This window comes from Falco rusticolus, chromosome 4, assembly GCF_015220075.1.
Source record: "Falco rusticolus isolate bFalRus1 chromosome 4, bFalRus1.pri, whole genome shotgun sequence".
NCBI classification, from domain to species: domain Eukaryota; kingdom Metazoa; phylum Chordata; class Aves; order Falconiformes; family Falconidae; genus Falco; species Falco rusticolus.
Genome location: NC_051190.1, coordinates 91250173 through 91394351, shown reverse-complemented (window position 1 = coordinate 91394351; position 144179 = coordinate 91250173). Strand labels below are relative to the sequence as shown.

The following is a 144179-nucleotide window of genomic DNA, read 5'->3' as shown; positions in this document are numbered from 1 at the left end:
ATGAAGAACTACATAACCTTAGTAAGCATGACAGAACTTTATTACTTGATTAGAGCTCTGAATTCCCCATCTTATGTGTGTGACAATAAATGTTCAGCTCATCAGATTAAGACAGCATTTAGAACTGAAGAACAGTTTGTGTTGGGTTCTGAATCTGGATCTGGTGTCATAATGTGACTCACTGTTGTTTAAAAAAAAAAGGAAATCATCTTATGCTGCTGTAGGGCTAGCACGGAAAAGTAAATAAGAGCAAACCAGCCGCAAATGCAATCCTCAGTTTATTGTTTTCCTACTTTGCAACTTGAGTTCTCTGCCATGAAGCCACTATCATGTGAGGAGCAATAAGAAATCTTGGGAAAGGTGGTTTAAGTTCCAGCCCTGAGTAAGAGCCCTGTTTGACTGATAATAGCATTTGTGGAGATGCCTCTTAATGTAATAGCAGACACCCAAAATCACCTTGATGGCTCAGCTAGCCCTCCATCTCACCACATCCCAGAGTATGTGGAAATTAAGTAAGTAGAAAAGGTTTGTGAGGGCCATGATGAGTTTTGCAGTGAGGTGGGGCATCAGAATCAGTTTATTAGGAAGGACTTTTAATATGTTAGCAATTATTAGAAAGAAATTGAGTAGAGCAAAAGCAAAAAGCACCATGATGCTACCTTTTAGATACATCGTTTGTTCTCCAGCTGGGTATCTTATTGGTTACTGACCCCAGGCACAGGACGCAATAGAACTAGGAAGACCCAGAGAAGGGTGACCAAGGTGTTCAGAAGTGAATGCCAAGCCTTAGACAAGGGCAAAGTAAACAGGTTAGTCAGCTTCACTTCAAAAAGAGGAAAGAGAGAGTAGGGTATAGAAATTTGTAAGTCATGAGTTGCATAGAGCAACTAAATAGGAGAGTTATTCAGTATGGCCTGCCCCTTAAAATTGTCAGAGAACAGCTTCAAAACATGCAAAAGGGCGTACTTTTCCTTGCAGTGTGTGATTTAATTGTGGGACTTGTAGCCACAGGGAGTTGTGGAAACAAAAATTATAAATGAGTTCTAAACGGGACTAGATAAATTAATGAAGGATCAGCTTGGTGGTTTTTCATAGTAATTAAATTAAATGGTTTAGATGTGACCTTAGGCTAAGGAAGTCCCTCAACTGCTGATCTCTGGATCCTGGGACGATGCGCCAAGGGAAGGATCACTCTAACAGTGCCCTTAAACATCATAAAAGTCTGCCAACAGCCGTGGTTGGAGACAATATACCATGTTAAATAGATCTGATGCCATATAGTAAATGTTATGCTTTTCTGAAAGAAAGACCCTGACTCCTTCTCCCTGACTCCCACCCAGACATGGTTTGTTTCTTATATGAATATCCTGAGGGACCCAGATCCTGTGTCACACCTTGGAGAGGGAAATTTGTATCAGCAATAGCGATAAAAGTATGTGCCTTTGCGCGTTATGTCTCAGGTGGATTTCTAAGATACAGCTACGTGGTTTTCCTCCCTATTGTTGTGATTTACTGTAGCACCCAGGGATCCCACTCAAGAATTAGGACATTGTGAAAACATTTAGTGAGAGAGATTCCTTGCCCTGGAAAAGAAATTACAAAACTATTCAAGTGCAATGTTTTGAGGACCCCATCTTTTTCATGTGGTTTTGGGTTTTTTTAATTATTATTTCTTCTAATTTTATATTTCATAGGAAAAAATAGCTTTTTTCTAGTTCTGAAATGCCGGTATTTCTCCCAAAGTGTAAATGGTTTCCAAAATGGTTCCATCTGTCTGAAAGAGAATATAAATGAAACAGGTCTTCCATGTGCTGTAGTGTTTTCAGTGAGTGATTAAACCTTTCTGTAGACAAGTCACTGTGGTTTCCCTCCCTTAACGTTCTGTCCACATAACGCAGTTGGTAGGACTGGACACAGAACACAAAATGGGCAAGAAATCTTCCCTTCTTATGTTGGGCTCTAATAAGTCATATTTTAGATGATACCCTGTCCATTTTCAAACATGTCCTCTGATTCCTAGTCTTCAGGTGTATTTGTTTTATGTGATCATCTGAAATACAAATCAAAGAACCGAAGAAAACAGACACACTGACACCTGTTAGAAATGTGAGGTGGCACATACTGTTCTTTCCCTGTTGTAACACCCTTAATCCACACCTCTTTTTGCTGTTGTCATCGTTTACTGTGTACATCTAATTTAGACTGTAAGCACTTCAGGGCAGGGCCTTGTCATTCTAGTTCTCTGTAAAGCATCAGGTTTACCTGTGGTGATATATAAATAATAATAATAAAAAAAATGCTGAGCCACATCACTCAGATGGGAAGGGTATTGAAATGGATCGAAGCAAGGACTTTTTGATTAATAACCCCCATATCTCTTATTTGCATTCATGGTAACTTTGTGGAAAATAAGATGCACACCCGAGTGAACAGAAGTATTTATTTGGGGGTTGTCTTTGGTTGTTGTTTTTTGTCGGGTTTTTTAATTTATTTGTTTGGATTTTAAGACCTAATAATCTGTGTATTTAAACAACTTGAGAGCCGAGGGCTGCTTACTGTACTATCCTATTTATCCATCAAGATGGAATCATGGATAAAATAATAGAAAGCTAATACTGTAAACAACTAAGGCATGGGAACAATTTTTTTTCTAACTGGCACTGTTTTTTGTAGACAGTATATCACTGGCATTTTGATGAACTTTTGTCAACAGAAAGAATTTGTCAATAGGAGAGGTGTGGTTTTGATGCCCTGCTGGAAGAGGTGCATTTTCTTCAGTGAGACCACAAACACACAGTGGCCACTGCTCTGTAGTGTCGTGGTGGACCACCAGACTGTATATTCTGTCACCTCCCTAAGCCAGGTCATACCTGGTTAGGGAGTACTGGTTCAGGTTGCCATCAGCACAGTAAAGTCTGTCTTATGTCAGCACGAAGATTTGATAGCTAATGCATGTTAGTGCTCTAACATTAAAGAAAACAAACACCAACAACTCCCAAAAAAGCAAGAATAAAACCACAGTCTCACATCTGTGTTGAGGCATTTAATTTTGCATTGTGCAACTTTATTGTTTAAATGATTAATACTGCCCAAGATCACCGCCGAGCATGTGTCATACTGAATGATGAAATGGGAACTACTAAATCAATGTAAACTATTTTAACCGCCCTAAAACTGGAGAGCGGAGCTATTTCAATGTGCAGACAAGAGGAGGGAGTTTGTGTCGCTGTTTATAGCACTGCTACGATCCTCACAAGAAACAGTTGCACGCTTTTGATAGACATCCATCAGAAATGGTTGCATTGGCAAAGATATAGGAAAGAGGCTGGAGGCTGGAAAGTTTGCTTTACATGTGGAAACTTTAAAAATCTGATGTCTCTAGCTGTAAAAAGAGAAAATTAATCACAGCCTACAAGTGCCTCAATGAGGGAAGCTTTTGTGCTTGCCATTAAAGACTAGCAGTAAATCAGGCTAACAGACAGAGCTATGGCTTCGGGTGGCGGGAAGCTGAAGTTACCTGGTGAAAAGACACATTTTGATAAAAGCCATGGTAATTAACCATGGAATAATCAGGATTGTGGTACATTTCTTTGTCCTCGAAGTCTTTATAACAATACTCTGATACCCAAAAGGTTATCTCCTGCATGTGGAAGTTGTGCTACTCAGATGAGTAACAGAACGCCTGTTGTGTACCTACAGGTAGTGCCTGTGTGCTCAGAAGGGTTGTTTAAGGTCTTGGAATTAAAGACGTGACAGAATCTTTGCTGGGTCAATATTAAGAGTTGTCTGCCTCCTCTGCTCTGCCCCAGTTATCTTTTTTTCGGACTTTTGTAAGTTGAAGCCCCACCTCACCCAATACAAGTTTGATTAGCTGAATCTGGCTTCTTCAGTGCTCCCTCTTGTCTCCAGCAGAGCTGCATGTCTCTTGTTATTTATTTTATGCATTAAATGCTTACAGTGTGCTTGGGGCTGTACAAGACCTAAATATAAAAGGGATTCCATGCCCTGTAGGACTTACTGCATGGAAGGCAGAGAGGTGTAATAGCTTGGGTGTAGCGTGCTAGTTGTTTGTTCAGAAATAATACATTATTGTTTCAAGAACGGGTTGATGCTTGACTCCAAGAGCATGGATCTAAGGAATGGGATGGGATGAAGAGGAGCTATCTGGGACTGAACAACAGTTGACATGATTGGGACAGGACATAGGGAGCAGAAGTCAGAGGACATGAAAGGGTCAGAGTGCCAAAGGGTGACACGCATGCGTGGTAAGAATTAAGATGTGAACTGCAGTCTGGGGCACAGTTACACAGATCCTGAAAGTGAAGGAGGAGTTGCTTAAACTTGAAACAAGCATGAGACAGCAAATAAAAAAATTCAGCAGAGAGAAGGCAAGAAGTCGTCTCTCTCCTGCTAGAAGATTACCAATCTTTAGTCTGTCTTATGGAGGAAGTTCTACCAAAAGATCTTAAACAGCCTGTGTATGCATGGCATCAAGAAGACAGTTGCAGAGGGGATAGCCATCAAATTTTTATATTTATGTTTTCCTTGATGACCTAGAATCTGTGTTGTCTGACTTGATTCCAAGTTCTTCCTGTCTTCAGGGTAATCATTTTTGTACTACAGTAAATTTTTTGCCTTCTATTTATGAATTGTACATAATAAACACCACCGTCAATTTATTTGGTAGTCATTTCAGCTGCTGGAAATAATTCATATCACAGGTTGCTCTGATTTCCCATATAATATGAGTAAGTAGCACTCTGATTGTTAATTCTTTCATCTCAACCTCAGGATTACATGGGGTCTCTAAGCTCAAATTATGTTTAACAGCTTTTGACATTTTGGATGTAAAAAACATGAATAGCTGCAAACTGTTTTCTGGCTGATTTGTGTGTCTGTACTTTGGGTAGAGAAGAGGAAATCTGTAATGTCATAAAATAGCCCAGGTGTGCAGAAAGCCACAGTGACAGGTGTAACAACCTTGCTATGGATTTCACACAGGGTGAAACAACATACCAAAGAAGGGGACTGGAAAACAATTCTGCTGCTTAAAGTACTTGCATTATTCATAGGAAAGTAGGTTGTAGTATTTGTAGCTATTCAGAAAATGCAATCTTAATTCTTCCTGACCTAATTCCAACAAACTGCTCAAAACCCATTTTGTTTAATATATTTTTATTATGCGGTTTGAAGGAGAAACTCATTCCTCACATAAAGTGCTCCAATGCTTCAAGACTCATGTAACTTGTTTAATCATGATAGTTATTTGATAACATTATCTAGTAATCACTTTATCAAACTCTGATGATCACCCAGAAGCAGCTTTGGGCAGGATTGTTGAGAACAGTATGGATTGATGAGGACAGAACTATTTGTTATTACGCACTGAGCTCTATGGCTTTTGGGCAGTAAACGGCACTGCTTTTTTCACATTTGAAACTCAAAAGATATATTCCCTTCAGTATAACACTGCATTACATCTTCTGAAAAGGGAAGCACTCTTGCAGTCCATAACTCCTCTTGTTCTCCAAAATAAAAAGCAAAGATATTTGCACTTATTTCAGTAATGTGGTGGTCTCTCTGGAGCTTGCGTTGTATCACAAACCTGATTTAGCTCTTCTTTCCTACCCTTCATGCAACCACCAGTACTTGCAATTGCTCAAGAAATACCCCTTCTGTTTCCAATTTTGCTTCACTGAATTATCTCTTCAGGAAGCGGGTTTGGAAAAGGTTCCTCTTCTGTCACAATGAGGCAGGCAAAAGTTTTTCCTCCTTTTTGTTGCTCTGGGTGCGAGGCCCCAGAGCAAGTGTCGGAAGCAACAGCAATACACTTGCCAGCACCAGTGCTCCGGCTGAGGGAGGCACTTGGTCTTCACCTGTCCTTTTACAGGAAGAATAGTGCAGGTATTTACATGCAGATATGTCAGATGTGTCCTTGCCGCCCCAAACAGCGTGTTAGAACTAACGCAGAATATTAGTTTATACCCAAATGCACTCACAGTTCATGTGAAATAAAGTGACAATTTTGCATGCAAGTGAAAGTCACTGATGCATAATGGAAGGTGTACTGCTCCTTCCCAATGTGACAGGCGCATGGGTGTAGGCACGGTGATAGAGTAGGAGTAGGATGCAGTCTCAAAAGACCCCCTAAAAGACATGCAGATGAATTCACTGAAGCTAGTGGTTTATCTGGAGCTGAACTATGCTGGCCAATTCTCCTGAGGATGACAAGCAGGGATTTCACATAGCTAATGTGTTTTGTGCTGCCAGACCAGGCATTCAGGGCTCTCAGAATTTAGATGCGGATGCCCGGTATAGACGCAAACTGGACGCAGTTGGGCGGTGCTAAAGGTGCTGCTCTCCTGTGCACAGAGCTGTGCTTTTGATCCTTAACGTGAGTGTTTGTATCTGGAATGTGTCCATTAACAGGCCTTTGAGGGAAGCACGTGTGCGGTAACTGAATGTAGTAATGTATTGATTACTGAGGCCCTGAAAGGGTTTGAAAGCCTTCAGTCTCAGGCTGTTTGGTGGGGGTCTGCTGGCCAGTGTTTGTGTCCCTGGGAGCTGATCAATGGCCAGGTGAATGCAGAGCTCCTGGGGGAGTTTATGAACAGGAGGTGTCAGTTCTTCCCCAGGGGCCCTGGTGCAAGATGGACTAAGGTCCATGTGCCATCTGCTGACCTTGAAGGATTTTTCCTCACAGAAGCTTGGATTTCCCAGCAGCTCGCACCCTGCCCCTGCTCCCGTGGCATGATTCAGTGTGGGAACCACACCTGCATCCCACGCGGTGCAGGGGGATTGGGAGCAGGGAGCCAGGAGAGGGGAACTGCGCCGATCACATGCCTGCCTGCTGGGGCTTGGTGCCTCGTGCCACTGAAACCGTCTCTCTTTTCAGAGTGCAAATTGGGTTTGATACTTAAGGGATTCTTTCATCTTTAAAATATTTCCACGTCAATGGAAGAGAAGCCCGCTGGTGGCAGTAAGGGAGGGAACGCAAGCTGTGTCATCGCCAGTGTTGCCAGTAGAGCACAGTGAGCAATTACACCAAATTCCACAAATAGAGGAAATGATCATTAAGAAACCTTTTGTGCATCAGTTTGACCTTTTGAGGAATTTTCACTTCATGTCAGTAAGTGAAAAAGATGGTATGAATGTTGGATGTTTGTTTTCTTTTTCCAGGCGTGTTGCAGACATACTGTGCAACACTGAGCCAGTCACAGACTCATCCTGTGCATTGGTTTCCCTGTTAGTAAAATGGGATGCATCACGTTAACAGAATAAACTTATTAACAGCTTTGTGATACTGAGATGATATGGTGGCGTATCCCACAAAAATATAAAAGGTAAATACAGAAAAGTGCAGGCCACCTCCTTATATTTTGCAACTTCTTGCTTGTGCCTTATGTATAGATGCTTTCCCCTCTTGGAGAATCAAACAACATTGTTGGGTTGGGTGGTTGGTTTTTTTTTTTATATTATAAGCTGCAGTGAATAACATATACTTAACAAAATTACCCACTGCATTTGCTGTGAGCAGCACCCCAGTTCCTTTTCACTTCTGACAAGAAGAACACTATCACCAAGAAAATCACCGACCTCCATTTCCACCTCACTTTTATTTGGCAGAAAACAGTCAAGTTTGCCATTGGCTTCCTCTAGTATTGTTCAGCTCATCTGGTATGAGATCACATTAAAGAAGATTGTTGCAATTTGTCTCATCTTGTCGTGAAAGCACATACTGTCCCTATGCACTCAAGCCGTACTTGTATGAGTGATTGAGTGGACCTAAAGAATGCTGAGTAAATATGTTCCTGCAATTGGGGCTTGAGAAAAAAAGTGTATCCGGTATTTTCCATCCCTTTACCATTCATGTATAAAAGGTATACATGATCTTTCCCCTGTACACAGAAAACTTTGCAGATAAAATAGCCTGGAAGAATCTACCATATTGAGAGCCATTTTCTGTACTCGTTTTGCCTGCAGCACAACACAAAACCGCTGCCGGTAAAACAAAAGAGAATCTGGCCCATGAATATTAAGACTGCAATTACGAAACTGACCTACTAAAACTCATTTTTCTTTGCATTTTGTGCACAAAGCAGGGATGTCTGAAAGACATTATTCTAGAAAAAGGTGCTGCAAGATAGGAATCTCTTCTCCATGTCATGCAATGGTTTGATTTTGCATTTAAATAACATCTTCCACCTGAGATCTTGCAAGTTTTTAAAGCTATTAATTTAGCCTCACAACAGCCCTGTAAAGAAGTTACAAATAAACAGTAGATAACAGTAGATGTAATAGCAGATAACGTAATAATAGGTTTATCTTTCTTCTGCGGTCACAGAGACCAGCACAAAGCCCTGTTTTATTTTCTGTATGAATATTAGTTTGTGATGCTTGCAGTTTTGGGATGGCAAACTAAGAGAGCTTGGGTTTCATTTTCAGAGAAAATGAACACCTGATATTGTTCTTCATTTCAGCTAAAAATCTCACTGCTTAGAAAGAAAATCAAGTGTGTGTGGTCTCAAATTAGTTTTCCATAAACCGTGGTCAATGAGCTACTTCAGGAAACATTACCTGAACTGTTTTGCCTCATGTTACATGGGTTATATCTAGCCACATAGATACAGATAGATTCAAGCTCCTCTGTCTTTGCTTTGAGATAGCCAGGTACGAGATAGTCCAAGTGTGGAAGCAGAATGCATAAAGCTAATGGCCCGCAGCACTTTGGTTAAAATTCCAGTCTTCTGCCTGACATATAATAAATAGCGCTCTTCCTCCTATATTGCTTCGAAGGTGGCTCCAAACTGTGTATTTTTGACTAGACTTTCTGTTTATAATGCCATTACTGTAAGTATCTGCTGCTACGTGAAAGACAGAAATTAAAGTCAAGCTATTCAAGCAGCAGGAACACCATTATCTAACTCATGCTTTAATTGCTGAACAGCAACAGCAGAATGCAGTCTTCAGAGTGCTAGTGTCCATGTCCTGTTCCTCCAGGACTTTAGGAAGAGCTTCTTGCATGTTGCTGTCTGACAGTAAGTACAGCCGTTGGGCTGGCTGCATTGAGTTTTTAATGGAAGATGATGCTTTTTACATTCTCACCCTTGTTGACTTTACATTGAGGCCAACAGGGGCTTTGTTGGCTAGTTTCAGGATCAAGTCTTAATACTTAACAAATGTGTGTGTTATTGCACCGTGAAAATCTACTTTAGATTCATTTCCAAGGTACCAGCAGTCAGGAGGACCAAAAACTATTTTAAAAATGCCAGGAGTAGATTGGTGTTTAATGAGGAATTTATTTTATTTTGCAGTGTCTCTTGTTTAACTGGATGCCTCTGGAGACATGCTTTAAACAGCAAGGCACTATCTTGGACTAGTATGGTAGATTTTCATCTCACGTTGACTCCATTAAAGTAAGCTTCTATAAACAGACATCAATTACAACCAGTTTAAAGGGTTTTAAAATGTAATCCAGCAGTGCTGCTTAACTAAATGAATCCTGAGAACTGATCTCCAGTGAATTAATAGAGCAGTGTGTGGAGAGCTCACTATGAATCTGAGTTAATGACTGGAGAAGATCAAATTAATTACAACTGTCTCTGAGGACCTGCAGGGAAGAACACCCCCAGATCAGCTAAGGTTTGATTAACTCTTCAGGTACCAAATAGAGATTTTCTGTAAGTCATATTTATGTAATCGCTGGTAAGACAATGCAGTGAGGCAGCCTGGTATTTCCCTGGTGGCTTGCGACCACTGTGAGAAGGGACAATGCTGAATTTTACTGCAAATTCTTATTTTCTATTTTGAAAAAAGGGCTAAGTTATTTTTTATTTCTTTCAGATCTGTATAATTGAAGAATTTATATCAAATATTAGCGCTAATATCACGCTAAGTTTATAACAAAGCCACTGAATGGCATTTTCTCTACATGCTAATATAGAAACCACTGGGATGATAGGTTCCCATTTTGGATAAATGTACAAGATTCAGCCTCTAAGGTCCCTCTGAATTTTTGTACACATCATTATCTGTATTATTATTACTACTATTATTCTCTAGACAATTTTATTTTATCTTACAGTGTCAAAGAAAGTGTGATTGATTAATTGATTATCAAAGTAAGAAGATACAACCACTGGTTTAAAGCAAGGCTGTGCTGGTGCAGTTGCGAGGCCAGGAAGGCATACTGGTCTGTCAAATGAACTGATCCCGTTCTGAGAAAATACATACCCAGGTTACAAAAAAATCCAAGTCATGACTGATAGTATTTGGCCATCTCAGAAAAAGTGGTTTTGGTCATTGGTCTAAACTTTCATGTTCTCAGAGACAAACTCCTTCTTGAACTTTCACTTCTTATCTCCCCTGCCGGGCACAGCAAACACCCCATTTTGTAGAGCTGTGGAGCCAGAACCTTTGCGAAAGCAGACCAACCCCGAAGTGTCACCAGCGTTGACACAAAGGCATGCCTTCAGCTGGTGAACCACATTAGCAGCCTGCAATGGCAACTGGCTGCTACAAGTTTAAATTTATTCTCTCTCCATGCTTTCAAATTACTCAAAGCTTTAAAGTGTGCTGCTTGCTTTTATATTCAGTGACTATTCAGTTCATGTTTTTTTCCCCACAAAACTATAACAATAAAATCCTGCAAGGCATTCAACCTTATAGTACATTAGGAGGGTAAGGGGGGGGGGGGGGGTGTCAAGCAGGAGAGCAAGTAAGACTAAACACCAGATAATTATCGGGGGCCTATAGTGAAGAGGATACAGTCACTAAGAAGGGAGGGTGCTAATCAGCTCCTGAACTTTTAGACAGCATTTATAGTAGGAATAAAAGGAGGCAATACACGCAATTAAGCAGATGATATATCTGCACATTCAGGGATATGCAAGTCACTCAGTCCTGTGAGCCTCATCTCAGAACTGAAATTCCAGAAGCATAAGGAAAACGAAGTGATGTGCTAGGTTTTAGCAGTTTTCAAAGCACTTCGTAAGCATGGCGAATTAGGCATATGGTAACGTGATGGTTGCTCTGAAAGCAATGGAAAAACCTCTTTCCTATGAAATGGATGCAGTAATTCAGCAAGAACTCCAAAACAGCCTCAGTGCCCTCATCTCCACAGGCTGACGTCAATATTCTTCCCTCTGTATTCAAGTTCTGCCACAAAATCTGTATAGCAAGTAGAAAATCTCCAATGTTAGATTTTGGAGGAGATTGCTTTTCTGCCCTAAAATGCTGCTTGTTTTACATTTTGTCATTGAGTGCACATGACATGACTTTCTTATCCCAAAAATACATTTTACAGTCCAGTTTGTTGTGTTTAGCACTAAAAGAGTAATTTGTCCAAAATACTCTTGTTTTTCGCTCAGCAGAATCTGGAGTTAAGCTGGCATATTTCTTCCAGGAATGTGTCAAATCATGAATTTGAATTCAAAACAACAGAAAAATCTACTGTTTTCCAGAGATCTTTTGCAGTAGCCTTTGTTACCTACAAGTTGGTTTATTTCTTGTTTGTGCGCCTAGAATTCAGCTTCTTATGCCTACCTCAAGGACTTTTAGCGAGATCAAATGACCTTACTCACTATTTCCTTCGTTTTGTTTCAGATGAATTAAAGTCAAGCTCTTTCAGTCTGCCACAGTAGTGTAATTTCTCTTAATGATTTTAGTAGCTCTTTTCCACACCTTTTCTATTTTTCAAGAACTTTTAAAGAACTTTTTTTTGTTGGTCACTGGAACTGAATACAGTGCTCCAGTACCTTTCTCACCAGTGGCTCTGACACAGCAATAACATTACTCTTGTCCTCTTGCACATGGATGGTCCTGATTCCAGCGGTTCTTTGGGATTCAGGTGTGCCCTGGAAGCTCTGTAATGCATTAAAATAAGCAGCTTCAGCTTGCAAGAGGCAGTTCTCTGTTTGGAGATTTGTCCTTCGTGTTATGGTTTAACCTGGCAGGCAGCTAAATGCCACACAGCCACTTGCTCACTCTCCCTGCATTGGGATGTTGGAGAGGATTTTTGGAAAAAAATACAATTTGTGGGGTGAGATAAAGACAGTTTAATAGGACAGAAGAGAAAGGGGATGGTGGGTGGTGGGTGGTGGAACAGAATATACAGAACAAGTGATGCACAATGCAGTTGCTCACCACTGGCCAACCAATGCCCAGACAGTTCCCAAGCAGCAGCCCCCAGCCAGCTGTTCCCCTAATTTATATGCTGTGCATGACATCATATGGTATGGAATATCCCTTTAGCCAGTTTGGGTCAGCTGTCCTGGCTGTGTCTCCTCCCAGCTGCTTGTGCCCCACAGCCTCCTTGCTGGTGGGGTGGGGTGAAAAGCAGCTGAAAAGCCCTTGGATTAGTATAAATACTGCTTAGCAATAACTGAAACATCAGTGTGTTATCAATATTATTCTTATTTTAAATCCAAGACACAGCACTATGCCAGACACTAGGAAGAAAACTAACCCTATCCCAGCTGGAACCGGGTCACATTGGTATATCTTTGTACATTTTGTACTGTGTTAAAACGGATTTGGACCCAGCTTACCAGGTGTGTCAGGTTACTTTTTATGACTGCCCAGTTCATCCCAATATTTGCCATTTTGCTGTAGTGATATTTACTTGTTGGATGAAAATATTAAATGTTATGAGAGAAAATGTAAATCCCTTTGGGCACTGCAGCAGTTTTATTCTTCTCTGTCTACTTTTGATCTATGCAGAGACTGTTAAAAATATCCTTTCAGAGAATTATGCCCAAGTGTCAAACTGTCAGTTAGCTAGTTCTTAATCCATCTGACATGTACTATATTGTTATGGTATATGCCTGATTTTCTAAAAAGGAAGTCTTAGGAGTTCATGTCATTACAATTTTTTTTGTCCAACAAACTTGTAGCTCCCTTGAAGACTGTAGTCAGGCTTGTCGAACTAAGCCTGTTTTTCATAAAGCCACATTGATTGGCGCTGTTTAGATTCCTGTTTCTTAATTAAGAGAATCCAATACGATCTTTTTCATTATTTTTCTCGGGACTGAAGTCAGGTTAACGTCTTTATTATTTACAGAACAATTCTGGGTTTTCTGCTTAATTTTAACTATCTTTGTCTAATAATGGGCCTGGCACCATTACTGGACTTATTTTTCACTCTTAACATACCCTTGAAATCATGTTATTGTTGCTGCTCTTAGGCTTGTCATGATTTTTCCTGGATATTTTAATTTATCCCACTAACTCTTTACAAAATAAGCTTACATTTTAGACCAGTTGCTTCCTTTACTTTTTCCTATTCAATACTTGTTTGGTTTTTTTTTTTTTTCTTCTCTTTGATTTTCTATTAAACATGGGCAGGATTTTAGTAAAAACTATCCTTTCTTAATTGTGCCTGTTTGCTATCAAATGGTGATTTTCATCATGTTTTTCCTATATGCTTTTCTCTCTTAGTTGTGTTTGGTTCAAATTCTTTCAGCTTTCAGTGATTCCTCTTCTGAATTTTCAGCTGTAAAAGTTAGAGTCCAGTCCTATATATGACATCAGGAACCTGATGAACCTAATCTGGTCGTGATCTCTGGTCCCTCATCAGTCACCAGCATGATGTCCAGATATTAATTAACGTTCACCAGTCATCAGGAGGTCCAAAATGGGGTTACTACTTTTTTAGATGCAATATATTTTGTTTCAAAGAATTCTCTGCATATTTTAGAAACTGTGATTGTTTGTTGGTCTGAGTCTTTTTTCCACTAAGTAACTATAGAAATCTGAATCTGTCCCGTAACTTCTCACTTCTAATCATCCATCCCCTCATATATTAAATGCAAATATGTCTGATAAGAGCCTAACATCCTGCCACGACTGGTCGGTTTATAATAGACTCCTCCTAGGGCCTTTATAATGAGCAAGTGATCCAAGCTGCGTGGAAATTAAAGCTCCAAGGAAACTGTAACTCAAGCACTTTCTGAAGCGTTTTACTATTGATGATACATCATTTGGTGTAATTCAGCACTTGCTGATCTTTGAATGTGATTCAGGCTCCAGTGTCACTTAACTAGGGATTTAATTGTGTCTCTCTAATGACATCACAGCTATGACGAAGACTAGTACTAGTTACATACAAAACTTCCACAGTATATTTTGCCCAAGTGCACATATATTCTATATTGCTTATCTTTTGCTTGTCATTATTAGTTATTTATGTTACACTGCATTGTTTTGTAAAGCACTTTACAACCTTTGTGCTGCACCAAAGAGCAAGGATTGAGATTCCATAAATTTAAAGGAAGAGGCATCCTAACTGTTTTGAAACCATAGCAACTTTAGCAGGTACAGAAAAGAAAGCACAAATGTGTGCAGTACAGTTCATGTGGTAGTTACAGTAAGTGGTTGACCTTTGTGGAGGATTAAAGAAGGAAGCACTTGGAGTGAGGTATGGATCATTTCATTTGTGGCTTCACGGAACGGGAGTATTGAGGAGTTTCCAGATTGAGAGCAGGAATCTTGGTGGACAACAATTACTAGGTAGCTGATCCAATACCAGGGTAGGTGACTAGAAGGTGAGAAGCCAGACTAGGAGGGGGAAAAGCTAAAAAGAGAAGATTGCTACATGGCAAGAGTTGAATAGAGGATATTAGAGAAAAATAAGTTTAACCTTATAGTCAAGCACAAGGAGAGATTTGAAAATAATAAGGAGAGACATGAACTTCGTTTGGAAGTAGAGAGGTGAAGTGAAATGATTCATGAGAGGGGAGAGTAACAGTAGCTGATTTTGGAGCATCTTTCTGAAATGCAGGGAAAAGAAACAGGATGAAGCAGTCCAGCAAATAGTTACAAATAGTCAGAAAGGCAGAGATGAGAAAGGCACTTTTGCCCAGTATGAGTGAAAGCAAATTACGAAGGTCAGTCATAAAGAAAATCTTCTTGCCAGGGCAAAAGAACAATTAGAGATTACATTGGAGGCCTGAGGAGAAGGGATTGTAGTGATGTCAATCTTGACAGAAAAAGAGGAAAATTAGGGAAGAGAATAAAGTCATTTTTACAGTGTAAATTTCTCATGGCAGGAATCTGTCTTTTTTATTTCTCTGCAAAACATCATGCATGTTTATAACTCTAAATCATTCATATGTTCTGCAGGTAGTAAGCTTGTAATGGCAAACAGGCTCCTGAAAGGAGGGAAGATGGGGCAGACTGAAAAGAAAGTGAGAGGGGCCAGCGGGGGTGAACTCTCTTCAGGAATCTTGAGCTTATAGACTGTAGCCAAAGGTGGAATAGTGAATGCAAACAGCCCGAACAGGCTGGGTAAGAAAACACAAAAAAGTGTTAGGAGCAAGAAAGAAAAACAATAAGAACATATGGAAAACAGCAAGTAATTAAGGTGATAGCTCTGTCCCACAACGCAAGAATGCAGTCTTCTCCATCTGGGTAATTAATATAGGCCCCCAACCACCACGCTGGCTTCTGCCCTAGGAAGGAGACTGGAAACAGAAAGTGCTGGAAAGCCAAGGAGTGTTGTGCGGAAAAAGAGAAAATGATCAGCTATGTCAGGCAGGTGCAGTAGATCAAGATCACTGGGCTTTTGCTTTAATACCAGCTTGAGCCACAGTACAGCAGCGATCAGGCATACAGTGTCTGTTACCTCGCAAAAATATGATTCATGTAGCAAGTGCTACCACAAGTCGCTGCTTCATTACTGGGTTGGGTTGTAAATGAAAGAACAAATCATTTCAGGCTTTGAAGGGTCAATTCCAATGCGCCATGCAAAACAACATGCCATCTTCCACCTGCCAAGCACCTAATGTGTCTCAGCACCAGCTGGGTGATGTATCATTTGTGGTACTCTGTACAGACACATCAGAGGGAATTCGCCTGCTTGGCTTGAAGAGCTAGGATCATTTGCTTTGTGTTCAGCTGGTGCTGTGAACATTTTCCTATATCCAGGGAATGATTTCATAGCTACGAAATTATATGAAAAGCATGGGTTCTTAATATTCTGCCAGCAAAGGGGATGCTGCAGGTGCAGCTCCACAGGTGACTCTAAATTATCACAGCTGCAAGATCACTGTGCTTTTTCCTTATGCTTGCTGGAGGAGCCCCTTGCAGCCTTCCTGTCAATATGATATCCATGTTCCCAGTGAGAACAATACTGTACTGGGAAGTATTCACACTGGCAATAATTTTCCCAGGGAATAACTTCCAGTAATAATGGAAGGAAGGAATGCAGGTATTTACTTGCTGTGTATTACTTGTCTTTTCTTGGAAAAAAACTGTTCTCCAAAATGCTAGAAATGTGTTGTTGTTACTTCTAAGCTGAAAAAGGATAACTAGACTGATCACTGCTTAACCCGAAGTTGTTCCGTGCCTGAAGAGGGAGTCAGCAAGCCCTCTCATGGTTATGCAGCTGACCAAGTCTGTGTACCATAACAACTGTGCCTACATATTATCTGTATAATTCCTATTGTTTGAATGGTCAGAGTCATAGGGTGAATTCTGGGAGGGGAGAGAAAGGAGGAAATCTAGGACAGCTTCATGGCTGTACCCTTTATATCAGCAACCGAGGGCTGGTGAGGCAGGGATCAGACCTACCATAGTTCCCCTGTTAAGTGCACACCAAAGAGTGTTAGGTATGTAGTACAGTAAAGCATTTTCAGTCACATGCAGTAAGACAACAACTTCCATAAGTTCAGCCTGGCAGACTGCTGTGGCAGTAAAGCACCATTCCATCTGAAAAGTGAGTCATTTTGTGAGTCTAAGGGTACAGAAATTGCCATACTGCATTGGGCCAGGAATCCATCTACCTTAATGTCCAGTCTCCAGCGTTGACCTCCTTCAGAAAATGATGTCTGACAGTAATCTCGCTGATAAATTTTTCATGTAAGAATTGACGGTAGGATAAGGCCCTAAACACAGGATGTACAAATGGGTGAAGCCATAGAGATGGATGTAATGGAGAAGAAGAGGGGAGCTGCTCAAGGATGTCTTGTCGTGAGGGGACAGGTTTTACTTGGAAGTGTATCTTTATTGGTGATTTATTAGTATTTCTGACGTACATCTACAACCTGGAACATGCAGCAAGGGAGGAACAGTAAGGGGGTAGAGTCAGGGGTAGGTTTCACAGCAGATCCAGCTGCTTGGGCAAGGGTATGAAAAGGAGACCAAGAAGGAAAAATCACTGGAATTAGTAAGCGCTGTAAATAGGGAGAACAGAAGGGAGGCAAAAAAAGAAACGGCTGAGATGCACAAGTTTGTTGCTTCCATGCAGACAGCAATATCAGATCCTGCAGGTAGGCTGTAGGTTAGTGTTTGAATAGAAGCATCAGCTGCTTTGCCAAAATTTGCAACATCTTTTTAAGCTGTTTCATAGAATGTAACCCTCTCTGTAGCACCATCTGCCACAGGAAAGGACAGTCCTTTTCATTAAGTTTAGATATGTCAGTTTTCCATTTAATCTATCCCAGCGGCTGCTCCAAGAAGAAAAAAAATATTAAAAAGCAATAGGAAACAATTGTTTTATGAAGGCTCAATGCCTGCCATTCTATCTAGAGTAGCAGGAGCAGGGTAAATGAGTTTATGGTTTGGATAGCATATGAGATATGCAATACAGCGAACAGTGTAACATGACAAGGCCAGAAAGCTCATCAATACCGAGTACCCTGTAGCCTCCCAAAATAATTATTAACATGGTTCTGTTCCCCCACTTTGTCCTGAATGTAGCGAAACTATTGATACTTCTTTTTTTAATTATGGAAACATTTTATTCCACTGTCTCTTGCCGTGGCCTGTCCATTATTGTTCTGATAGCTATCTTGCTGGATATGGGTATCGTTCTGATCAACAGGTACACGCTGTACGGAAGTCTGTGTGCCAACAATGCCCAGCTGGAGAACACCCTTAATTAAAAGTTTTATATTGAATTAGTTCACTTCTGTAACAAACAGACTGAACCTAAACTTGAATATTAAAAGTTGTGTAGACCATTGTATTTAAACTTGCCATTTTATTTTCAGTGTTTAATCAAGTGTTTTTCTTCTGTCTCTTACTGAATATGCTAAGAAGTTTACATTTACATAATTGTGAAAGTAATAATAACAGTTACATATCAGAGCTTTGCACTTAAGAGTGTAGCCATAGCAGGTCATTGTTCCAAGGGGTTATTTTTCCTCCTCACCCCATCCCTGCTACCAGAACTGTATAACTGGGCAGCACACCAGGGGATAAAATTCAGTATAGTTAAATAGAAGATAATAAACTTAAGATAAATCTCTAAAATGCATACAAAGGCCATAATATTCTAAATTAAATGTAACATGAAAATGTTTAGAAATCACTCCAGTTAGCTTAAAGAATATGTACTTAAGGCACTGTGGAAGCAAAACCACAGGAATGAAAGAGTGGCCATTTAACAAAAGGAGTAAGAATTCATATACAGCATGTTGAGAATGAAGTTTGGCTTCAGTAGAAGCAAAGACCACATTTTTATCATAACTGGAGTCTTTAAGCATTCATCTCAAATGTTACTTAACATGTATATAAAATTAGAAACAGTCTGTTTAAACTCAGCAGATATGGGGGGTGGGGGGGGTGGGGGTTGTATGTTCTTATATCCAGGATATGTGCTTAATAACCTTACCAAAAAGCTTAGTAGATTAGAGACAGAGTTCCCAAATTTGTACTTGGCTATGTGGATTGAATTTCTGGTGTCCTGAGCAAACACTTATGAATCATGGAGGTGTTAGCTACAGGACTGGAATCAAGGAGAGTAATTTTTTTTCCAACATATTAAACTTCTGTTTGGAGTTAGAGAGAAATACCCTCACCTTAACATGACTTTATGTGATTGTCCATGCACATTTAGCTGATTTTCTAACTGTCTTTGAAGGTTCTCTTAGCAGTGGCTATTTCAGGTTGGATTTGTTTGGGGTTTTTAAAGCAAGGCATAGAAAGGAAGGCAATCAGCCTGTAACTTCAAAATGCTCCGTTTAAATGCTTTACATGTTAACTGTCTCTTGCAGAGGGTCACTGCGCAGGCAAAAGTAGGTTTACCCCGTTTTTGTTGAAATGGAGGCATGGAGCCTTTAGCTTGTTAGTATGAGAGCAGATGCTCATTAACAGGGATACTGGGGCCACCTTCCTTGGGCTCCTCTTGACCGCAGCATGAATGATGCCTTCTGAAATAAGGCGTCAGCAGACCCAGTGTGTGACTAGTTTAATTCATGTGGTGTAATGGTCTGAGCAAACTGAGGCAATTCTTCCTCTGAAAGGTATATACAGCTACTGGCATTAGCCCACGTGCGAGTGTGTGTGAGTATTCTCTCCTAACACCCCAGCAAGTGACATCTCCCTGCAGAAATGTTCAAAGCCAAATGCTTTCACTCCCATTTTGTATGTTTCTTCAGCTAGTAACAGGGGAAGCAGCTCTGTTTTAGTGAGCGAGCATTGCACTTTAGATTGCTGCTGACCTCGCTGGCGCCGCGACCCCCCTAGGAGGGACAAGTGGCAGTAGGAATGACTGATGGGTCATATTTGAGATTTCAGTACTCTGCTAGGTGACATCATGGGTGGACACAGGCCTGGAAACCATTCTGCTTGCTGAGATCAGACAGCAAGAGTGTTGTGGTGGGCCTGATCCTACCAAAAGGAGTTTACTGCAGAGGGAGCGAGAGCAGCTCCAAACGGGGGGAAAGAAGACGTGAGCACGTGAATCCCGGGGAAGTTGTAGCAGCAATGACAACACACTGGCTGGGAGGCTTCAGGTTGTTGAATGCTGCCTCCCAATCTCTCACTTTCTGCACACTACCCACTATAGATAATAAATAATAACTCATGGGTCAAACACGGATAGTTGTTTATTTCTGTAGAAGCAAGATCTAGGGGCAAGAGCAAGCAATTTTCAAGTCAATGGCTGTGTGTTAGAAGCGCTATTTGGTGAATTCTGAAAAGGAATTCTGGTAATTGAAAATAAAGAAATCTTAAAATCCCAGTTAGCACATCAGATCAAACTGAAATTGTGTTTTGGAGGGGTTGGCTGTATCACTTCGAAGGTAGGAGAAACTGTTCTGTCAGTGCATAAGGGAGCTGCTCAACTTGCAAATATTTTTTCCTATGAACGTGCTACAGGAAATTTTTACTGACAGGTTATTATGACTACTTTAATGCGCATACAACCCACTGTCTGGAAGACAGTTAAAATTATAAACTGTTCATAAATTTACTGACACTGTTGGCAACACTGTTACAGCAGTAAACATTTAATTTGATCCTCATTTCTTAAAATAGTGGTATTACTATGCCTGCAGAAATGCAAAGCTTCCTGTTGAAGAAATCTGTTTCAGGTCTCTGCGTATTAGTCCTTCAGCCTTGCTTATGTGCATTTGTGACAAATGAAAGTAGTCATATTAATTCTCCATTTAATGTTAAAATGAAAGCGACAAATTCATACAATTCACAGCTCTCTGCATTAAAGTTCTTATAAAGCCTCATACCCCAATTTTAAGAAATCATTTCTGTCCGTGATCTTTCTCTAAATGATTTTTTATGTAGTTGTCTGCCCCAGCTACTCATGATACATGTGAGGCATAAAGAATAATCTTGTAACAAGGGAAGCTTGTAAGTTCTTGCACTTCTTACTCAGGCAAATTTCCTTCAGTGAATAGGAATTATGCTCAAGTGATAATTGCATCATCTGGCTCACAGTTTGAGTATTTAAAGATCTTTCAATTCAATGCCATAAAATGATGTTAGGGTGCAATGAAGCAGTGTCTATAGTTCCCTGCCCTATTGTTCACTTCCCCACATCCTGCAGCTGCATGAAAGGGCATATTTTTCTCTCGCACACAGGTAGAAGTCGCTTTAGACAGGAAAATCTTAGGAGTAGCAGTAAGTTGAGTTGGGGAGAACCCTTGTTTTCCTTTTCAATCTTTTGGTTTTTGTGTACTGTTTTTTTTGCCGTGGGGCTGGGGGAAGAGCTCTCAGTTCACCAGCTGTTGGTTATATGGGCAGAGCTTCTCCAAAGCCAAGCTTAGAGGGAGGCTGTTAAACTCCTCGTTTTCAGGGACCATACTGCTATCAAAGCTTGTTTTGTTCGGTTTGCATACTTCTGGCCTCTGATGATGCTAAACAAATAATAGCCCTATATTGCTCACTGCTCACACCACAAGTTTATTTTAATGGCTCTCACTGTAGCTTTCTAGAGCCTGCCGTTCTGTCTTGCAAAGTCCATGCTTGTTTGTTCCTTGATTATTTAGAATAATTCAGCTTTGGATTCATTTGCAGAATTCATGATGTAGAATTTTAGGACTGTCTTGAGGACTCCTAAAGCACAAACACAGAAGGAAGTGAGGTATTGAAAGAGATAAATCATCATGATCAGAACATATATGTCATTTTATGCTGTTTGGCTATAAAGCTGGGGTTCATCATGGGAGGTTAGACAGAAGGCATAAAGATAGTATCAGGCCCAAGTCGTGGCTGGAGAGAGCTGTAAAAATGCTCGAGTGACAGGTTTATGTAAATTTCACGAAAAAAATGTGAACCTTAAAGAACTGAATACGGAGTCAGGAAAGAACAGAAATGTCAGTGCATTAGCGTTCAAAACCTCCAAAAATTCTGAAAGCAGAAAACCACATCAGATGTGAGTTAGGAAGAGGGGCTGGAGATGAGATGAGATGCCATGGGCAGATGGGGTGAAAAGGTACTCCACCACTTAGGAAAACAGGCTCAGCATAAGACTGGTGACAGGGAAAAAGGGATGGTGTTTTGTGAAAAGCGTGCAGAACTGACACGCAGCTAATTAGAAGAATGAAGCCAATCAGAGAAGTGTTGCTCATATCACAACAGCAAGGCTGTTAGCAACTGATCATAATAACTGCAGAAAACAGCAAAAGAAAGAAACTGTAGGTGAGAGTGCAAATTCTGTGAGGAAGAGTCTGCTTTTTCAGTTACGTGAACATCCATGTTATAACTAATATGGAAGAATCAGGCAGGTAGGGTGAGCCTGCAGTAGAAACATCACTAGTGTCTACTAATATCCTGTTCAAGGATAGAGCAGCTTACTACAGTTTTCTCCTTTGTATTAATTATACAACAATTGAAAGGCCAAAAAGCATGGAAGAGTACTCAGGCAGATAAGAGTAAAATGTAGCTCATTGCCTCCCCATAAAACTGAAGCCCTCAATAACATGGAAAATAGCATAGAACTTTTCCAAAACTTCATCTCAGCAGGCAGCTTTCAAACTGCTGTTGCCAAAATTGAGAGGAATTCACCTGCCTCTCACTCATAGGGTTCAGTTTCACACAATGAAGGTTGTAAAGGTGCTGTCTGATGGTCTGCAACGAATCCATACAGGGAACCCTGAGGAGTCACAGAATGAAAGAGGGGGAAAATTTAAACAAAAAGGAAATTTAAAAGGTAGTTTTTTGAGCAAAGGAGGGAGCAAAAGGGCTAGTTCAGAGCAAGAAGAAAGAAGCAAAGTGTATTATGGGTGAACTAACTGACTTTCAGCAGGCATGAAGGCTCACATACCATGTTCTCTCCTTCACTAAAAATTTAGCATTTGCTGTTGGCTTCCACAGAACATTTAACAAATGTACCTTGGCTAACTGAGGGGAGCGATGCTCAGTGGCACTTATGGAGCTGAAACTTTGGGTTTCACCACACCTAGAAGTAGTGCTTGACAATCCGCATCGCTTCCAGGATACTGAAGAAAGCAGCTGCCTGTGTTACATCCACAAGGGCTTCTCCATCCTCCCTGCTCCCACCTGAGTGACAGAGGACTCACTGCCTCCCCGGCTAATTTCTGTGCTAGATGTGACCAAAGAACCGAGCTGTGTAATTCTTAAGAGCTTGGGTAGTAGAGAAGTCTGTAGATTGTCAGGAGAAAGCGTGGCAGTTTGGCAACAGCTTGCTACAAATTAGTATTCATCCAAGGAAGTAAAATGTGTTTATGCTGGCAGTTCTCAGCACAGTATCATGCTTCTGTTGTACTGTTTAGCTAAATGTCATCTATTAATATTTCAGTGAACAAGGCCCCATGCAAAACCCAGCTGGGATCTCATAATCAGTCATTTTATGTAATGAAAAGAGGCTCTCCTAGAGAGCACCCAACTCTGTTTTCCAGTTACTTTTATCCATGCACTTGGCCTGATCCCACAGTGCTGCTTCCCACATTAGTGACGCAGTGTCACTCCAGGTTTTATACTGACACACTGCAGCACACATACAGAAGGATGCCTACGCTGTAACATGGCTGGAAAAGCAGAGTACAGTCAAACACAGTGTTATAAGCAAAATTATTTTAATGACAAGCCCTCTATCCAAATTTTAATTGTTGCTATCCTCATCCGTCATTACTATGAGCTAAATTCTGGATGTTTTAAATGGCTGTTATTTTCCACCTATGGTTGGAAGCAAACAGCTTGTGTTCCTACAGCAGCCGAGCCTTGGAAGAGCTCTCCCAAGTTGTAGGTGGATAGTCCGCTAAGTATTTTGGAATCAGAACCTTTTTGTTTTGAGTTATCGTTTATTTTTACCTTCTGTTTGTGGTTAAAATTGATTTGTTTTCACAAAACATTTTGAATCTCCTATCTGAGATGCCGTTCACACAGATAGGTTTTTTTGTTTGCTTGTGCAGGGAAATTAGACTAGTGTGAAGTGTTATTCCGTACAGATTTAGCACAGGATTTCAGGTTATTTTTGCCCAAGAGTGATTATAAATATTTTAAAAGGTCATTTTTCTAGCTAAAAGGAGGTATTATGTCAATTAGTCAACATACTTAAATCACCCTGTGCAGCAATGTGTTTAATGAAAACTAATTTAGTAAATCCTCTCATTCTGTCACCAAAGGGTTCCTGATTCTGTTCCTCTAAACACAGAGGCAGTCCTTGTAGGGATGGGCTTTAGGTGAGGTTTAATTATTTGTGTAATGTGCCCTGAGATCCCTTTGTGAAAAGCACTCAACAAACACAAGAGTATTGCCTTTATATAAATGCACAAGAGGTTGATTGCACCTAAACTTACCGTTCAATCAAGATGGTTTTATATGAGGAAGCATCCTTTGGGTGACCAGCTGCTGGCTTGAAATGGCATCCCATTTCAGGCCAGCTGAAACTTCACCACATAGGTGTAATTTAACTTCGATTAATTTAGATGTTTAGTTCTTTTTAAGGGATTTATTGGTTATGGTTTTATCTGAATCAGACATATATAAATCATATTCACAGTAAATCGATGGATAATTTCAGTATTAGCATTATTCTAGTGGTGCATAGCTTGTAATTATAACAAAAAGTTATTTTTTTCCCCTCATAAATGATTTCAAAATATTCTATCATGTTGGTTTTTTAAGGGTTCCATATGAGGTGCACAGATTTAACTATGATACAATTACCTTGCTGTGTGGGCTTTGGACCTGCTATGATTTAATGACATTTTTGCTCATTCAGATGTTTATACTGCACGTATGTTTTCAAATCATTCTCACTCTACTGGCAATTTTCCAACTTCCCTGTGCGAGAAAACGATCTTTAAAATTGTCCTCGCTCTGTAGTACTTAAGAAAGGGAAGAAGTACATGAAGAAGAACCTCAAAGATGAAGGCCAGGCTTGAAGCACAGTTTCATTAATACTGGATGGCAGGAAAGGAGCCAAGTCCCAGATAATGAGGAAGGAGTTGCAATTTTTTTTAAAGCTATCTGGTGACAGGGAAAACAAAAATGACATTCAGCTGACGAATGAGCGGAGTTTGACCTAGCCTTTTGACCCTTGACAATCAATCTTACCTGCTGCTTCATAAAGAATTATAGCTGTGCCACTCACATTTGACTCTGTGTTTTTACTGTTTGTTACTTCTTTCTTTCTTTTTCTTTTTCTTTCTTTCTTTCTTTCTTTCTCGCTTTCTCTCTTTCTTTCTTTCTCTCCTTTTCTCTTTCTCTCTCCCTTTCTCTCTCCCTTCCTCTTTTCCTCCCTTCCTTCTTTCCTTCTTCTTCTCTTTTATGAAAATATATCCAAGAAGAATAAAAGTTTATGGTTCCTGCAAGACCACAGAAAATAGTTTTGAGAAAGAGGGGGGAAAAGGATGGAGGAAACAGACGATTGGGGCAGGGTGGGGTTAAAAGAAATACAGCTGTGAAACAGCTTGTGCATGCAATCCATAGATGCCCGTGATATCTTTGGGGCTTTGGAGGGTGACATAAATAAACAGCAGCTTGGCATCGTCCTCCTAAGTGCCCTGTGCGCAGTGTGGTGTCACTGGCACAAAGAGCCATGCAGAGCAGCTGCTGGTGGTGCCTAAGGCTCTGCAGGGCCAGTTTGGAAGATGGAGTCTGGACTGTGCAAGGCAGAACAGATCAGGTCTGAAAAAACACAGTGGCCTTCTAATGTGGTCTCCTTTAATGTAGAAAAGAAAATATGGAATTGTGAAATATAAGCTACCTTTGCATAATAACAGTGACGACACAGTAAAATAAGAGCATGATCCCATGCAGGAGCTGTGAGAAAGCCAGCAAGAAACCAGGATTTTCAGGCTTCTATGGTATTTTGTTTTGGGTTTACTGTTTTATTTCAAAGTTTTATTGTTCTGCATACTATTAAGAGTTTGCATACCCTTATTATTGGAAAGCATGGTAAGTCTACTCTGTAGACAACCGCTGTGTTACCTGTTAAGGGTGGCAGAGCAAGTACCGAGCACAGCATTAGTGGCACAACTGAAGCAAGGAGAACATCAGATCCACAAGACAAAAAAGCTCTTAGAACTAAGTAAAGGCCATGTTTTCCTCTTGGATTCAGAAGTGTAAATTCACTGACACTGTTCTCATTGCCCTGTGAAACTCAGAGAAGAGTTTGTTCTTATGAGCCATGTGGATTTGTATATTTTTATTTGCAGCATTTTTGCTTTGAGGTACTAAAGGCTAGTCAGCAAGTGTATCTGTAATGTAGTTCACTAGCTGCAAGAGGTGGCCACTGGGAGTTTTTTTTGCTTTTAAGGACAACAGGTTGTCTGAGGGAAAGGGAGGGATCTATGAGGGTTTGGATTTTGGGTTTTTTTTTCCAGTGCCAGTGAATACTGGGAAGGTGCTAGTCTCACAGACAAAGAAAATAATCACTGATCTTTTTTTTTAAGTTGCATATTTAAAAATTTTAGAGGTGCATCCTTGGTACACACTTACGTGAGTGACCACTCAAAACTGTAGCAGATGATGAACAAGGGTTCTGTGGTTTCTATGGTGTGAAAACATTTCTGCCCTGTCATGTGTAAGGAAGGGATGACTCTGCCTCAATTCATCTTGTGCCTTTTTAGATTAGGAAGAAAAGGATACAAAATACGGACAGGACAAGTCACAGGCCTGCCTTTCTCTGGAATTTTCATGGTCATGTGTGGCCGTAGCCAGCTGGGCTGGATGTGGTCTTGGCTGCCTTTGCATGTTTTTCTCTTTAGAAGTGCTAAGAGGAGTAACTTTTCTCCTATTCTGAGCTGCAGTAGGGAGAGCTGTTGAGGATACGGCTCGTGTAGGCTTAGTGCTTGGAGAGTACCTCCAAAACACCACACGTGGCTGCTCTCTCTTTGGCTCTCTGACCCTTGCTGGGTGTTCTTAGTGAACAAAATGGCTGAATGTTGCCTGCACAGGCTTCATAACGTATGAAGGTCTTTCTTGCGTGTATAGATGTTACACCTATATGTGAATATCTTAAAATCTACTCATATTTCTGGGTTTAATATATATTTTCTAATATATTCAGAAACAAAACCAAGCAAGCCTTAACATCGCTGGTCCTGAGAGCCTGAGAGTTATTTTGCAAGGGGTTAGGAAGAGGGACAGAGGGGGCTGTTGAACAAGAGAGGGAGAGAAGTTCCATTTCCCATTTGTTCTTCTGTAATTTGTGAGGCAGTTATCATCGGTGGAGGAAGGCTCACACCGTGGTTCAAATTGCATAAGCACAATGAAAACCTGGGCACAAAGGGACGTGGTCTCACTAGCAGAGGAAGTGAGGTCAGTAGTCTTCAGCCTCTTAACAAGACGACAGAATTTATGAAGCATCGCAGCAGCAGGATGTGGTTACCTGCAGTCTATTCACATAACAAGCCCACCCGGGTCCTATAGTTATCGCCCTTGAATCTGTTTTCCTTTCTTCATTTTCTTTTGTCATCCTCCTGTTTCTTTGGCCTAGCTTACTGCACCACAGGAATCACTTTATTGCCTCTGATATCTTGTTGGTGAAATTTTCTGGTGGATATTTTTATTGTTATTATCATTAGCTAGTTTGGTTTAGCTGGCTCCATCGGTGTGTATCTGATGACAGAGGTGCTCACAGTGGTGTGCAATGAGCTCTAAGTACTAGTCTTCTAGGAAATCCGGGATGGTTTTTCATTTTGAGGTGTCCTTTAAGCTGGGTGTGAGACAAGTTCCTAAAATGTGCCTGAGCAGAGAGTTCATCTTAAAAAGACATCCTTATTATTTGGGATCTCAAAAAGTCTTATGAGCTGCTGGGAATAAAAGCATTACTCAGGCATTATCAAAAAGTTGGAAGAAAGAAAACAAATGAGTGCTTTTAAACCATCTATCTCTCATTAACACAGTGTAGGAGGTAGCTCTATAACAATCATTTTCATGTGGAAATAAAACTTTGTGTATCGTTACCCCCCATCATTTTGAGGATTTTAACGCACATTGCTATACTTCACAAATTTAGCTTCCTGTGGTGAGGAAAGTGAAGTTTATTATCCGTCCTTTTCTTTTCTAGGACAGGAAGGTGAGGCAGGGAGATTAACTGCTGTGCCCAAGGTGGTGCATGTATGGTAGGTTCAGGAATAGGAAGTGGATTCCCAGGTGCTGATCTTCATCCGTAAGACAAACAGTCCCTGTTTCTGGTCTGATTTGTTCTGTCATACAGGACCTCTTTTTTCCTCTTTTTTTTTTTTTTCCTTTTTTTTTTCTTTCCTTGATTAGGAAAACTGTGCTGCCCATCTTGGAAGCACAGCATCCAGGTGGGAATAGTATATATCAGTACAGCAAGTTTAATTATTTATAACTAATTTCTTTGTCTGATGGTTTGACTGTTATTTATTTTATTTTCCACCAGAAGGTTTGATCCCTTAAACAGCCTGAAATCAAACATTTGGCAATGATTAGAAATTATGAAAATGGTTTCTGAGGGAAGTGTTCTGCAGGGAGGTTAAAGTTGCAGACCAGGACGTAAGCCGAGGGCACTCTTCTGAATCTCTGCAGGGAGCTGCTCTGGGGCATGTGCTCTGTATTCACATCCACGGTGCCTCACACATTCTCTCCATGGTCTTCTCAGAGCTATTTCACTAGAGTGCTGTTATGGCAGGGGGCAAACTGAGCCGTCTCAGACAAGTGAGATGCAGGTCTGCAAGGCACCCATCAGACAGTACCTGGCAAAAAGGCCACTCCCAGTCATAGCTGACAGAAGTGGCAGAAATCATGAAGGCATCTAAAGCTTATCTGTTTTGTGGATATACTATGATCAAATCTGAAAATCATTGCAGCATTAGTTAAATCAGCAATGCTTTTAGCATTATGATTTTAAGAAGTCAGATGTCATTTCACTCTGCAAGATAATTAAGGGCCATTAGAATTAACAAATTGAAGAATACTGCTGCTTGAAAAAAAAAAAAAAGGAGGTAGAAATTTTGGGTTTGTCTGTATTGGTCCATGGACCAGTGTTGATTCACAGACATCAGAGGTCTTATGTTCTTGGCTTCCCCTCTTAATTTCTAGTGCAAAACATTAAAGCATAAGATGCTTACCTGGTATTAGTTTCTTTATGACCCAGAAATCCAAGTGCTCCATAATCAAGATACATAAAATTGTCAGCTACAAGCCCCATCATGAAATGTGTTGCACTGGATGATTGTTTAAAGAGCTCTTGCCTTCACTTATGGGTCTTGTCTTTGTAGGTGTTTTTCTGATGCATTTCTCATCAGCTTTAATGATTGGGTAGCTATTGGCAAAAAAAAAAAAAAAAATCCCTAAATGTTTGCTAAAAAACAAAGGCAGGAATTTACAGAACTGCTTTTGCCCACAATCACATGAATAAGACTTTCTGACAATAATGTTTAGCCAAATTTGCACTTGCTTCAGTCCCCTGTTCAAAGGTGAGGATTTCCGGGGTGCCGTCATAGTTCCATGAGCTATAAAGAAGTAAATGTCTACAGCTGGTAGGAAAAAGAGGCTGTTGGGGCCATTTCTGCTCAAAGTGAGGGCTCTGTATGAGAGACACAGCAGCTGAACAGCTGGAGATGATGGCCATAGGAATTGCCCTCCCTATACGATGCTTCGGGACCCCTGTAGAGCTGGTCTTTCCAGGTATAGACAAACTTGAGTCCAAAAACTACCTTTTTTTGGAAGATTGTGGGAGAGAGGGAAAAGAAGGAGTGTTGTGGTCACATGATGGTGACCCTGGCTCTGTCTCAAGGATGGAGATGAAAGCATAGTTTGCCCCATGCTCCCTGGCGCTTGGATGGAAAATCAAAGGGAACCATATTAATTTCAGCTTCATTGAAAACACACAGTAGAAAAAACATCCATAGCTGGCAAATGGAAAGGTCTTAAATTGATGATGGAAGAAACGTTCATTTCCAAGCTTCTGAGCGAGCTATTAAAATCAACAGAGTAAAGACAAAATACCTGGCACTGAAAATGAAAGGAACAGTTTTTTGCATCTACTTAGTTAAAACTTGGCAAAACAAATCTAAAGTAGTGGTTTCAGATTTCCGTGTGCACTAACTGTGCCAAATTTTGTTCTCAGGGCTGCCATGATAGATAGTTCATCCCACTTGAGAAGCATTTTTGCCTCTAACTTTTTAAATCAGAAGTCAATTTAAGCAAAAAGCTAGGTCTTGTATCAGCACTGACATGTGTTTCTTTATTTTGTACTGTTGAATGGTCTAGGCTTTTCATTTAAATAGACTATATTGGAACAAGCTCATCTCCATTTAATTGACTTTGGAGTTACCTCAGTAAATCTAGTAACGGTGTTTGCCTAGTATTTATGTCGTATTTTCACTTACACTTCTCAGTGGGCTTCCTCAGGAGGATGAGAAACCCACTAATTTCACAAGCAAGGAAATTTGTGAACAGTAAACTCTCTCCCCTTGCCCTCAACCACCCTGCCCCCACCAAATATCTTTGTCTGTGCCTATTACATTAGCAATAAATTTCACATGATGACCAATGTTTTCATTATCTTCAAAATGTTCTTAATTCTCTACAGTTAAAAGTCAGCTCCTATGTTATTTTATGAAAAGGTTAAATACAACAGAAGAAAAACTGAAGAGAAAATTATTAATTGTTTTATGGAAACTCACACAACCTAGTTATGTACTGCCAGTACGTTCTATAGGATGAATAAAATATACATATTAGGATACATTATCTTCGGAATTTTCTCTATTTTTAGAGCAAGTTCTGCAGGCTTCTATTACAGTTCTCAGGATGACTTTAACAGCAAGTGCCTTTAATAACAGTGTTAGTGCATTGGTAAACACTTTTTTTTTGTGTGTGTGTGCATTAACACATTATTGAGTTTGTTTAAAAGATTGAAGAACCCGGAGATGACAATGAGAGTAATGTTTTGTAGCATCATTCAGGTTTGGTATAACTAAACACATGCAGCTGATGAGACCTAAACCCTTATTTAAAATATTTCATTATCCTGAATACTAAAATTAAGGCAATGTTGCCTTAAGGAAGGCAAAGACTTGTTTCCTGTGAGGTTTTTTTGAGAATTACTGGTTGGCAACCAAATTCAACTTTTCTTCCCTTATCTGGTCTGCGAAAGCAAGTATTTTCATTGATAAAGGCAATAAGGTACTAGTTACTGCATCAAAAGGGCAACAACATTCTGTTCTGACTGAATATGTGGACAGAAATAGGAAATTATTTGTAAGTAGATTTTTGGCCAATTGTAAATTCATCCTGTGGATTTTGTTCCCTTTCTATAACTGGGGACTCCTGCTCCATGTAAGTATATGCATTATTTAAATGGAAGTTCTTTTATTAATGGCTGTGTATCCCTTTCAAATTAAAAATAATTAACCTTGAAGAAGCAGCTTGGTAGCTAAGGTAAGACCTAGATGCAATTTGTTCAAAGGCCTGCCATTAACTGTGATGTGGTGTACAAAAATGCATGGAATATCAAACAGCATGGAGGTTCCTGATGTCCTTTTGAAAGCCCTGGAGCGGACAGTGCATCGGCAGGGCAGAGCTATCTGTCGGCTGCTTTTCTGGGCTCCCCAGCCCTTCTCTTCAGCTGTGGATGGAGCTTCATAATGTCACAGGAGTGTGGCTGAGCTCACAGCCCCTGAAGGGGGAGTGCCTGTGAAATCTTCTCCCCAGGTCTCCCACCCAGATTTTCTACTGATGAGCAGTTGATCTCTGTGAATAACAAGGTGGTTAATTTCAACAGTGGGCAGGAAATTTAGGCAGGTGGAAGCACATGAGCACTCAAAGAGCAGCTAATACACTGTCGCTGTGCGGTGGTGATGGATGCCAAGCGCAGCCAAGCTAGGATTAGCACCTGAAGCGGCAACATGTTTGGCTGATGAGCTGTAGGGACAGAAGAGAAATCTGATATTCAGCCTCCCTCATTTTACTGCAAATTAAGCATGAGCTGTCAGGCCATCCACAGCAGATGACCAGCTGCAGAGTCCAGAACAGCTGCTCACCTAATGTTTAACTTGGTTTTTAATCTTTCTGCAAGTAAAATAAGAAAACTAGGAAAAGGAACATGGGCAGATCACCTTAAATGGACCTGTAGCTGGCTTAAAGCTTGCAAAAAAAGAGTAGCTGCAGATGCTGTGGTGTGTTTTGAAATGCATGCAACTAAATACAACCATTCTTATCTATGCATAGCAAATAATAAAGATCATGGAAGATTCTTGAAGACAGCAAAATAGAGCTACTGTGAGTCAACAGCAGGCAAGCAGAATATACCTTACTAGTGGTACATACACTCAAGAATGGCTTGCGGTGTGACAGATTACCAAATTAGAGTTCACTTGCCAGCTCTTCTACAATTTCTCATGTGGCAGGAGTTGCATAGTTTCTCTGCATTGATCCCTTATCTAAAGAAAGAACACCTCCATCTTCTGCTCACATATTGAGGTTACAGCACCTGGCGCAGCACCTCCTTACCAACCCAGTGACCTATGCTCAAGATTGCTCCTGTACCACAGCTATTAAGCAATACCTTGTGTCACTTAGAGAAAGTTTTTTAGTCCCATTTTTATTCTTCAGTGACTGATGAAGAATGCCATGTTCAACATGGTACTGCGTATATGTCCCAGCCGGTGAGGAATGGCTTTCAGTCCCTGGGAGCTGCACAGGGACATAGAGCATTACATCCCTTGCAGGATCAGGCCACATATTTTTTTTTGTTCTCTTCCCCCCCCCTTTTTTCACCCTGCTACCATTTTTAATTTTTCATGGCTTGGTAAAACCAGAAGTTCAAAGCTATGTTGAGGATCACGGGGCCCATTGTTAACAAGATTGAAGCCTAAGTCAGTGCTCCAGCAGAGCATTTGCATGCGCAGCTTTGCAGCAAGGTAGAACTGCCACTCTTGCACGTGGATCTTGACCTTGCTGTTGTAGTTTTATTGGTTGTAAAGGGAAGGACTAGGCTGGGCTGCATTTTCCCCCTTTCTCCTTACAGTGTACACATTGCTGTTTTCTGAGTCATTCCATGGCCTGTTCTCATGCTGCTCAGCTAACTTCCCTAGATGGAATTTGCACACTTGGAACAGAATTTGCAGCTACTTGAATCTTGGAATTCTTAATAGAAAACAGAGTTGTCTCAGGTCTACCAGCTTTCAGAACAGACTGGAACTGTAAAATGATAGAAATGCAGATATAATGAGAGTCTGAGAGATGAAAGCAACCAGTCATACCAAGTCACCTGGTGGGCACAGTACCCTCTGCTGCTTCACTCGGTTGAGGCTGGGGGAAAGTGATATTGCCCTTTGTCATTCTCCGGACACTTCCACAAGCTCAGCATCAAGGCCAACCTTTTAAACTACAAACACTTTGATCCGCTATTCGATTGTATTGTTTAAAAAAACCAAACACACACATGCACAAAAACACAGTGCATTTTACTTACAGTAGCTTCACTTTTAGTTAAGGAAACATGACTCACTTCAAAGACTCTTTGAAGAGACTTCTAATAATTCCTGATCTTCAAAGGACCATTGCTGAAGCTATACCTGGATAAATATTTCTTTGTCAGAAGAGCCGTTTGCCATAAACAATTATAGAAGATGCAACTGCAGATCTGTTATCCGCAAGAATGCAAAATCACCCTTTGAAGCCACCAGGCAGTTCAGCCAGTTCCTCTTGACAAGACTTTGCCCCAGAGCCTCACATAGTCCCCTTGCCAGCAGAAATGGCAGGGCACCCGGTGGTCTGGGCACCCATGGCTCTCTGAACTGCAGGACAGGATTTGGCACAACCTCTTCCAAAGCTCCTGGGGCCATATGTCATTGCACAGCTTTTTCTACAAGCATTGCTACTTCAAGGCACGTCAAACACTTTGCATAAGTGCCATGGAAATTATGGTTATCATCAATATTAGAGCATTTGAAAGAGACAAGGAGGGGAAAAGAATAAGCTGCAGTTCCTGTTATTAAAGGTTGTGCAAAGAGTGCCCAGCCTTTTTCTGGTGTCCATTATGAGTCATGGTCATCGTCCTCTGAGTCAGCAGACTTGTTTCAAACTTCATTTCTTTGTGTCATTCATCTGTTCCCTGTCACATCTCTGCAGCTGTGAGATTTTAAATTGAGCTCTGTTGGCCTTTAGATGATAATTTTTTCTCTGTCGATTAGTTTCTTTCAAAGGAGTCCTGTAGAATTTTTCCCAAGAAATGAGAGGTTATCTTAAATTCTGGTCCATAGGAATGTTCTTATGGGCTCAATATGGTCTGGAAATATGATCTGTAGGAATACCATGCCACTCCATTTGATTTTCCATTCCAACACTATTCTGTTCTTAGCAATCTGGGACCAGTCCTGCTCTCTGTAACTAGAAAATTGTTTTTACCTGGCATAAGGACTTGATGTTAAGATCCTGCCCCCTGATCTCAAAGAGTCGTGTTTTCACCAAAAAAAAAAACAAAACCAAAAAAACACCATACAAAACCAAACAAAAAACCACCCCAGGCTGGTAAAATTCAGAGTTTACCAGATCTAAACATCACTTGCTTGACACCCAGCCTTTGGTATTCAAACACTTACATTGCCCTCAGACTATGTTATGGTGGGTTTTTAATTGCCTGTCTTTGAATGAGAGTCCCAAGAGAATTCCTTGATTGATCCCCTGTGTCTTGATGATACCCTGATTCCAGTTAATGTTTCAGCCATCTGTACAATATGAGGCCTAAGGTCCCATTTGAGCTGAGGAAGCAAATGGCTTATTAAAGTCTAATTTCTCCAGCTTGTTCTTGCCTTTGGGCATTTTAAATAGGTTAATGCAATTTTTACAATACACTCAGGGAACTTTACTCACAGAGTGTTGTCATAAACTAGAGGAAAATAGCCCCTAGATTACCTTAAAATGGGAAGTATTCCAAATATACTTGCCCTGTAACTTAGTCAAGCTCTCTGCATAGAACAACAACTTTTTCTTCTCCCCACCACCCCCCTTAAGATTTTAGTGGATTATTGTACATTTTAAGGTTTGGTAAGGGAAAAAAATGTCAGATTTATTTAATGCAGTGGATCATTTTTCAGGGATGTTCCAGTACTCATCAAAATGTGGAGACACCACAGGCACCATATAAATTATGATGGTTTCCTTCTTAATACTTCCTTTTTATTGCCTATATTCTTTAAAGTGAATTTAGTGCTCATGAAAGATACTGGATATGACAACAGTAGAAAGTGAAGCCCTGTGTTTATCTGCAGAATTGGTACAGAGGAGGACTAGCAGTGCAAGTTTCTCCCCATAACCCTGTCTGCATTCTGCAGCTGTAACCTTGAGGGATCACCTTTAGGAAGGAGAAGATGACTTGGTCTCCTTACTCTTTCTATCCTTAGCCTCTCTGCTGAAAAGTGCAAATAAAGATGTCAATTGATGCCATCCAAGGCCATAGTCTTTATGATCTTCCTAATAGGTATTGGGAGACCATCAATTTGTTACCTTGACTCTGTGGCAGACTGCTTCCAATGCAGGCTCTCTGTGGGCATCTATGTGTGAATACATCTTCTATACATATAATACATTTTCTATAAGGTAGAAAGCACTCAAAAGCACCATTAAAGTGCAATGACTTTTGTTCCCTGTATTGACCTAGACTGGATTTGAACCAGTGATTTAGAAATAACATGCTCTGTATCCCATTACTAATCTTTTCACCCACAAGTCCAACCCTTCCTTTTTTTCCCACAAAGAAGATGCTAACATATTTAAAACAACTCACATTTTGCTCTCAAAAAGAAAATTCAAGCGTATGCAAAACCACGTTGGCTATTTGGCTAACCTACCCCTCATTACCCAGGAGGGAGAGAGTGTAAACATAGGCTTGCATTAGAATGTTCAGCGTTGTGTATTCAATCTTTAGAAATCTGTTTCAAAGAAAAGAAAGGCATATACCTCATTAGAAGAGAAACAACAGGGTGGAAAAACAAAGTGGGCCACGTCAGTTCAAACGCAAGCCCAGATGCTTAAGTTAGTTACACTTTTCAGTTTAAGGCAATGCAAATCCATTCTCCTTTACTGGGGAAGTGGAAAAAGGCATTAGGCCCTTGAAATGGCAGAGTCAAGTTCTGTGTTCAGTCGAACAGGAAAAGGTTTAATGTATGATTTTCTCCTTTTTAGTCCATTGTACATTGTATCAAGGCACTGAAGAACATCTATGCAATTATGTAAATACGTGGATAGAGTGGCACAACAGTTTGCAGACTAAAATTGTCTTATTCCTCCTACCCCTTCTTCCTTTATTACACAAAAACAAGCGTACACAAAACATTAATAAAATAAATCAGACATTATGTGAAGCTTATCCACAAGAGCAGATTATAGATACAAATTGAATCCCTGAACATTAATTTGATCTTCTGCCAAGCACTGTAGAGGTCTTAATAATCTGAGTGTATACTGTGAATGAGAGGTGAAAAAAGAGTCCTAATTTTTACATTGTTTACATTGTGTATGTGGGGTTACTTATGTTCCTTGCATTTTATAGAAATGTGATTGAACTTTACGATGTATATTTTTATTTAAAATATAACCAGAGCCATTCCCATACTTATGCAGTAATATATTAGCCAGAGGCAGCAGGCAGTTGATACTACTTTCAGCGAATACAATCAGGATTGGGATTTGAAGACAGCCTTTTCAGTTTTTCCACTAAGAAAACGATCCAGTCATTCTCCCTGCCATGGATCAGACTGCTTCTTTCAGCATGGTTGCATCAGAAGTGAATTCTTCTATCGCACCACTGTGCTTGACAGAGGGGCATTTTAGTTTCATTTCAGTTTCCTGTGTGGGAAACCAGCAGAGGAACAGAAGATACAAGGACAACATGGAAAGACACACTTTCCATAAATATTGTAAATGCATAGCAGCGTTGTGCCTAAGGTATCCCTTAGTTCCTAAGGTGTTTCCTTATTTCATAACTTTCTGTAAGTCCTTCAAGTAGTCTGAGGTGTGTGACAAGTACAGAAACAGGTGATCTGAGACATCAGGAGGTTTGCTTTTGCTGCCTCTGGACTGTTCTTTTGCACCACTTAACTCCATATTATTCTAATATTACTCCATAATATACATGTTAAGATACATGATATTATTCTAATGTAAATGCTTTGATAGTGTGGCTAAGTGTAATCCGCTTAATGTAGGATCATAAAAGGTGGGGTGACCCCTTGCGAAATTTGCCATGGCAGCACAGCAATCAAGAAACCATAGTTAATAAGTTTGAAGACCCCTTATGCCACTGTTTGTTTGTAGGTGTTAGTTCTTCTTACTGTCTTCTTGGATACCTGGTATATATATTCAACACTTATTTTTCTTAAGGAAAGTTGAAATGTCACACAGCTTTTGTGGATTTTCCTCACAGCTTTTCACAGCTTGCATGTGTTCTTAGTTGATTATCTCTCTTTTAAAATTATGTACTTTATGTTGTCTTTTTTAACCATAGGAAGAACTCTTTGCCATTTTTTCCAAGCCTTCTTAATTCTTGCATTTTTGAAAGAAAGTCTTTCAAATTCTTGCAATTTTGAAAGAAAGTAGGTACTTCTCACTTACATATGTCAAAGTTTTACCCAGCTGTTAGCCAGAAGTCATAAAAAGATTCCTGTGAGGTAGGCAGTGCATGTTATCTTTTATACATGCAGGCATAGCACTGTTGTACCACCTGAAATTCCATCAGGCTCCAAGCTCTGCAGCAAGTGACAAATGCTAGACAGGTATACGATTCATAATGGATGAGCTATGCAAGCAAGCTCTGGGAGTTGGGTTGGATTTGATTACAAACAATAATATGACACAACCCCTGCTGTGGATATACACACATTGTGAGAGGCAGTGCAATCAGGCAGCATGAACACCAGACTGCAGGCATGATCCGGAGCCCTAAATCCACCTTTGCGGGATACCTACTGCGTGGCTTTGGGAAAGCCTTGTCTGATCTGATGGTCCTTCTTCCCATTCCCTATCTGTTTGTTTAGCAACAGCGTATTAAACAGTCATACCTCACTAAGCCACTTCACAGCAATTTATAGCTCAGCATGATAGTAGGCTCCGGAGAGGCTTTTTAAAGGAATTATATGAAAAGACAAGAAGTTATTTGAATAATTTTGTGCCGTTGCTGGAAATGAACTTGGAAACTTTTCTGTGAAGTGACTTTTCTCCATCCACAAAATCTTCCCTGAGGTACTACCTCCCACCCCAGCAAGAATGAGTGCATTGCCAGTACAAAAGGGAATGGTACAGATATTGATATTCCTGCATCACCCAACATTCAAGTATTGAGCAATACTGAACGCAAAGCTTTTGTACTCCTAGATGGTGAATTAAAAAGAGCCATTATCTGGGAATGCCAGGCATACCCGCAGAACTTACAAACTCGATGTTTTCCAAGTCAGCTTCTGACCCTCTTCATTGATTAGACAAGTCAGCTCACCTGAGTGATTGCACCTCCTCACACTGTTGATGCACAGAAGTATGTTGGCAATGGCCATTTGACATCTGGAGAAGTAAGGGTACATTCCTATCTCCCCATGGTGACGGCCATTTGGATCTGGGGTGCTGTGCCCAGTACTGGGCTCCCCGGTTCAAGAGAGACAAGGAACTGCTGGGGATGGTCCAGCAGAGGCTATGGAGATGATGAGGGGCTGGAGCATCTCCCTGATGAGGAAAGGCTGAGGGAGCTGGGGCTGTTCAGCCTGGGGAAGAGAAGGCTGAGAGTGGATCTTATCAATGTCCACAAATGTCTTAAGGGTAACTGTCAAGGGGACAGGGCCGGGCTCTTTCCAGTAGTGCCCAGTGACAGGAGAAGGGTCAACGGGCACAAACTGAAACACAGGAAATCCTTCTCAATGTGAGGAAAAACTTTTTCACTTTGAGGGTGACTGAGCCCTGGCACAGGCTGCCCAGAGAGGCTGTGGGGTCTCCTCCTCTGGAGACATTCAAAACCCGCCTGGACGTGACTGCAACCTGCTGTAGGTGACCTGCCTTAGCACGGGGTTGGACTAGATGGTCTCCAGAGACCCCTTCCATCCCTGACCATTCTGTGATTCCATGACATCAGTTACATTAGCAGCTCAGTAGGACCTGAACCTGCAAAATTTTAGGTTGTAAAAAAGCTCTTGAGGCTTTTTCCCCCTCTTTTTCTTCCCTCTGGATTCTGTCCCTTGTTTTATGTATTGGCAGAAGAAAGCACGCACAAATCAAAATGTCCATTTAACAGTGTATTGGTCTTGTGGAGAATGGAAGTTTAATGAATATTTGATTTTTAAGAATGTAATTCAACAGCTGACCGAAAGCATGACTTGTTAATGAAACTGAGGCCTACACCATTAGGATAACTGTTCTATCAAGTAAATCCCAACACATGCAACAATATAATCTTTCTTTCTTAGACACATTCATACATTTAGTAAAACCACAATTCCGTAAGTGTGTATTTTTGTCCATTTGGTAAACAAAGAGATCAGTACTATTTCTGTATCTGTGCTTTAGACTCTAATTTTGCAAGGCTACTTATATCACCGTTTGACAACATTTCAATGAAAGCATCTGGGAAGAAAAATTGCATGCTCTGTGGGGAACACTAGTACTAATAATTATTAAATAATACTCTTCTGATTGCTCTAAGCCATATGCAAACACACAAAACAATAAGCTTTTTTGCATTATAACGTAACCACCCCTTCATTTGTTTGCTAATGTTTATTTTTCATTTATTTTACACTTTGGGCTTCTTTACCCTTCTCCTCATGTCTTACCTGTCACCAATTTTAAGAAGTCCAGGCAGTGATGCTGTTGTCTTTAGTATTCTATGAACAGATTTTTTTTTTTTGCATATGGTAAGTTCAATCATAAGAGCATTAATAAAAATTTAGTGCTGACCTTTTTTTACACTTTTGTGTTCCTGGAATCACAGTGATTCCTCCATCCTATATTACCTCATGTTATCTCAGATTGATACTTTCAGCATTCTCTTAATTATTGACCATATATTGCAGATTCTAGCTGAAAGGCATACCTCAAGGAGCCAGACATGTTCTGTGCTCCAAAAATATTTCAGTAGATGGCTTGCTCTATGCCTCAAATGCCTGTCCCCTGCTACATGACCCAGCGCCCTACATACAGTGTATGGCATTCTGACAATTCTGTTCTTCCAAGCCATGGCCTTTAAGAGTGCCCTGTGGGGGAAAAATGGGGACCATGGCAGTACAAAAAACCCTGCTGTATCTACTTTGCTACAGAGAAAGTCTTGTCTTATCCTGTCCAGTTGTTCACATAGGCTATAAAACAACCCTCGTTCCTGTCTATGAGCCGTGGGGGTTACAAGTTATGCTTCTGTGGGGTGTTGTGACATTCTTTCCTATATGGAGTCTGTGAAAGCAGTAAGGGCCTGTTGTATTTGAAGTCTTGGTTATCAATGGTTAGTCCAGATTGGTAAACTGTCACAGGTGAGGAAATGACCTGCACAAGAACTGGTCTAGATTACTTTTTTCATCATGGGAATGGGAAGGGTCTTTCTGCCACTGTGTATGTATGTACCTACAGATAGAACTGGTCAATAGTATTCCTTGCCATCTGAAGTGCTTCATGCTATGGTTAATATTTGTCTATGCAGTTGCTTTCTTGTATACACACCTTCTCCATTTTTTGTTCTCATATGCTTTAGATTGTATTTCCACTTACTTCCCCCTCGGCTTTGGGGCATTTAGGTATGAGTTCTGATGGAGGAATTGATGTGAGTGTTCCCTTACTTCTCCAGGCTGATCTATTTTGCATGAGATACCATGTGTGGTTTATGTTGAAACAAAAAACTTCATCAGTAACTTTCCTGATGGAAATATATTGGTGTTATCAGTCCTCCTTCTCTGCATTATTCAAGTTCTTTGTTGAAGTCACATACACATAGCTATAATTCTTGTAAAGGCATATTTGTAGTTTGGTTCCTGCCTCTGGTGAAAGAAAATTTAGAGCAGCTCTAAGTTAGGAATGGATGACCAGCAGCTCTTCCTCCCAAGCCTTTTAGTTTTCCTTCATACAGACTTTTCTGGCTTACCCATTCTGCCTCATTTTTTTCCGTTTTCTTTTTTCCTTTGCTTATTCCAGTTTATGGCTCATTGATTTAATAAGTTGTACCAAGACCTCAGGTTCATCCCCAGGGCATAGACATCTAGAAAGCTGCAATAGGGATGTCGGCATGAAAAGAAACTGGAGATGACTTGGCTTTATCTGCCAATCCACAAATAATTTCATGAACAGAGTTTCTGGCCATGAAATCTGAATGCCATTTTAGAAATAACAGATTTGATTCATTCCCAGTTTACTTTGGCTTCTCCTGTTGGAAATTAGAATACAGAGTGGTGTTATCAAAGCAGTATACAGAGTGCAAAATAGTGCAATAACCTTGTAAGCTGTTCCTCTTGGGATCTTATAGCCATTTAATGCAACCCCAAAGATGTTGATTAAAGTGGGTAAGGCCGGAGACCCAAGTGACTTCAGGGCCATTACCCAAAGCACCACGCTCCTCTGATGTTCTGGCTGCTGCTTAAAGCTGTTCTTCCTTAGTGGCACCCCTGTGGCACAATTCTTACCTTCCTGAATTTAAGGAATGCCCTAGTCAATTTGAAGGTGTCTCTGGGAGATAAAGTTTGCTGCTCAGTGCCTCCAGGTTGATGTGAACCACCACTTTCCAAGCCTCATGTGTGGAGCACGTGCTAGCAAAACACGACAGACCTTTAGTACCAGGAGTATGTGAGCAGTGCAGGTGGACAGAATTTCACCCTGTTTCACAAGAGGAACTTTATGGCTTTTAGATGTGAATGATGAGGGGTTCTGATTTCAGGCACGCACACATTTTATTGGGTATTTTTGCTACCTATGCATTGCACAAGAAATTTCACAGCTGAATATATTATTTCCTGATACCTGCTGTTTAAAGTTTTTTTCAGAGTGTCCTTTATTTTACAACAATGGTTTATGTAACAGCACCAGTTCATGTTATGAGTTCTTGCTAGGCTGTGTGCAGTGATGCCCTGTTCACCTCTTCTCTAGGCAGGCAAAATTCCCATTGACTTCATTGGTAAGCTTGTCTGAGCGAAGATTGCAGGTCAGCTGTGCTCTCTGTCCTGTGGGCAGAGCTGTAGCCCTTCCAAAGTTTTACTTTCATTGCCTCAAATGCAGTCTGACTCTTACCACAGAACTGCACTGGCAGAACCACAGGCTGTTATTGTCGGGAATGTGTTTCCTGCCATGGCCTGAAGCCTGAGGACAGCTGCCCTCAGTGGGCAGTGAGCCCCACAGTGTAACAAAACCAGAATTTAATCCAGAATATCTTTAACATAGTAGGTATTACTGAAACCTACATAACTCCCTTCCCTCTCTTCAATTCACAGCTACCTCATCCCTGAACTCCCAGCTTCAACAGCTTCAGCATCTTCAGCAGCTCCAGCATCAACAGCAGCAGCAGCAAAGCCAGCAGCAGCAGCAAGGTCAGCAAGCACAGACTCCACAGCCACCCCAGCAGACCCAGCAGCCACAGCCACAGCCGTCAGCGCCACCGCAGCAGAACCAAACACAGTCCCAAAGCCAGAGCCAACCACCTCCGGCCCCACAGTCCTCCAGCTCCCCTCAGAAACCCAGCCAGTCACCAGGGCATGGCCTTCCATCTCCTCTTACTTCACCAAATCCATTGCAGGTAGGACACTTTGTACAAATCTGTAACAGTCTAACGCAAGAAAGTGCATACTCTTCCACCACGAGGGGAGATCAAGTGAAGGTTACACCTTCTGACCATACAGGCTGGGAAATTCCACCTCGAATGAGTTAATCTTTGTGGGCATGCAGCTCAGAACAGCTAAAAGACCTGATAAGCCAGAAAACCATAACTAATGATGGTCCCAGTCTTCTGCTTTCTGAAGAGTAAACATCTTTTGCTCTTAAAGTCCATATCACAGAACACACAGAAAACTAATTTTTTCCACAGATCCAGCATGCAACTTTCACAAATGGCATTTGCCCAGCAGTGACCCTTCGTGGTAGCTTATGAGGACAGCAAAATCAGCTGTTCATTAGCAGATGGTCCTGGCTGTCCCTAAAAGAAATGGAGCTTCTGGTGGTGGATGTGTGCAAAGGGTGGATGGGTTATCCTTCCTTTTGAAATCACAGCCCTAACGTTTATTCGGCTAGAATAAAATACTTTTGTTAAGAGTCTCAGTATAGACTCCAAAGCTAAGAATGCCAGATAATGCCTTTCCTAGATACTCACTCCAATGACACAGATGTTTTTAAATGAACCGTCAGCAATGGCACCCGCACTGATGCTGGGCTCTGCCCATCTTGGAATTGCCAGGCAGAAACAGGAGGGCTCTGATCCAGTGGTCCTGATTTCTTATACTTGGGTGTTCTTGCACTACCTATGTCATGCTGTATTCATGTCCTGCAAGAACAGCTTTGACTGTACCCACAAGTATGATTGTGAATACACACCAGCATAGTCTGTGAAGTGAGCAGAGTCTCTTTCACTGGACAGTGGAAGTGCACTTAGAAACCAGCAAACTCTCTATTCATATATTTCCCTAAATTCTGAGACCCCACTTTAAAGGTGTTATCTGCACTGATGGATTCGGCTCCATTTCCTGCAGACATTAAACTGCATTAGCTTAATAATTAAAAAATCCGCTTCCAAACAATTAAGGGAATTGGTTTACAAGAAGCTGTGTTTGCCATGTGGTCAACCAGTTAAACCTGCATTAATCTAAGCTTCAACTAAATTGCATCAAATCTGATTTTTTAATGGTTTAGATAATAGACTTAAAAGTCCACAAGAGATGCATCTTGGTTCCTGGGCTTTTTCTTACAGTAAAGTATAATGTTTCTAGAGCTTCTTCTGTGTATTGTCTTAAGGGCTACTTAGGCACCACTTAATGCCCAGTCTATCATGCTAGTGAGTGCTCTGGGGCTCTTTAGTATGCAGATTATTGGCATACAGAGACAGGAATATTTCCAGAGGAGCTTTTTTTTGTCTTGGTGCAGCTGTAATGTTTGCACACTAACTGTATACACTATGTGTTGCTAAAACTGCCTGCTAAACACTGTGCTTCAGAAGGCATTCAGTTTTCCAAACAAAGCAAATGCACACATAAATTAACGTTGGGGTAGGGAAGAAGGGGAATTATCTCATTGAACATACCTCAAGAGGCTTGTACTAACACTGAATCAGAAGTCTCAGCTATTGTACAGCCTCTGGTTCCAGTGTGAATCTCAAATGAACTTGAGTGGTTCCAGCCTCATCTGTGACCTGCAGGTACAGGCTAGTAGAATCACTTTCCACTGTTAGCTTCCCAGGGTCCCACCTCACTTGCAGAAGTACAACAAAAGTAAAACCTTGCATAGGAGGTACCAGTGCCCATGTTTTCATGGAGATACCTTGGCCCGTCGCTGTCTTCAGCACGCTCATCCCCACAGCTACCCTTCGGAGGGCAGTCTGGATGGGGCAGACCCAACAGAAGTGGAAGGAGACGACCAAGTACTCTGAGGTGGTTTTAGTTCAAATGCTGCCCCAAAACGTTTTAGGAACTGGGATTACAGTTAATGAAAGACACCAGCATGAGAGGTCTGGCATTCCCACCAGGCTGAGTGCAGCCAGTGCTGCTGTGCCAGCTGCATGCCTGGACATGTTCAGAACAACAGCCAAGGAATTAGAAGTCATTAGCTGTCAGCTCTGGCTCAGCATTAAAGAGTTACTAATAAATTTGGGTATAAATATTTTTAATATTCTTTCCTCTCTGATCCTCACCATTTAAACAGCCATGAAAACCCAAAGTTTGTTCACAGATGCAGATGCGCCATGTGCTGACATTGAAAAGAGAAGCCAGAATTCAGCACAGAACTTCAGGCCTCACCTTAGCAATGTTTGTAGGGCCATTAGTTTGGCCTTCTAGCCATTTCTACAGCATTTCTAAAGCAAGTGTAATGCTTCTCAAGTTTCCCTAAGAAATACTTAAGAACTTGAAAATACTCTGTCATATTGCTGAGGATGGTGAGACTCCTTAATATGCAAACAGGTGACCCAGAAAAGTTTCCAGCAGAACCACTGTTGCACTTTGTAGATGGTTGAAGGATGTGTCTGGGTACTTCTCTAAAGCAGAGCAGTGGTAAGATCTCCTCCATGAAATTTGCCTTTCCATTCTAAATCCTGCAGAGAAAAGCTATTTCACCCATGTACATCTAACCTGAGGAATGGATCTGAAATTGTTTTCTTCTGCACAAACATTAAAATAAAATAAAAAAAAAGGAGGGAGCACACATTTGGCAGCAGTTCACATACCCAGTTCATAATAGCTGCTTAGACTGTGGATTTTTTTAATGTCTACTGCTTTAACTTAAAAATCGACCTAGAAAAAAAAATCAGAGGTATTATGGCCTCTAAGGTAATGTTCTTTATGAACTAGAATAAAATGGGTTTTGTTTGAAGAATATTAAGGGAATAAAGATCAACTAAGTTAAAGTTTGACAGCTTAAATTTCATTTCTGAATTCTTGATTTTTTCATGTGGGCTTTATCCTCTTACATTATTCAGGATCTGTCTGAAAGATATTAGTTTAGAACAATGCAAGCTCAAAAAATTGTCACGGAAAGTCAGTAATTCAGGAGGATGATTGTGTTTGTTTCACAAAACTCTGAAGGATAACAGCAATTACATCTCAAAACGTACAGATGCTGTCATGTCCTTCAGAAGGCAAATGAAATGAAAGTGACTTGCTTAGGTATACCTGGGTGAGGTACTTTTGCTAGCTGATCAGAAATTAATAATACCGGTGCAGCGTACACCAGCTAAAAGTCTCAGAATGATTCCTGTCAGATTGTTCTATGATACTCTGCTCTAATTTTATCACTATTCTTTACTCAGTTCAGTGGACTGGATTGTAGTTAGAAAACTATTATTTTTAGGAAGTCTTTTAATGATTGTATAGAAAGATGAAAAACCTCACTTTAGGTTCCAGGGCCTGGATTCTGTGCCGTCATTAGTGACAATGCTCCAGTTTTACGCTGGCAAAAGCAAACCACTGCTTTTGGTTGTTACAGTGGTGACAACCGGGGTCACCACTGATTTGCAAAAGACAGCCAGCCAGAGGAGAATTTTCCAAAGCAAAGCTGTATTTCAAGAGGTGCTGGGTCAGGCAGATGACTGAAGACTTTCATCCCTTCGTATCAAAATGGTGAAATTCCTCATATAGATAATCATAGTCTTATTTTTACTTTCATTGTCTTAATTGATTGAGACAAAGGAATCCAGAGGTGAAAGACAACCTATCTCATGTTGTAAACTGAGGACTCAGAAACCTTTACTTCTGGGAAAGTACACTTCTTCCAGAATGCTTCTCCTGTGACTGTTTAATGTTTTTACATGGCAAACTGTACAGGTTCTTGAATGGTCAGCGTGTTGCAACTTCAAAGCAGAGTTAGCACCTCTTACAGAGTTTCCATTCAATTAAATTTCTGGAGCCATAAGTTCTTGATTACATGCTGTATAAAATCAGATGAACCAAGTACTAAGTAGCCAATTATTCTGTCTGACTACCAGAATAACACGCTTTGTATCAGCAACATATATTTAACTGGCTCCAAATGGAGGTTGGCTTCTGGTGCTGACACTCACCGTATGTTTCAGCAGTGTGGGTAAGATGAACGTACCCATAGCCAGATCTACAAAGGGAAAGCGGTGGTATAGGAATAGATTTCCCAATGATTTTTACTGTTCTGTTCGTGTGCGAATAGGAACAGACAAATAGGAAATCACCCAGGGACTGCCCCACCATAAAATTATTCTGACCACTTTCAGAACTCTTTCCTAAAGCATCTCTTTGTCATAGAAACCTTCCTACAGTAACTGCAGCTGATGGAAGATGATGAGTGAGAAAAAAATAATAATAAAAAGAGGGAAGAAAGGAAGTGAGGAGATGTCAATGGCAGAACAATCTTGCAAGTAATAGCAAACTCTAGGACAGCAAACAGAACTTCCTTCAGATTAAATTTTCATACTAATCTTAAATAATGTATTTGGAACCTCAACACTTTTATAACAAAGGACAAAAGAAAAGCAGAAAGGCTGAAACACTCAGCTGTAAATGAGGAAGAATATGTACACAGATGCCTGAGGCTCCAGCAGTCACAAAAACCTAACTGCCCCTTCCCTCCCAGCCTCATTCATTGGTTAGCTTCTCATTAAGGAAAAACCTGCTTCAAAGAAACCTCAGTGTTTACTGACACTTTGATACATTTACATATATTTATGATACAGAACCAAGTCTCTGCTGGTTTGAGGAAGGCAGCTGGGATAAGTTTGCAAGGACTATAGTCATGGGCTGTGCTCACATCCAAGACACGCTTGTATTTTTCTCATGCTTATTTAATCCTGAGATCGAGAAAACTTGGCCAAGATTATGACACGATAATCCCACTCAGGTTTTTGTTTGTTTGCTTGGCTAAAATTATCTAGCCTTCTTCCTGCATATGATACTGTGCTATGCATGACTGTCTGAATCTGTTCCCAAGTCACCTGGTAATCAGTTTGACAAAGAAATATCTTATAAATGGTGAGAAAATGCACTGCTTTGAATCCAGTTTCCAAAATTTCCTAGTTTTGCTATCAGTAAGGAGTGAGATACTGCACATCACAAGGCAACAGATGATACAGACACATACAGCATTTATTTATTCAGGAAGGTCTATGTCCATCACCTCCTTAGAGTGAGCCTGAAGTACCGATCCTTAGTGGATTTCCAGGAGGTACTAGCAAGACCTAGGTCTCAGCTCTGAACTAGTAGCATGGAAACTGCCCTGTACTCAGCTAAATTGAGTTGAGCTTGGAGAACTGTTGAGAATATTTTGCATATTTCATCCCCTGCTTATTTCAAACATGTCCACAAAGATTTAAAAATCTTGTTTTACTGACAGTTTTGGATTGCTGAGTATTCTTACAGTCCTAGTGATTTATGTGGGTTGATAAAGGTGATTTCATGAGTGGAAGAGGCAGGTACTTGTGTAGACGTTTCCACCAGCTAGAAAGTCATGGTCATACTGAAGTACCGCACACACACATGCTTGTGACCCATTGCAAATGCTGTTGTGATTCAGGTCCCCTCCTTTTGTATTTATGCCCTTCCTTTTGCCACTGCAGTCGTTCTGTGAACCACACCAACATGCACCTTGCTTGAGAAATTCTTGGCTTTGAGTTTCAGCGCATCCAGGGCCTCCTTTCTTCTTCTCCTCTTGCCTCTTCTGGGCACGTCCACGATCCTCCTCATCCCTTCTGGCTCTGCCACTGGATAGAGCACTCCGATGTGTCAGCATGCGCCCTAGCTGGACACTCAGGTGCCTCTGCACCGTGCTGTACCATGCTCCCTGGCCCTGGTGCACAGTGCAGAGACGTGCAGCCTGGTTTCCTGGCACAGCTAGCTTGTTTGAGGGCTGCTGCTCTTCATATCTACCTGGAGATACATGGGCATCATTTCCACAGAAAGGCTGGTTTGATTTATATGTAAGACTACACCCATCCACAGGACTGGGTAGGGTTTCCCATCTCCTCCTGGGCTGTCTTCCTTCCCCCGGCACCTCACTGCTTTTTTGGGTCTTTGAGGCATCGGGGCTTCATGCTGCAAAGCTGTTGAATACTGACTGCATTTAAACAGAGCAAAGGGATGTTTAAGGGTTCTCAAAGAGACTTTATAAGCAAGTCTCTTCATTCCCTGAGGAAACCTTCTCTCGGTTGGAGCACTGGCTGCCTGGTCCATCCAAATACACTCTGCAGGTGTTGCTATTTTCAGAAGCTCAAGGAGTACTGGTGTCTGACTCACATTTAAAGCAAAGGAAATTAATCTTCGAGCAAAACAACTGGCATTATTAGCACCCAAGGGGCAGAAGCTGAGGCTAATATAGGAAAACACTTGCTAGAGAATTCTCTGAAGGAGAGGAAAGTGGAGCTGTTTGCCTGGCGAGCTCTGGCTTCTGAAATGGGAGCATTTAATAAACTCCCTAAAGCAACTGAAGTATTTAATAAATGGGGAAATAAACAAATAGTACGCTCCCAGGACAAATTTGGGAAAGGATCCATATCCCATAAGGTCTTCTGTTTCCAAAACCTCTTTAGGCAGAGAGGAGAACCTCTGAGAGTCTTAGGGCCAGAAAAAAAATTGACACAGCCCCTCAGATACTCTTTTAAATCCAGTGGATCTGTTTTGCTAGCATTCATTTATCTTAATTTCTCTTTTCACTCAAATTTCCAAAAATTTTCAGGGAAGTAGAGAGTATCCCTAAGCAAAGCTTTATTTTTCCCTATTTTTCATACCCCTCAACTCTTAGTAATAAAGCAAATTTAAAAAATGAAAAAAATTGCAACCCATCACAGGTTTCTAGTTTTGTGAGGAAAAAAAAATGCTTCTGCTCGGAAGCAAGTGGACCAATTGAACACAGAGAACCTAGTGGGCTTGTTGGATCTGACTGAGGAGCAATACTCTGACAGTGCTATAGCCCTGATGATATATCATTCAAGGATCCTTGTACAAATAAGCACCTAAAAGAGGTTGCTCAGCTTCTAGGTACTGCCTAAAAAAAAAAAAAAAAACCAAAAAAAACCTCCAGACTGTTTTTTAAAGTTTAAAATTAAGCCTTTTTTTCTTCAGCAGTATTGCTGAGATCTATTAAATTGTCTACTTGTGGATGTTTTTAGCAGATGCAGTTTAGGGCAGGTGTTTAAAAAATAATAATACTTTCTTTTTTTTATTGGTAGCTAGAATGTTTTGAGAAAGTGACTAAGCACAGGCCTGGAGATTATGAAATTTGCTTAAGTGTTAATGGGTTGATTGCTTAGTTGCAGCCTGCCGTCTTTACTGGAAATTGATTGACTGGTGCTGCAGGTCTTCACACTTGACGCTCGGATTTGACTCGAAAATTCTGCCAAGTCTTTTACTCTGAAATTTATCTTAATTAGATCTGAAAGACCTGCCACAGCAGAATAGTCACACCGATTAAAATGAAAAACAGGAGAAATTACTGATCAAATTAATCATAATGTCGGGTTACAGCTGTAGGTCTGATGTAATTTGCCACTCCAGTGAGTTACATCGGCCCAGGCAGAGGAAAGAGAGCTGGTTTTACGCTGATCCGTAACACCAGGCAGCTTCGGGCAGCCCATCAGGACGTTTATTCCATTCATTCTCTTGGCTTATTCTGACCTCAGTGCTGCAACTAGAAACAAATTAGGCAAAAGAAAAAAATATATCCTTTTATCCAAGGGGTCGCATTGGAACATGAGCTTTCCAAATCCTTCTTGTTTCATTTTTCCCCTTTCTCCACCAACCTTCTATTTTTGTTTGAAATAACCAACAATTAATTATGTGGAAATCAGAAAATTAAAAAGTCAGAGCACCTCAGGCACAAGTCAGAAAATATGTGTTTCTAAGAGCTCCTAGTGGGTTAGTATATGAGAAAATTAGGATCATTTAAGCAAAGGGGTATGTAGCAGGACATGAAAAGGCATGTTCTAGCAGGTAGGAGATCAACAATCGGACCTGATAACCTTATAGATGTGATAATCCTAAAACTTACTTTTAAATTATGTACTTGTAGTATACTACAATCTACTATAACCTTTTTTAAAAAAAATAAATGTACAAATCACTGGTTGAATCCCTGTTAAAAGGAGATAGGTTGTGGGTCTTAAGGGGCCCCACCATCTAGAAGAGAAGTCTTCTGCAAGGTCCCTAGTATTTGTTCTACCAGCAAGGTTTGGAAGATTTTCAGGATAACCCATCTTGTAGCACCACTGTATTTTTTGCTGCTGATCCAGGGCAAAGTCAAGAAATGAAAATATTTGCCACCAGCTGAGAAAAGAAATGAAGTAAAGGAAAGAGAACAAGAAAGTAGGTGAGCACTGAGTCTCGGGGCTGGGGGGTGAGGTGGGGGTGTGTGATATCTTACCTTTGAAATATATGCAATTTTTATTTTGATACTTTAGTACCTTAAACGGATCAGGAATTTTTCTAAGTGAATTTTTATTTTCCAACAATGATGTAATTCCACAGAGTTGGTTTCTCTCCTGCCCAAAATTTCATTTTAGTTTTCTATTTTAAGCCTGGGAAATGGAAAGAACTGAGGGTAGCTTTTGTTTACAATCACCCTAAGCTGTATATAAACAAATTGTTACATTTAATAGCCTAAAAAATAGTGATTTGTCAGAAGAAACTGAAAACATTTTAATTCATGGTGATGATTTGAAACCTGCTGAAATACTTCATCACTTTCAAATGCAAGTTTTTGTTTGCTGAAACATTTCAATATTCGATTTTTCAACTGCATTTGCATCAGAAATTGCATCTTAAATCAGGAGAATTTCCTGCAGGACAGGAATTTGACTTGTTTCTGATAGCTTAGACATGACCAAATCTCCTGTGAGGATTCCAGTTGGAGAACCAAGCTAGGTTATGTTTGTGAAAGAGATTGGAAAGCAAAGCTGAGTTTCCAAAAGAGAAGAACTGATGTATGAAAATAGCACATCATATATTGCTAGGATTATCCTTTTCCTAAAGGAATGATGATGGTGCATTCTGGTTCTTAAAGGAGCTGAGATTCTTTAAGGCAGCAATCTCTCCTGCAATATCGTTGTATACCTGTTAAGAAACACTTACATGCTTGTAAAAAAATCAAGGAAGCAGTCAGACCTGCGAGGATCCTAGGTTCTTAGCAAAAATACAGATGTTATAAAGAAAACCTTAAAATATGGGCCCAGTCACAATCCAGAGTGGTATTCTGTAGTAGTGATGGCCAATAAATTGGTATCAGAAGATGATACTGAATGAATGTGATAACAAATGATACAAAAATTAATAGTTGCTACTGGTCTTATGATTTTCACCATAGTAACCTTATAATCCCATTTTCAACCTGCTGGAGAGCCAAACCCAGCTGGAGTGCTGTCTCTGACTCTTCTTGCTCTCTTCCCAGTTTGAGCAGTGCTATCCTAGTGGACTGGTGGCTTCAGCTGGGACAGGAGAGGAGGTGGCAGAGGACTGATCTCCTCTTCACCTTTCCCCTGCAGGTGGGGGCCACTTGACAGCTAAGTGTCTTGCCAAGCAGAGCTGCTAACGTGGGTGCCCCATGTGCTACAGGGCAGTGGGGGAGGAGGTGGGGGCTAAGGCTATACTGGTATTGAAGTCCAGGAAGGGGCAAGTAAAGAGAAATCAATCTTATTCCCAGGATTCATCTGAGGGTGTAGAATTTCTCAGGGACAGGGCCTGATTTTAGGGATGAAAAGGAAAATACTCATAGGATAACTGGCAAGAAAAAAACCGTATTTGTTATTCACAGTGCCTTTATTCCTGCTGACCTTTTCCACTGGGAGAGAGACACACAAAACCCCATAAGGATTGGCATTGTGAAAGGCTGTAATTGTATCAGTGATCACTACCCTGGAATAAGATGCTATGGACGTTTCCATCCTACCTCTGTCTGCAGCTTTTCACTTTATAACGACACCTAACACTACTACTAGGGAAGTTGGCAGGAGGTTTCTCAGAGCTCAGAGACAGGAGCAAGCTCAATATGCCATTCGGAAGGTTCCCCCCACTTCTCCCTCCCCAACTTTACAGAATTACAGCTTCCTTTTTTAAAAAAACTGTCTTCTATGAAATATGTTCTCCATGCAATCAAAATGTGTCTGACAGAATTTTCAGTTCATGTAAAACAAATATAAAAATAAACAAAACCTGAGAAAACCAAGCCATTCTAAAAATCCTTGATGTTTTCCCCATAGACATTCAAAAAGCATGTCTAGGGGGAAATCACTGGTACTTCAAATGTACAAGCAGGTATAGAGATAACAGATGTCAGTCCTGTAGACCCAAACTTGGCAGTCCATGCTCTCATGAGTGAAAACTACAGGGGAGGGAGTTCTTTTACTGCCACATACAATCTGCATATTTAGCTCTAATCCCATTATCAAGTTATGCCTTTGCTTACTTAATTCACTTTTGAAAAATGATTGGCATCAGGAAGCAAAGTGCTGTAGTAAATGGGTTGTTGGAGTAAGGAGCACCAGACTGCCGTCCCAGCTCTGTCACTGTCCGGCAATCACTTCACCTCTCTGTTCCTTTCAACTCTATCATCCCCCATCGTTTGATCTCTTTTGATTGCAAACTTTTACATTTTTGGGATATAATGCAATGAGGCCTTGATCTTGCATTGGGCTTCTAGGTACTGCTGTAACACTAATACTACAAAAACAAGAAATACTCAAAACAGGAATCACATAGCCCCAGTCACTCCCCTGCTGAATTCATAGTAGTATTGCTGTTGACTTCAGAGGACACAGAATTGGTATCCATATTGTTTTCAAGTATATTGAATATTTTGAAGTTTCTGTCAGCTGCTCAGTGTGCTGTCAAATGCACTAATGAAAGGTTTTCCTAAAGTTAATTTTCCTACTCGTATTACAATAACCAAATTTGCTTTAACACTTGAAAAAATCCATCCATACTAAAGAGAATCAGTTGCTTAATCCTAAAATTAAAGGTTATTGCATGCAAGAAAAAATAATTACATGCTCAAAGTATGGAAAAAAGAAAACTTTTTTAATATGTAGGTATTTGTATAATTAAAGACTAATCAAGCATGAAGGCTGCTGACTAAACCAGAAAATGAGATTGTTGGCAAGCAATATTGTAATGTAAATGCCATTTTTGTTTAAGTACTAAAGAGCTGGAGGAATGATATCCTGAACAGATTAAAAGCAAACAGCATTGATAATAAATATTTATCAGATTTCAAATGCAACACACAGAGATTTTTATATTTTACATGCAAAATATATTGGCATTGAAATATTCAGTCACTTTTCAAAGGTTTGTTCACATCTTCACTTTAAAATGTTGAAAAGCAAGCACTCACTAGTAAGAGAAACAGCTTAGAACTCAGTCTTAACCTGTAGCTATGTCAGGAATCTGTAGGCAATGGAAAACAGCTGAGAGTTGCTAACACGTAACTACAAATGCGTAAGATCAACTCCTGGGGCTGGAGAGTCAGAATTTTAATGGTCTTTATATGTGTTTACTTTTCTGTTTCTTTTTTTTCCACAATATTAACATTAATTTTTCAAAAAGAGGGAAGCTTCTCAAAATCAAATCCATGCCGTGAAACTAATGTGTAGTAAAGTGTTTATGGAGAGCTTATGTATATACAGAAATTATCCCGATGTAATCACCATTTTGTTGTAGGGGACTGATTTAGTTGAAGGTTTGTATCTTCTTGGGCAGTGCTTTCAAATCTGTGTAAAAGTATTGCACTGGTTAAATATGTTAATCATATACCTTTCTGTTATGATATTGTGGCCTAAATTTTGTTCAGAAGTAGATATAAAGATATTTGGCTACATCAAGAGTTGAGGAGAATGAGGAAATGCTAGAAGGGAAGAACCAAATGTGTTCTCATTCCCATCCATTTTCTTTCCGTTACACTGTTCCCAGGGTTGGCATTACTCGGCATGCTGAGGTCCAGCAGAACCATCTCTTAATCAAGCCTGGTCATGCGGTAGTTGAAGTTAATTTAAAATGTCCTTTGACATCTGTGAAAAGAGGTTTAAACCCAATCGTTATGATAGTAAGGCAGTGAAGACCTTTGCTTTAGCTCGTGCGCTGCGGGCCGTTGCATTCTTTGTGTTGATATGTACCTCCTGTTGTTTCCTCATACATTTACTTTCCAGAATAATTTTCATCTCACTTGATTATGACTGAGAGATACAATAGTATGTCACTGACAGAGTTATTGGGGGAAAGTGGCAATAGGGATTTTTGAATGCAAGGCTGCCTACAACATTATCAATTTTTTTCTAGTCTAGTGTAATTGTATTCTATTAGTCTTTGGACAAAGGGAGTGTAGACAAATTCAAATTAAATAATACTGTGCAAAAGTCTAATGCTAGTCTCTTGAATAAGCATTGATCTAATTTTCAGAAGGGTTGAGTCACTCCCATTGATGTGAACTGTAGAAATTATTGCTTAGCCCTCAAAGGAGCAAAAATACCAATTTCAACCCCTGGATTTCTTAGAAAAATCTTGCACATCTATGGGTTATATCACAGGAAACTGACAATTTGCAAATGCGAGAATTCAGACCAAACCAGCCAGATTCACATACCATCCTGTGTTTATCTGAGTCACCAAGCTCTTAAATGCGTAACTTCACAGATAGTCTTATTAATGTATCATCATTAAGAAACTTCATAACAAGTACTTTATAAGTCCTCTAAGCAATTCATATTTACACCCGTTTAATGATACTAAGGATCACATTGGTAAAAACACTCTAAGGAAAACAGAAGGAAAAGTACAAAACCCTGTGTGTAGACCATCAGTCAGTGGTCCAGCAAGAAGGAAACTAGAAGAGGCAGTAAAGTGCATTTAGATCAAAGCTATGCAACTGATGGTCCGTGTGCCAGGTCTGATCCCTAGGAAGTTTCCAGACTCCAAGTGAGCAAATAAAAGAAAAATAAAAGGCTTTTGAAGGCAACTGCACATGTGCTTTGCCCTGGGATGTGCTGTTGCTTGGGAGTCCTGAGAGCAGCCCAATTACCTGAGAGGTGGGCAGGTGAGAAGTCTGCCTTTTGATATTTGTTTGTTTGTTTTTCACACATACCTGAGTGAAGCATAGTAATAAATTCCAGGTTGCCTGTTAGCAAAAGACCCTAATTCTTTTCTTCTGCAGGGAGGGCTGTGCCCCTGAAAGATTGCTGATCCTGTCGAGCAGGTGATAATTCCTTTCTTTGTTTTCTAGCCTTAGTGTTGTATAAAGTGTAAGTTACAAGACAGGTTTACCTATTGTTTCTAGAAGGGATGTTACCACAGTTTACTGAGGAAAACATGGTAATATGTAAATTATTTAAAGGCTGAAACAGACACTTTCACAAGTCATTAAACTACCCTCTGTCTTGAAACACAAAGAGGATATCCCTGGGATATTTATCTGAGGGGTCTGCAGGTCAAAAGGGGAATGGAGTCAGCAGAACCAGCAGCAGTCACATACAGAAAGAGCAATTATCCACAAAATAAAAATGAGGATAGCTGTTAGAAGTCTTGGCACATACATCTGAGATGCCTTTGGTGGCACCATTACTTATGAAAAAAGTCATTACTGCCATTTTGTGCTAGATACCGTGTACCTATTTCATGGTAACTGTGGCTTGCATAGTGTTCATTTATATGGAAAACCTACCAATAAACCTCAAACCAACTAGTGAAATGTAGAAATATCTCCCAGCTCTCTGGCTTTATGCTCCTTGAAAAGCATTAACTTAAACAGGACCTTAAAATGCTCAACACTTGTACACGTTATCTCCATTTACCTTCGCGAATCAATAAGGACATGAAAGCCACATCTCCAGTGTGTGGTTTTGAAAGTCTTAATCTGATTCTCTAGGTTGACAGTATCCTTTAGTCCAAATCATAAAAAAGTAAGATCACTGTCCTGATTATCTCCTTGCTTGGAAGTCTGAAGGCCAGCCAGATGCTGCTCTGTTTTCCAGGACTGTCCAAATAAGTTTCCTTATTTTCAGGTAAGACTTGCTCCTCATCTGAGCAACAGATACTGATATTTGAGGAATTTTTTTCTGGGCATGCTGTATTTGGTTTTGTAATTTCTCACAGGAAGAAGTCTTACTACTAGGATTAGGCAAAAATCAGATATTCCATGATCTCAACAAATACTGGACTCCAAACCAGAAAAAGAAAATGGAAAAAACAGGGTAGCTGACAAAGTTTTACAGGGATTAATTAAACTGTGAAGCCCGATTTAATTTTCTTTACTGTATGCACATGCAACCCTGTGCTATTTGAGAAACTGGATTCAAAATGAAGAGCCCAAAACTTGGAAATTTCAGTACTGCCAAAACACTCTTTGGGACCTTACAGAGGGAGAGGCTTCCTAAACACAATCAAAATGCCCATCACTTTTTCAAAAAGTTTAAATTCCAGTGGAAAAAATGATAGTGCAATAAATTTTTCCATCAAGATTTTTAAAACCTATTTGAAAAAATTTGTAACAAAATATTTGAAGTTAATCCTTATCCTGGAAATCACCATGGGCTTCAGAAATACTAGCTGGTGCTTAGAAAAGATGAATCTGTCATTTTTCTAGTAAACTGGAAAGCTGCGCACTGTTGAATATAATATTAACATTAGGGGCTGTTTTTAAATTTCCCGGTGGTTGATTTGGTGCATCAAGGCAACAGGGGTAATGGTCTGAGGAGGAGACTCCTCACAAAGTAGAAAGAAAAGATCAGCACACTTCCCACTCCTGCCCTGTGAAGGAAGGTCGGACAGGCCAGTGCAATGGGCCAGCACCGAGCAAAGGAGATTGACCTCAAGAGCCAAGCTTTGTTATCATCAGAGCGATAACCACCCTCATTGTCCCACAACTTGTTCCTCTGCAAAAGGACTAGCAACCAACCAACAGCTGGGCCACTCAAGGCTTGTTTTTCATTAGTTTTTTGTTGAAAACTGCAGATTCACTGAAAAGCCAGTCTGTTCGTGCCATCTGGTGAAACCATCTCATGGAACAGTATCTCAGCCTCAGGTTCAAGCCTTTCACTGCACCTGATTCACACTCTTCAACCAGGGTCTCCGCATGCTGGTGAGTGCCCTGATTCAGCAGAACAATGAATGCTTGAGGGATTTTGCTTTTTCATCTTGGAATATAAATAGATTACTGTTCATCAGGCCAGAAAGAGAACTTATCCTCATACTTGTCCCAATGCGCATGGTAACTTTGACAAAGAAACAATCCTAAGTAACAGCGAAGAAAGGCCATGAGCCTGTAACTTACTGTGTATATGTATGTCTTTTCTGTTCAAGAAATTTTGATGATGCTGGAAATTTTAATGAACAATTTCCATAAGTGCTAGACAAGCCCACAAGGAGCTCTCTAAATATTCCAGATGTAAGCTAAGACTGGTTTGGCTTTGTTCTCTCCAGGGAGAAGAGGGACTGAACGTGTAAGTTACATGGTATTCTATCAGTTGTTTGGGTGGGAGAGCTGCCACTTTAGCATAGCATGAGCGCTGCTTTTCCTGGGAGGGATGTCTGGTGTTTGGATTGCATCTCGCTGATTTTCTTTTTGCAATCATGCAAAACGAAAGGGTGTTTCCTAAGCTACATTACAGGGGAAATTTTTAAAAGATGATTGATACAGAAAGGTGAGTATAAGTTACATAGGGAGCATATGTATGATGAAGGTTGATCAGATTTTTTTAAAAAAGTAATTGGTATCTTCCAAGTATAAAGAATACTCTTTAATGTAAATATTGAGTGAGTTCCTATCACTCAAAACTAATTTTCTTGTAAGGGAGTGTTGAAATGCTTCTGGATAGTACAATTAAACCACATCCCTAAATATCTAAATGCTAGCTCCAATAGGACTAAGACTTCATGAGCAAAATTTGACTTTTAATGGTATTAGGTGAATACAGATTTTAAAAAAAGAGGAATGACAGGTTCTGAAAATAAAGTTTTAGTCTTAGTGCTTTGATAAAGATCCATGACCCCTGGCCCTTTAAAAATTGAACTTAGACTGTAAAAATATCACTTCTTATTGATCACATGGTTATTAAAGTCAGTCAAATGCTCAATTTATATGTCAAACACTTGTAATATTTCCTGTAAATATTAGAACAAAAGAAGAGGGTGATAATATCATTGTGTTGAGTTGCATTAGATTTATTTGGCTTTTCATCCCTGAGAAATGATAAAAGTGTCACTAAGAAATTCATTAAATATGCCAAGCATTTATCAAGGGTAAATTAATTTACAGCTGCATCATGTATGTGTGCATTACTTCATGTATATGAAAGCAGGAACATCCCCATCCATGTAACCAAGTGTGATAGGATACATGTGTTCTGGTTCTCTCCTTTCAGTACACCTTCCCGCTCACTGCCCCATACTTGCAACCCTGGAAAGGTACAGCTTATTTGTTGAATATCAAGGAGAATGAGGAAACTTAATAAGTCAACAAATATTAATTAAATGTTAAAGGCAGGTTTTAAAGTACCTTCAATATATATTGCTCCTAATGACATTCAAGTGCGCTTACAAGGGAGGTCAGGGGGGAGATCTTTAGATTCCCCAGGCGCCCCCAAGATGCCTTTCCATAACCAAATGCTTTCATATGAGTAATCGAAAGAAACCTTTAGTCAACCACTGGGGAGTCTTTACAGCCTGGCTTCGATTGGAGTCTGAGTGCAGGCCTGTGAGCAGGAGGTGTTTGTAAGCATTTCTAATGGCATTTTGATGTACATGTACAAAATTGATGTCGGAAGGATCATTGTAAAGTCCCAAACAGTGGAATATTGAGGACATTTTCAGGTGGCAGTCAGATTCTGGCTGGGTGAGCCCAGTATATTTTCTCATGTCACAGTTGATTAGGTTCACAGGGAAGTGGAAAGAGTAAAAAATTCTCTTATTACTGCAGCAATGCCATATCAGCCTCTTTTCCCTTTGAATGCAACATTAGTTTTTGTCCAGAACTCTAACTGCTTTCTACAGTTTGGGGAATTGTAAAGCAGAAACAATTTTCCCAGCTAGGCTGACCTTCACAGTAATGAGAAATGACTGGAATTTCTCTCTATTTCTCTACATTTGGGGAGGGGGGATAGGAGAAATGTGTTTGTTTTACCTGATATTATGTTGTGGGTGTCTATTTGGCACTTTGAGCCTAATTTTTTTCCATTCAGGAGATTACATGGACTGTTGCACCATCTGACCCAGTAGCCAGCCCTCAAGTGTATAGAGAAGCGACAGTAATGTACTTCAAAGCTTTTGTTATCACAGCAATGATGGCATTTTGTTTCAGCCATTAAATGATTTTTTTTTTTTTATGGGATGGCTATTTTCATTTACTCTTCAGTACTTGTTCAGTGATGAGCAATGATCTTGAGAAGATTTAAGATTCATTACTGGCCAGGCAGATGGGGGAGCCTCAAGATGGACATACATCTGCAGGGTGTTCCTTGTGAGGCTGGTGCTATAGTACTACAATGCTGATCATCTCTTAGGGACAGGATAAAAAAATTCTGCATTTACATGCAAAAAAAGGAAGTGTTATGTCTGGAGATTCTTTAACAGCAGCACATCTGGCTAGAAATAGGAGTTGTTTCCTTGTGCTTTCCAGATGTTTCAGAATAAAGCTCTTTCCCTGTGGAATCTGAGGCCTCTAGCAATGCATGGTGGTCCAGGCTAGGTCTGCCCTGCAGATGCAGAATTAGCATTGCAGAGTTGTTGACATAGGCAAGCTAGGTTTTATGCAGCAAGATTTGGTGCTGGGTAGAGTGAAGGCACTACAACAGGGCATTGAATGCAATGAGCTGCCCAAGCAAGTGTACAGGATCCCAGGCATGTTTATACAGCCTATAATGAGGTCCATACTGCTGTATGTTTGTGGTGGCATTGGCACGAACTAGATGGCCTCGGGTAGGACTCCACCTTCTCCTGGGTACAGTGCAGACCTATCTGCCACTTGGCATCTGTGCTAGTAAAACATCTGGAAGGTCTTGGAAATGAGCACAGGTGAAAACATTTCAAATGGAAGATAAATGGGATCAAATCTCTAGCTGCAAATCACTCAAATGTGAAAGCTTTGTGGTAGTTTCAGGGAAGTCATAAGTTTAAAGTGTTTTCCTTTTTTTTTTTTTTTTTTTTTTGTTATAGCCAGGACAGTCTATAGAAATGTCAAAATAACCTGTAGGAGGCAGGTTTTCACCTCTTCACCATGGAGGAATAAAAGTTCTCATGGTATTTCTAGAAGGTTGCATAATAACCTGTAAACCTTCAGCTGTACTCCTCTACTTTTACTGTATCTGAAAGGCCTGAAGGGGTGAACTTATTCCATGAAGTTGGAGTTACACTTTCCTAGTTAGTATTTCCATGTTATAGCCATGATGTTAGAACATGGATTTAATTCCATGTTAATGACCCAATATGGGGAGCAAAGTCAAGTAATATTAAATGATCCATGATCATGCTGTAATACCTAGAGTGCAATATCTCATTAACTGCAATTAGTGGGCCTCCACTAACTGCACTGGAGCCTCCACTTAAACTTTTATAAGCCTCCAGCATTAGTGGCATGCTGTAATACTAGCAGATGACTTTTTTCTGATATGCTCCTCCACTCAGAAATATCTGTATGTCTGCAGCTAATTGGTTATGAACAAGGTCAATCAGGGGAGAAAAGCTTGAAATTGCGGGAACATTTCCTTTGTATTATTATAGAACATTGCAGGAGTGTTAATTGAGATCCTGTTTTTCTAACTTTGTATTGAACTATTTGGTACTCATCCTTGCCTTTCTCCTCTGGTCTTTTGAGGCAAATGTGTCTTGAAGCCCTCAACAGCCTTTTAGCCAGTGCTGCTTTCTTTCTGTATTTCCTTTACTCCATACATGATTATCATGTATGATAGGTTAGATTAGTTAGTAAATTACTAATTAGATAGTAAGAAAGATTGGATTCATGTGGCCACTAAACTGGACAGAAATAAAGTTAAGCAAAATCTGAGTGGATCAAGACAGATCTGCTGGCTTTTCTAGGAAGGGAGAACCCAGAGGATGAAGGAGCAAAGAAGAGTGAAGACTGCCCTCACTCTTGGATCTAATCTTTTTCAGAAAACCTTCGTTGTCAGTCTTCATACAGGACTGGCCAAATCTGTCAGATCCTAGGAAAGTTATCGGGGAGAATGAGGTTAGATAGTGTTGTGATAGAGAAAAGCAGCAATCGCAAACAGTGCTTGATAAAACAGAGCTCAGATAATGCCTTTGCCTAAATTAGTTACAGAAAATAAACTGATAATCTGAAACACTTCTTTCTTTCTATTATAATTAGCAATGCCCTGCTTTCTTTGCTCTTAGCAGTGTCCTGATGTTTGATTCATACTTCCACCAATAGCTAACTTTTATGAAGACTTCATAAAAGGACAGTACATTAATTCAAAGATGTTCAATGCTGATCAATATCCATTGCATAACAATTGCAAACACATGATCTTCCCTTTTCTGTTGACAGCATTAGTTGTATTTTTTGTCTTGTGCTGAACCATACCCGAAGTCCAATACTCATTTCATGCCAGTTTAAATCAGGAACAATTCTGTAGAAGGTCACGTGTGATATATCCGTGCAAAGCAGTGTAAGTGAGATTGGTCTTAGCGACTGTGAATTTTAGGAAGTCTGGCTTCATAGCATGACTAAAACTTTATGACTGTGACTTGTCTTCATCCTTGAGTTTCTCTTAAAAGCTCTGCACCTGAGAAACATTGGTAGCTCTCTCAGCACAGTGCCACGTTCAGAGCCTTCCCTGCCTGGTGACATTAAGAAGTCCTTCATGCAGTAAGGCAGGATCTGATCCTGGAAACCCAGAAGCATTACCCTAGTTTCAGGACTGGTAAATCAGCATCTGGAACAGGCAGCCCTTAGTGAGAGACGCACTCCCTTAAGCATTTCTTATTTGACTAAAGTGGGAAAGTGTATGCTTGTATTAAATTTGGCGTGCAAGACAAGATATACTCCAACGTTAAAAATAACAGCAATGTCTCCACATCAAGGGCCTTGGGACTTGGGTTATACACTTGGCAGTTTTGTGTTTGTTATTCTCTCCTAGGTAGCAGTGACAAATCACTGGGTTACGAACATACCCGAATAGGAATGAAAGGTATTCTGCCTCCTGATCTCCCTCCCTGGTGTGCTCTGTGTTTTGAATGAACGTTGTTACTTCCGTGTATAACAGGCTAAATGTGTGAAAACTGATCAGCCAGTCTCAAAGCAGTGGGCTAAGATTTAATTATGCTTATTAAGAAAGGGACAGAAGTGTCTTAAGATGTGTGGAGAAGTTGCCTGCAGCTGCTAGGGTGCGTTGAGTATCCATGTCACAGCCAACTTGGGGTCATCTTCTTCAAATAGGGAAAAGCTTGCGGGTGGGCTGCTGTAATGGGAAGGGACATGAGGGTTGTGTAGGTAGGGTCCCAAATACAGAAATGGCACAGAGGGGCTGTGGCTGCCTGTCTGCCCCTGGCAAATGGAGGAAGCTGAATCTCCGCAGGCTGCCAAACTGAGGATGGGGAGTGCTGTGTTCTGCATCCCGTCGGGCCCCACAGGTTGAGTCTTCACAATCCCTGTGGCTGTTATGAAATCACTCAGATTCCTAAAACTTTCAAAGGCTGCAGGAGCAGCCAGGGAAAATAAAAACAGTATCTAAATATAGGATAAATAAAAGCAGTGTATAAATATTGGAAACAGTGTTAATTCCTGGCTCTAGCCTGCAGGAAGAGGTTGAGTGCTGCTGAAAGCTGCGGAGAGCCAGGACACTACTGCTCTCTACTCTACATCTCTACAGGAAACCTCAGCATAACCTTTAGTGTGTGATCTCCTAAATGCAAATTATGTTCATAGCAATTATTTTAAGGTTTTTCTTTCCCTCCTACTGCCAACCAGAATTAATGGCACAGCAGCAGAACAGGCAAGCACTGCATATAAGTGTCCAGGAGTGTGTGCCATAAATGTACGGTGCCAGTTTGCACTTCACCCTGCCATAATTTCACAAGCAGAGTGCCCTTTTGGAGCTAAACCCTACCCCTCATCTTTTTGTTAAGAGGTTCCCCTTCTCAGCCCATTTCTTCCACGCCAACGCATACCCTCCAGACTTTCATACTGGACCTTGCTGCCATACCAGTAATGCTCCTTGGGTTTTTTTTGCTGAATTCCTTCCAGAAAGTGTAGGATCATGCAGCCGCGAGGCCTGGGCAGCAATAGGGAAGTTTTCCCAGAAAACAGCAGGCAACCAGTCAGCTGAAATGGGAGATTATAGGATCCTTAGGTTCAGTGGAAAAAAGTAATCTGTAAAGTGTGGGGTAGCATTACCTGCCTCTGTTCATCAACAGCCAGGCTTACCCTCAGCCCCACAGTATTCTTGTTGCAGCAGTCAGAGATTTCTGAAGGTCTAATGATGCTGTTAGCACTTGCTCCACTTCTAGCTGGCTCGAAGGCATTATCATTTGCTGGCTTTTCCATTTTTTCATTAAAATAGAATTTTTAATGTACAGGTAGTTTCTTTTCACTGATCTAGACAACACTGAAAGCAAATATACATTAAATAAATGTGTTTAGCATGAATTATTGTCCCAGTTCTGCTAAGATGGGTATGTTTTAAAGTATGACTGATTAAAAGACTAAGGAAAAGACAGCTTTAAAAACCATCTGTTGTAAAGGTATTTCCTTATCCAGACTTTTCTTATGCTTTAGTCAGTCTGTATTTTAGCACAGTAATTTTGCCTACCCTCCCTCACACTGTGCCTTACTGGAGTGTCAGAACCAAATCACAGTGATCAGCAGTCCTACTGGCTGTTGACTGTTGCCATCTGAGAGCAGTTCACAGCTTCATCTGCTCCTGCAAAACAAAGATGAAATTGATAAAGAAGATGCGGAGCAGGAGGGAGTGTTAGGAAAGAATCTAGAAGAGCAGGCGAAGATCACAGCCCGCTGGGCTGTACGGAGTGTGGGCGCATCGTCTGTAACATTTCCTGCTCCCAAGATGTTCCTGTCTTAGCGGACAAGCGAGACAAAGGAATTACGATTATCTTCACTTTACAGGTGGTGAAATGAGTTAGTAAGAGATTAACTAGCTTGTCCAAGGTCACTCACGGAGTTTGACAGGCACAGAACAAGCACCTAGATTTTCTGAGTTCCTTAGGAAGGATCAATCTCTAAGAAATAGTGTCCTAAGCTATGTTTCTTAATAAAAAAAATCTCATATTAAAACGTTACAAAAGTAAAAATGTAATTTCTTTACCTTTCAGTTTGATTAATGGATTCTTCACAACACAACAATAAAGCAAGTTCCTTTTATTATGTACAATATTTGAATCAGTTTTTTCAGAAAGTAATGATGGGGAAAAAAAACTTCTCTTTGATTAATTCCAGGAAGATTTTGTTTTCTCTCTCTCTCTTTTTTTTTTTCTTTTTTTTTTCTGATAACTTCTAGATATCAAATAGATGTATTTTAAAGTGCTAGGATTTGGCATGATGGTGAGCCAACTAGCAAGAGACCACCCTTTATAGATAATATAATAGTAGAACAAATTGAGTTTCCAGACCTTAATCCTCTAAGAAAAGCTGAAACCAGAGGGGAAAACATCCACAGTGTTACTCAGTTGGTTCACCCTATTTGATTGTCGGTCAGTACATGAACCCTATTTTAAAAGTGATGTGATTTCTATCTAAAATAAGCTGTTTACAATGTTCTGTGGGCTATTACTGTTTGAATGCTAGTTTCTAAAGTTCTTGAAAGAAGTCTACATTAAAGCAACATTCAGAAGATTGTAGGATTGTTTTGTATTCTCTCTGAAATAGAATGTGATTTCATCTGCATCAGACTGATTTATATGGAGTCATTTTGTTGTTTTGCTTTCAAGCATTTTATGAACTCCCAGTGAGATTATTGACCCCTGCTTAAAAAGTTTGTGATGAGAAGATATACCAATAGTAGTCCTATTTTAGTAATAATGACCATAATGGGCATAAATTCAGCTGTTCTCTTTAGGAGATGAAATATTTTCTTTACTTTTTTATAGGCATAAGTAGAGCTTAAAAGCAAGGGTATGGGGGTTCAGGATTTTCTGCGAGTTCCCTTCCAGTCTAATATTGCAGCGTACAACAGCTGCAGAAAACAGGCTCACAAACCAACCAGGGATACTCAATGAAGAACAACCACTATGGAATAATCTAAGGATTAATTTTTAATCATTTTCTTGGAGGTCTATGAACTCATTTGTTTAAAACAGGGGTAGAATGACTATCACTTCTGTTATAGCATGGAGTATTCAGGACTGCACCTTTATTGTCCATGGGAAACGAGCATGCGGTTAAAAGGAAATGTAACTTAAGTACAACAAATTTTCAGTACCGTGGCTCTTGGGCTTGCCCTGTGCAATGCAGAACCATGCAGCAGTGCAGAAGCTGGTGCAGAGGTTTGTCTTCATTAACACTGTACCCGGGATAACTAGGCTGAATGAAAAGCAGGGAGAAGGTGACTACCGTGTTAGCACAGTCAATGTTTTTTGTGGCCTGGGCAAGCATGTCTTCATTGCTGCTCTTCACAGTTTGCTTTCAGTAGGTGAAGTCGCTATATATGCTTGGAGACTGGTCACAGGTTCCTGAAGATAAGAGCTGCAATCTGTCTTTCTGATATGCCCTGAATCTATCTTTCTGCTTTAAAGTCCAAGATAGTCATGCTGTCATTTAACTTAATGGTCGTTTGACTTAAACGTGTAATTTGGGAGCTAGACTATCTAGTCCTGTATAGTTAGGGCTCAGAAGCAGGCCCCTCATGCAGGGTCTTGCCTCTGTCTGCTCAAATTAACATTGCTAAGTAATGCATAGACGTGCCAAGGTCAAGCAGCGGGACTTGGTGTGCAGTGTGGCCAAAACCAGGGAAACCATAAAACTCCATTTGTGATGGGTCCTGGTACAAGGTAAAGTGCTTTGGTACGTGCCTTTGGTATGTGCCATCCAAGTGAGCCACTTGAATGTGTGCTCAGTTGCTCCCATGGTCAATGGAAAAAGAGTCCTCTCTGGGAGACAGCTCCAACAAAGAGCCTGGTCTTTTAAGCTGTGAATTATCCCCTAGAGCATCTGTTTCTCTCTACCAACTATAGACACAATGAAGAGTGACTGGCTTCATGACTTTAGTGTCTGAAAGTAGGTGCTGGGGGCATTCCCCATACAGATAAAAAGCAGACAAAGGCGTGACTACAATGTGGGCTAGTGGTGTTCCCACGCTGGCCATTTGTATAGCTACGTGACAGAATATGGGCTTGAGAGGAGCATTATTTTAAGTTTTTTTCTGCTGTACTAATGTAAGGTATATCAGAATAGTTGTGAAACTATTTTGTAAAACTAAAAAGAACACTAGTCAAGAAGACTGCATGTTTCTACAATCATCAGATGTAGATTAAAGGCTCATCTCTTATGCAATGACTTATGTATGCCTATCATCTCTTCTAGATCTTCTGCACAGCAGGACTGGTGTATAGGTTTCATGAGATGCAGAAAGATGACAGAAATACATAAGTGTTTTGATTTATCTATAGTCTTCTCTCTTCTATTCCTAAACTATGATTTAGGGGTTTTATGATGTGTTTTATGTCGTGTGCTTGATTTAAAATAATTATTTTGATAGTCATTCTTGTGAGTCTACTTTTTTATGTTTCAGCACTCTTTGTGTTGATATGTTAGAATTAGTTATTTCTTTTATTAGCTCAGCAGTGCTTTGCTTCTGTAAATATAATTCAAGACCTGTAATTTTCTTTACCCTTGGTGAGATTAATCTCTATACACTGGTTTTTTTACTTGTGTTCTGCTTGGGTAATGAGAACATTCCAAAACGTATATATCACATATTTCTTGTTTTTTCTTTGATATAGCATATCACCTATATTAGATGGTGGCCTATACTGGGCTGTTATTTGTTCACTAAAGTTTACAGAGCAATCCTGCATTTCATGTATTTTCTCTTGCACATTTCTTATACACAAACACACATGCACACACACACTGAGAGTCAGGGACTTCCAGGGCTCAGTCCTAAAGGCAACCAAATCAACTGTGTATGGTCCATGTACAACATTGCTGTGGAGTTCCTATCTTTTTGTTGCTGCATGTTTGTTCTGTAATACAGTAATTTGATTCTTTGTCCTTCTATTTTTATTTCTGAGTTTTGGGGTTTATAGAGTTAAGGCTTGACTCTTACCTTCCTTACATTGGTGTAAACAGAAAGCAGGCCACCAGCTGTACTAGGTTTTCCCAAACTTTTACCCCTTTATGGAGGTAAAGGGTAACACAAGAATAATTCAATTACATACATTTTTCCTACTGCCTTCATTACTACATATCCAATCCAGGATGTTTATAAAGAATAGGTAGTAAGCACCAGACATAAACCTCAGCTGTGTGAGAAGAATCTTAATTTGAGATGCCCTTACAACGTCATCTGTTGAGTTCCCCTGAGTAAGGCACCACCTCCAGTTTCACTTTTCACTGGCAAATTAATGTATTTGGAAGATGCAAAGGCACCCTGTACTCAGGCTGCTCCATGGGACGGCATGCAGTAGCATATGGTCACTACTGACTCTCCAGCTTCTTTCCCTGAGCAAAGAGGTAGTGGCAAGGAAGCAAAAGTAGACCTTGGGTAGTAACAATACCCTGAAAGAGGGCAGGACTGCTGACATTTGAAAAAATACCTGCCCAGCAATCACAGCAATAAAAAACAACCCCCAAAAAATCCAAACAAGAAAACAAATCAGGCCAATTGCAACTGTCCTTCTGTGACGGGTGCTGTCCCCGAGACAGCGCTGGTGATGTGGGGAGCTGGCTGCCACCAGGGCAGCTCCAGCTGGGGGCAAAACCATCTGTGTGTCAGCAGTGACAGCTGAGAGGCAGAACAAGGCTCCATAGCGCTGCCCACCGTATCATCAGCCCTTCTTTTCCACAACAGCCACTTGTAAGGATGAGTGGATGATCCTTGCATCCATGGCTACTCATCTCTGTCCACCAACCTGGAGGCCAGTTAGTGCCAATGATAAATAAGGGACCTGTAGTACTCTGTAGTACAGCTCTTGTGGCTTGACATACAATTTTCCCCCTGATTTTATTATCTTTAACAGCTATGTGATGAGGGCCATTGATACAACTTAATCATGTTTTCTGCATAATAAGATAGAGTGATAGGTATAGAGCTCAAGTAAGCATTATATGAGTTACTGTAATTCATTTTAAAATGGGACTTGATAAAAACAAGGTATCATATGTGACATTTACTGCAAGAGTGTGAAAAAACAGAAAGCCGGAAGGAATGGTAGAATGCATCAGGGATTCCCCCACCACTGCAGTGGCAAGTTGAGTAACTGGTTTATCTTACAAAAAGTGTCCAGAGCATTAATGGTAAAATTAGTATTTTCTAAAGAACGTTGTCAGATTGCAGCTTCAGAGAGAAGACAAGGCTTTCATTTATGCAGGGTGTTCTTATAATGTAAGTCCACAAAGTTGACCCTGTGAATTTATAAACAGCAGCAGATCCAGACAGAGGTACTATGCTGTCCTGGATCTACCATTTCCTTGTGTAAAGTCAGTTTTCACTTTGAAATAGCCCCTTGTAGTTATTTTTACCATTTATGTGCTTCTTAGTTAGACCTAAATTTTGTGAGCAGCATGGCTAGTCACTTAGATGTTCATTCCTTTCTGTACCTCAAAGGAATTTTTTGGACTCCATTAATATTAGCTGTATATATATTATGGCAGTGGCTTAAGTGCCCAATTTTCATAAATACTAGATAAATACATAAATCACTAGGTACTGTGCAGCAAACAGGAAGAAATATTGCACATGCAGATTTACCCTGAAATAAGAAAATTGGTTTTAATTTGGATCTTGCCTTACTTTAGTACATGTGCATGAATGATCCAGTCCTAATGGACTTTCAGGTGTATTATCTAAAGAGAAAACAAACAAACAATCAGGATGAAAGAAAGTGAGTTTTATTATTCTCATTTTTTGGGCAGGAAATTAAAGAAATGAGATACATGGAAGAATTGGATCCCTAGTGAGATTTCCAGTTCTCTACCCAGGGACCCTAATCACAAGACTTCCTTTGTCCTCAAACAGAATTATTACTATTTCCATCTCATATACTTTGGAAAGTTTTTCATGTTTCCACATGAAATACTAATTTTCTAACCCTGAACTTTCCTTTTAAGCAAAATCAATGAAAAGCTATTGTTGCTTTTACAGATGCCAGAAAGAATTATTACTATCATAGGCAACAATAAAAAAGATATTTTCACCCTCAGTAGATTGAATTACTGAGAAATAACCTTATAATTACTGTATAAAACACCCTGTTTTAACACTGTTTTTAATATCCATAAAGTTTCTGATTTATTTTTCACAAGGCAGCATCAATGCGCTAAATTCTACCTTGCTCTAAGCTGGTGCAATTATGCTGGCCTCCGCGGGACTACACCTGTTGCACTGACGGCTCTTTAGAGACATGCAATTTTGGGATGAATATTAGTTAGGAGCAAAGAGAGAGGTCGTATCTCACATTGATTTAAATAAGCAATGTAATTTTCTTGAAATCAAAAGAAATACCTTGGAAACCTAACAGTATATCAGGTAAATCTGCTTTAAATTAGGTCTTTGTCGGAGCAGTGGGGAGAAGCCTTTTGGTATCCCCTAGTGTGGGATTCACCAGAGGAAATGTCGGGGAACTCTTGACTGAACTCAGCAAATGGACCCTTGTCCATTGCTCCCTGCAGATCTTGTTTGAGATGCCTTAACAACCTGCAAGGCTCAACCAGCTCATTGTCTTCAGGGGAGAGAAAGGATGTTACCCCCTCAGCACACTCACATTCCTCTCCTGCAGCTGCCACTGAAAAAAAAGCTCCTGGACCCATGCAAAAGTAACAACTTCTGGTTGAGTTTAGGCTGTCAATCTTGTTTCCCTGTTGTAGCCGGTTGATGTTCACCAGGTCTTCTGCAAGCCAGAGTCCTTGTCTGTCTCTCTGACATGAGGCAAAGAGGGTGGTGCCTACCTAACGATTGCCCTTGGGGGAAGAGGAACCAATTCGATGCAGAATGACTGTGCCCTCGTCTTGTGTGCGGTTAACGCGTACTTAAAACTAGGCCAATCCCTCTTCCATTTGTCTGTTTTCTCCTGGCATGGTAAGAAACCAGGCGAGTGTCCTCTGTGACATTCCTTTTTTCAAGGGGATGTATTCAGCTTTAAGTTTGGAAAGCAAACAGCACATATGTCATATTTTATAGGGAGTATTTGTGTTATTGGATGCACAAGTAACTTGAACGTGATGGGTGTAGGGAGAAAGTCCTGCCTCGGTTGCACGCAGGCTGGATTCACCACGGTCTCTGCCTTGTTGAAAGTGCATTAGAACAGCAGCATTGCGGGCTGGGTTGCCTGCAAAAACATTTGTGGCCCTTGCCTTGCCCCTCTCACTTACCAGTAGCACCCACCAGTACCAGTGGCTGCGAAGAGGCTGGCAGACTGCACCCTTTCCAAAGGTATATTTTGGCAAATAGGGACGTATATAGATGTTCCTCCCACCCCAAAATGGGTGAGAATAAAAAAAGGCACGTAAGAATGATTTCTTTGAAATGAAGCATTTCCACCCAATTTATAAAACACCCATCTGTGAAGGTGATCCATTTTACATTTCCTTCCAAGAAATCATTTTGGTCTGAACTAAATGTTTCATGTGACCTAAAATTTATTTCTTTTCATATTTTTTTTTTCACTTCAGGTCTGCTTGAACTGTGTTTTGCTATCGTTTTGGGTTTCTTTTCTGAGGGGGTGAGTAGGGTGTTTCGAGGGAATTTTTCAGTCTGCATATAGAAAAATCCATTAGTTTCACAGCTGTAGGTGTAAATTTTGGCTTTTTACTTCAATGGATAGCTTCTCTAGCTTACAGTGGCATAAATGGGGAGAAAAAAAAAGAAGAAAGAAAAAAATCAGGCCTTTGGGGAGACTATTTGATTTAAATAATATATCAGTGTAATTAGGTAATTCTAGTATTTCAAATGAGAGTATCATTGCCCCCCCTTATTGCAGATTTGAAGCCTATAATAAATGGAAGGGGCTGATTCTTACAGCAGTTACCACTGTTCTAACCAAATGCAACTCTGCTGACCTCATTAAACTTACACCAGATTTATATCCTGGTGGAGAAAAATAAGAATCAGACCAAGAACTTGGAACTTATGTTATTTTTAGCACAAAAAATCCCTTGTTTTGTAAAGCACAAGAATCGCTACAGGGCCCATAAATATTTTGTGAATCTGGTCAACAGATAAAAGTAGAAAATACTTAGAACATGAAGAAATTCATCTGTCTGTCTATTGACAGTGCCTTATGGAAGAACAAGAGTCTAGGTACAATAAGGCAATAATGAATTTAATGAAAAAGCTACAGACATTCAGGTTGTAAGCTGAGCTGCTGTTGAAAAAGATAGTACATATTTTTGCCCATATAGCAGAATTCTTTGGCTGAATGTCTATGAGTAGATTTCCATTGATAATAAATATGGAGGAAATTATTTATTGTAACTGATAATTAGACTTTCCCCAGGCTATGCATTCAGCCAGTAGCAGATATTGAATAATAACCTAGGCATTATTTCTGACATTCTGCTTCCACACACAAAAGAAGAGGATGAGAGGAGCTAAACCTTGCTGTCAGCATAGGGGTAAATTAATATTTGCATGTGATTTTCTGTCACACCCCATGTTTACCTGTGAAGCAGAAAACTCACAGTCACAAGAACACACTTAACACAAACTCTCTCGAGTTTACCCAGCACTTCGTTAGGACTTGCATGCAGGCTAACTTTAAGGAGTCGTCACGGGATCTCAGCCTCAGATTTTAACCAATTCGGAATTGATCCTTGCAGCAAAAAAAAAAAAAAAAAAAAAAATTCTTCAGTTTATACTTGCAGTCATCACTCACATTCAGTTCTTCTGTTACCTCAAGCAATATGGAGCTGTGCCTTTGTTATAAGAGGATCTCAGTTTCATATACCCTCTTGCCATCAATTTATAGTGCCTAGCACAGTGGCAATTGCAAAGACCTCAGAAACAATACATTCCTAGCCTATATGTTTTTAATTATATTTCCAAGTTTCATTTGCTGTTGGCAACTTGACGTTATTTTGATTTTGCTGGGGTGAAATATATGAGTTTCAAATACAGCTTTGAAATTGATTAGGAATTAATATGGCAGCATTACAGACACAGTAGATTTACTGCTGCTTTGCAGCTCTGTGTGAACTCCCATATGGAAAACCTATTGTGACCAGATCCAGAGTGACATTGAACAAAGTGACTGAGACTGGAGATAAGAGATCAGAGGAAAGGAATCAAATAGGTAAAAGCAGGAGAGTCTATCATGGCAAAAAAAAATTATACCCACCACCCAAAAAAACCCCAGGGAGGAGTCACAGGAAAGGTGGGATTATGAAGAAAAGAAGAAAAAAAAAAAAAGAAAAAAAAAAGGAAAAGAAAAAGGCTTTGAAGGCATCCAGTACATTTAAAATAACTGGTAAATGTTTTGTGCACCTTTCAGAATGTTAACAAAATTAAACCTGCTTTCACCTATTGATGCTGAGCACAGCACAGCCCCACACAGCACGCCTAAGTACACTGGCAGTGCTGCTTCTAGGGCAGGGCTTGCAGCTCATTTTTGGGAGCAGGTTTCATGCTGACACCAAATGAGATGGAAGTGCCTGGAAGGAGAGAGGGTTTTCTCTGTGGAAATGTTACACATCTGGCTGCATTACACTGTTAACTCTTCTGCCTTTCCTCTTCTGTAGGAGCTGCATTGAGGGCACAAATTTTGGCATTGTTTATATGTAGCTTTATGTACAGAGCAGGACTGCTGGTGAGAGTAGTGGGTGTATGTGTGAATAAGCAGTGGCTTTAAAGTGCTGTAGTCAGTCCCGTGTTAGCTAGTGGCTTCTTACATGTTTACAGTCAAATTAAGCCTTTCAAAGGTGAATGTAGCAGGAGGCTGCTGCCATCTGAGATGCAATATGCTCACATAGTGCTGGTGCAAGGAGGGGGAGTGCAGGCTCACAAGTGTTCATTGCTCTATCTTCAGAGAAGGAGCAGCAGCAGTAACCTCCCCATTGACACACAGACAGCAAACAGGTGAACAAAGTCATATTCCCACTCTGTTGCTGGGCACTCAAAACTGTGCTAAAGTAATAAAATAGTGCCCCAAGGAAAATGTTAACAGTATCCTGCTTAGTGACCCCAGCATCCTTTTCTGCATGCCCTCTCCTCTCAGGCTTTCACTCAAGTTTCTTGTTGTAGTGGCTATCACTCACCCCTTGTATTTATTTTCTTAGAAATGTGGGTTTGACTTCAAGGTTTTCAATCTAAATGCTTCTTTCAATTTTGTTCACACTTCTCAAACCTCACTTGGTCTACTGATATCTCAGTAAAACCTAAATGTCTAATTAAAAATTGGTGTCTCAACTGATCTGATATCTCATGTATTCTCAATGAAATCTGGAAAATAGAGAACTTCTCAAACACATGGTATCAATTAAAGTGTTTATGTCATTTTGACTGTGGGGTGAATTGATGTAACCACAGAAGATGAAATCCTTCCAGCTTTCTAGATACGGATATTCAGGTCCAGATTTGGAATTTGGACTCACCTGTATCTTTGCCAGCAATCTTCCCACTGCGCTCAGGAGCCATCTGTACTGTTCTCCAACTTTGTATCACATCGGTGCATCTAGTAAGGTCAAGTTTGGAGCTGAAAGCAGTGAAAAGTAAAATACTCTACATAATTCCAGTTTTAGATCGAATCTTGTTCACATTTAAGTCAGTGAGACTTCAGTGTAAGCACTTAGCTTACATGGAAGTAGACGTATTTTGTGATGCTATTACATTACAAATAAATGAAAGTATCCAGATGTATTTCCAGCTTCAATAATGATCTTTGCAAAGCAGTTGGCTTAGAATTTTTAAAGAAGCCTTATGCGTGTTCTTCAGTCAGCAGTGTGCCCCTAAGTGTTAAGTAGGATATATTCTTCAAAGGGCAAAAGAGAAGGTCTGTACCTAAAAGTCTGATTTTTAATATGAATATTCAAATAAACAGTTTCAGGCGTGTATAATAAGGTTGCATAAAACAAGACTGTTTCAGAAACATTTTCTCAAATATCTGACATAAAGCGTCATATTATCATGGTGTGACCTCACATTTTAACATTTATATATGCAAATGGTCATATTTGCATGTGCACATGCCATTCACACTTTCAAATTAAAGGCAAATAAATGTTTTAGATTAAGGAGATTAATTTGGTGTGTCTCACGGTTGACACACTTTCTACAGAGACTAGATCACTGAGACCCAAGTGCTGGGCTGTTATCCGAGAAGACAGATGGCAATTTCCTTTTGATAAGAGTTCATTTTTTTAGCAGCAAGGGAGCCCTGAAGTAACCATTTTTCTTGTGGGGAAAGCATCTTTCAGAAGCCAGATAAATCATTCTAAAATAGACAAACACAGGAACCGAGGAACTAATCAGCCTGAAATGAGCTGAGTTGCAGCCCCTTTCAGAAAGTTTAGGAGATGCTCTTTGCTTCCATTCTTGCCACACATGGTAACTACTTCAGAAAATTAGAGAATCCAGATTATTTTTTCATCAATCTTTCCTCTTTTATTAGCACCCATACAATTTATGATAAGTAGCAATGCAAAATTTCAAGTCAGATGAGGTAGTTTGTTTGCAGAATGTTTACATCATGCATAAAATAAAGTTATAGGTATTTTAAAGGCTGCATAAACATAAAGGTGACTAGCAACACTAAACCAAGATGGTTCTGTTATATTAAAATGTGGAACAGTATGTGCCAGCTTATAGAAATCTGGATTTTTTTCATACTTGTAAGTTATAAATGTGGACAGCCAGGAACTCACAGGATGAGGGTCTGTGGGTAGTCTAAGTACTGACCTGCTGCTAGAGTCAGTCAGCTACTCTTTGTAGTTATTTACATTTAAATATTTATATTAATTTTTTTTTATTCTTTTTTTTGGTAAACATATAAGACCCAGCCTCAGACATGCTGACACCTTTGGCTGAGTCTGTCATGTAGGATTAGACCCAAACAGGAGCCTTCTCCTCTAGTTCCTTTTCCTCTCTTTTTTATGTCACTAATAGAGCAGAAATGAAAATGGCTCAGGTAGTTTCCACTCACTCCTTGCCTGTACCCTAATGTGTTCCTCATTATTCATGTCTCCAGCAGTTTGATCCTAGGGATCTGGGAATGATGTCCGCTCTTTATTTGCTTTGCCATGCATGGCTTTATTAAAAATGCGCCTTTTTTTATTATTATTATTTTGTAAATTGTTCCCGTAGTTTCTTAGACTGGTTCCAATTTGACCAGCAGCACCTTGTTTACAAAAATATTGTGAGGAATTTTGTGCATCCTCCTCTATCCATGTCATTTCAAGGCGTGCATGAGCACTGTGCGCTTCCCATCACCTCAGGTCGTGTCGCTTTGCATTGAATCAAGTCATGTCGCATCAGTGATACCACTATCAGTACTTATTCCTGATAGAAAATTCAGCATAGATTTAGACAGCAAATAGCTCAGCCACAATAAATGTATATAATGAGCAGATTAAGTATCTATGAGAACCAGATATTTTAAGTGTCCCTGGCAAGTTGGTGCTTTCAGATATTCCAGTCTCCTTGTCTCTACACTGTATTCTGCATATAAATTACTGATATATGTGCATATACTAAAATGTCTGTCTAAGCAGCCTGGTTGGAACTCATACCATCTACAACCATTTGCAAATATAGGCCTGTGCGGTTTTGAAAGAACCAGGCATTATTGGATGGGTCTGGATATTGTAATAACTACATTGTATAGTTTATAGGTTGATCATATTGCCAGCACTGCACAAAAAACAAATGTTGACAGATTTAATTGTTTTTTTGATAATTTGGGATTTGCTTCAAACATTTGCCTGCTGGGGCATTTTTTCAAAGATTTATGCATGATTAGGCTCTGTGACAGCCATTTTATCAGACATTTTGCCCTGTTGTTCATTTATAAAAGTTAAATGTTGTAATTATCCTGTCACATAATCTAAAAAGAAGGGAGGGGAGGGATAAAAAAAAAATAATCTCTAACCAATATCTAAAACATACAGGGTTTCCAAAATATTTGGTCACAGTATCTTTTTTGATAAAATTCACTTCTTTTGGTTTATGTTACCTATGTATTCTTAGTTTTCTTGGGATCTGCATGCTTACAGGTTTCTTGAAAATTTAACTTATTTTTGCTTCAGACCCTAAAAATGAATTAAACGGTCAGAGCTCAGGCACCCACAGTTGAAAAATTTGGCTGCAAAATTCTATATAAATGCTAAGTGGTCTTATTCTTGATTATTACAAATATTTATTTGGCACTCATTGGTGTGGTATCTAGGTGCTCTCCCAGGATTAAATTGAAGTAGTCTTTCCAGTGCCTTTTTTAAAATACCTTCAGGGTTTTTAAGATGCAGTGTAGGTCCAGGAAACTATCCGCTGGTACAAGATACATGTGCATATTGAAGACAGTTAGGAATATAACCATTAAAGCTATGTAAAGAATTTGCCAGAAGAGCTACTAGGGACTTTCAGGGAAACAGTACTTCTGCACCAATTTGTTCATGTTTAGAAACCAGGCGTATGGGTATCTAGGTTGGACTGCTCTGCTTCTGTGTCTTCAAGGTATTGAAGACACTTGCATATTGTTAGATATAGTCTACAGTTACTGTAATGGGATGGTGTGGTGGGTTAGCTGTGGCTAACAGCCAAACACCCCCCCAGCTGCTCACTCGCTGCCTCAGGGGGACGGGGGGGAAAATAGGATGAGAAAGCTCATGGGTCAAAATAGAAAGACTGCTTTCCCATCACTGTCGCAAGCAAAACAGACTCAATGTAGGGAAAATTAACTTTAATTTGTTGCCAATTAAAATAGATATAAGTAGTGAGAAACGAAAAGACAATTAACATTAAAACAACTTCCCTTCCCCCTCTCCCATACTTATCTTCACTCTTGACTGCCCTACCCACCCCCAGTGTTGCAGGGGGCGTGGGCAGCTGTGGGCAGTCCATAGCAGCTCCTCTCTGATGCTCTTTCCTCCTCACACTTTTCCCCTGCTCTTGCCTGGGCTCTCCACAGATCACAGTTCTCATCAGGATATATCCATCTGCTCCAGTGAGGGATCCTCCAAGGGCTGTGGTGGGGATACCTGCTCTGCTGTGAAGCACCTTTTCCTTCTCCTCCTTTCTCTGACCTTGGTGTTCCCTCTGTTGTGTTCATTCATTTTTTTCCCCTCTTTCTCTGCAGCTCTCCTGCTACCAAAACATTGCCATCTACACCCAATACAGCTGATAGTGCTGGTCACGGCAACGAAAAAGGTGTCAGAATATCATCAGAAGCCTGTGCTCAGCTTGAAATAGTCTTTTTCTCTTAAGGGCAAGTGACTACTACCCAGAATCTGGCTCATGACTGACTGAAAAAAAGGGGAGTAAAACCTACTAGACTTAAACGTGTATTTCTCCCATAATGTAAGCACAGATTAAATTCACGTAGATTCTCATTTAAAAATTCCTACAAAAGCAAATGCCATGCTAATAAAAATTTTATTTCTGTGATCATTTTTCACATAGCCTGGATAGAAAAGAAAAATGTCATGCTTTTCAGATTGAAAGCCATTGCTGAATTCTTTTCAACTTCTAGAGTTATTTAAATTAAAGGATATTTCTGTTTTCCCTTGAAAAGCATTGGCTTAGGCAAACACTCTCAGTAGCTGGTGAGCAGCTGATCTAGTAGGGTGTTGCTCCCTACTTAGAAGGGATTGTCTTTTAGAAAGGAGAACGTAAGGGACTGAGGATCTGTCAGTCCCTAATCAAATATACTGCTTTTCTACACTAATTTAATCTCTGGGAGATACCCAGAAATGTGATTTATTTCTTTTTAACAGCCTTCCTAAATAACACTGATACTGTTTTGTACAATAAAGTTATGCCTGCTGTTACCCCACAGTATGTCCCTCCATTCTGCATTGCTGCACTCAGATAGTGTTATCTTCACTCAGCCTCACTCACAAACCCTTTAGAAAACACAGGAGATCTAACTTTATTCTTGCACTGGCACTACATAAAGTGACCTTACCTTTCAGGTTACAGGCCCTTTTTTTCATATGATGCTCTGGCATCCTGAAGTGTCTCGGCTTTTCATCAGTCAAACCATTTGGGGTTTTTTTTATATTTGTTGAATGAGTGATACTGTAATGAGTAAAGCTGGCTCTTTGATGTCCAGACCAGGGGAATGACAGTCCAGTAAGGTATGCCCTTTATAGGGAAAAATGGAATTACCGTATAGGCTATCAAATCTGATCTTGTATTCAACGATACATGAATGCTTGATCAGTTTCTCACAGAAGTTCACTGGGATACTAAGTTAGCTTTGGAGAAAACAGAGGGGAAGAGGGTATTCTTCCAGAAGAAAAAAGTATTTGTGGCTCTCAAGAAAGCTGCATGCAGCACTGACTCTACCACACTTTCCATGAAATTGTTCTTTCTGAAGACTGTTACTTAACCCTAGAAAATCTCACTTCACATGTCACACTTCTAGGATCTTGTAAGCAGTGCCTCTTTCATCCCCCATCATTTTACAGGTTACTTGTATTTGTGTGAGTTCTGTTTGCTGCAGTGGAATGGCCCCTGTTACACTGAGTTAGAGTAGAACAACTTTCATATGCTTTTCCTTTAAAAGTTCAGCTTTAGGAAGTCAGAAAAATGTACTGAAGCTACTCAGTTACTACAAGATTCTTCCTCATAAAGTTTGCTTCCCATATAATCATGTCATTAGCGGAGGCATCCATGAGAAGGCTGGCCTGTCACTTTAAACTAAGATCGCTATTACCTGCTCTTAGGGCTGGTGTTTTGAGTGGGAGCAGAAATCTGGGCACTGGAATTGACAGCTCCAAATGTCTCAGCCTTCCAAATTAAATCATTGTTTAAATACAGAAACAAAATGAGAAGCAGCCTTTCTGGGATCTTTCATACTATATTTCTAATATTTCCAATAAGTATCCTCAGGGACCCAACCTGCACTGAGAAATAGCATAAACCTCTCCAGTCAGAGATTTTATTTGTACAATAAAAGCAAGATACAATGTGTTGCAAGTTAACGTTGGTGTACAGACACAATGAAACGAGGTGTATTTCTCCATCCCAATTTGCACATTATAAAAGGGGTCAATTTAACAGAGTGTAGCTTGCAGTCAACAGCTTCCCAAAATGCTCAAAGAAAAATGCATCTTCTCATTTGTAATCAGACTTATGAATAGATAGAGATGTTTTTATATGCACTTAGAAGTCTCTTACCCTGTGAGTTGGCCCATTCACTGTGATTTTTCCTGGAACATGGTACTACCCAGGGTACCTATGCATATCATAGCGTCTGCCATCATTTTTAATAAGTAGCTTATCTCTGTGATGCAACTAAAAGCAATCCTGAGTGTCTCCAGGGTTTGTTGTAATTAAATTTTATTGTTGTATTTGAAAATGTACAGTTTTTGAAAACTGGAGAAAAAAAAATAGAAAGGAGATTCTAGGGGGTGATAGTCTGATTTTTAGAAGGTTTTAACCCTTTGTAGTTTCCAGGTTACTTATGCTCCCCAAGTAGCTGTTCCTATACACAGCTGAAGCCGTAAACTACAGCAGATAGTGTAGTTTATTAGCTGGTGTCAGGCAATCGTGCAAAGATTATCGTTTACACTTGCAGTCAAATGCTGTAGGATCATAGGTGCAGTAATCTGTGAGTTCCTAATGAGGGTGTAGAAGACCTTTTGTGAAAGTCTTACACTTTTGCTGCTGCCCCTTTCTTCTCCAAGTAGTTACAGCTACAAGGGAATTACTCCAAGTCCCAGTGCTGCCCATGCAGTGCTGCGGAGAGAGGCAGGGTTTACCAGCTTCTGAACTGGACAATAAAGAAATGTCACTGTTTTGAGCAGAAAACTGACACGTTTATCAGCTGTCTGGTGGTGTACAGCCATGCTCAGGCACCACCATCCAAGTCACTGACGAGTGCATGCGTTTGGGCTCACACCTCGTGCGGTCAAAGGAATTTCTTGCGCTCTGCATTCAGGGACTGAGCTTCTCCTTGGTTGTTGTGCCCATCTCTGCTCTCTTTGCAGTTTGTCAGGGCTGCTAATCAAGCAGTCATTTCAGTTTCCTTCTTTGTGTTTCAGTCCTGCTCGATTTCTTTGCCATGGGATGCTGCAGACTGGTTTTGCAGACTCATATAACAATTTTTTCCAAATCAAAATATTTCCTCCTACAATGTCATCTTTTCTGTCCAACATTGCTACTAATCTTTATTTAGTTATTTGCTGTACAATATCTAGCGGGATTGGATGAGCCCAAGGTACCCCTTTAGGCAACACTTTATATCAAGGTTCCATTTATAAATACTTCATGAAGGGCTAATGAATGATTAATAGATGTTTTAATGTATGACCAATCAATTGTAGATTTTGCGACAACCTACAGACAAGTAGGTTTCTTATAAGCATAGATTATAACCATATCTGACATCTTCTACTGATGGGCTTCTAAACATCTATAACATACACACCACTCATATCTGTAACATGCTTAAAACATCTACTAATCACTGATTAATTTTTTATAACCTATTTTGAAGCAGAGCTTGTCTGTAGAGTACATCCCTTACTGGTGTCTGTGACTCTCCGTTTCTGTAGGACTGATAATTTACTCATCTTCTAAGGACTCAGAACTCCTACCAATTTCAGCTCAAAAATTAAGCTTTTCTGAGTCAGCTTCAGCATTTTCATCTCATGCAAAGAAAAAAAATGTCTTTACTGTCCCCAGGCTTTTTTTCTCCCTCGAATTTCTAGCTACTTTACCCTGCTAACATGCGTTTTGCAAGCTCTGCTAAAATGTAGGGGGCAAACCCACATTTAAATACATTTTCAGCCTGCTGAACTGAGTTTGCTTGATTGTTCTGGGACAGCTTTCCCAGTGATGATGGTTCCCAGCTTTTTGTTTTGGTTTTTTTTGGTCACCCCCGTGTGCTTAGTTCAGAGTTGGTCCATTCTCAGAAATGGATGAGAAAATATAAACTTCACAAGAATCCACTGAACAAAGCATCTCCCAGAGGACATTTGACTCTGACAGAGGAACACACATTTTGTATGTTTGATAAACCCAGGGGTTGATAGGAGTACTCCTCTGTGGGATTCCCCTAGCCTCCTGGGGTGAGAGGCATGACTGTCCTCTATGCTTTTTGTGGAGCACCCAGGTAGAACCGACTGCAGTGGGCAGCACAGCACGCTTCCTGAGAATTTGTGAGTCCTGCAATTAATCATTGGCAGTTGAGAATGAGCAAGTTGCTTAGTATCATATTTTGCAAGTAAATTCTGAATTTTTAGTCACTTTCTACTGAACTTTATCATGGGGTTAAGTCTTCTGCTGTGATTTATCGAGATGTTGAGAGCAATTCTTTAATGATATAAATTAAAAGGATCTGCAGTTTTTTCTGGGGTCATTGGTAAAATAGTCTCAGTTTTGAGTGTCCCCAAGTAAATATCCAACTCCCATTCACATCAGAATCTAATCTTTCACTGATTGCTGTTTACAGCAGGATTAGGCTGCTACACCTGCGGCATTAGCACATACAACCTAAAGAAACACATCAAGTATAATAATGATAATAAAAAAGAATAAAGAGTAAAAAAAAAAGATATATTCTTCAATATTAACATGAAATTTGCTCTGGCTTTTTGAAAACCGTTCATTGTTAAAGACACTGAAGCCTCAGAATTAAGAACTTCTCAAAAATACTCAAACTCTTGGAGCAGACAGTTTTTCACCCATGTTAGCACAATCACTTTTACGTTATGCTGTTAACATTCTGTGTTTACTGGGGGGTTTACCATGATCTTTTCTTTCCTTTTTTCAGCTGGTTAATAATCCGCTAGCAAGCCAAGCAGCAGCGGCTGCAGCAGCAGCAGCCATGGGCTCAATAGCAAGCTCCCAGGCCTTTGGCAATGCCCTCTCCAGTCTTCAGGGGGTCACAGGTCAACTTGTCACTAATGCACAAGGACAGGTGAGTAGAAGATGGAGCAAACTGTGAATTCTGATGCAGGCTGATCTTGGGACAAAAATGAGTTCCGCTCGTATGACAGCAATTTAAAAGTGCATATTGAAGATAAATAAATATTGATTTGCCAGACAAGGTAAGAAATGGAAAGTCTGAGAACTGGGAGGAACTTAGGGGCTGTTAGAAAGGGTTTTCAAGCCAGAAGAGGCTTAGGATTCGTTTTATTTTAATTCAACCTTTTGAAAAGATCATGAGAGCGCAATAATAAGGTATTTTAAAAGCCCAAAAGCTCTATGATTCTTAACATACCGTCTGTCTTCTTCCACTTATATATGCCTAATAACAGACAGCCATATTAAAGTGCTACTGTACTATTAAGATTACACTTTTTTGCAAATTGTAGAACTCCTGTATTACTTTATTTCTAAAAAAGTATTAATGTTTTAAGTAAAGGAACACAACTGAAAATGTAATGAAGTATCTGAGATGTGTTTAACTGGGTGGCTTACTCATTTGCTGATTAATTAAGTTAAACAACTTGCATTGAATCTGCCAGTCTGTAATGCACATTTGGGAGAAACTTTGCTTTAAAGAAACTTCTCCAAACAGAAACTTGAGCAATGTTTATGGCATGTCTAAGACAGAGATTGTGTGTTACCTGCATTTGCAAGCTGTTTATTTGTTGCAAACCATTTCCATTTCAGTCTTAATATGATGCAGAAAGATATGCATCTGAATCCATATATATATATAAAAATAATTCCATTGATGCAGCATGCTTAAGTAGCTTTTAGATTGTAGCCACTGTCATTCTTTATTGCATTTACTAGAACTGAAATTAACACAACTACTTGTTTCACATAACGTCACTGCAACAAATCTGTCAATATAGCTTATGACTGGACATGGTAACTGAGTCATTTGAATGTCATTATTCTAAATGCTACAAATTGGGCATACAGTGATATCTGCAGTGCTTGTGTGGATGTTGGGCCCTGGTAAACATTCACTGAAATGATGCAGCTTGGATGATATGTGAATCTAAAGTTTAGTTTCTACTTTTACTGTTTACTATGGGGAAAAAAAACCACAAAGAGCAGGTTTTTTCCTGGTAATTTTATATCACCATGTTATTTAATTGGAACAGTGGGGACATTTTTTTATTTTGGCTCATTAAAAAATAAAACACAACACTTTGTAGGAGTCCCCTATTTTTTTAACATAAGACATAAACAGAGATGCATCCTGAGCTTCACTATCACCATCCAACTCCCAGGAAAAAAAAATGCTGACCTTGTTATATTTACTGGGTGGGTGCAGAATTGTTCCATCACTACCCCGAGGGTTGAACGATGGAGCTTGTCAAAGTGAGGTCTTATCTAATGAATCATCTTATCGCAGGTGCACACCACACATATTAAAGGAGGATTGTATGAACAATGTGCCCTCTACAATAACCTTTCAATGTCTACTTTAACCCTTGTTTCAATCCCTTTTCATCAAAGGATCATTTTATGCAGCCAGCTTTAAATGGAGGCTCTCAAAAGCCTATTAAGATTTCTGGAGGGATGGGGTATTGGTTTGGAAGAAAAGTTGGTTATAATACCTATAACTCATAGTCAGATCAGCTCCAACCTAGAAGCCTGCTTATTTCTATCTGTGCTCCAGAAATGGTTCACAATTGCCACACATGAGCCACTTGGCACCCAAGGTGTTCATTGTAAGAGCTGAAGATATAAACCCAGACTAGTTTTTGGATGGTTTTCCCTTTACACGTTCTCCACGGAAAACATAAGCAAAGTGTGGCCATTCATTATATGTTTTTAAAAAACTACTACTGTGAAGATATCACTGAATGAAACTATAGATACCCTCAGGCTGATCTTGTTTATTCCACACATAATGTAAAGTCCAATAATTCCACAGGTTGCAGAGAAAGAGAAAGAAAGAATCGTCCCTATTGCTGGATAAAATTACAGAACCTATATGTTCACCTAGCTCTTTTATATAAGGGCTATCTTTTTATTCTTGTTTTTACAAATTTTCCTTGGTTTATAATCAGCACTGAAGACCTCACCAAGGTATAGATAAATATTCGTAATGAGTGTGTATTTTTAATACCATATATATATGATATAATATATTTATGGTTTTTTTATATACCATATACCCATTTGTATAATATTCAGCGTAAACCCATATTGCTTAGAGGACACTTCTGAAACTGTCTACCAAACAGGACTATTCAGTGTAATTAAACTACATTCCAAAGTTAAATTACATTTCCATCAAATTATTAATATTATAGCAACTAAACAAGAACTGAGAGGCATGTGTCTTCAAAATTGGGAGTGTAAGTGAATAGTAACTTGCATTTCTGAATGATCTTCTTGGACTCATTAAGGAGCTGGATTTCCATCGTATGTTAAGAATCTTCCCTTTGAAAATTGCCCCTTTCAAAGAATCACAAGTGTGACACCCAAATTTCACTCCTGCAAATATAAGGCTGGATGACTTACCAGGCTGTTTGTATGTGCAATATTTGTAATTATTAGCTGCTTCTGTTACAGATATTCAGGGCTTGTAAATGTCCATCTGTCTGGCTAAATATATGGTGATCAGTAATCCCTGGAGCATTAAGCTGTAGGTCAAATCCAAGATCCTATGCCAAATTTAGGGAAATGATCTTTTGAATGACATATGGCATGGCCTTAATTCCCAATGGTCTAGGATTTCTTGCAGTCACAGTAACAAAATTATGCGTATTAACAATTACCTATATAGCATATTCTTATTAATTTAATTATGGAATTCACAGTTATGGTAATTTTTTTTATTTATTTTTTTTTGCTTTGGAAGCAATATGAACTGTAATACCAGAGCTCCCCAAGACCACTGTAGCAGAGATCTAATCCGTTGCAATAATATGATTAGATCACCTGATTAATTTGATACAGTACAGGTAGAGGATTCTAAATCAAATTTTCATTTTCAGAGGCATATTATGAAGACCTATTGGCCCATGCAACACTGCTTACATTCTGTTTGCCCTCAGCACTTTCCAGGAAGCATTTGCAGGACTGGACTTTCATATCTTAAATTTCATGAGCAGGGTAGCAGAATTGCTAGATTCCATCCTGTCAGTAGATACACTGATCTCAAAGGGATGCTGTCTATCCACCTGGTTTCAGCCTGCCCTTCAAGTAGGATCCTAGTGCCATTGCTGCACTTGGATTCTTCAGAGATGTAACAACCAGACGTTTCTCTTCTTTTGTTATTGCAAAAGAAAGAAAATATTAGGAGTTTTGAGTGGGTTTTACTATATCTATTAAGTACATGAAATGTGCATTTTGACAGTTTTATTAACCTTAGTAAGGAGATGAACCAAGAAATATGGAAGCAAGGTTGATGCTTCTGGTTTCCGTAAGTGCTACGGGCAGCCCAGCTTCCTACTTGACAGAAACATAGCACTTCACTGTCATCAGTTGTGTCCATGTAAGTCCCTTGACTTCAACAGGGTCAAATACATTTTAGCTGAGTCCTCAGTTTAGTTCCTTTCTTCTTAATTCAGCAATTGCAAAATAGCATTTTACCATAAAGTGTAAAAGCGTAGCGTGGCAAGAGCTGGCATTGTGAAACTATCTTGTGGTTAAAGAGGGTGATACATTCTATATCCTGGTAGGTTGTTAAGAAAGCCTAAGTATGGTGTAATTGTTCACTACATACTTTAATTGAACAGTGAGTTTAATTGGGATGGCATCAGTATAATCGAAGAATCCCTTGGAGGAACTTGAGCTTCATTGTGCCCATGCCTTGCTCTTTAGGTGTGAAAAACCTCCTGTATATGAAAAACCTTGAGCAGAGCTCCACCCTGGCAATTAACAAAAAATAACTAATTTTTGAGAGTTGTAGTCCACAAGTAGATCAGCAAACTAAATAGAAGAGAGGGGCATTGTTGATCCAATTAGATAATGGGAGTACTTTGGTTCTCATTATTCTGATGAGAGGGTACACGTCTGCTCTTTGAGCTTCTTGATGGTAAATGGTGCTAATGAGGCCTGATGGATTCCCTGCTCCTAACAAGCCTCTCAGCAGTGCGAGTGATTACAATGGAGATAGATTTGATGGGATGCGCTCCCTTTTGTAGTGTCTCAGCTGCTGACACTCTGCGACATAATCAGGTCACAGAGCCGGTCACAGCCATCAGCAAAAGCCATAGCTCTATCCCTCATTATTAAAGTGCATTATTCAGTTCCAGGCCTTCACAATTCTGCCAAGGGCCTTTTCTTCTTCTTCTTTTTTTGTTAAGCATCAGTTCTCAAACACAAGAGTTAATAAAATCATCAGCTAAAGAACTAGTAAATTAAAGAAATGGAAATAAAGCACTCCCTTTCAAATTCGTTGAAGGATCACAATTAAATAAGCAGGGAATTTCTCATCACCACACACTGTACAGTACAATGTATTATGTCATGTGCAATAAAAACACAGAATAGGATTTTAAGAAATAGCATTGTCCTCTTTGTAGACTGGCTTGGAAAGTGCTAAAGTAGCTTTCATTCTGAAGGAAATTTCTGTCTTCCCAACTATTATATACTATTGTGTACATGCAGGTATCGTTATTTTCACAGTTTAACTACTTTTTTCTGAAATGTTAAGAATTACTTGCGAACTGAGTTTATAATACTAAGCGTAGCAGCTGTCTGCCTTAGTTAAAGTGGCTGAGGACACAACCTGGAAATATACAAAAGGCCACAGCACTAGGGCTGACCGCTCTGTTCCCATAGACAAGGTCATTGCCTTCTTTTGGAGGGTGAGCTAATTACAAAATGATGTGGAAAAAGGTGATTGTAACGTTTTCTTTCTACTGTGATGATGTTCAGTTGGGGCAATCTCCCCTTTAAAAGAAAATACACTTTTAAAATCCAAGGTAGATTTTAATGCAGTTTAGTTAAACAGGTGAGAAAAAAATGAGTGGAGAGCCCAATTTTTATTCTTCATTTATTTATTTATTAACTTTTTGTTTCAGTTTCATTTCAGCTGATTATGAGCAGGTTTCAGCTAAATAGACGTAAGATACTCTAATACTGCAATGTAAACTTTTGCAGGGATTTACACTGTTTCTGTGGAATCACTGAAGTACATATCCAGTGACAACAGTATAATATTGTGTATAGGTACAACCAAAGGGTTTAATACATAGCTGCTTTTTGTATTATTATTACTATTAGTCTTGTTCACCTCCACAATTGTTCCTCCTCCTTGCCGGTAGAGTATGCTTATCATAGCAAATTATGTATACGCAATGTTGCTTGTAAACTTTCAGTTCTCTTGAACCACAGATACAAGAACCTCTTTGACAGCTACAGGTCAAAGTACAAAGTTGGTGTTGTCGAATTAGCAGTCATCTCCAAGAAGGTGCATAGAGACTGGCAGGTCACCTAGGTGTTTGGTGGGGTTTTTTTACACTAACCAGTAACCTTGGCAGCTATCAATGAGAATGCCAGGTGGGCCTCCTTATGGGACATAAAAAAGGATGCTGGTCATTTGTTGGGTTTTTTTTGTTGTTTTTTTAACTCTACCTGAATTTCTAGGAGGCTCAAAGCCATGTAATGTATGACACTCCTCAAAGTTCTTCTGCATCTGTGCAATTCGTACTGTTCTCCAGGTGTGCAGTGTCCATTAACCTTTTCTCTTAACAAGCATTAGCATTGCTCCATCTTTCGGCTGTGCAGCTCTAATACATGCTAACCACTAATGTGTTAGCCCTCACAAAATCTAGCAGTGTTCACAAAATTCTAAACAGTAATTGTTTGAATAGTGACTGCTAACAGTGTCTTCCCAGGGGTAAGACTGACAGAAATCTAAGTGGGTGGTATTAGAATGGTATATATTAAGGAAATTTCATGACCAGCCTGAGACAATAAGAAGAGGTGCATTTTAAGGGAGAAGATAGAGGGAGGGATTGTAACACTCAGATAATACTAGCATTTAAGAACATTCCGTGGAAAACCCATTGCCGGGGGAATCTGTTTTGATGGACCTTCATATTAACATATTGAATTTCTACTGGGTGAGGTCTGACTCTCTGTTTTCCCCTTCAAAGTTTCAGTGGGCTGAATACATACAGTTCTGCTGTTTGCAGGAAGAAAAGGGCACATACTATGAGAAAAGGTCAGTTGTAAGGAAGATAATTTTTTTTCCCATTGGTTTTCTCTCCCCACAGCTAAACATCAAGGAGGCTGGTTGTTTAATTACCTCCCATGTGAATTTGAATCAAAAGACAAATAATTGTTTTAACATACTTTTGCTGACTGTGTCTTTATTTTACTGCACTGTTTATCTAACCTCAACTTTAGCCACAGTGGCATAAATGTAAAAATGTATGGACCAAACTCTCAGGTCATACAAACTGGTAGTTTCATTGAAATGGACTGACAGAAAGTGAGGCTAATTATACCTAAACAAGAGTCAGCTAGTCTATTTTGTCTATTTTAGGCAATGATCACTAACAAATTTCGGATCTCCGCAAATGTGAACAACTGTGAAACCCATATCCACATTTTTTAGAACAGTGGTGAAATGTAGAACAGTTTACCATCTGCACATGGAACAGTGATATTCAATTAGCCCCTCATAATATCAAGAAGTTCAGAACCACTGTTGTGCCATCATATTTAACGGGGGAATCTAACTTTCCCACAGGTTAAAAAAAAAAGGTCAGGGCAAAAAAGCTTCAGAAATTGAATTACCCAAAGAGCCAACCATTGCAAAAACATAGTAAGAACAACTCACAACCTCTTTGGACAAAGAGCTTTAAAGTAGAAACACCACCACTTTCCCCAAAAGCTCCAAGAAAAAGAATACTAGGAAGGAGTATTTCAGACTAGGTGATGAGATGAAGTCAAACCTCTAATACAGGAGGATTTAACAGTGCCAAAAAACTACCAAGGAAAGAGCTGTATGTTAAATAATATTTGCTGCAAACAGCAATTACAAGGGCAATGCTAATTTAAGAAGAGCACAGAACTTTACCTTACTCAAAAATACATACTGGAGCCATATTGGATGACAGCTGAAATCTCCAAACATATTTACTGAGGAAAGGTTAATTGCGTTTTTAAATTTCAATCAGCTTGAAAATGATCAGCATCTGTCCAGCAAGGCCACTGAAATTTCTTTCATCTAGCTTGCAAAAAATCTTATTTTGAGTACTAAACTTCAGATTTCTTGCCTCTTGCCTGGATCTCTGCCCAAGGTGCTGTATTTCGGACGCAGATTTTTTCAGAGGTGCCCAAGTCTTATTTTCAAAAGCAACTTACATACCTGTAAGAGCCTGAGTTTCCCTCAGTCAGTGTTACGAGTCTTAGTGCTTGAAGGCATGTCTTTGTGCTGTACTGGAGCACTGCAAGCAAACGCCAAGAGACAATATATTTATATCTCTCGTTGCCATACTAGCACAAATACCAGGAGCCAAAACCCTTGGTAGGATGGTGGTTATGTCTGGACTAATTAATTCTGCTTCTCAACAAGGTGACATAGGATCTAGCTCATTAGTTACTTGCTCTGGGGTCCTGGTAGCACTCTGTAGTATGTGGAGTAAATATACTTTGAAGAGAGCCTTAAAAGCCTGAAGCATTTAGGTACTTTTGAAAATGTTATTCACTAATCTAAATTAATTATTTCAAGTCAGAAGTACAAGACATACCTGTCCTTATGTCATTGCCTTCTTAATTACTTTTGCATGGAGGAGAAAAACCACCCTATCTACTAGTACAGCTTAGTTCAGGTAGTTCAAACTACCATTTTCATGAAAGCTGAGCAGTAACTAAAAGAAGCACCTACCACTCCTATAATCTGTTCATCTTAACATCATGAGGTGGTTATAAGCATGGCAAATGTTCATTGTTATCGCCAGTGACATATATCACAGTCAATGAAATCTTTCTGCTCCGTGGAGGTTCTTACACTGCTCTCCTTATCATCATATCTTATCACCTTCTCGTAACACATTAAGAAACATGACTAGTGACTGTCACAAATTGGTCATCCACCCAGGAGAACCTTGTAGAATAGAGTCACCTGTTTGATAAGGACATTTGGTTTTGTCTTTGTTAGGAATCTCTTTCTTTGTTTCAGTTTCCTTTTAAAGTTATGTTTTCATTTGGGTTTAAAAATCTTTATGAGGGGTTTCTGAGAAATGCATATTGCATTACAGAAAGTCAGATAACAGAAATGTACTTAGCCTTTGCAGCAAAATGTGGTGAAGCCAGAGGTGATAAACCGAGAAAGGTTCCTCAGCTACTCGTGGAATTCATTCCAAGTCCTTGAAATTTCCCTGAAAACAAATTCTGCTGTGCACAGAGAAGGTTTGACAATTATTATCCTGGAAGACTGAATTTGGTAATTACAGATTTCATCCGGGAGCATTAGGTGGCCATTTAGATTCCTGGGAACCAGGCCACAGAGGAACTTGAAGACAAAGGCTGAAGTTTTCCTAAATTAATTGAGAATTCTTTAAAGTGACAAAAACAAAGCAGTGGACAGAGTTGATGTGTGTAGATGGTGCTGAGAAATATGCTTTCTGTATTACTGATGTTTCCTAAATGGTGTGTCATGCTCAGGAATAAATTGCATCACTGCATGTCTTCAGGAGTTGACAAAGTTGAGAACAATTTGAGGCCACATCATTGTCCAACCAGAGATGATGGAATTCCTGCTGGATGAGATTCACATTAGAGTGGAGTCCAAGACTATTCTTAATTTGGGAATTCTTCTTTAGACTGTCCAGAGCTTCTTTGAGGGAGTGTTCTGCATGTTGAAGTATAGGAAGGCTGTAGGAAAGCAGAGGACATAGTGGACCAAATCTGAGAATTTGAGTTATCTTTCAGATGTGCCTCATTTCTGAAAAATAAACAGATTATAGTTCTTTGTATAACATGATGCTTAGTTTTGCTTAGATTTATCTAATTTATCCTGTATATAACAAGTGTTCTTTCCCAGCGTCAGAATTTTACTTTCTGCTCAACTGGCATTGATGTCAGAAAAAAGAAAACCAAGGGCTATTTGGGCAAAGGGGGAAAAAATCCAGATCACTCTGTCAAAAGTGGAAGTTGATGCAGAATGCTAAATGTTGAAGGTCCTTGACTGGCTGGTAAAGCACTGCTGCTGATTTGGAATTTCTTAGAAGTCATAAGCGTTCATGCATAAATGAAGGCCACTGGCTTTCTTGATGGGCTGCAGCCTTGACATCTGTATGTAAATGCCTTACAGATACAGGTGAGGAGAGGTAATCTGGGGCTCCCATGTTTGCAGTACAGTCAGTATTTGTTTCAAAATCTGAAAGGACAAGGAGTCTAGATATTTTAGGAATATTTTGTGAAGAATTTGAAAATGAAAAAATACATCTTCCCTGAGCAGTTTTTACATGAAGAGGAGAAAATTGTAGTAGTACTTGATTAATTTGATAGTAAGCCAGCAACTGGGTTGTATTCATGCAGGTTCATAGTGATAACCAGCCAGGTGCGGACCCATAGGCTTCTGCGTGCAGACCCACAAGCCTCCAAGTAGCACACTGAACAGGAGTTGTCCTGTAAGGGGAAGGATTCCCTGTCTTCTGGTTTGAATCTAGAGTATCGCAAAGAATTGTGCGATGTCTTTTCCTATGTGTTGATCTGTGAACAGTGGCAGGGCAAGTTCAAGCAGAAAAAAAATCACAGTCCTAACCATGAATGGACATTCAATCTATCTTTCTAAAAGTATATCTCAGTTTGTCATTTTTCTTCAGATACTGGCAGTGTTAAGCTTCAGCGCCTATGTATGCAAATGGCCCAGATATCAAAAAGAAAAAAAGGACTTTGAAATATCTATGCCAATGTTATTAAATATATATGATTTTTAAAGTACCTTTTTCACTTAAACTTCCTTCTTTTCACATTAATTAAATATTATCTCTAGGATAAGTATCTCTCATAGAAGATTAATGTATTATTGTCACATAATAATGGAACAGAATGACAGAATCTCTTTCCTTAAGCACAGAAAAGAACTTATTAATATAAAGAAAACACTCACAGCCCTTGAGCAATTCTGTCTCTGCTTCATAGAGAACCTTTCCTAGTCTCCCCTCATGTTTAGCTTCATGCTAGAGATTCAAGGAAGCAATACATATATCCTGGCAGTTTAAAATCAATCCACTTTTCAGGACATAATTTAATATTAAGACATGAGGTACCCAGTATCCAAATATACATTCATTTTAATGTTTGACGCATCAAATACTCTGGCATAGCCAAGTTTCAAAATAAATGGTTTGTTTTAGAGGTTGGATATGTCATATTAGCATCCACCCAGCAGATAGAGAAATAGATCAGAGAGTGATCAGGACATCAGGGAGACAGTTTAGAGAGAGATGAGAGAGACCAGGTACATCTTGTAATGTTAAAAAAGCTAGCTGGCAAGAAAGAAATTGTATAAATAGGTCATTGCAGCCCAACTGAAAAAAAAAAGTTTAATTTTAACTTGTTAGTCATCATCTCCAGAGGCCTAATCCACTCCCTTCGTTGCAGGCTGTGCATTAAGCTGAGATATGTCTTACTTGATAGCAGATAGACAGCCTCAAAGTGAAAAGATGATATCAGGCTCATGCAGTGCGCTTTACTTTGAGGGGGAATCGGCACCATTTGCCATGCTAAACTTTCTCTCGGCTTTCCTTCTCAACTCTTTCTTTTAGCCTTAGCTTGTCGTCATCTGTCCTGGTTTTGCTCTTTCAGTTCCTTCCATGACTGGAAGCATAAACCCATGTGGAAACAAGAGCACGGATACCTGGTGCCAATGTCGGTGACAGATCACCAGACATCCCAAGGTATCTAGATCCCTCATTCCTGTTCTACTTACCCTATCCCTATCGCTGCCTTTTCCTGACAACAGCTCTTTGCCACACGCTGTACCTGGGATTCAGTTAGTTAAACAAAGGTCTTTAGTCCCATTTTAGATATTGTACAATACTCCTTGAGGCCTCCTGTGGCCAATCCAGAAAAATGCTCTTCCCTGTAAGTCTTATTGCCATAACCTGCCAAAATCCTAAAACATTTCAAATAATGTCCACATTTTTTCCAATTCAATTGCTTCCCACTTACATGAACACCTGCATCTGTGTGGATGCACACACAGAGAGGTGAACATATGCTTACCTGGACCTCTATGCTCATCTCCTCAGGAAAGATACAAGTACCTACAGGGACCCCAAATTACAAATAATTTCATTACCTCCTTGAGTCACACTTCTGTCTCTAGGATCTGTGGAACTTTTATTCTGGTGATTCTGGTGACAAATGAACTAAACCTTCTCATCTTGGCAAGCTCTCTTTTGTCTCAGAACTTTCTTTAGTGTAATGTTAGAAGTGTGTAATCATGACTGTACACAGGTCATAATTGTCTGCAATCTATTAACTGGGGAATAAAACTAGGCCTGTGTTTTTCTAAGGGTTCGTTTTCTCACCAAGGTGTGTTACTGAATGACTGCATAAAGGGAGTTAAAGGATGCTGTGTGTTTACACTCTTCCCTTTCACTACTAGGAGGTACCATGTAGACTGATACTATTGGCAGCTCTGCCCAAGAGGCCAGAGTGAAATATTTAAAAGATCAAGAAAATTGAGGGGTTTTAGCAGAACTGCGTGGGAAATATTTCCCAACCCTTTCCCACAGGATGGCATGGTCAGCCTGTTTCTTGACATATCCCTTATGTTGATGAACATCACCTGCACAGACCCTTCCAAAGTGTTGGGAGGTTACTTTCATTTGTAGGTGTTTAAATCACATCTTCTGGCATCTGCACTATAGATGTGCTAATTTCAATTGTACAGATACTGATGTATAGGCTTTATATGTGCAGTCTCTCACTATTATTACTACCACCTACAGTGCACCACCCTATATATTTGACTATACATGTTGTTCCTCTGGACAGTTTGTATACCTAAGAGTATGCCTCTCGTAACTCTGATAACACTGAAATGCCCCAGCCATCATACCTACTGTTCAGGTAGAGACACATGTACGAGGCAGTCACTCATCTTTGCTCACAAGTAGATAGATGAATTTGAAAACAGAAGTTGTTTGTGGGCATTCGGCTAAAGCAGAAAGTTTACGAATGTATGGCCATGGATGTAACGTGAGAGGATGGATAAATCATAAGGTACTCACCTTTGAATGAAAATAACATGTAACTGGCATTAGCAAAGAACACCACATTCTTCTCTACCACAGCAGAGAGTTTTTGCCACAACAGCCAAGACAAAAACCTGCTGGAAACTGTGATTAAATATTTAATGACTGCTTAGAACAGTTAAGATTTCACTTTTTTAGTTTTCTTCACAAAGGTCCAAAGAGAAAAAAACTACCTGATGATGTCAGTTCACTAGGTACAGAGAGGCAAAGGAAGCCCTGATACAATTCTCATCTGCGAAGTCTGAGCTGATTGAAAATGTTCTGAAATTGCAGCCACAAACTATGGTTTTATTGGAGTATAATGGGTATTGGAAGGGAGTACAGGAGAAAAACTGCACAATGTTTTTGCCAGCTTCTCAGTTAGGGTAATTATTTTAAATCTGAATGTTAAGACCTAGAAATACTATTGGTAACATGCAGAAGCATTTGCCTGTTCAAATGCCTTCATGCTTCTGTTACATACGATGATGAACAGTTAGAACTTTGCTTACATGGAATTCCTTAACCAACTATGTAGTACATCTTGTATGTTGAGAGTTAAATGTCACAAGTAATTATGCTGCAACAAAAGCCTTTATTTCTGAATACAGATAAAAATGTGTATGTTAGATATTACTGAATCGGGCTCAAATTCTCATAACCTGATCCATCAGTGGAAAGGGCCCCTCCTGAAAAACATTTACTGAAGCAAGTTGTACCCTTGGCTCGCTCTTGTCTTTTACTTCTTAAAATCATATGCAGTGAAAAGAGGGAACAAACATGAATGATGCATGCCTGATTCACTAAATCACTATGGTCTCTGGCAACAGCACAAATCTAGAAATTTTTTAATCGGCCTCGTACTACCCAACAAATGATGCAAGAGGAGCCCTCAAAGAACACAGAGTGAGGGGAGATAAATGGCCATCATGTCAAAAAGGCAATTTCTCACTGAGTTTGCACAGAACATGGAAATTTGACTTCCAAGAGATGGTTAGGGAATCTTTCTAATAAATCTTCAGTCCACAGGCATTGCTGTGTCCTTTTTTTAAACTCCCTTTTTAAGAGCTATGTAAGTTATACCCTCCCCAGTGAAATCTGTCAAGATATTACCAGTCAAGTGAAGTAATTTAAGTGAATCATCTCTGTCTCTATGTTTATGTTCATGATAGACAGGGATGGTCAAACAGGTAAACAGGTTTCATTTTGTGCATGTGTTGAACGGCTTTTCAGCCAGTGAGGTCTTCTCAAAGCCTTGTCTTATTTTAATAGTAACTCACATAGGAAGAAAAAAAATGAAAGAAAGGCTGAGCTTCTTCCCAGGAAAAAGCTTCTGTGCTTTATTAATATTATTATTTAGGTTTTTAAAAGATTATCTTATCCTTCATTTTTGTACAGCTGAGATATTCGGATGGTCAATAAAAAGACAACTGTTTTCCAAATTACTTAGAGGCTGTAGGTCCATATTAGAATTGACTGATCCTCAGCAGAGTCCTGCATCAATTTAGACTCCTGGCTTTGAATTCCTTTTCCCTAATTTTAACAACGTGAAAGTTAGCTTAGGCTGCATCAAATCTAAGCTAGTTCTCTGTCATTGCTGAAAGAAATAGACACTCTTGAAGAATAAAACATCTCACTGATCTCAGGCATGCGTTTTAGGCTGAGATTAATCACCTTGCAGAGATTCTTCTCTCTCTGCATTGACTGGAAAGAGCTTGAATGGCAGTCTACAACTGAACTTATAATGTTTGGTGGCTAACATTAAATGACATAAATTCCATCCTTAGAATACCACACACCAGTTATTGTTAATGGGACTTGGGTCATTTTGATAGTGTTATGCTTAAGCTTCCCATGGCAGTCGTAGGAGTTTTAACTCAAATCCTGCTAGCAGCTGATGATGGCCATGCAGAACTTGGCACTGGATGGCCTGGCTTATTTTTGGGTTGTGTCTAGAGGCAGTCCTCTATTTTTGTGAACTTGTGCTCCTGTTTTGCTTGCTTGCTTCTTTGTGTTTCCTGAATAAATAGAGAAGTAGCGTCCCAGAGACCAAGGTAATGGTATCTGTTTGAATTATTTAAAACATAGTTAACTTTACTGATACTTTAACTAAACAACGATTAGCAATGTGAAGGGAGGGTCTTTCTGTTAAGTATCTTTTCTTTCAATTAAGATTAAGTATTTAATCTGTAGGATATTGTTATTTAAAAATCAGTTGCGCCTAAATGAAGACTTTGCGCCTCTAAGGTTCTTCTGGTTAAAAAAAAACCACTTTGAGCCTGTAGTAGTGAGGAAGATCTCTCTCCCTTTGACAGATTACTTTTTACATTTCTCTGGGCATTTACCCTCCTGTTTTGGTTAGGACTGAAAAGGGATGCACTAAATCCTCAGACCACAGGCCATCTTAGAAGTATTACTAGCACAGCTCCAACCAGCAGATGCCACAAATGTCATGAGACAGTCTTATCACATAAGAATTTCTGACCTAAAAAATAGCCTAAGTTGGTGCTTTTCAGATAATTATAGGTACATATCTATGCCAAGCTGATCAACAGCCTTTTTAAGCTGGGCCATCATAATTACTGCCAGATTTACCAAATATTACTTTAATTTGTATTTATTCTCAAATGTTATGTATGATTAAAAGGGGAGGCACATCCTCTAATTTGATTCCAAATAGTCTGCTTTTGTTCAGGAATGAAAGTTGAATGTTTTTTACCAACATGACCATAGTTTGTATTGTGGATATCATTATTAGGCTATATAAAAAAAAACCATAATAATCAAACAGCCTTTCTACCCAGGGCTTGACCTGCTGCACTGCGTGATCTGTCACAGGACTTGTACTGAGCCTATGGGATGCGAGATAATGTTTTTATTACAGTGTCACTTTAATAGCAACTGCAAGAAAGAAGTTGCCGTCTCCACTTTGCACCTCTCCATCCAGTCTTCTGCATTGGAAGAGGCTGTAGCCTCGTGTGAATTAACACACTTTAATTGGTTTCTGTTTCTTTTCTAACTATGACCCCTTGGCCTTGCCTGCTGCACAGTGCTGTTTCTTCTTAAGCACTGGGTTTATATAAACTTCCTATCAAAATCACCCCTTTGGAAGGGAAGATGTGTGATAAGGAGTTTCAATACTTGTGCTATCTCTGTTATCTCTTGTGGCTCACAATAGAACCTGAATCATCATAAAACTGCACCATAAGTTTGTGTTTTATATGATGAACTTCTGTAAAAGAAGGAAAAAAAGGAGCTGACAATTCTCTACGTGACTATCTTTAACAAGAAAAAAACAACAACAAAGAAAAAAAGCCATGATTGTCATGGATAAGAGTGCAAATTGTTCACCTCAAAAAAAAAAAAAAGTGATACAACTTTTTTAGGTATAAACTCATCAACATAATTCTAATGAGTTATGGTCTTTGTTGTGAGAAATGAGAAATCCTGTGGTCTCACCCTAAAGAACATTAAAAAAACATTACTGACAGGAAATTGAAAAAGTAATATATGTCTGAATGAATATGACAACTTTTTTCTGATAGAGCAGATAGATAAATGTCACATACAAGTTTCAAAATACATTTAATTTTGCCACCACAATGGATATTCTCTTCATAAAATATATATGGATCAGGTTTGAGTCATAAAAGTTGACTGTGATAAACAAATGCATATTTGATAACTTTCTTCTTTTTTTTTTTTCGTTCAGATGCTTATTTCTTTTTTGAGTTTATTTGCTGTTTACACATCTTTATGTTTTCATTTTTGAGTGAAGCAGCCTGGGTGACAAATCTTATGCACGTTGAGCCTGGACGAACTTTCTTTTTAATCTCAGAAATGGGTTCCTTTTCTTTTGGGGGAGGATTGATGGGGGGAAGGCGAGGGAAGGAAGGGGAGAGGCTGGTAGATGCACAGACTCTCTTAGCTATCATGTTAGACATCACTGAGTTTTCTGAGCATCGTTCAGGATAGGGTGATGGATGAGAAATGCATGCAAGGATTTTCAGAGCACAGGGTTGGAGGAGGAATCGCGGTAGATGAAGCATCATCTTTTATATTTTTCCCCACTGAACAGCAACTCACAAATTAGAGGCCAGGTTGTCCATGTCCCAAGGGATTAAAAAAAGACTTCCTGTTAAAAGCTACGGAATAAATGGAAGTTTTAAGCTCTCAAAAAATGCATATAGCTTTGGGGGAAAGGGGTGAAGAAGGGAGTGTCCTCCTCTTTTGCATTTGTCAGGCGCAGATTTGCTGGGGAAGTAGAAGGACTTTATTCTGTGCCCTTGGAGCATGCCAGCGTGCTACCTGTCCTGACAGCGTGATGGCTGCCTCTGCCTTTTCAAAACAGGGACTACTTAAACGTTTTCCTTCCCAGTGCCTACCACATCAGGCTTCTAGTCCTTAGCAGAGTTCTTGGAGCCTACCCTAGTGCAAGTGCTCTTGGAGACCTTATCATCAATGGATCCAGCGGGCTCTAGAGAAGGAAATCTATTACGTATCCAGAAGCAGCCTTCAGGATTCTAGTGTTGCATTTGAATCTGTGTTAAAGAGTTAGGTATAATTACATTTTACTACCTCATTTATCAATCCTCTTGTATAAATTCCTGCAGCACTGTGAGAAGAACTGGATGACATTTTTTTCATTGCTGACTTCTGATGGAAAAATGGTATTTAATCTAAATAAAAAATGTGTCATTTTGACAAATTTTATTCAGTAAAAATTTAAAGTACAATGTCTGGATAAGATTTAAGTGTCTCATTTTTACATGTTCTATTTGAAAATGTAGCGGGTTTCTTTTTTCAAGTTTAAAAAGGTTAAAAGGAATATGAAATATTTCAGTTTTGATCAGAGTGGCTTTATCTACTCTGAACAGTTTTTTCAGATCTATCTTTAATCTTAAATTTAGCTTAAGTTCCATTTTGAAGTGAAAACAAAAATTAACATAATTTCCCACTTTCCAGAACTACTTATGAGTCATCCATCTGGTTTGCATGGTGCTGCTCCATTGGGCAAAATGGGCTCTGTATGAACAGGGAAAAAGAGAGAGGATCTTTAATTTTTCTAGCTGCAGCTGAAACCAAAGTCTGAGATAACCAGTCAAACCCAGGCCTAGGCTGTGCAGGGTATATGTCAGCCTAAGACTATTTATAATTTAAAAAGGACTATGGGCTGCATCTAGACCCAAACATCAGCCTGTGCTGTGTTCAAGTCCCAGGGGCCATGGCATTCAGGTCAGTAGATTTACTTATGATTTTTATTAGTAGAAGTCAAGTCAGAAGCCTGATAATATTTATGCAAGCATAGCTCCAAACTGGAATGGAGTCCAGAGGTAACTGGCACTACTATCAATGAATGAGAAGCCAAGAGATGAGATCTTCCTAGAAAGTATTACCTGGCAATTGGCAGAACCACGGCTGACCATTCAGTGCAGCAAAACCAGCAGACTATTGAGTGAAGTTCGACAGCTCTTGTAAATGACTCCTGGGATTCCAGTTATTCAGGCTGCTCCTGACTCATAACATCTACACTGTGATATAATCCCAGACAGTTTTCTTTCCCTAATACTGGGGGCTAAAGAGATAGAGCTATTGTGTATGTCAAGATCAAATACATTTGCATACTAATGACTTCACCTGAGTGAAGAGGGGGAAAGAAGGAATCCTTTGAGCCCTAGGAGACTCAATGGGGTAGAACTATGAACAAAAAATATTTTTGTAGTCCTTAGTATACTCAGTATCACTATTTTGGGATATTATGCTATCTCGACAATTAATAATACTTCTTTTCTGTCTAGCCTCTTCCTTAAAACTTATTGGCACAGTTCTGGTATCTTTAAGCATTCAAAAGGATCAAAGAGCTTTCATCTTTTAATGCATTTTACTGTGCTGTTCTCTGTGCAAGAAGAAATATTGATACCATTTCAAGGGCAGTTAATATATTCAGTTCTGTCTCAGAAATGAGCACAATTCCTTGACTTATAAAACTGAAAATCTACCATTACCCACAATTAAAATGTTCCATATACGAATTATACTGTGGCATTTGCACTTCACTCATCCTCTTCTGCTGTAATTCACATACACCAGGGAATCTTCTCCAGTACCGCTCCAAGATTTAATAAGAAGTGTTTTATGGAGGGTTCATATTATTGAGAATTTGTTGTTTTTAAAAAAATGTATTACAAGGACATTTGTAAGTACAGTATACATTTTGACAATACTTACAACTAAACTTCATTTTGCAGTGGCTATTTCCCCCTTTCAAATCAGCTTTTTTCTCTTTATAGAAGATTCAGTCATTTTTAGTCTTACTAACTAGTATCTTGCTCAGTGGATTGGTGTCAGGGAGACTACTCAAAGCAAGGCAAAGCCTGGATGAAGAAACATCTGACAGTCCTTACTAATGCTTTTAAATTTTCATACGCTAAAGATATCTGTGGTTAGGTTCTCTGGTTCTTTCAGGCAGTGAGCATAGTACATCATTCCATAAGGAGCCTTCTTGCTTCTTTGGATCATTTCCACATTGAGGCATTTCGTACCAGGAGAGAGAGGCTGAATCTTGTGGACTTGGCAGCATTAGGTTTACGGTCGGACTTGACAATCTTAAAGGACTTTTCCAACCTGAATGATTCTATGATTGTCAGTGTGGACTGGAAGAGCTGAGCTATGGAAGTGCTCTGCATGTTCCTGGGGAGGAACATCTGCGGTAACAAGAGAAGAGAAAGACTTCAGCTGTAACTGTGAGCGACGTCCTCCATACTTGGGACTGTAAGCATAAGGGCCTCTTCTAGCATTATTATATCATTTCTTTCCCCAGCTTGTAGCCACATTCTTAAACATTATCCTCTGTATAAAATGACCGTAACTTATTTTTTCCTTTTGTACTGGGAGTGTAGCGGTACTGATGAAGGTTGAGTTGCACCCCCTTAGTTCTGTAATATAACGTAGCACCACCACAGTCATGACTGGACTACTGTGCTAAGGCCTGGTTCTAACATAGGAAAAAAACCTGATGGCTTGCCCGAAATAACTTAAAATGTAAGCGTAAGGCAAGTGATAAATACACAGACAGAGAAGGGATCCTGGAAAGAGCTAATCTTTGCCCTTATCCTCCCTCTTCTCTAGACTTGAGAAGGTAGAGGAGCCCCTCACCTTTGGTCCTCTGCAGGTCACAGCTGAAAAGGACATCTTTTTAGGACTGATACAGAGATAACATGCAAGGACAGAAAATGTACAAAGAGTCTGTGATCCTCCATCTTCCACAGACCTGGCCTCAAGGAAATGGGCTCTGCTACCAGCAGAAGAGCAAGATGAAATAGTTCAAATTCATATCAAAATACATAAAGAGAAATTCCGGTATGCCTGTCTGTATGAGGAACATGTTGCTTCAGTACAGCAGCAGTGCAGGTGCTGGAGATGGGGTTAACTCAGGTACACTGTTGCTTTTAATAAGAAAATCATAGTTATTTAACTCTTCCTTAAGCAAACTTATGGACCAGCCGTGAATGAAATGGATAATCAAGGTGCGTGTTCTCCTCGCAGGTTCATAAAATGCAGAATCTTGCTATATCTTCCCCAAATTATAGAATAATTTAGTTAAACTGTCATTTTTGGAATATTTGTTTCATTAGGAACATATTGAATGTACAAACATAAATTCATAGCCTTGAGAGGGACTCAAATCTGTATATAGACTACCACAAACAAGTGTATTTTAGCCAATGGAAGTGGACCAGTGACTGAATTCTGGATATTCATCTCCAAACCCACAGACAGCTACCTCCTGAGTTAAGTGCCATTGCATCAGGAGAGTGTTTTATCCTGAGAGAGATGCTAGGACCGGCCATTGGCGGTAGGTACCATCACATATACTAAGTATCAGTTTTACAGAACTTACTATTATAACCGTGATTTGTACGGGGTGGTAGTCACAGTGGAAATTTAAGTCAAGCTGTGAAGATGTGAGTAGAACCCCTTTCCTTCCCTTCTATCTGTCAGCTCAGGTGAAATGGATTAATGATGCATTTGATAATGGGAGATACTTAAGCCATTGCACTTTCAAGCAGTTGAAGTATACGCTCCTGCTACTAACAGTGAAGAACAGAACCAGCTGAGGGTACTTTCAGTGAGGTATGTATCCACCTTTGACATAAAACCCCTCTACCTTTATATGGTATCTTTTCTTGATAACTCTAAGGTAGCCTGACTGAAATTACTTAAGGTACATAGAAGTACTGGCAGGGAGATAAAAGTATTTATATGAACATATTACAGATAATTGAATGGAGGACTAGAATTTTAGTGAGTTTCCAAAGATGAACTGATTGGCAGAGCAGCGTGGTGAACCAGCAGCCATACCAAATTTCACAATGTAAGAAGGACTAAGTCTGGCTTATTTGGTTGGCAAATTTTCAAAGATGTGTTGGTAGTGAAATCAACTCTCTGATAATTGTGTGACAAGAGGAAGTTATATTTGACCTCAGGAGGGTTTTTCCCCTAAAGATTCAGATCCAGAAACTTCCAATCACAACCATTTTCCATCCTAGAACTTGCATATGACCCATCTAAATTTTCCCACCTCCTTTCAGTGAAATGAATTTTTATTTCTTGTCCTGACCATCCACATAATTGTGGTGCGTTATAACGAAATTCCACTTTAAAGGCTGGAATATTGGTTTCCATAGTGATGATACACAGTAGGGAGGTAATCCAGAATGGTTTGTTCCACCATAGTCATACTGGTGATTAGCACTGTGGTTCGTTCTTAGTCTGAAAATTGCTTGTTGAAGAAATGCATGCACTGTAAAACTTGAAAGTGTTTCAGTAGTACATTTGTCTGGCCAGGTGCAAAGGTTTGCACAGTTACTCACCTCAGCCTTGCCTCGATCTTTTGTAGATTATCATGTTAAAAGTTACAATAATCAAGAAGACCAACAGTTTTATCTTTTATTGAACTGAAGTCCAGATCATCTAAACTTGTAGAAACATCAGCTGAAGTAGGGCATGATTTGGTATTTAAAAGAATCTTGTTGCACAGCATTGACAGACAGCTACTGTGTCATCCACAGTCCTTGCACCTGGGCAGCAAGCTCAAGATTTGTAACAGTACTTGGGGAAATATGGTTGTATAACAACAATGTTGAGTTATCATTGCTGCTGATTGATTGCAATATCTGTTAGCCTTCTTGTAATGAGTTTTGGCTAAACCTGAAATGATTGAATGAATCAGCATGCCTAATTAATTTCACCTTTAGGAGTTACAGACAGAGAGATCTGGTGATCTCTGGTAAATAATTTATATAGTGTATGTAATTTGATAGTGAGAAGATAAGAGTGGATTATTCAAGAATATATTGATGGCCTAGAAATTCTTTGACCTGTAACCTAATTAAAGAACTGTGGTCCTAAAGATTGCATCTGAAGGTTATTTGATGGCTAATGATTTCAGTCCAGTTTATCATGGAGAAGTGTCCGAGAAAACATATATTGATATTCTAAACAGACAAGGCTAGAATAAAATATCATTTGCCCAGAATGCACTTGTGTTTCCTCAGGAAATTTCATCAATGAAAATTGAAAAGAAAAATAACTCTTTGAGGATCCCAATTTAACATACATCTGCAAGACCATAATAGTTCCTGGTGGAATAACTTTCACAGGATTGGCACCACAAGATAAAGCAGTGAACAGCAGTACTGCCTACCAAAGGCAGTTAGGAGCATGCTATCTCCTTAATCGAGCTTCTTGTCTATGCAAAACAAGTTGAAAGGGAGTAACCAAGAGAAGAAACAAAATAGAGCACAAGAAATTCTCGTGTTCACCCTGTCGACAGTAGTGTGCAACATCCCTTTTCTAAAACAGTAGTATTACAACTTGAAAAATTAAAACTGCACTATTTCAGTGAGAACTGTTGTGGCACTAGAGAACATTATCTTGTTCATATCTATGCAAGATTACATCTCAATAGCAGCTCATATTTAAAAACCACAGGATCAAAGAGCAATTACTAAACCCTGCCTCATTCTGGCTCCCAGCCTCTAGATAGCATCTCTGTAGTAGGCTGGTACACTGCAATACAACACCAAGTAGCAAAGCTGGTTCCAAACAAGCCGATAATATCACCATAGCACGGAAGCAACCTAATCACATTGGCAGCACGCACTGTGCTTGGCCTAATTAGGCTTGCTGAGAAAGTGCAATTTGTTTCCTAAGCTAGCCTTGAATGGCCCAGCATGGCAAGTATTGCAAAGCGTAGGGATGCCTACGTTTTCTTCTGCTGAATGTCCAGTATGTTAAATTCTGATATGGCTGAAAGCAAGTCCAGTCTTTATGCTGAGGGAGAAGTAGCAGTAAATATTTACATTCTGTTAATGCCCAAAAAACCCAATCCTTGTTCTAAATGGTTTGTAATCTAAAGACACAACGTATTGGTAGGGTTTGCAGATGCAGCACATATATAAAGTTTGCAGAGGTTGGGAAATTTTATTTCAGAACAGGGGTTTCTTGTCTCTGAGATTCTTGATACTTAGTCAAGTATCAGAGAAGCCGAGTAGCAATGATACTTCTGTAGGCAACTATGAAAATCTCAGCATGTGTGAAGAGGAAGTAGAGCTGAATAAATATTACCAACATATTTTCATTGTCATTGAATCTAGAAATTCATGCTGGTGAACGGTTGCTTTGTATTTACTTCCTGAGAAAACGAATACCATTACTTTGTGTTCTCAAGAGTGTTTACAGGAAAAAAGTTACCAAAACCACACATACAAAAGTGTATTTGCTTGTATACACCCTACAAGGATGTGCACAGCAATCAGGAAAGCTGTTTGTGGTTTGGGAGACAGTCAAATGCTAGAAACAGTAAGTTGGGACTTCTGTTTGTGATTGTCAAACATTATTACAAATTATGGCTCTTTTGTCATAACAATTCTGTTACAATAGTGGATGTTTTGTCATAACAGTATCATGGATCTTTTGTCGTAACAAACAAAAATATTGCTAAAATGCTTTATATAAAGTAATCCATCAAATAATTTTAAATAATGGACACTTTCATAAGAATCTAGCTAGCTGACTTTCAGAAATGGTCAGGACCTATAAATCTAATTAAAATCAACAGTTGTTTTGCTCAACTTGGGAAACTGTGACCTCCAAGGGTCCTTGTGCCTGACTTAATTCTTGATTTTAAAAGGAAACTAAATCTGATAAGTAGGTTGCTTAGAAAAAACAACTCAGTAGACCCTCAATATAATTTTAATCTTTATTTTGGTAATTTTATATCTTTCGATTTTTCTAATGAGAATACGTTATGTTGTGTTATTCAGGGTGTTTGATAAAAGAGACATTCTTTTTCTGACTGTATACACGCCCCTGCTAAGAGAACATAACAGTATTTGCTTGAGAAAGATTTCACCACATAAGTCCTAGAGTGATGACAAATAAAGTCCTGTATAGTTTGATGTTAGTATACAAACATTATTTTTTAAAAAATAAAGCAAAAAAAAAAAGTCAGGCAGAATGTCAGACTCAATGTTCCATTGTGATGTTTACAAACAATATATCATCCAATATTTTGTATGATATATGAACAATACTTTACCTTGAAAATTATAATTCCTTACATGAAATGGGGACTCGCAAATATAATTTTTTAGATGCCTATTTCTAGTATCACTGTTTGATGCCTTGTTCTCATAATAGCATTTCATTGTGCCCTTTTTTTTGAGTTCTCCTCAAGAAATATAGTGCAGCAAAGGAAACTTGCAACCTTTGCATAAATTAATAATGCTTTTACTTTGCAAGACACAGGCAGCCTTAGCCTCATCCTGTCTTGAGTTCAATTATATTGTTGTTACTGCAGAGAATGAGATGGAGTGGCATTTCTTTCAGAAGTAGTCTGCCAATGGAGCTTGTATTCATGCTTCCAGTTTTTCAGTGTGCAGATGGTAGTATATATAGTATAGTGTATATAAATAGCTGGGTTTATTGATATTGGTAGATAATAAATCGTATATATATATAAAAATATGTCTCTGAGTTTATAATTTATATAGGTAGTGTGTGTGTATATATGTGTGATTATGAAAGGGGCAGCTGCACAGAGGCTAAAAATCCTGAGCAGATTCTCATTATTCTATCCTTTCCTCAGTCATTTTCTCCATAGATGATCTCCTTAAAGTAACTCATGCTGATCCACTCTTACAAGAAGGTACATATCTGTAAACAGAAGCAGCTTCTCAGGGAGATTTGCAAAACTGTAGAAACCATAAGCACTGTCCTGTGTACTGTAGGTGGTATGATTTCTGGGGTTAAATTAGCTTTTGGCCCTGTAAACCTGGAAAAAAAGTTTAAACGTACCAGCATCATACAACAGAAGCCACAGTGAGCTTTCATTTCATCTTATATTCTGAGGACTAGAAAATGAAGATGAGTGAAGCATATTTAAATCGGCAAACATTCACTCAAATAGTGATTTGTTGACTGGCTACATAAGAGTAAGACTTCCATGCATTCTGTTCAGTTTAAGATGGTAAAATAGCTGATGCATATATCGTGATTTGTCTCATTTTACTCAACAGTTTTTCTGTTGCTTCTTTTACTTTCTCCCTGCTTCTCTGTTTTATTTTTATATTGTTCTTCTGTTGTCCAAAACTGAATAATTAACCTTCAATATTTAAAGGGCTGCAACACTGATAAAATGAGACGTACGTTCATTTTGATGATATTACTGAAAAACCTTAACATTTCCTTTTTATAGTTAAAGGCTTTGTTCAGATGAAATAATGCTGTTTGCTTTATGTCATCCCTGGCTAACAGTGGAAACAACTTAGTGTAGTCTTAGCCTTTTCACAGCAGAAACAGGCAGTTAGTGAACCATCCATTTGGCTACAGTTTGTAATATTCCTTTGGTTGTGCTAGGAAAGCAATGAAGCAAGGCAGCATCCCTGTTTCTGATGAGAAGAACTTAACAAAAACCAGTTGTATGCTTCATTTTAGGGTATCGTAGTAACTTCATCTAATGTCAAAACACAATTGGTTTATTCAGAGCCACGTGGAAGGACTCACTGCTGGGAAATCAGCAATTAGTCCTTCATGCGGTTATGCAAAATCTGGTTTTATAACTGCAGCACAAACAAAGGTTACAATTAGACATTATCCCCAGAAGTTCTGAACAGTCTCTCAGCTTCTGCCAGCAGCTTCATCCTGTGAGTTACAGTGAAGTAATCCACAAAGGCATTAAATATCAGATGTGTTGTCAGTCAAGAAAGGATAAGAATGCATTTTTTTAACATTATTCTTTCTTAAGGATCAGTTGTTAAGATCAGACATTTTCATTTCGTTCTAAGAAGAAACCTTTACTGAGCAAGGACAAGGACCAGAATCTGTTTAACAGTACAATAGTGACTAGCACTTCTGTTTATCAGTGCTGGATGTTACCCTGCCACTTGGGAGAACACTCACAATATTGATGTGCTGAGGGTTTGGGATTTTTGCCCTCCATGGTCAGCTCCATTGCTTGGGATTTTACCTTCACTTTAATTGTGTGCTTATTCTTTCATTGCAGATGGATTTACAATTTGCAGGACTATGTAGGCAAAGACCACTGAGCCCACAGATGGTAGGTAGGAGCAGGTCAACAAATTAACTTCACGTGCAAGCTAAGCCTTACAACTTTATTTCATATAAAGAACACTTAATCACAGAAGTTGTCTTGGCAATGGCAGATTCAGGTTGTAAGATCTGAGATCCCTAATCTCAGATATCTTGAAATCCTAGGATGCTAAAACAACACCAACAGATTAATCAATGGAAAATATTCAGATGCATTTAAAAATCACTCTGAATTTCCTTTAAAGTTAGAAAAAAATAATATTTTTTTAAAAAATTTAGTCAACATCAGGAAGCAATGACAATCTGACACTATCAAGGCTCCTGGAAACACTGCCGTTTGAACAGGGCCAGAATTAACAGTCTTGATATTTTAATTCGAGGTAGGCCAAAGCCCTGTCTGTAAAAAAGCTGAGGTCTGAATTTACATTAAACATCTTGGTACAATTTCCAGTGTCACATCTGCGCTACATCTTGTGCCTACATCTGGAACCTGTACCTCAGACAGATACAACCAGGTGTCATTTATTTTCACCAGTTGTGCTCTGCAGCTTACTGTGCCTGACTCCCTTAGAGGTCATGGAGCATTTACAAGGGGGTCCCTTGATTTAACCCTTGGACTTTCAAAACTGTCTGTTTGTTGTTTTGCATATGACACCTGTTTTGCAACTCCTTTGTGAACAGTTAGTGCTTGCTTTCAGTTGTACGAAGTATAGAAGGAATCGTGAAAGTCATGTGCATAGTCAAAAAAGAACCCAAATCTATTAAAATTACATACTTGTAGCGTGAGGACTTTGAGAGAAATGTTGGTTTTCCCCACAATGTGTTGACAGGGTGGATTGTTTGTGAATTTGAGTCCAAACATTGACAGAGTAAGAAGCCTCTTCTGCTGTCTCAGAGAAAGCTGTGGATGCCCCATCCCTGGAAGTGCTCAAAACCAGTTGGACAGGGCTTTGAGCAACCTGGTCTAGTGAAAGATGTCCCTGCCCGTGGCAGGGGGGGTGGACTAGATGATTTTTAAAAGGTCCTTTCCACCCAAACCATTCTGTGGTTGTGTGATTCTTGAAGTACCTTGTGGATAAGTCCCTGTCACATGCTATTCCTGAACTGTCCTTTAATATAATCTGAAATAGCAGCATTTGCTAGAAAGGAGCAATGCCTCCTCACTAGGGAAATCCCTGGAAATTAAGTAGTCTGTACTGTGGTACACCAGTGTCCCAAGCCCATGGCATGGTCTTGTTTTATTTCTTGAGAAAATGCCAATGTATCAAAACCATAAATTGTCTTCATAAAGCACCAGCTTTTATGATACTTTAATAGGACACATTAGCAAGGCCCAGGGAGAATTTTCATACCAAAATTAGAGGAAGAGGGATCTGGCTTGGCATCAGGACAGTCATACAGGGTTTGAAGAGGGGATCCAGTTCCAGTACTCCTCCTTGTGCGTGAATGAGTGAGACAGCAGTTAGAATATTTAGGAGACGGTACTTGGAGAAGGGGGAACTTGAAAGGGGAAGCTTGAATCTGGGTTTAGCCATATCAGAGATGCATGCCATAAAGAATAGCCCTGTTGGTTAACTAGAAACAGGTGGATGTCTCTTTTTAAACCAGACAAGATATTACTTGATTTTGGTATAAAGTGTAAAAAAAATCTTAACATCTCAGTAAGTTTCAGAAAGTGGGAAAACTTTCCCATTCAGATTTACCCTTGGCTCCTATGGTAACACCCCTGAGGTCATTTGTTCATTTGTCCTTCTGAAACACCTCTCCCAGCTGTGTTTTCCCTGCTCCATTCCTGACTGTGTGCATGTACAGCACGCCATGTACAGAACGATGTGTGACACACATTAATACATATAGATAGCCTTCTGCTTCTGACCTTACAAACTGTCCACTTCAGCACTGTCATTCTATAAAATGTCCAACTGCAGTCCAAGAAATGCATTTTAAATGTGAATGCAAACATTTCTATTACTGATAACACCAGCGCAGCATTTTTGCTTTGCTGGAATTAGGACCTTGATAGTTAAAGTTACATTGGAGTAATGACACTCCAAGGTCACGTCCTTTACTGACATGGCAAAGGAAGGAGAGGCCTTTGCTATGTTTTCTGCTGATAAAATTAAGACAGACTATCCCTTGTGCTTGGTGAGATATGTTCAAAGTGAAATAATTTATTTGTGACCCATCAATATTTTAGGTCACCAAAAACTGGGTGAAATTTACATGTTGCACTGCATGAAAGTTGTATTTAATTCACACTGGAAGTCAGATTTTAGAAAACATTCTGAAATCTGATAATGATGTAACTGAATGCCTCCCTCCTCGGTGACGAGCTGTATTCTCACATGAACAGTAAAGCAGCTGCAGTTCAGCTAGGGACACCTTAAAAATAATAATAAAAGTACTGTGATCTGCAGAGAGAAACTCCCAGGAAATTCCAGTTTGGAAGGCTAACTCACAACCTCTGTCTGAATGTGCTCCATCGTGCTTCAGTCATGCTCTGTAAAATGGGGGTAATAATCTTTATTGATCTGTCTACCTTTTAGTAATGCATTAAGGAGAACTTAAATTATATCTTTACAACGTTTTGAACGGTTCTGATATATGCAGCTCTTACAATACAGCTTAGTACCGGGGCTTGCCATTTTACCAGGTCCTCCCACAGGACAGCTGTCCAGCCTTTCTTTATGGTTCTCTGGTCTTCCCTTCCAAACTTCTTTTACCTGGGAAAGTTTGGTAAATTGATGGTTTTGGCACGTACCGCACGTTGGCTGAGCTGCCGCAGGTAACCGGGTGCATTCTCTTCACCCAAGGAGTCAGCTGAAGCTGCGGCGTTGCACCTCACAGCTGCGCCTGCCTGGAGCGCACCACTGGGCTGTGACCGCTGCAGGAGCGGTCACTCGTTAGCATGTTGTTGCTTGATTGAGTCGTAGTTTAGCCTAATAACAGAGGGGAGAGGGTGATCCTCTGGTGGGAGCGGCCTGCCCCTCCAGCTGTGCTTGGGTTAGTTGGATATCATGGCATGCTCTCCAAGATTGATACTGATCTTTCTTGAGGATGGATTTTCTGGGGTGGTTCTGTATCACCTGTGGTGAGTTGAATAAGCAGAGATCTTCACAGATCCCTGTTACACTTCACAGCGCAGTTCATATGCATATCCTTGTTACATCTTTAGCAAGAGAACTGGAGTTGTTCCTCTAGGTCTGCACTCTCAGAAAGTAACTTAGTGGCCTGCCCACAAAGCCACTGATGTGGCTGACCAGTTTTAACAAAAATTGGCAGAAATAGAGAACTAAAAAGATTATTAAGCTCCTAAATGGAATGAGAATCAGCGGATAAGACTGAGGAAAGCTACCCTGTTACTGTCCCCACTGAGGAAAAAGAGGGAGAACCTAGCCATGATCCACTGTATTTCTCAGCAGCCAAGTAGGTCTACACTAGTCAATGTATGTGATAACAGACACAGGCAGCTGGGGTCATACTGGTGGGGGACAAAAAGGACATGTGGTGCGGTGGGTGTTAAGGGTAAAGAGGAGGAAGCAAAGCTTCTGGAGAGGGAACACTGGAAACCTTACAATGGGTTAGATGTTTTCTGGGGGCCTATGATAAAGTCAGTTATCCCAGATATGTGGTGAAGGAAAGAGAGATATGGTTTGGTTTTGATTGTGGGATTTTTTCTTCTTTTTTTTTACTTTTCCTGTCGCAATAATCCTATGCATCTAGCTTCATTTGTTGTTGTTTGCAAAGAAAAAAAAAAGTTCAGTTTTATTCCCAAGTTTTATCAGAAGTTTGTTTCAGGTGCTCTAATACTTGTAAAAAGTGTATTCTGACAACATAACTTTCTTCAACCTAGCAGCTTATTGACTGACAAGCTTTCTTACAGCATCTGTTTGACATCTCATCCTCATATTAGTTTTACAGGCACATTCACATTTTAGGAAATCACTGATTCTCAAGTCTGAGATGTCACAAGTGTCTCTTTCTGCAAGTACTTGCCCCAGAAATGTTAGCTAAAATGTTTTATCTAACACCAGCCCTCCCGTTGTGTTGCACTACTTAGTTGTCATCCAAAAGAAGCTGCATTTTTATGAACGTATCTTAATAAGCAGTGGCCCGAAAGGCACCGGTATCTCTTTGTGCCTCTCTGAGATCACATGGGACTAACAGGAGGTTGCCTAGCGTACTAGGTATCAGTAAATCAAGGAAAATTACATAAACACCTCAGTTCATAGTTAATAACATCGTACAGATGAGTTGTAGAAAGAAAGACAAACAGGCTGATATTTGCATCTGTTTCACTCTGTGTTCAAATGAGAGGTGAGAACAAAGCATCACCCAGGGGCCAGAGCATGGCCCAGCATTTGGTTCATACACTCTCAGCCACGGCAGATTTGTGGGACATGACAGTGGACAGTGGTAAAACATGCAGGTGATATGTGATGCAAGAAGTGAGTGTGAAGGAACACTTCACACCATGAAGAAACGGTTGTTTCCCACCTTCAGCCCATCCTATCTGTCCCTCTGTGCTTATTTCACCTAAGTTTGATTTAACATGCATAAAATAAGTAATTATGTGTAGCGAGTATACACGGCGTGTGCGCATTTTCCTTTTATATGTCATTTTTTCCAGATTATTGGAACAATCCCACTGATGCCTAATCCAGTCCCCTCCAGCCAGGCAGCAGGTGGAGCTCAGGGACTTCAGGTACAGCCAATAACTCCACAGTTACTGACCAACGCCCAGGGTCAGATCATCGCTACCGTCATCGGCAACCAGATACTGCCAGTGATCAATACCCAGGGAATAACACTATCGCCGCTCAAACCAGGCCAGCAGGTAAGGTGTCTGCAGCCTGAATGATGTTTTGAGGAATCAAAACAGATGCACAGAAATCTTCTGCTCCTCATGGACTCTCTTGTGGCTTTTCTAAAGCCTCCCACATCTTTATCTTTTTTGATAACAACAGATGAATTCAATCATACATAGTATATTAGTGTGTATTATATGTGGAGTCATTATATAATGTATTCTTATATAATTTATTGATATATTCAGAGGTTAACCAGTTATTCATTTTTTTTATTATTTTAAAGGTCAATATAGGGCCAACTGAGAAATTCCCTGCAGTGAAAGCGCAGTAGGAATATGAGACAGAGGCGGCCTGTCTGGCCTATGAAGTTCCTTGGTTAGTGGTCAGCAAGTAGACAGGGCCTTGAAATGTTTTGGAACGTGTGGAGAAAAGAAAGAAAAATGTAAAACATACTAGTCTTCACTAGAAAAATGGATATGATTCTGCATATCTGCATAGACAGAAAGTATTTTAGGGAAATTATTACTCAGTGTAAGGCACGAGGTGGCTGACAGACTTCAGGATGGGTGCAGCAACTTCACCGAGCTCCAAAAAGATTTTTGTAGTTCTTTTTTGAGTACTCTAAAGTCAAATTCATTAATTTTGTCTGCGTCTGTAGAGCCACCTTTTTTTCTCTGAAAGAGAGGAAATTGAGGATGGAAAAGACGTGAAATGTGATTACCAAAAAGGTACTTACAAAGGTGTCACTCACTTAAATGTTCGGCTTAGCATTCCTATTGCTGGGAGTGCTTGTTTGGTAGTCCTGCCTACACTTCCAGTCACAGGTGTCAGCCTTTTGTATGTTTCTGGAAATCCCTGGCCCCTCTGAATTCCAAACTGATGATTTTTTCCTTCTCCCCACCCCCTCCAGCCACCCCACCCCCCCCCACCCTTAAATTTAGTAGTAGAAAGCCATTGGATCTATAAGATGAGGTTTTTGTTTGTTTTGAAGATGTTTCACATCCAAGTGGTTACATACTCTTTTTTCCTATCCTCTGTAGTATCTAGCACAGGCATTTGCCAAAGCACTTGTCATTTATCTAATTCTGTTTTTTTTAATGGGACCAGACTTCTACTACTGACAAGTGCTTTTGCAGTTGTTGCATGTACGTGGTTTCAAACAAACCGGGAGGGATGGGAGAGTAGGCTCTGTGTTCTCCAGCATGGGAAAGCCAGACAATGGAATAAGAGACTCAGCAGTTTACAGTAGATTTTCTGGGGTGGAGTGTGAGGTGAGATGTTTCTTTTTGAGTCCCCTGAATTAATTTCCTCTGAAGAAGTTACATCTTTCCCTCCTTTATGGGAGAAACTCTTGAAAAGCATAACAATCCTGGCATTCCATCTGAAACTGAGAAATGTAGAAGTAAAGATGAGGATAGAGGTCCTGCATTATTCCCTGAGACCTCTTCACCTGCAGAGCGCCATGCCTTCTGATTCCTGTAGCAAAGCAACCTTTTCCAGGCAACATCTACCAGCAGTATCAGTGGGTAGAGAAGGGACAGAGGTGCGACCTTTCTCTGCACAGCTGGTGGCACTGGGCTTGTGTAAAGGCATGCACTGTGGCTGAAGAGTGCAGAATGAGCAGGGTTTTTTACGGTGGAAAGTCACTGTTTAGCCATCTCGTGTTGTAGTGTACTGGTTCACCCAACCTTTGTGGTCATGTGCAATGATCAGCTGGCAGAGACTGTCGGTCAGCAGAGCTCTGGCTAGGTCCAAGAGCCAAAGATGTGCCCCATATTATGCTGGCCTGCCCAGCGGTGCTACGTAGGGAGAAAACATTATTTTGCCAAGATCAGCTTTGCAGAGTCCAGCCTGTGCCTGTCACACAGAGCCCTGAGGTCACGGAAGGTGCAGGAAGGGCCACCAAACATCACAGCGCCTCCTCACCTACACCTGTTGGAGCCTGTTCAAGACAGTGGTTTTGATTTGGGGGGGCACAAGTAGTGCAAATGCTATATGAAAAAGTAGTACACATAATTTTTATAGGAATCGCAGGAAATTATTTCTATGTATTTGTGCTCCCTCTACTGGCTCTTCTGCTTTTACTGAGGGAAGTCAGAGGAAATTTTGCCATTGATTTCAGCGGGAGCAAAAAAGACCTATGAGAGCCAGATTCCTCATAGGAATAACGCTGATGGACAGTCAAAAGCAATTGAGCTAGTACTATACAAACTGCCATATCATTTGAAAAGTAAATAAATTACCCAAAGGATAAGGAGATCCTAAATTTGTCTTATTGCCCAGGTAAAGACTTAGCCAAACTGTAGTGTCTGGCTAAAGATAACATATTCAGTCATGCATTTAAAACCTTTTTCTTGGAAGAACCAAGTGCTCAGACTTGGAGGGCTTAGCAGGAATTTCAAATATTTTTGAAAATGGTGTCACTCACTCAACATCTGGTGTCTTGTAACTTGATGAAAGAATCTTCAGAAGGGGGAATGAAGAGCACAAGACAAGTTTGGGAAAAGTTTTGAGACTGTCACGAAGAAGTAAATGAGGAAATAAATAATGTAGTAAAATGTTGCAGTTGCAGATGATCCTAGTTTAGCTTTCAACTTGTCACTTGGAAACTAAGTACTGCAGGAGAAGGAGAGGTGACTGCAAGCAATGATAGTAAGCTGCTGCCTGTTAGCTGAGTCACAGCAGTTGAACCTGTGTAGCCTGTTTCAGCTGCTAAGTAATGCATGCTAGTGCTTACTTTTTGCTTGAAGACTTAAATGCCTCAGATACTGTTTTTAGTCAGCTTTACTTAGGTAGACTACATGTGTTATTTATTCATACAGCTTTTTCAAACTTGACAGACTAAAGCCTCAATGTCTCATGGAAATGAGTTCATAGGTTACTTACATGTAGTTTAAAGCACTACTGTGTTGTAAATAAGTTGCTTTTTAATGTACACAAGCTACTCCATTTTAATCATATTCCTCTTTTTTTTAAGAACAAATAGATGTTTCTGATTCATGTTTCTTAAACTGCCCACAGTAGGGATTGTTCCTCTTTACATTTCACTGAGTAATTAAAGCTTCAGTGTTTTCACTGTTTTCCAAGATTTTGCTAAAATCTAAGTAGCAGCATCTATGTGCACACTGAGAATTCTCCTAGAAATCGTAGTGGCTTTCTAAAGCAGGCAGCTGTTTGCACTCCTGTGGTAGTCTGTGTTCTTTTTATCTCTGTTCATAAAGAAGTTTTTCTTTGCCTGTAATAAATGTTACTGCGCATCTCCCAACCATTTCAATTTCAACACTAATCTCTTTGAGATTTTATGACCAGAACAGAATGCCATGATCATAGAGAGGATGCATCACTGTTTTACATAATATTATATTTTCTGTCTTTATCTCAATACAGCCTAACATCCTGTTTTTTCTATCTTTGCTCATTGAGCAGCTTTTTCAATAAGCAGATGTATCCACTGTGATATGCCTTTGATTCCCTGATTAAGTCACTAAAATGATTCCTTTTAATGTGAACCACTTTGCACATATCAACGCTGAATTTCATCTGTCATAGAGGTCCCCTGGCATGTTGTAAACAGGATCTGTAAGTTGTTCATGGTATTCTGAAATAACTCCATGAATTCATGTGTTCTTCCTGCTGATTCAGCTTCACCACTGTCCACCATCTTTTCCTGCTGCTTCCTAAAACCATTCAGAAATTTGGTATAAACTCTTTGATCCCTGCTTGTAGTCTCCTTTCTTGAAAAAGGATGATTTATCCCGTGATTTTATCTTTCTTGCCTTTTTAAGCTGTTTATGTCTCATAATAGAAGAGTACCTTGTAACCTTAACTTTGCACTTCCTCCATGCCTCTCAGGAGGGATTTCATCAAAATCCAGGTTCTGTGGCTAAATGCGCATTTTTTTTCAAGAACGGATGAGCTTGTTGCAGCAACTTGTTAGCATTGTCATTTGCTATCAGATTTGAAAACCTTGTTTTAAAGTGATCTTTCACATCTTTAATAACACATGCTGACACCAACACAACTGACAGAAGAACTTGAACCACAAATTGGAGTCTTACAAAATTTAGGAAAGGATTCACCTTGCTCAGCTTAGTCATAGAGCAATTAGGTATGTGGTGGAAGGTAGTTAACTAGATTTCCTGTAGAGACAAAGAGACATAAACAAGGAGACATATGCATGTCCAACAGGCAACTCAAGCTGTTGAAATAATTTTTAAATAGGCTGAATCTCTAATAAGTATCTCAAGGTATCTGTTGTCTCTGTTGATGTGGGAGGGGGCTAGGATAGCTATTTTAGGATAGACAATTAATTCTTAGGTGTGTGAAATTTGGTAAGAAGAATCCAGCTGCCAGTGATCTCTGGGGCTCAAAACACATTCTTGCTTATGAATTCCTTAAACAGCTTTCCTAATAATTGGTGTTTTCATAACGATTTGCTTACCCATACCGAAGCAACTTCTACACTTTCTATTGTTCTCTGGTGTACCTCATCAAGTGGGTTCTCTGCTTGCTGTTGTCTGGCTCTTTTCTTCTACATCTTAGGTTCATTAAATCAGGCCTGTAGTCCCACTTGTCCCCAGTCGTGTTTTATCTACACTGCCTGCCAGAACTTTTCATATTTCATCGTGTCTTATAGCACTACCAGCTTTGAGCTTCTGCCAACTCTAACACAATAAAACAAGCTCCTAGGCAGAATTTTCTTACGTAGTCAGTTCCCCATCTTCATTGTCATTGGCTATCATGCTCCAGATTAACTGTTGAAAAGACAGAGATAGCTCTCAGATGGGTCTGTGGTCATGCTTGTACATCTGCTTTCCAAATTTCATGCCAGACATTTTCTTTCTGCAGTCTCAACCTACTGTATACACCCTATCATCTCATTATCGCTGCTCCATGCAATCCCTTGTTATTCTCTCCCATTAAAATCTAACCAGCTCTCAATCATTTTCTCTCTGCAGTGCTCTTATTGCTTTGATGCTGTCTTGTTTTATGAGAAAAGCACCCTTCTTTCACTGTTTGAATATAGCCACTAAGCTGTGTTGTCTCAATGCAACTTTATTTTTCTTTTGCTTTTTGTATGACTTTCAGTGATGAGGGTGACAATTTTTCTCACTTCTTTCTCTTTTCCTTTACCCATCAGCATTGCATAATTCCATTTGATCCCTGGATAAATTTACTAGCTTTTGGAAAGTCAAGATTACCAGACTATTTATTAGTACAAGGGACTATATCAGATTTTCCATGCCACAGCATGAACACTTGACTTGTACCTTATGTCTCTTCCTGAGCAGTTTTCTTTGTGGTATCTGCACTCATAGGAGTAGGGCATCTCAAAGCAGTGTAAGGGCACCACGCCACTGGGAGTAGGAAGATACCACTACGTTATTTGTGTCATTCTAAGGAGCTGAGACACAGAGAGTAAAGCGCCCATCACTGTAGGAATGTTGCTGTTACCTTTGAATTATGCGTTTGCCTACACATTTAAGTCTGTTACTTTAATATTGACATTATATCGTTCCTGATGGGGGTCACAAAAATGACTGATACACCCAATTTGCATATAAAAATGTATCTTCTACAGAAGCCCAGCTGTGTCCTCTACCTCATTCAGCGAGCTGAGAGACCTTCAGTTACAGTGTATGCTTTGAACATAGCTCTTAAACCACAGAAAGGCTTTGAGAGAACTTCAGCAGATGCTGTCAAAGTCCTGCCCCCAGTTATATCCACAGCACACCAGCACTTCTTTGCTGTCATCTTCGTTTTTGAGCTCTGTGCACAGCCTGTGTGAACTCCAAAAGCTTTATTAATCTAGTTTCCAAACATACCTATACTGTCAGTCTAAGCAGTGTTTATGCTATATATACTATACTATACACTGAGAGAAAAGATACTTACTAAGTATCAAATAGCTTTCATATTCAGATTCATGTATTCCCTTAGTTGATTAATCTAAATTAGAGTGATGGGGTACAATATTTGGGAAACATTTTGGCAGAGTTACCTGTGAAAGTGATTTGGCATGAAGCATGTGGATATGCATAACTTAATCTCTCCATTTGCTAGAAGGTTTAAGAAAACATTTTTGAAGCTCACGTCTGGTCATGCAGTATGAGTAGGTTTGTGTGCAAGACAGAATTCCTCTGCCATGGTGCTCTCAAATCATACAGTGACCATAGCACACTGCCCCTCTTCCTCAAAAAATAATGTATGGCACATTTTGGGAAACACACACAGAGCAGAGAATTCCGTTTACAGGAGAAATGGAAGCATGAAACACTTAAACTACTACTTCTGCAAGGCATTATCGTGGCATTTCAAAGTGTTTTGAAATGTCTTTTTTTATCAACCTATTTATTTTCCAGCACCTTCCATGGACTTTAGTCTTTACTAGAGCTAATGTCCATATTTTCCAGGAAGAACTAGCTGGCATCAGATAAAATTGAAAATCTTTATTTGTGTCATAAAGGCGATTGTTTAAAATGTATTTCTTACTTTTTGTACCACTCCTCTTAGTGTCGTTTCTTCTGCCCTTTTTGTTACGCTTGTCTTTTTCACCTCTGTCTTCCCTAATTTGTTGTGTTACCTCGTCTCTCAGATTTCCTTTTCACTGAATCATAGAAAAATAGGACTGGAAGGGACCTGAAGAGGTCATGCAGTCCATCCCCTCCCCCTAGGCAGGATCAACTGTCCCTATATCATTCTTGACAGATGTTTGTCTAACCTGGTCTTAAAAACCTTCAGTGATGGAGGTTCCCTGACATCCCTAGGCAACCTAGGCCACTCTCCTTAGCATTAGAAAGGTCTTCCTGATGCCTGACCCTAGCCTGCCTTACTGCAATTTAAACCCATTACTTTCTTCTCCCTTCCATTAGGTCCATATTTAGCCCTTGCTGTTTGTCCAAACTCTCTGTAAAACCAGTAGCAGTTCTTTTACGATACAGGGCAATGTCTTCTGAAAACTTTGTTCTTTATTTCCACTTAGTTTCTTTCTCTTTCCTTACCTTATGCAAAATACCTCCTTACTCTATCACCATCATGTAACTTTCTGGATGCAGGAAACATCCCTGATCTCATAAGACTTTAATACAGGACTGCTGTTGACCATTCCAGGCGTAGGAATATCCTACATGCATAATTTAAGAACAAAATTTAGTCTTACAAAACTAATTCATTCTTTGCCTCTGCAATTATCAAGCAATACTACTGTTGCTGTTGGCAGCAGCATGTAAAACTGATGTAAAAGAAATAAGAATCAAGCCCTTTGCATTTCTCAGTTTATTCTTATAAAATATTATGCTACACTTTATGCTTCTCATATTCATCTTATTCCTCTAGCTGTAGTGTGCATATGTGTATTCCTGCCAGATACTGATCAGTGTTGCATACAGTCATCATTCTCGACGTGTCTACTATATCCACCTACACAGAATGGCACTTACAGCAACTGCTTCTGTAATTTCTGTGCCTCCTTCTGTCTTTGGATGGAAAATGCACAACAGTCATAAATATAATTCATATCACATGTACGTGTCCAAAATTGGGAAAAGTCAGCTATTGCAAGTTCAAATTGATTCTGTCATCTAGAATCTAATTCATAATCTAATCGTCGCCTCTCCTTAAGGCTATTTCTGGAGTGGAAATTATAGTGGATGGAAAGAGAGAGAGTATTTTAATGCAATTTCACAACATAGATAACTATCATTGTTCTTTAAGCAGGACATTTACAGCTTAACCGTCATGTCTGTAAAACAGGGGGTGTGCTGGAAATTATGTAGGGAGTTAAAAGACGGAATCCTCCCTCAGTCCCCGGTCAGGCCTTAAGGTGACTCTTCAGCCTCTCCAACCACATTGCTCCCTTTTTCCTCACAAGCAGTGAGTTAGAAACCAACAGTAAACATCCCTTGCATATTTTATTGCACCTAAGGTCACTGTGCATCCAGACTTCACTAGCCATATCCCTTTTTTCCCAGCTAAATTTTGAGAATTTCTTACATTTGTTCAAAGATCGCCAGACATCTGAGAAGAAAACTGCCAAGCTTCTGGGTATCCCAGTTATTTCAAAAACACATTTGTGAATGCATTGTGCAATACATGTGCAGAGAATCAAACATTTCCTAGTCTTAACCAGCATACCGTGCATGGGCTAGGTAGTGGCTGTTTGCATGCTTTGCCTGCACAACTGGAGAATGCAGAATGCCCTCTCATTCTGCTGGTTCCTGGAAGCTTCACATCTATTGTGGATGTGCTCGGCAGTTGAACTGTTCACGGAATATATGCGTAGCATGGCTGGAAAATATTGGGTTTGCTATCTGTGTCGTACATGATCGTGTATTTCTCCCTAAGAAATACTGATGGAAAATAGCACAGAATTATAAAAAATTAAGACTGGAAGGTCAAGGTGCAAGAAATTATCCAGGCCACTCTGTTGTTCGCAGGCAAAGTAGCTGTTCTGCTATTTGTCTAACTTGCACCTAAGCACTCATAGGAACTCCACAGGTTCCCCCAGCAATTTATGCCAATGCCTCACTGCCACATTAGACAGGTTTTCCCAGCATCTAATTTGAATATTCCAGTTATTGTGCTTCATTCTCTCCACTATAAAATGTGAGAGAGACTCATTCTCTCCTCCTTTCATTAGCTCTGCCCATATTTGCGGGAGGCATCATATCCCACTTAGTCTTCCCTTTTTTGGATTAAACATGATTAATCATTCCAGGTGTCTTCATAAGCATCAGGTAACTCCCAGGCCTTCAGCCACTCTAACTCTTCTCCTCCAGTTTCTGAAGTGTGGCATCCACCTGTGGACATGGTGTTCCCCCAGCAGAGGTCTTCCCAGTGCATAGTAGAAGATAAGATTCTTCACATGCACTGCAGACATCACTCCTCTTCACACAGCTTGGTATGGGAGTTGCCTTTTCTTCAGTTTTGCAACACCCCAGGATGGCTGGTGGCATGCTCAGACTGACAGGATCATTTTGAATCCTAATCCTGTATTCTAGCCTATCAAAAGTCCCTCCCAGTGTGTCATTACCATGTAAATTTACCAAGTATATTCTCTTCTCCATCATGCAGGTCATTAAGAAAATATTGAGTAGTGCAGAACAAGGCCAGGCTTCTGTGAAGCACCCTACGTGCACGCGTCCTTTCCCACAAATAGATATCTAGCCTCTTGGGTTTGTTTTCCAGCTACTTTTGCATTCATTCTGCAGCAATTTCATCTAAACTATGTTTCCCTAGGTTATAAAGAATGCCACACGAGGGAGTGTCAAGAGACTTGTAAAGTCAAACCACCTACTGCTTTTTCCCTGTCCGCAAGGCCAATTACCCTGTCTTAGAGGGAGATCAGATTGGTTTGACACAGTTTGTTCCTAACAATCCATGTTGTCTGTTGCTATGTTGCTACCTTGTTTTCTTGCGGGTGCTTACAAATTGTTTGATTATTTTCTTCAATACTTTTCCACGGGTTGAAGTTTAGTTGACTGGACTATAATTTTGCAGATCTTTTTTTTTTTTTTTTAAAGATAGCTACTGCATTTGCTCCTCCGCCCTTGCAGATAAGCGCTAACATCTTTAAGACTGTTCCAGATAGCACAAAAGCATCTAACTCATCTAAATACAGTCCTTTTCTTTCCTCGCCTAGGCTGAAATCCTTAGTTTTGCCAGAGATTCCATCAGACAACAGACCCAGAGCCCAAATGCCTGCCTGTTTCTGAAAGCTGCTGTCTGGAGTGATGTAGGCATAATGGATGGGCAGTCCTCCTAGTGGTCTGCCTTCCCTAGAAGATATTTTAAATGTACACATTCTGGGGTGGGAGCTCTCTGTAGATAATATCCAGCCCTGGAGTGAAATTTTTTTAAAGATGCCCAGTGCTTGCACGAGTCTGAAGTCTGGAAGCCTTTCAATCAGCTTCTCAGCTATTGTCGCTTTGATAAAGTGCCAGTTTTCTTTTTTTAAAGTGTGCTTGATCCAAAAAAACTCCTTGAGATAATAAAATGCTTTCTTTTATTGATCCCCAGAGAAGTCAGAATAGGCTAAAACTGGTCAGATAAACAATTTTCATTATTATTAAATGGCAACTCAAAGTTTCTTGCTTCATTTTGTGTTATATCATTCCATGTGGGAGGTAGAAAAAGGAGTTGTAATTTTTTCCATTCTTAAACAGACCCGTAACAGGAATAATGTCATCAAAATTGTTCATACGTATTCCACAGAAAAGTGTCATCTTGAATGTGATCAGATACCTTTATCTACTGTGCCATACAATTTGTTGTCTACTTAGCATCAGTCATTTCTATGTGTTCTGGGAGCATATTATATATAATTTGAGTATTACTAATGAATTCAGCTCCTGTTCTGAAGTCATTTATTCAGTTAAATATCAAAAGATTAAAACTCACACTCCTTAGAATTCAAGAAATAGATTTAAATTACTGTCTTCAAGCAAGGCCAAATAGGCCTTTATCTTTCCCCCTTTCTGAGAATGCAGATAACAGCTATCACTTAAAAGTGAAGCCTTTTAGTACATTTTTGCAATCTTTTTTGATCAATATCAAGAATCAAAATAAAATAAAGGTATAATAAGTAGCAATCACCTGAGTGTATCAGGACTGTATTACTGGGCTCTGAACGGGCAGGACTGGCCTACTAGAGACCAATTCAAAACTGTAAGGTCCATTGTGTACCTTCATTCTGCAGAGAGACTGCCCTTTCCATTTGCTGGGGATTTTAAGTAAAAATCAGTACCAGACAACGTTCCTAATTTTCAGTCCCACATGGAAGCTTATTATAGGCAGAAGGGTTTAATGGTTCTTTCCTTTCCCCTAGTGAACAACCAAACACTACACTGTTGTAAAATTCGTAAAAAAAAAAAAAATAATTTGTAAAGGCAAATTCATGTTTCACAGTCTATCATTTGCATCTGCTGTACTCACTAGACATTTTAGTATGTCGCAGTTGACATAGTCTAGATGCAAATGGAGCTCGGAGGTTTCACTGTGTATTTTAGGCAAGGACAATTTATTGATTGAGAAATAAGATTTCAACATTTTGGTTTGTTTCCTAGATAATGTCATAAACCAAATTACTCCTTTCTGCAGGAAAGAGGTTTTCCCCTAGTTTATCTTCTGTTCCCCATTCCAGCTCTTCTTGGCCCTGGTCCTGTAGTTGAGAGGATCTCTCTGAAACAATGCTGATTTATTTGAGAATCCATGTAGGGAATAAAAGTCTGGCTTCATGAGTCAGAAAACAGGTAAGGACGTGTATTTATTAAATCAGAATGCTGCTGTGGATGTCATAGGTCTCCTGTCACCCATTTCAAACAAGTATTTAGCTTCTAATTAGTCTAAGTACCTGGTTAAACTGAGAAAAAAATGGAAAGTCAGAATTCAAAAGAGCTCAGATTGCCTCTGCTGTGACACTGTCACCTGAACTAAGTCCATGGTATTTAATGCTCTTACGGGGTTTGTTCCCCAGAAGTAGATGGATGAGATGGTGCATTGAACGTTTCCTATTACTGCTTCATTTTCTAAATACCTATTTTTACATTTTAACATATAGCTCCATCAGCCCTCCCAGACGCAAGTGGGACAAGCAGCCTCACAATCCAATCTCCTGCATTTGGCTCACAGTCAAGCATCTATGTCTCAAAGCCCAGTGCGTCAGGCTTCCTCTTCTTCCTCCTCATCCTCCTCCTCTTCAGCTTTGAGTGTTGGCCAGTTAGTCAGCAGTAAGTATTGCTCCCTGGCTCTCCTTAATTCTCCCCTCTGTTTGTCCTCACTGCTGAGTTTCCTGATCTGCTTTCCCTCCTTTTTTTTTTTTTTTTTTTTTTTTGTTCATACAGTAGATTGTATATTGCTAAGTAGAGTGACTCTTACCAGTGAGAACTGCTAAGTGCTGTCGTGGATGGGGCTTAAGGTAAACGTGCCTTGAGAAATTGTAATCAATGCTAAAAATGGCCATACAAATGGTAGCAGCCCTCAACTGACTTATGAGGGTAATTCTTAGAACTGAAATATAGTTCACGTTATTTGGAAATGAGGAGGTTTTGAATCAGTTAATATAATGAATTCTATTGCTCTGAACTTGGTGGGCAGACTGATTCTCCTGCTTTGGGTTAGGCTGTTTGTTGCTGTTTGTCTGCTTAGTTAGTGTAGCAAACCACTTTACATACCCTGGCCCTACACAAATCCGGAGCGAGAGTCCTTTCTTGCCAGGAAGAGCTTGCACAGTTTAAACAGGAAGTGTAACGTGGGAAAGGAGAGAGAAGCACACTGCAGTGAAATACTGAGTTTCAGTGTCAGGATGAGAAGAGCTGACCTCCTGAACAGCCCTTCCTTCCAGATCACCTAGTTCAGAGTCCTTGCTATTACTTCATCAGCATTAACTTTGGTCTTTACATAGCAAAAACAACGGGTTGCAAGTATACATAAGAAGCATTAACAGTTTTTGCACATCTGCAAAAATCTGAGTGTATTGGATGACCTTGTTCAAAGATACTCCATGTCCATATTTCAAGTAAACAAATACTATAGCTCACACTGTATTGGTAATGTAAAATATATGACTGTTACAAGCTTATGAAGGGCTTGGGGAAACTGTCATGCAAGGGAAGATGTGAAAAAATCTTGGTTAGATTATTTCAGAGATTGTTTACATGGGGAAATTACTAGCAGAGCTATAGTGGTAAAATTATGCCGGTATAACTCCCAGTGTGAATACTTTTATTCTGGAATAAAAATATCTGCATTGGTAGCTGTAAATACATAAACTACATAGATACAGATATAATTATAGTGATATAAATATACTGCTATTGCTCTGTCAGTAAATTTTCTCATGTAGACAAGCTTGTAGGAAGAAGACAAATAAGAGGTTTTACGTTAAAAATACATAAAGTTACCCCTGTCTATGTGAGAAAATAGACTAAAATACCTAGTGCAGAATAAGTTGCTTTTCAATGGCTAATCCAGAATACCCTCCCTGGTGGACACTGCTATTAAAAAAATATTCTAGAAGAACTATTGAGGGGTACTCTACCCCACAATAGTTGTTCCAATCAATTTTCCTGTGTGGATAAGCGCACTACACAATAGAAGCAACAGAGAAGAAGCCCATCTATGTTTACAGGATAAATCCATCAGAAGTTAGGAGATGCTAGAAAAATAGTTGCTTGTTCTACTGTATGCAGTTTCTCTTAGAACATGTATTTTATGGTAACGATATACGTTGTGATTAAAATCACGCTATCGTGATTTTTTTCTTATCCTTCTTTCAGTGCATTCCCAGTGGAATTGTTCTAGGGGTGCATCAGAATGACTAATGCAACAGGCGGGCTGTGGTCCCAGAGTTTGTTCCCTACCTGATTCACTACACTGTTCCCCAGTTTGTGTTACATTTGAGGTAGGGAGCTACAGAAGGGCAAAGGATGGTCTTGCTTCAGGTGGTAGAGGGCTGAGGAGCTGAAGCTTTGTCTGCTGTGTAAGTCCAGTGCAATGGCAGGCAAGTCACTTAAAACAGATTCTTCACAAGTGCTCCCTCAATATCCAGCTTGAAACTCTGGACTTTAATTTACAGAAGAGCCTGGTACTCACAGAGTTTTAAGTGCACTTACACTATGGAACTGTATAAAGAACCATTTAAAGACACAGTCTAAAAAATCATCTCCTTTTTGACCTAGACTGGGTACCCAGAGATGCTTTTTCCTTTAATATCTGTCCACTTCTCTGTGAATGAGAAAGGGAAGACCCTCATCTTGTAGAAATACAAGAAAATAAATTAAGATTTTTGAAAAACAGAGGAGCTCAAGAGGAAATATCTTCGGTGAATACATGTCTGGGGACCAACACAGAACAAGTGAAAAGGCAATACACCAACCAGTTCCCCCGTAACACAGCACAGTTCATCCTGTGCACTGGAAGAGGCAGGGGTCTGGGGAAAAAGAACCGATAATCTGGGGCTGAAAGACTATGCTACACTGCCTTGTGGGCTACTGTAACTCCAGCATTCTGTAGCTTCAGAGTGCTGATTCGTGCAACGATAAGGATGTTCTTTTAGCTTCGTTTTTTGCTTGGATAAATTTCAGGGTTGTTACAGAAGCAGAATGGTAATGTGAGTGAGTGATATGGTGAGATCATGCTTATATTCATAGCTGGAAATGAGACCTTCGGTCAGTTGACTGGGCGGAAAGGCTGATAGGTTCTGTTATCATCCTGGTGGTCCTGCCCTAAAAAGGAGTAAGACACATGCTGTGCTCGTGGATTTGGCTGAGAGCCGGGGAGTATGAGGCACAGGGGTATCAGTTTGAGGAAGGAGGGAGACACTAATGAACACAGACTTTTTACGTGTTCCTCTCAGGCTTAACTCCATTCACTTGTCCTGTTCCAGTCCCATTACTTCCTCACGCTGTTCTCCACACAATCTGTGCTCCCCTTGCCTCTGTGCTTTTGTTCCTCTTGCCTCCTCCCTGCAGTCCTTTCCCTTCAGTCCATCATTCCTCAGCTTCTCTTCCCGTTTCAGTTCCCCTCCAGCTCCATCAGTCTCTGTCATCCCCAGACCATATCTGTGTCCCCTTTACCAGCCTTTTCATTAGGTGGCTTTTGTCCTCCTCTGCCTTGTTTCATCACCAGTACCACCTCCTTTTCCCTGTTTTCTTTCCTCTGCCACATTGATTACTACTCTCTGCACAGTCATGCCCTCTCTCCTCCCTCCACTCCAAACTCAAATCCCTGCTCCTTAGTAGGCTTCAGGGTTTTTTTCATCATTCCTTTTGCTTCAGACTCAAGCTTAAGTTTTGCCCCCTCTGTATGCAAACCATGCAAACACCACTCTGAAAGGCACCAGAGGAGTGTGGGAGATGATCGCCAAGAAGAGAAGCGAGTCAGTCTCTCTGTCTTTACTGCTGCCCTGGCCCAAAGCAGGCCACAACGACAACCATGGGTCTGGGGGGGGGGGGGGGGGGGGGGGTGCGGAGGGAGGAGAGCGATGTTGTTCTTTACCATCTAATTCAGCTTTAGGCTCAAGCATCTTCAGTACAAAGAAAATCCTGAACTCCATGCAGAGGTCTAGGAAATCTCTGCTGAGTAGATATGAGCTTTGGAGGCCTACCTGCTTGGGTTTGTTGGAGACAGCTTTTTACTTGGGATGGCAAGAAGCCCATTACTGACATAACAGCTATTTCCCTGATGCCTGTCAAACCCATGCTTCAAGCTGTAGGGAAACTGAAACTTTATAAAGAATAGAGGTTATTACAATTCTCTTTAACCTGGGGAGAACATGTTTTATTAGCCCAATTCTCAGAAGTAATTGACCTGAAATAAGAGGCAAATGCCAGGCAAGCTCAGCCATGGTCAATACCCTACCTGAGATAATGAATGGCACAGATTAGATAGTTGGGGTGCTTCTCCCTTGCTCAAAAAAACAAAAAAAAAAAAGTTCAATTAAATCAAGTGGGGAACTCAGAGTAAAGAAAATACTTTTCATACAATCAGACTGAGGAAGCTGTGGCACTTGGGAATTGACCCACTGGAACCCAGATCTTAAGAGTATTCTAAAGGAAGAGGCTATTGATAGGGATCTCCTGTAAAATAGATGATGACAATTACACATAAATAAGAAGTTCTGTAATTGTTTTAGAGTTATGTTTCCAGCTTCATCTAGCTATCATCATCAGTTATTCAGGACCAGCAGACTGAGTAGTGCAAGGGGCAGATCAACTCATTTCTGCCATTTACATAGCATTATCACACATACAGAAGCAAAACAGTCATCTGGATGATCCTTAATGGCTCTCCAGGATCTTCTGGAGATCATGTATCCAGGCACAGATGGGAGCTAATACTGGATGCACAGGCCTGCTTGCTTGATCTGGCACGTCAGTGACAATGTTCCAGAGCATGAGAGAGCTACCTGCTGGTTTTTAGTAGTGTGGAAAGAGCCTACAATAAAGAAAATATGGTCAGTTCAGTAGGAATAGATCAAACTGCCTGTGTAATGAAACATGAAAAGGCAGACAGGATGTTCAGTGTTCCACGTTCCTTGGTTTTATTCCTTTTACTTTTCATTCTAATCATACATATTTTTACATTTTTTCTTTAACGTGTTTCCTAAGTAAAAAAAAGTTGCATTACCCCCCCCCCCTTTTTTTTCAATTCCCTTTATTTTCTTTATTTCCTATCCTTTTCCCCACCAAGATTATTATGTTCTATATAGCTTCTCATTTTTCTCTCACCTTTGGCCCTTCACCCCTCACCAGCAACAAGTGCTAGTTATTTAAAGACAAAAAATTACAGTTGTTTCCAAAGAAAGGACACTAAAGAGAAGCTCTGAAGGCAAGGACTGCAAGATTCATCTCTACTCTTCCTGTCCCTTCTATATGATTTCGTCATATTTTCTCATCCTATCTCTGTTCTCTTTTGTCTCCTTTTTCTTCACATTCAATTCTACATGTTATTCCTTTTTCTTTCCATTTAATTTCCTTCTTCTCAGATGCATCCCTCTGCTCTTTTCTTTAACTTTTCCACCAAATGATCTCTTTGTGGAAATCACTTGTTTCCCCTCATGCTCTGAGACTTGTGTCTCTATGAAGTTCCTTCCTTCCTTCCAAATTCATTTTACTGTCATCTGTTACTATAAAATTAAAATGCCTCCCACAAACAAATTATTCTTCTTTCTTTCCCCTGAGCTCCAGTCCATTTTCCATTAACAATGTTTTGTCCTGCCTTTCTTATCCAATTTTCTTTCCATTGGACTTCCTCTGCCAGCTATTTCTTCTCCTGTCTGACTGGGGAAATCATCCCCAGTAATCCTTCCCATGGTAGAACTCTGTGCAACAGAAATTTACTTTCTCCTTCAGGCTGCACTGATTTCTCTGTAGCCTTTCTTTCCCCTAACTATTAAAATCACAGCATATTTGCACTCACCAACAAACTCATGCAGGATTTTCAGAAGAATTCAAAAGTGGGAGTAGTGTTCCCTTCAGTAGGAAAAAAAGGGATTCAGTACAGGAGAGTCTGTGGATTTTTCTTCCACTGTGCTTGTCCACCTTCACAATCCATCAGGACATGTCAGGGAATTTTAGCTGACTTCCTTTTCTGGGGGAATACATACACGTATCGCCTAAAATGGTCCCAGACAACTCTCTCACCTTTCTCCAGCACCCAATGATTTCATAGATGCAACAGCCGTTGTTTTATCAAGGCATAATGTGCACTGGGAGACTTTAAATGCTGTTACTGTATGTCCCCACTTCTCAATGAGATCGGTATTCTTTATTTTCCCATTGGCACTGTTCTGCCTTCCCTAGGATATCCACTTAATTTAAGAAGCGCCAGTTTATTTACAGTCTTCAATAAGCTACTCTTCCTAAAATGTGAAGTGCACTATACACTTCAACATTCTGAGAGCTCAGAACTTATTAAAACAAAGTCCGTGATCTATTTGTATATGTTTATATATGTGTATGTGTTAGTCCACACAGTCTAAGATTATGTATTGATGGTATTTTAATGGCAATAGAGTAAAACACACTGGTGCTGTTACATGATAATATCAATAGAGTGGTCTTCTTAGTACGATTTGAGATTTATGAAGCTGACAGAAATCAAGGGACTAGTTCTGTGGATTTCAAAGGGCTTTGAATCACACCTGAAGTAGAAGTGGTTCTGATTTGATACAAACACTATTTTCCCTAGAGTTCAGGGATAAAAGGCTTCGGTGTTCTAGCCCACCTCTGTTAGTACTTCCCTCCTCCTAAAGACACTATGTAAGAATGAAGCCTCTATCTCAACAGATACTCCACCATATTATATTACAATCTACTCCCATACTCTTAAAGTGCATCACAGTTTTTTTTCTCAAGGAGAGCTCAGCCTAATTGTTTCCTCATCCAAGCTCCCTGAGCAGGAAAGGACTTTCCATGGTATTGACTGTTGCAACAGTGCCATACCAGAAGGATCAAGCAGACCTTGGCGGAATTTCTCTATGACCATGTGCGAGTAAATAACCCTTTAGCTTGCTTTCTTCCCTCTTTATTCAACATGAGTTGGGGTGGTTTACAGGTGCCAGTTGCCATAGCATTTGCTACTTTGAAAATTCTCTGGGAACACCTGAATTGTCCTTTGTCACATCCCTAATAGCCTTAGTCAGAGTCCTTAAAGTGAAAGAAGGAAAGAGGTGAGAAAGGTCACCCTTTTAGTGCACTTTGCTCAAGGGAATCTTTGTGGCTGTTATAATTTATGAAATTTTGTACACTTATCCGTTGCTGTTCAGAGACCCAAAGGACAAATAAGCACCCAGCTCCATTCTGTATCTCTGAAAATCAGAACTGGTATGCTGGATAGACTGGGGGGGGAGGGGGGGGGGGGGGCGTAAGTAGGAAAATTTCACACCTCTAAGGCAACTGCTTTACAAACTTGAGTGGCCCTTGTCGTAGCCCCGACTACTTACAAGCAAATGGTATGCACTCTAGCTTTATACTGAATGAGTGCATGCCTGTGGCACAGGTGAGCTCAAGCACAGCACCAACAGGAGGGACGGTTCTGAGTGTGCAGCATTGTTGAAACTAGGTTCAGCTCACGTGCATGTTTACCTGTATGCATATTTCATGTGGTCCCTGGTTGCATGCACGAGTATTTTTAAAATAAGATTGCTGTATGTGCTCAAGCTACAAATAGATACAGGCTAAATTTATATAGCAGAAAAACTTTCTATCTGTCTATTATTGGACTAAAAGATGTTTTTGTTAGGACATTTCCATCATAAGGGAATTTTACATCAGGTTTATAAACCCCTGAAAATAAAAGCTTTGTTACTGTAATGCTGCCAAGCCCTTAGCTATAGCAGTACTAGCAGGAGCCACTCTCATAAAGGGTTCAGAATAGTAATGTAGTCTAGTACCGTCCTTGGACAACTGCTTGCATTTACAGAAATTGATGGGTTATTGTGCTGCAAACTTTTCACCTAAGAAGTCTGAGGAATGAGGTGAAGAACAATAGAGATGTCTCACTGGGAGAATGGCTTCACTACACGCAGGATTGCACAACACTTTGAAATCTTCCACCATCCCAGTCCCATGCTGTCTCCGACTTGGCAAGCACTTTCATTTAGCCAGGGATCAGTAGCTTGGGGGGAAAAAAGTTCCATTCTCCAGCTGTTGTGTCATTTCCCTTGATAAGTCCTAAATTGACCGAGTTATCCAGCACCAAAGGAGCTTTCCTGTGGTAGACATGCTTTATTATGTGCCCTTTCAGGGACAAAGGCTTCTGTGTCAGTAAACTGCTATGGAGAGGAAGGACAGATTTATTCTCACAGCATCATAAGCATTATCTTCTGAGGGGCTCGTGTAAAAATAAAAAACTGTGCAGCATTACCATCCAAAACCTAATGGCTGATGTTGCTGCTCCTTGATTATCAGCCTGATGGGAGACAGAATGAAAAGCCTGGAAGACTGCTTCTCAGAAGGGCATCTTTTAAAAGATGATTTTTAAATTAAGGAGTTTTTTAAGGCAGCATTTTGCTTAGGCTTGTTCATTTGCTGGGTTATTTTGGACATTTGGCTGGCAGTTGGAGTTGGATATTGTGGAAAAGGGAAGGAAGGTTTGTAAAGCTCCTTATTTAGCATTAATTTTAGATAAAGCAGAGTCTTGATATCAAATTTAAAAAACCCAAGCAGTTTGTGCATATCTTTAGCCCTCCTCACAGACTGCAAACAAATATATTAACACCAGCCTTCCTTCTGTGTGTGATAAGAAGGGGAAATGGGGAACATGACTTGTCAACCTGGGGAAGGTTTTGCAAGGCACAAACTGCAGCGAGCCCAGGCACCCCCTCACCCTGAGATGAGTTGGCCATTTTCAGGAGTTCAGCAACAAAGTATATCTTTGAAAATCTTTCACCAGCACCCGGAAATGCAGCCACCTAGTTAGCATTTTGGCAATCTGACATGCTTCATAACACATCTGACAAGGCAAGCCTGTTTCTGTTTGGGGAAGAGAAGGGGATCGGTGTTAAAAAAAAAAAACAAACCAAAAAAAAAAAACAAACCATGAACGTCTTGACGACCAAAACGGGTATAAACCTAGCCCACTCATATGTGACGCAAAGAACTGACATGATTAAAAAATATTTCAACAGATCCTCAAACAGCCACTGGAGAGGTGGATGGGGTGAATCTGGAAGAAATCCGAGAATTTGCCAAAGCTTTTAAAATCCGGCGCCTGTCCCTTGGCCTGACACAGACTCAAGTTGGCCAAGCCCTAAGCGCCACCGAAGGCCCAGCCTATAGCCAGTCTGCCATCTGCAGGTAACAAGTTACATCATAAACTCTCCTCTTTGTTGTTAATAATTACTCAGCTGATTGCGAGTGGCATGCTTGTGTTTGAATCTCATGTCTTTAGCATGTATTACTTAATTCGGGACTTAAATTAGCCAATAATGTTGGTATCTGGCAGATCAAATGCTCTTATTGTGTACTGCTAAAGTAATTTTAGTCTTTTTTTTTTCCTCCTTCTTTTTTAAACAAGTGAGAAACAATATTCCTGGCATTGAGACTTAATTCAGTAGACGAGCTGGAGACCCTGCTGATGCTGGATAAGCACCAGCTGACCCTCTTCATACTGTGCCATTTTCTACAGATAGGGTTACTGAACAAATATTTCATGGCTGCATCCCTGCTAAGTTAAAACCTGTATTACTGTGGTTAGCACTTCACATATAGGATGTTAATGATGATTTACCTAGGCAACACAGAAGGGAAAAAATTATCCTTCCTGCTACCTTGCAAACCAGCAGCTATTCATCTTTTGTCACCCAAATGTTTACTAAAAAACAGACAACCCATATATGCAAAGCAGAAGCAGAAATCTGTCCTAATCATAAGAAATGATAATACAGTCTTGACAGAGTTAAAGTAGTTAGAAGCAAACACCGTATATGCATGTGTGTTACAGTAATCCCATGTTTATGCATGAGGTAACAAACACACTTAGGTAACAGCTTTTTCCTCTTGGGCAATGCCTTATAGTCTTTCTCCATCAGTGAAAGCCAAGAAACCAACTCTAAGCTCATTTAAGTGGATTTTGTTCTTGGTGATCCATGAAATGCTCTGTCTTTTTATCTGCTCTTTATACTTTTAATGTATTCCCCATAGAACGGAAGTGTACTTTTCCTGCAGTTTAAGACTAAGGTTATAAATAACATCAGTATGGGGTAGTGAGCTTGCAGCTCACATTTTGCTCAATGATTTTCCATAAAACCCATTGATTGTTGTTAAATACAAAAAGCTCCATAGGATCCTCTCACTTCTATGGTCTCCCCTACTGTTTTTTCTTATAAGATACCTCCCTGTAGAAAATAACCTTTATTCAGTCTATACAAGGATACTACTGCTGGGAAATTTGTTTCAAGGCTTGTATATCGCTATACCAAACAACATGTACTGCAATATCAACACTAACAAGCAATGCCAATAATATGAATGCTATTGCTCCTTGTTGCTAAGCATTAATTTTTTAAATGTTTTTTTTTTTTTTCCCTGTGGTCAGTTGGTAAAGAATGCCTAAAATGGGTGGAGTTTTTAGCAACTGCTAATTTGTGGTAGCATTAAATTGCTGTTTAACATACTATACTTTGAAGTGATAGATTGCAGTTTCTTTTGCTTTTGTCTAGTTTGCTATCTTCTCATTTCTTCCATCTACCTCACACCTGAGAAAGCCACTGGGGATGGTTTCATTTTTCCTAAGAGAAAGGGTTTCCCACTAACCAATTATAATGAAAACCCCAATAAAGATGAAGCTGGAGCACAGACATGGCTAACAAAAGGCCAGAACACGGAGACCTTTTACAGAGCGCTCCTTAGAGGGGAAAATTGCTCAAAATCTGAGGACTGGGTGCAGAAGCTGGTCCCAAATACTTGCAAGGTTATAGGGTTTTTTATTTCCTTTGGCTGCCCCGGATCAAGATCATTTTGGGGTATAATAACTCGCTATGGCTGTGCATTTCTTGTTAAGCACCAAGACAAGCTGCTTCAGTGGCAGTATGCTGTTCCTCAGAAATAGTAGTTCTGACTTTTCTTTTAATGGTAACAAAGGAGTTTCAGTACAAACTCCAGGGTAATGGAAGGGGCAGTAAAGTAAGCAAGTTGAATGACCACCTCAGAGAGAGAAGTAGAGTCTCCTGGTGGCCTGTGCAGGTCATATCAGCAATATACCCCCTTGCTGAGATGTTCTGCGTGCAAATAATAGCATTTTCTTAACTGGAGACAGTGCATTCTAAAACGTACACTTCAGCTTGAAATAGCACTGGACACCAAGCAAGGACACCTCACAGCCAACACCACACTAGGATCCCAGGCACCAGTTACAAATTCTTTGGAGTGTTGTTATCTGAAACTACTCCTTGTCTTCTTCTTTGTTTGTGAGAAATGCTTTGTTTCTTGCTGGAATATTTCCTGCAGCTGCCACATGCTGAATAGAGACACTAAAAAATTGCCAACTCCAGTCGGCGAGTTACTTTGCACAAAGGCATTGGTTCGGTCGGTCTCATCTCCAGAGCATGTTGTGATGAGCGGCAGCAGCAGCGGTGCTTCGGCACCGGCTGGGCTGCGAGTGTAGCAGCACCATGTGATAATTGTGTCCTTTCCACAACGTTAAATACCGCAGCGTGCGGGGTGGGCATAACCAAAGCAGGGAAATATGAATGGGTGGCATCAGAGGACTTGGGTTAACACTTTTTTTAATGCGTAGCAAGAGAGGATGAACTCGGCAAATGAAAGAAAGAAGCACTTATAAGACTTGAAATGTGAACTCAGCTCTTCTGCTTGTTTTCGAAAGGATTAAAGCTTTGTGTGGCTGCTTTTCCAGATGTTTTATAATACTTGTAAAATCTGGTTTGGCAAAAGACTTGTGATGGCAAAATGATATATAGAAGACCTCATTTACAGGAAATGATATCATTCTGGTACAGTTTGCAGAAATCCCACAATAAACCCAGCTTGGTGCCACAGCATATTAGTAGACTATTATGCTGGATTTCATCTGGAAAACATGAGTCTGTCTTTACACATTGTGGGGGCAGTCAAGATAATTGCAAAGTGTCCAGCTGTTTCAGCTGAACACCACCGTAGCTATGGGAATCTTTTTTTCCAACTCAGAAAAGGGATATAGCGTTAACTTGCAAACAGTGAAAATTGCTGAAAAATGAAAGGAAAGGAAACCTGATATTCAGAGGCTAGTAACTGCTGTTGGTTTGTATTATTAAAGCTGTGGTGCTTGGACAACATGGGATGGGAGAGGAGACAAAAGGATTAATCACAAAGATGAGATGATAAAGAGCAATTGCCTTTGATGTCATTTCCTGTAATTAGACTTAGCTTTAAGGGTTTTGCAGATTGTCAGAAATAAGAAAGCGTGACTCATAACCTGTATTATTTAGTGTACTTAGAATTTTGTTGTAGTGCTCGTTTTCTGTTAGCTTAAATATCTAGCGCTATATATATTTATAGATATACCTATCTGATAGTTTTCGTAATCCATTGTAAATGACCTCTGCCAGTCAATTAGGCAGGCAGGCAGGAAGTCCCACCCTGGCAGAGCATCAGTGTAAGACTCTTCTTTCTCAATTTTCCCTCAGACACACCATCCTGAGAAGCCACTTTTTCCTACCACAGGAAGCCCAAGAGAACACTATAGCTAGCAGTCTGACAGCCAAACTGAACCCTGGCCTTTTGTATCCTGCCAGGTTTGAAAAGCTGGACATCACCCCTAAAAGTGCCCAGAAGATAAAGCCGGTGCTTGAGCGGTGGATGGCTGAGGCTGAGGCCCGCCATCGAGCAGGTATGCAGAACCTTACCGAGTTTATTGGAAGCGAACCATCCAAAAAGCGCAAGAGGCGTACCTCATTCACGCCACAAGCCCTTGAAATCTTGAATGCCCACTTTGAGAAGAACACGCACCCCTCTGGGCAAGAAATGACAGAGATTGCAGAGAAACTGAACTATGACCGGGAAGTAGTTAGAGTTTGGTTCTGCAATAAGAGGCAAGCACTGAAGAACACAATTAAACGTTTGAAACAGCATGAGCCTGCGACGGCAGTTCCTATGGAGCCTTTAACAGACTCTCTGGAAGAAAACTCCTAAAAACAAAACAAAAAACCATACACAAAAAAAAACCAAAAACGTACCAACAGAAACGTAACCATTCGAACTCTGCGAAGATACCTGTTCATCACCCTTGTAAGTAAAAGACTGAGAAAACTACAAGAAGGACAGAACAGTTTATAAATGTCCGTGGGTTTTCCTATTTAAAAACAAAACAAAACAAAAAAAAACAAAAAACAAAACAAAACAAAAAAAAAACAAAACAAAAAAAATACACAACACTTAGTGTGTGTGTGTGTCGTAGAATTAGTTCCCAAAAAAAAGAAAAAGCCAGTTTTTTTAAATGGACTTAAAGTAAACCAAATAACTGCTTACTTTTTTTCTGTATATTATGAAAATATGAACACATTTTAAGGAAAAACAAAACAAAAACAAAAAAAGAAAAAAAAAAAGAAAAAAACTTTTATCTGTTGAAAAGAGAATACAAGCCTGCCACCTGGAGGAGTGATTGTAGCCTTTCAGGTATCAAGTGCTGATTCACTATGAAAACTATTAACCAAAGTCAGAAATATGGCATTGCAAACTAGATTGTTAGTCTACTCTTTTATGAGTGTAAAATTGTGTTACGAATTTTTACATTTGTATTTTGCAAACAGGAAAGCAACAGGATTAATTTCTGTCATCCTTGTTCGCACCCCCTGCAGGTGTGTACAAACAGGTGTTAAAGCCATTCCATAGTGGTCACCTCCTTTTCTTTTCTTTTAGTCAACAGTTTTGCAATCTCCAAGTGTTTGGGTGCCAAAAGTAATTTATTTTTATTGTGATTTGCGGGGTTTGGTATTTCTCTTCTAAGGGTGTATGTCTTGGTTTGCATTTCTTTTTTTTTTCTTCTTCTTTTTTTCTGATTCTTTTTGCTGCCTCCCCCCTTCCAGCTCATTCCCCACCCTTTCCCACATAACCCAGTACTGTCTGAAGATTTTTAAAAAGTGAAATCTGAGCATTTTTGTATTGATACAATGAAATGCAATAGAGGACAAAGAAGGATTAGGATTATGTCTGATGAACTGACAGCCCACGCTGAACATTGTGCTTACTGTCAAATGGGTAGCTTGGGATTTCTCCGTCCTTTGGCCATGAACCTGGAGAGGTTACCAAAACTCATTTTGTAGTATAAATATAAACTGCACACTGGGTTCAGTACCGCATCTATATTATGGTTCTGTTTGAAGCAATTTCTCTCCGAAGTCTGCTAGCCAAAGAAATTTCTTGAGATTCTGATGAAAACAAATGGATAGGCTGAGGAGTGATGAGGATGTTTTGACCGTTACGTCACTATGGACTGTTTCAGCAGTAGTGCTTTGTTCCTTCTGCCTTTTTTGTTTGTCATCCCTGTATTGATGCTTGCCCTGGTGACCTCTTCAGCAGGAGGATGTGTTTCTGCAGGTGTTTGCTGTGACAGCTGCCTAAGCTAAGCAATCAGGATGTAGGGAAACCTGTTGAATATCCTTTGGGAATAGTAAGGTGGGTGACCTGTAATGTGTTTCAGGTGAATTGATTTTCCTTTAAAGATAACTCATCTCTGTGTCTTCCTTTTCGATTGTACAAAATCAAATACAAAAAGTAAATAAATACTGTGGTCATTGGACCTACGAGTATACCAAGGCTCAGAGGGAGAGAAAGGTGTTGAAGGTTCTAAGTGGGGTACAGGCTGACCCACGAAGGTCACCTGCAATTCTCTTCTTCTGAGCTCGGCTCCAGCCTTTGGGGTTCAGCCCACTGTTAGGGTAGAAGCTGCATCTTGATCAGGACTTTCCAAAAGATAACACTGGGAATTTCAGTCAGCTCACTGTAGAGGTGGTAAGAGTAAAATTCTGCTGGCATAACTCCTAATTGCATTCACTGACCTCAGGATGGTTGTACTGGATTTTTGTGGGTCTATGCAGGATGTTGGAGATGGTTTCCGAAGTGCTGGAGTCTTCAAATAACACCTCTGGTAAAGAGTTTTCAAGAACTCAAGGCTATATACAAAACTTAGTGAGAGAAAGGGACTTCCATTGATTTCACTAGGCTTTGAATCTGGCCCTCAATATTTTATTAACAGGATGTGCTTGTAGAGTGGGGTATTTGCTGCATGGTTGGTGGAGTTTTAAGGCTTCAGAGACCATCATCTGTGCCAGAAACTGCCTATAAGTGTGAGTGCTCTCAAAGGTCAGGGTGGGAGAGCACTGAGGATCTAGTACTCCAGGCTGGGCTCACATCCAGCAAATGCATTTTAGGCTTTAAGCTTCAGCAGGGTATATTTAAGGATATTTTCAGTATTGCTTTTATGAGGAGGAGAGTGAGAATTTTTATTGACTCTTTTCCGACTGTTGATACATAAATATCTGCTGGAGGAAACAACAGTAACCACAGGCAAATTCTGAGGGACAAAAAAGATGCTTTACACAAGCTGAGCATGTGAAGTAAAGAGAGTCTCACAGCAACATCTGCCACTCTGGGTTTTCTTTTTCCCTCTCCATCCATAGATACCTACATCCACAGATACATCTATGTTATCTATACCAAACAGCCCTAAGCTTGTGGCCACTATTCAATTTACATAACAATTAGGAGACCACCCAGAAGCCAACAGGGAAGCAGGGAAGAACAGATCACGTTTGGAAGCAGATGCTCCTGAAGAACTAGTCATGTCTCCAGTAAGCTGCTAATTGTCCAGGTCATTAATGCCATATACATGATTACCTGTCCAGCCACCCTTGAGACCAACAGTACACCACCACCCCCTCCAGCCCTGTCATCAACAGCCTGGGAACAAAACCATCAGCCATTCTTTGCCTAGAAACTAAATTTCCAGGTCTCCCAGGGACTGCTCTAAATTTTGTAAAGAAAAATCCCCCAAGAAGGAAAAGTTAACTAAACAGTGTATGAAAGATACTAAATGTTTAAAAATGTGCTGGCAGCAGTTATATAAGCTTTTTTTCTGTTCCAAAGTACATATCAGAAGGATATAACTAGGACAGTAGAAATGTAAAATAAATATAAATCGCCAGCTTGGAAGAAAAAACGATGTTCATCCCATAGTCTTAAAACCATTCATGTGCAGTGATTTTTTTTACAGTTTTCTAATTTTGTATTATGTTTTGTAAATTATTTATAAAGTGTTGTAATGCTTCTTATATTAATTTTTTTATAAACAAATTTTTGCTATGAGGCATAAATGGTGCCTGAACAGATTCTTAGGAAGATAAATTATGTGTCAGTCATACATCTTTGGGGGGCCATAAATATTTTCCTTTATTTTGTTACTGGCAACATTTCTGATTTCCATTTGTAAACAATTTTCATGTATTGATTACATTTGAATACCTTTTAATTTAGCATGTGACTAAAAGATAGATTGCTACCAGCAAATGAAACAAAAGTCTCTTCAGTCATATGTGAAGGTTTAATGGTTTTCCAATTTATTGATCATTGACTTTCTTTAAATATATATATATAAAATATTATTATTTGAATAATGAACCAAAGGTTCACTTACTGTTTTGATTTTGTCTTTTTATGTTTTTCACTAAAAAGCTATTTTGGACAGTTGAAGAAATCAAATGCATTCAAATGGTTCCAGTTTCTTTACGTTAATACTGCAAAAAAAAGAAAAAAAAAAAAAAAAGAAAAAAAAAGAAAAAAGAGAGAACAAGAAAGCAAAAAGGAGCTAGGAAGGAACAAGTAGAGGCGTATCAAAGAACTCAAGCTATAACCAAAAAGAAATATGTAAAATGCCTTTGCTCGTCTTCTCAATGCTGGACCAAAGCTCAATGTATGTAGGTATATGCACATTGTATAGATATGGCTAAATGTTGCTGACAATCTCGCAATACTAAACTGTTACTGTTTAAAAAAAAAAAAAAAAGAAATACAAAAATAAAACTGTTCATCAGTGTTTTACCTCAGCACTCTACTTGTACCCAGTTATTGACCAACATTCAAATAAGAAGATAAGAGAGGAAATTGATTTCCATGTCAATGTTTGACTGTAAAATCTGTTTGGAAAACATTTTGTAATGAGCTTTTTGTCATGTGGTTTGCTTGTTTCCAACTTGAGATTATGTGGGGCACATTTGTTTATTTATTGTTAAAAAGTGATATTATTATTATTAATTATTATTATTACTATTATTCTTCTTATTATTTTTGTCCTATGTGCTATAATCTACAGAATGGTCACCAGGGTCACTTATGAAGCACTGCAAAGAGATCTGTTTTTCCATGCATGGAGCATGCAGCGGGAAAGATGGCAGTACAAAACGGACTGTATTGTCTTGTTAAAAAATAAGAATAATTACAAAAGGAGTTGATGTGGTGGACTTGTGACCAAGAAACCAAACTGGATATTTAAAAGCTCCTTACTACTCTGACTTTGAAACCAAAGCTGATTTATCTGCACAGGTTGCTTAACATGAAAAAAAAAAAAAAAAAAGAAAAAAAACTAAACAAAAAAAACCTGACAAAAACTGTACTTAATCTAGAGCAATATCTGTATGGTCAGTAAAGCTGCACTTTGTGTATTTCTTAACAGCTTCAGATCTGTCACTTTTAATTTGTACCATAAAAAATAAAGAATTGTTTGACATGAAAAATAAGCTCCTTTCATGTGTTTGTCTTAAATCTCATGCATTATTCACATGACCAGAGCTCATGTAATTTCACATCAGTTCAATACAAAAACAGTTAAATGCTTGAAAGAAAGGAAGGAAGAAAACCCATCCGCACTGTGGAGCATCTTTTTATCTGCAAAATTAAACGTTGTTTCTGTACCCAGAGTGGGCATGTACATTGGTGATGTCTTATTTTCTCTACAGATACGCAGAGTAGAGGATCTGCCTCAGGAATACCGTGGGATCACTCAGGTGAGTGTGTATTATCCCCCAGGCTGAGTGGAGCTAAGCCCAGGTGGACGTGCAGGCCAGAAACAGTGACTCTCCCAGTGCCTCCGCAGCTCCCTGAACAAAGCGCTGGTAAGTGATTGGGAGGGGAGTGCGGCAGCAAGATCGGGTCAGCCTTCCCAATTGCTTCTCTTGCATTTTTGAAGAGCCCATGAGGTTTGTTCATCATTTCTTTCTGTGATCATGATAGCAGGTAGTAGAAATGCCTGTTTTTCAGGACACTTGCATGGAGTCATATTGAGTTCTGTCTAAAGACATGATTCTGAAAAACCAATACATTTTGAGAAATTAATTTGGTGCATTATAAAGTTGTTTTGGAAAAAAAAAAACCTCTGACAGTATTAGAACATTGTGTTTGGCACTTGGGAACAAAACTTTTGCAAAACCTTTTTCCTTTGATTTTGTAAAGTATTATTTTACATTTCCAATACCATATGTTAAATAATGACAAACTAAACCAAAGTATTTATTTGCACAAAAAGTACAGGGAATATCTGGGACATTTCTTTATCCTGAATTTTTCTAGATTGGAATTTCCCTTTTCCATGCATTTTTTACTGCATTTTTAGGGATACATAAGAGGAAAAAGGTAACTTCCTTGTAGACATGATGATCATCGTGAACAGGGCAAAGATGCTAGAGGTATAGCCTTTTGTTAGATCAGCTAGTATATGTGGGAAAAGTAGGTAAGTGCCCAAATCCTCCTTCAGTCTGAAACAAAAGCATCTGAATCCAAAGGTATACAGAAGCTGAGAACAAAGAGAAAGAAGACACTGGGGTGCCATAATGATTTGAAGTTGTATCTTAGTACTACCTACACCACTGTTTCTTTATATCTTGGCCCAAACCACCATGTGCCTGCTTCATTTCAAAAGTCATGGCTGCAGGTTTCCACACACCGCCTACACACAGGGAGTACCGACACCATTAATGCCCAATTGGGATGCCTTGGGACTGAGTAGTCTTTACATCTACCCACCTGTATGGTTACCATGGTATGGGTAAGGACAGCCTAGCATACTACAGACCTCTGGGGGTATCAAAATTGCACCTCTAGGCATTGTGTCTCCACACCATGGTCTAACAGCCATGCTTCAAACCCACATAATTCATCTGCTTATAAGATATGAGGATGTGGAGAATGACCCGTTGTCATTTCATATCAGCTACTAAAATCTGAACATAAATATTTTTCATTCACCACTGATAAAGCAACAAGCAAACATTGGTTAGAGGCTTTTTCCTCTACCCTATTTAAAAATGCAAATCTTTCTCTTCGGATCATACTATAGGTATTGTAGCTGCCTCATAGGCACATGACCCTACCTAGCCATTATTTAAATAACCTGGATCCGTTTTGTCTCAAGAAACGGTGACTTTGCAAACTGAATCAATTATGTCCCCATTAATCACTGAAAGCTCAAAACAGATCCTACCTTCAAGCCACTGACAGCTGACTATAAGACTCTGCAGCCCTTACTGACTGGTTAAAAATCAGATTTCTAGAGCTTGGCTATACAGTACTTCAGGGCTCCTTAAGTACAACATTAAGGGCAAAGATCCTTAGAAGCACAATTCTTACCATGGCAAAAAAAAAAGAACATATTTGCAATGTTCTTGATAAATTGTAAGTTCCCTGCCCTTCCCTTAAGGCAGGTGTGACAGGAGGAAAGCTGGCACTAAGATGAGAGAACTACGCAGAAGTTGTAGAAGACACGTTTTTGTATGGCCTCTCCCTTTGTCCAGCTGCTTTACGACTGGTCAGTCTAAGTCTCTGGGAGAAAAACTCAAGAGTATTAGCAGAGCTTTGGCAAGCAAAGATTCTCTTCTACTGACTTACACTTCAATTAAACAAGCACTCGGGAAGCAAAACAGACTTATCAAGAGGGAAGGTTCTCTTGGGTTGGGTTCTTTTTAATCTGAGAATCGAGATTTAATATGAATCACTCCCATATGAGATCATGACATTCTTGAAAATAATTGAGAATTAAAGAGTTGAAAAGGTTTTTTTTCCTTCTCTCACCCTCTGCTCTTACAGACTTGGAGGTTTG

General features: G+C 39.8%; 1 protein-coding gene across 1 annotated transcript; it reads left to right on the top strand.

Annotated features, from left to right (window-relative positions):
- The first annotated feature begins 42066 nt into the window (after positions 1 to 42066).
- Positions 42067 to 137382, top strand: LOC119147900 (POU domain, class 6, transcription factor 2). Its single transcript, XM_037387379.1, has 6 exons — positions 42067 to 42370; positions 82326 to 82472; positions 112919 to 113125; positions 124657 to 124825; positions 133228 to 133396; positions 136723 to 137382. The coding sequence occupies exons 2-6, from the start codon at positions 82380 to 82382 to the stop codon at positions 137225 to 137227; spliced, it is 1143 nt and encodes a 380-aa protein (XP_037243276.1). The 5' UTR covers positions 42067 to 42370; positions 82326 to 82379; the 3' UTR covers positions 137228 to 137382.
- Positions 137383 to 144179: the final 6797 nt, after the last annotated feature.

Bases quoted from the DNA above. Each gene is read 5' to 3' on its own strand.
- LOC119147900 (XM_037387379.1), top strand. From the start codon at position 82,380: ATGGGCTCAATAGCAAGCTCCCAGGCCTTTGGCAATGCCCTCTCCAGT. The intron at 113,126-124,656 runs GTAAGGTGTCTG...TTTAACATATAG, and splicing joins CGCTCAAACCAGGCCAGCAG to CTCCATCAGCCCTCCCAGAC. The intron at 133,397-136,722 runs GTAACAAGTTAC...ATTTTCCCTCAG, and splicing joins AGCCAGTCTGCCATCTGCAG to ACACACCATCCTGAGAAGCC.